Here is a 141,886-nt window from a genome sequence, read left to right as displayed (position 1 = left end):
TGAGCGTTACGTATCACCGTCCCCAATAGACACTTGGCACTAAGGCCCAAACAACATTCAATTTATTTTCAATCTTTGCTTTCTACTCTACTGCATTAGAGATCTATTTAATTAATACATTCTTTCATTCCTGCCATCTGTTCTTCTGTGGCAGAGGTTCTTTATATTCTTTTAATTCTTTTGTTCTTGGTTATTTATTAAACTATATTTTCAATTAACTCAGCAATTGTCTGAGTTTGGCTTCCAGTATCATAACCTCTGTAAGCAACCTCTGTCTTACAGGTGCGACTCTCTTGAACCGATGTATGTATTGATAACCTCTGTAAGCAACCTCTGTCTTACAGGTGCGATCATCCTCTGGAGTGGCCGATGTATCTCTGGAAAGCGAATCTCAGTAGGCTCATCACCATATCTTTACTTATCTCATTTTCTTTTCGTTCTTTCTTTCTTTTCTTTTCTTTATTATCATTCCATAGTATAAATTATTTCCTCATTATTCCCTCGTCTCACCCTAAGTGTTTTATGAAAAAGAATTATAAAGTTCTTTAATTAAGTCTGCGTTCTCTAAAACTTTTAAGATTACTCTGCTTAGCTTGCTCTTCTCATTAATATTACACATTATAATATTCTTACAAAATAATATCTTTGATAAATACTAATTATAATAATAATTTATTTTAATATAAATGAATAATTTTAAAGAAGTATTTAAAATAATATTCATAATCTTCTTTTAAAATTTAGTTTATAAAACCTTATTTTCAAATTTTTATTAATTACTTTCTAAATCACGAACTTTTTAATATTCTATTTTTAATCTCAATATTTTATAAAATAATATTTGAAATCTTCACTTATTTTTATATTTATAAAAAGAACCCTGAACTTTTATAAAATACCCACTTTTAGCCCCATACTTTATTAATTACCCAAAATACTCAAAAACTTATATAATTACAAATTGTACCTCGATTTTTATATACAAATATAAAGTTACCCTTCAAAAATAAAATGTAATTACTAATCTTTCTTTTATACCAAAACCGAAATTCTTAACCCTTTCCTTTTAAAATATTACTTGTATCTTAATCCGTTTTCGAGCCTTTCGGTTACCAATTTTTCTCAGCTTTTAATTTAATATTTCAAATACCAAATCTCATCAATTTCCTCTAAATACCATATCACAACAGTCCCAAAATCGTTAAAATAACCACAGCTAAGCTGTTCATCATAGCCAAACCAACAAATTACAAGCAACAACAATAATTCAACATAAACTCATTCAAACTCAAATAATAATCAATCAAATCAACATTCACTCATCAAATTCACTTTTAATTATTATAAAGTTACCAAACTCTACCTCTGTACAAAATCAACACAATGGAAGCTCCGGAGAAGCTTTCTGATCGGGCTGCTGAATAAGAAAACGTCAGAAATTGTCTGTACCTCCTAGAACTCCAATTGGTCGAACTCAAGGGGAATGGAAGCTACGTCACCGTCAACTTCTGCCGAACAAAAATGACACCAACACGTAGAGGAAGAAGATACAAACACTTTTACCGGATTAGATATTTTATTGGAATTATGGATCTCAAGAAATCGAGCGTCGAAGATCAAAGGTTCCATGGTTCTCCTCACGGTTCACTCTCTTCCTCATTTCCTTTCCTTATGATTCGGTGACAATTAGGGGTGACAAATGGAGAATCCCACCCCGTCAGAAGCCCGTCCTTTGGCGGGATGGCCCGCTCCACCCCACCTAATGAGGCGGTTTCAGAATCCCACCCCACCTCGAGCTAATCTCGCCAAATATCCTCTTTATTATTTTTAGTTTTAACTATTAAATAATATATATAAAGGCATAAATTTTTTTTTCTGTTTTTACTTTTAACTATTATAATTTCTAAAGGTATAAACAAATTATAATTTTTATATTCACAAACATTAAAGTCTTTGTAATTATAAATATCTAATAAACATAATTATAAACCAAGTTTTCATCTAAAACATAATTATAAATATTGTTCCCAAAGCAAAATAAACATAATCCAAAACATAATTATAAATATTGTCTCTAAAATAAAATCAACATAATCCAAAACACTCAATTTTCATCTTTATTCTCTTGTAAGTTGGGTTAGGAGAAGTTGGATTTTAGCAAAAAATTGTAAAAATACCTCTTGTCAAAAAAATACTAAATTCGGTAGGAAAGTCCGCCTCGCCCCCATCAAAACCCGTCAAAGTCCATAGTTTAAGTAATGCGAATTAGACGAACTTTTGTTATGTAACGGTTTCAATTTTTCAGTCCGAGCTATATTTTTTAACAATTATGCGAATCATCCCAACAAATTTAGGTCTATTTGCCACTATAGTGACAATAAAAAACAATGAAGCAAAAACTTGGTGATATGTGTCACATTCTCATATATATATATATATATATATATATATATATATATATATATATATATATATATATATATATATATATATAATAGCATACATGTATATATGTTGGCCTTCGACCAAAGAAGAGAATAATAATAATAATAATAATAATAATAATAATAATAATAATAATAATAATAATAATAATAATAATAATAATAATAATAATAATAATAATAATAATTCTTTTACTTTTTTAACTTAAATAATAATAATAATAGTAATAATAATTATTATTATTATAATTTTTTTGTGAAATATCTTATTATAATAAAAATTATTTAAAAATTTTAATGGATTTTAAATTTAAAGTATCATAAAATTTAATTTAATTATTTTTAAAAAAATAATCTTTTTAATAAAATAATAAATTATGAATAATTCATTATTTAATTTTTCAAAAATTTGGATTGTTATAACAATGATGATGATGAAAAAGAAGAAAAAGAAGCACCAGAAGATGAAGAGGAGAGAGAAGAAAAATTTTAAATTGTGCAGAATTTATCAACACACATATACCAAAATTTTTAAATAATACACTCAAATATCTTCGTGTTACATCCAAATACCTTCGTGTTACACCCAAATTTACTGCAAATATAGAAAAATATTTCCTCTAACGTATAACTTTTACATTATATTCAATTCAAACTATCAACGATAAACAATAATTTTCACAAATAAAAATAATAATTTAAAATAATAATCAATTTCATTCTGTTTCAATTGATAATCTGAACTTGAATTATTCATTATTTTCAAGAACGAGATAACTGATGATGGAAGAGAATGAGAAAAAGGAAGGAGGAGAAGAAATTCCAACGAAAAAAGAAAGAGAAAGAGGAGGAAGAGGAGGAGGAGGTGGTATTGGTGACGACGATAACGAAAGAAAAAAATAACATGCAGTAACGACACAAAAAAAAAAACGTGCGGACATGAATATAAATGACTTGTATAGAATAAAAAAATAACTTGTATGTAAAAAATAATACTATAAATAATAGTCTTCATTTATAATGCAATGACCTCTTAGATTTAGTTGTTATTATTATATTATAGTTCCTACATCACTTTAATATAGATAAGTTAATAATTAAATAATATTATTTTTTACAATATTTTAGTATTAATAGATTAAATTATTTTTTAATATATATATTTTTTATTTTTTGTATTTTTTCTTATTATATATTCTTTTAAATTTTATTATTCTAATTAATAAATATATTATAAGTCGTTGACATTTGAAAAATATTTAAATATTTGAAGGGATTATTTTATAATTTTAAAATTATTTCAGAGTTTGTTTTGAAATTTTTTAAACTTAAAAAAAAAATTTTCTTGATTAGCGGCGGTTTTAAACCGCCGCAAAATCAAATGCCGGCGGTTAATAAAAACGCCATGGATATGGGCGCCGGGATTGGGTTTGGCGGCGGTTTTCATAAACCGCTGGTATAGCCACCGCTAAATCAAAATTTTGCGGCACAAAATTGAAAACCGCCGCCAAATGAGTCTTTCACAGTTTCCTTTATATTTACCGGCGGTTTTCAAACCGCCGCAAGTTAGCATGATGAGTCCAAGTTTCCACAAGTTTAGCGGCGGTTTTAAACCGCCGCCAAATGGGACATCAGTTTATGTTAAAAGTTACCGCCAGATGTAACGGTTTTTGTTATATCTGAACCCAAACAGCAGCGGTTTAAAACCGCCGCTAATTTAATAAAAATAAAAAAAGAAATTTTCGTTTTTCAAATAAAACAGGCGTAATTTATTTAAAATATTATTGAATTATTCTTTTTAACTATTTTTTTATTTTCCATTATTATAAGAGTGAAAATTTTCAACAAAAATAGAATCTAAACTTGTAGCAAAAACAAAATTGAAATATAAGCAAAACAAATTAATATATCCATCAAAATACGAAGTAAATAAATCTCTTTCGTAGAGTTGCTCAGTCTAATTCAATAAAATGTTTGCTTCATGCAAAATAACTCCAATCCTAATATTCTATTTTCACTCTATCATTCCATGAAACTCATCCTTGCAGCGATGTCTGGTGGTAGCTCCACACCCTGCCTTTGAAACAAATAAATCAGAGCACTCTCCATCGCCTTCATCTTTTTCTTCTCTGCTGCTGCCTCGTCCTCCATTACTTTCATCTTTTTCTTCTCTGCTGCCTCGTCCTCCATTGCCTTTGCATTGTTGAATCTGAACACGATCTTCCTACCGTTAGGCCATGCCATAGCATCCCTCACGCTTAGTTTTGCTGGCTTGATTGTGCCATCAGAATCTATAAGCCAAATATAACATTTGCGTTGTGAACAGCATGCGAGAAAATTTATATATAACATAATAATATCAAAATACTACCTTAGTATACACCTAACAAAAGAATTACGATGGATCAATTCAGCATATAACATGCATAAATTGGTGTAGATTTGCAACACTTGAAACAAATTTAAATAAAAAAATTACCGACTTTTAATTTAAAAAACTAATAATAAGAAAAGTTGAACATTCAAATTATACATAACATTCATTCACAGCAGTCCAATTACTACCTAAATCCTACTCCTGGACTTTAGCATAGCCCTAGGAGTTGCACAGTAAAAAAAATTAATTAGCCCAATTTTATACCACACTAATTGGTGTACTAACCATGTTTACTGGTTTTTATACCACACTAATTGGTGTGATGATTATTGATTGATTCTCAGAGAACCAAACCACAGCACGAACGTATAGTTTCACACTTCATTGATCATAGAAGAACTTTCTTTTCAAATCTGAACTAGCAATACACTCAAATCGATCTCTAACCATCTAAGTAAATATCACCTATTGGGCTATAATTACTGACCTAGATTTAAATAATGAAGTGGGATTTCCTCAAAAAATGAGACATGAGTAATTAGAAAAACCAGAATCGTACCATTATTGAAACATGCACAACCTTCATATGCAGTAAGAACACCAATCAAAGAAACATTAGACCATCATAAATTGATAGAGAATTGGTAATCACCTTGATAATTGATTTGTCTAATTCATATATATAGATATTTGATGGTCCCGTATGCATCGTTAATAACTAATAAAGTAAATGTTAGAAACCATTTTAATTTGTGTATTTTAAAATTTAAAAAGCTAAAATATTTAATTTAAAAAGTTTAGCTTAACTTAAATAATTACTATAAATTTACTTTAAGTAAGAAAAAATAAATAACAAAATATTAACCAAAAGGAGATGGATATTGGACCACACGTTGGTGGGCTGGTGTAGAGACATTTTAAGGATTCGATATTGGGAGCACCTAATATTCACCAAAAAAAAAATTACTAGATGCTTGCTCGTGTACATATTGCAAGCCTAGAAAGATTATGTTGACATTCTTTACGTATCCAAATAAGATGATCATATTCATTAATTTTGCTTACTTGACGTAAAATGTTTGTAGCGAATCTTTTATATGAGAACAATGGAAGAAAAAAATAAAGCGAAAAATTATATAAAAGATAGAAAAAAATTGGAAGGACATGAGAAATAATTTGTATCATCAATTTTATGATAGCACAAAGACTTTTAAAAAGAATGCCAATAATAAACCATCAGAAATAAATGTGAATCACTGAAAATAATTTTTTAAATGTCGGTTAAAAGATGATACAAAAATAACAAATAATGAATTGGTATTTTATTATATTCAATTTCAAATTTTTTAAATTACTACTAAATATGCTGAATTGATTGTGATAGTAAAAAAATTTCTACCCAAAATATTTTTATTTTATGCTTTTTTTTCGAAACAGTACATGACTATTTCATAGACCTCTCATATTGTATTAATTTATCTCATACACATTTTTGTTTTTTTTTTGTTTATAGGAGAAGTGAAAAAAAATTACTATAAATCCTTCAAAACAATGTTACACACATATTGGAGATTTTAAAACATTGGCCTTTAAATTTGTTTCATATTTTTGTTTTGTTTTTTGTAATATAGCGTTATTTGTTATATGATTGTGTCTACATGAATGTTATAAAAGTAAAGACAGAAAAGACGTATTGGTAGAGAAAAGATATGAATTATGGCTTATAAAAAAAAGGATAATTCATATATAAATGACGATATGCGTATTGTTTGTGTAAGACGTGCTTTTTTATTTTTTACTTTTCTTTTTGAATTTACAATAGTGAATTTAAAATTAGTATAACTCCAAATTTTCTATGACTGCAGAAAACAATTGCATATACTGACGGACAAGACATGTAACACCCTACCATACAGAGTCTTATGCTTAAGTCATAATTTAGAGATGGCAAGGTATTACGACATCTAAAATAAAAATTTAGTACGTATAGTAGTATGAATGATTGATTATAACTAGGAGCCTTTGTAGAAAAAGGGGTAAACAAAAACCGCAACTCAAAAGCGCAACACTCCGATCGTTAACGTAACGAACAAGGATAAACCAACGCGAGATTATATATATATACAAAGGAGTGTCAAAAACAGGAATATCAAGACTCAGAATCCGGCTGCGAAGATAACCGGTCCGAGCATAGCAATATATACATATGATAAAATAAGGAAAACCCCAAAGGAAACCCAAAGGGACACAAATACATAAAACCTATTCTCCAAAATCTCCCATAAGAGGAGTCATCACAGTTTGTATTATTTAGTGGAGATAAAAGTATCTAAGCAAAACATATAAACCAAAAACATAGTCCCGAGAACAAAGGATCTTCGCAAATCTAGAAGTCTCCAGCATGCCTCAGCGGGAAACCTCACGTCCTGCATCTGAAAACCACAAAATCCGCATGGGTGAGAACCAGAGGTCCCCAGCATGGTAACAGCTTCCACATATATAATACATAATAATAGAGGAAATGCCAAAGGCAATCCTAGAACTTCCTCCAGATAATATCAAAGCTTATAAACAGGCTAAACCATGAAAAGGGCATCTGACTAAAGATTCTTCAGTCTAACTAACACTTCCCTTTCCAATTCCTTCAAACCTCCCAACCACCAGCAGGAGTATAATGTATCAAACACAGTTATATCAGACAAAGAATATACAAATAGGAGCAGCTAAGACATTTAGACAATTAGCAAGTAATATGCAGTCAAATAGGCAATCTCAAACAATTCACATAGTATGCATATGATGAATGCCTGTCCCTAGTGGCCGATGATATCATCTTGTCGGTTATAGAGCCAACCCGACAAGTCCTGGTCGCTAACCATTGGACTGTCCCTCTGTCGCGCATCCCCAACTCGAGTTATACTCGTTATAAACTTGATCATAAACATGATCCATATCCATCACCCTCACTGGTGAATATTTCGGGGGCGAGCTCATCCGGGTCTTTCACAGTGCCCGGCCACACTTACGACATAGGGTCAACAGAGTCTCGAGCCTCCACCTGGAGCACGTGGTGGCTAGCCACTGCTACTACCTAGGGAAACTCGTATCTCTGATAGTGGAAGTGCAAATCACAATTATCAATAATTCAGCATAAACATGCATGAATCCTCATCCATGGATCAACATCCATATCAGCCATCCGGCTTATGGTTCAGTCCAGAACCAGCCAATATTCATAGCATACACAGCTATTCCGGCTCACGGTTAAATCCATAACCAGCCATTTCATTAACAATTACAGCCTTTCGGCCCATGGCATAACAAGCACTTCCACCACCGTCCTCCGCATCTCACATAATCATCTTGATCCTCATTGATCATTCATTTTTCCCTTGCTTCACTCGCAAGTTACCTCATTTACTAGCCCCTTTCTAATAGCTAGGCATGTCATAATGATTTAAGACATAAATGGTGAGATCGGAGGCTTAGAAGTATGAGATTTGGCTTTTAAAACTCAAAAAATCAACCTTGGGATGAAAACAGGGCCACGCGTACGCGCACTCCACGCGCACGCGTGGATGGCCTCAAAAACTCATCGACGCGCAAGCGTCATGCACGCTAACGCGTGGATTAAAAATTTGCCAATCAACGCGCACGCGCCAACCACGCGTACGCGCGGGTGTTCTCGTGCCTCAGGCACAACACTGGCACAGTTCTGGCATAACTCTCTGTAAAATGGCTGGGCATTGGGTGCAGCACAATCGGCACGCCCGCGCACATCACGCGCACGCGTGGATGGCGCTTTCTGGAAGATCGGCGCGTACGCGCCAGGTGCGCCCACGCGCAAGGGGTCATTCTGCTAAAAATTTTCTAAGTTAAAAGCTGCAGAATTCACAGATTTAAACCCCAATCTTCCAACGGACATAACTTCCTCATTTTAAATCGTTTTTCACCCGTTCTTCGAACGGCATGGACATCCCGGATCCAATTTCATTTTTAAACAGATTTGGTACAAAACGGAGATCCGTAGTCCAAGTTATGTCCCGTCAAAGTATGCCCAAAAACCATATTTTCATACAAAACCACAATATGCCATTTTCAAAACAAACCATTTTCAACTCTTTTCAAAGTCAATCAAAACATGCCAATTTCATCCCTTTTCTTTGAAATCAGTCAAAATGTATCAAATTCAACATCAAGCCTCCTCAACTCACACATTGACACATAACCACAATTTACCAAAATCACTATCTCATCATTTTATCCCACTTCACCCAAGTGGCTCAAACTCAAACACATTGACATATCATATACTATTCCTCATGCCAATTCTCAACAACACCAATTCCAATAAATCATTATTGTACACAATCAACATCATACTCACCATCAACATGGTTCAACCCACAATTCAACCATAACCAATCATCAAGCATATATCACAACATGCATATTTCTCATACATCATACCACTAAGGCATCAATAATCATCATCACATATATGACCACATCATATATCTCAATCATTCAACAACATCAACAATTCAATGCCTATCTTAGGGCCTCTAGCCTAAGTATTTCCTACCACATTACATATTAGATACGGGAAATCGAAACCATACCTTAGCCGATTTTCCCAAGCTCCACCGGAGCACTTCCAAACCACTTATCCACAAGCTCTCAAGGCCTCAACACCTCCAAGAACAGATTTTTCACCACCAAACCCTTTCCAAGCTTTTCAATATCACCAATCAAGCTCCAATATCCACACATACACAACCTAAGCCACAACCATCATACCCATATACAACATCTCAAAACCCAAACATCATAGAACAACAAAATTACACTAGGGTTGAGAATCTTACCACACCCAAGGTCCAAGAAGACAAGATTAACCTTCTCCTTCAAGAGAGTTGGGTCCTATAACATCAAAGAACCCAAAATCTCAACATTTTACCCATGAAACTCGAAAATAAGGGCTGAAATTTCGAACAGAAACTTGTGGCTTACCTCAAGATTAGTTGTATGGGTTTTGTAGAGCTCTTTGCGGTGAACGCGTGGCCGCAAACGGAGCGGCAATCGGAGCTCTAGATCAAAAGTTATGGTGGTTTGAAGATCAAGTGAGAGATAGAGGTTTGAGAGAGTGTTCTTCCCCCATCCCTCTACTTTTCAGCGTGTTTTTGAGTGTTGTGAGGAGAGAGAGTGCTGAAAACTAGGGTTTTGGTTAAGTTATGTTGGGCCAAGGGCCCACTTTGGGTCCGGTTGGCCCGGTTTGGCCCGGTTGGCCCGGTTTGGCTCGTTCGGTCCAATCTTGGTCCGAATTCTATAAAATTGGTACCAAAATTCTCGTCTCAGTCTCCTCTATCACATTTAGTCATAAAAATCACATTTTAGGCTTTCTAGAATAAATTCTCATTTATGGGTTAATTAGCCGTTAATTAACCGGGTTTTACAAGACACATTCAGTAAGGAGCTTTTACAGAATGATTTTCTTGCACAAGTTCTTAAAAAGGAGCACTTAAGAGGAGTTCGTGGACTAGGTTTCAGACTATGTCCCACTCAGTATTTTCATAATATTGCACAGTAGTCGGACTCTGGCATACAAATTGAGAAGTATCAGAAGGAGATTGTAGAACTTAAAGTAGAGGCACCAGAACTAAAAGCAGAGGCAGCAGAGGAGAAGGCAAAGAGACAGATAATAGAGAGTTTGTTAAGATACCTAATCCAACAACAAAGAGATAATTTGTCACCTAACATAGCTGCAGATTTGAATTCTTTGAAAAGTGGGCCAACCTTATCCGCGCAAAATCATCTTTTTGGCATTGATGATCTGCATAATAAATTATAAGTTTGAGTCAATAGAAATAGATACACTTGAATCTGTGATTGTTCACTGTTTAATTACTTTTGAGTTACTTATTTCTACTTTATAGTTATTGATGTACTTAAGACAAATTACTATATATATATATATATATATATAAATTTTTGCATATATATTTTTGTTCTGTTTTTTGTTTTTTAGTTTGATTGGTTGTTGTATATTTTACTAAATTAAAGCAAATTACGTAGTGAAAGAATGTAAAAGGAATTAACGAATTAATCACGTATTTAAAAATTCGACTTAAAAAATAATTATAATACATTATTAGGCAATGGTTACGAACCCGCAACTATAATTGAAACAAATAATTTTGGCCTTGGATATTTTGCGACGGTTTATAACCGCCGCTATCCACAAGTAAGCTTTGTTATATCTTTTGTAGCATTTAGAACTGTCGCAAAACCAATTCGCAGCAAAATATCAACTAAAAGTGATTATTCCAATAGTTATTATTAACCGCCGTTAAAGATTTTGCCGCACCCTATCTTTGAACGAGTTGGCAATCGCTGCTATCCGTTCTGCGACGATTAAAAATTACCGCTATTCCATTTCATAACTGCTGTTAACTGTCGGATCTGGTGTAGTGCATAGAAGTGAATTTCTTTTTGTAATTAATCTTATAATATTTATTATTTGGTATCTAAATTTTTAATTTATCTTTTATAATAAATATTTAACAATTATTTATTTTTTATATTTTTAAATTAAATATAATCTTTTATTTTTTTTAATAAATTAAACATTACTTTTTAATACTATATCAATCAATATTTTTTTTCCCAATAAATATTCTTTATATCCTATGCACTCTTTTGATATATATATATGAGTATTTTCCTACCAACCAGTAACACATATACAACTGATACGTTGCTGTCACATGTTACAGCACATTTTTACGGTGTTCAGAGAGCTAAACTTGAAAGTTGCAATGCTACATGTTTTTTTTGGTTATATTTTCTGTTTCATTTTTATTATTGATTAGTTACGCTGGCAACTGCTTAGGAGAAAACTGAATGCAAAATGTTCACCCCAAAGATAGATAAATTTCTAAATTTGGTAGAATCCAAAACAAAAGTTAGCAGAACACAATCTCCATTAATAGAGATGCATACAACTGCTTTAGCATAATACAGAATCCTGATATTCACTATTTAATAGAGAAGAGTTGGAGGTTAGGGAACGAAAATCACAAAGAAGAAGAACAATAGAAACAATGATTATCACGAAGAGAGCTACGATATATACACTTGTTCTTATTATTACTCTCTTTGCATCATCATGTTATGAAGCAAATGCGGGACCGATCAAGACAAGAAGCAAGCCAATAGGTGGTCCTGATATTCATGCGGGACAAGACGTAGAACGTGATCATCACGTGCTTCTTCCGGGGGAGAAAATACACAATGTTATGGATTTCGGAGCCGTACCCGACGGCGAAACGGACTCCACTCAGGCTTTCATGGATGCATGGGCGGCAACTCGGGAGTCCACGGTGAAGAGCAGGTTTCTTGTTCCTCCAGGGAGATTCCTGATTGGGGAAATGTTTCTGAATGGGCCATGCAAGTTTAATGGGCCGATAGTAATGCAGATTGATGGCACTGTCTTGGCTTCCACGGATATTTCTGAGTATATGAACGAACATTGGCTCAGGATCGAGGATCACTTTGACCTCAAGATTACCGGTGTAGGTACATTTGATGGTCAGGGCCATAGCTCTTGGAAAATAGTGGAGGACTGCGACAAAAAAACTCAAGGCTCATGCGTCAAGAATCCTGCTGTAAGTTATTATTAATTAGAGATATAATTATTTATAACAAAATAAATTATTCTATGGCTACAAAGGTATAACTTTCCCTTACTTGTATGGGATTGCAGAACTTATACTTCAGCAATGTTACGAACGGGATTGTGCATGGCGTTAAGTCGGTAAATCCCAAAGGCTCTCACATTTTTGTAACTAGCAGCGCAAACTTCAGGATCACCAATGTTCAAATCACTGCACCAGAAAATAGCCCAAACACAGATGGCATTCATATTAGCCACTCCGACAATGTCATCGTTTCTAAAACTTTCATTGGAACAGGTGATGATTGTATCGGTATGATACAAGGATCCTCAAACATTGTCGTTGAGGACGTAACATGTGGCCCTGGACATGGAATTAGGTAACTAATTAATCAAACAAAAAAGTTTAAGATGTTGGTTGAGAGAGTAATAAATATCTTTACTTATTTATATGCATGCGTGACAGCATTGGTAGCCTTGGAAAGGAAGAGGGAGAAGCTGAGGTGAAAGGCGTCCATGTTAGGAACAGCAGACTTGTTAGGACAACGAATGGCCTTAGAATCAAAGCATGGCCAGGTCACAAATTTCCGGGTGCAGCTTCAGATGTATTTTTCAGTAACATCACCATGGAAGATGTTAGGAATGCTATCATCATTGACCAAGAGTATTTGTGCCCTAAAGACTGCACAAAACAGGTGGGTTAATTTGCTTAATAACATTCTAATCCTTTTAATCTTTTGGAAGAGCTAGTTATGCTAAATATATATACTCATTCTATGTGTGCAGCCATCACTTGTGAAGATAAAGAATGTACATTTTATAGATATAAGGGGAACTACAACTTCAGCAACTCCAGTGAACATGAAGTGCAGCAAGCTGAACCCATGTGAAGGAATTATATTTCGTGACATTAATTTTCAGTTTGGAAACACGCTTAAAAAGCTGACGATTCCGCAATTAAACTCATCATGTATCAATGTTAAACCTATTTTCGAAGGAATACAAATTCCACCACCTTGCCTAGATTTACCATTAATGCCTAAATTACCAACAGCGCCGGTGACATTGCCACTGCCAGTGCCAACAAAGCCAAACTTGCCACCAGTGCCAGTGAAATTGCCAGCACTAAAAAAGTCCACGTTGCCAAAAGCAGGAACAACGCTAAAGATGGTAAAAACATCAGTAACAACAAAATTGCGAGCACCCAAAAAGCCAACACCACAAGTACCCACAAAGTCAAAATTGCCACCGGTGCATGTGGCATTGAAAAAAGCACCAAAGAAGCTAAAACTGCAAAATTCAAGAGTAAAGAAGGGGGCACCGAAGGCCAAAAATATGCGTAATATCAGAAAAAAACGTCAACACTAATAGGCCTATATCATTAGATAGGCATTCATATATGTGTTCCAAGAACAACGTGTCATATATTTTTATTGATCTCCCTGACATTTTCTTTCTTTAAATATGTGTCCTTCTTTAATTCTCGCTATGTAACAACTAAACTATATACAATCAATTATATCATTTCTATTTTCACCTATTTAATGTTATGAATATTTATTTATATTTTTTTAATATTTTATGTTCTTTCATGTATATATCTTTCTTGCTTGATCGAGTCATATATATTAAGCTTATATTTCCAAAATTATGCTTTTTAAAATAAAAAATAAAAACAGCTTTCCTAATCTTAATTATATTCTTTAAATTAGAATCTTTACTTAATATAGTTTTGGTAAGAGGAATAGCATATCATTATACAAATATTTAAGAGTAAAAAAATTGTGTTATTTATTTATAATGTTTTTTTTAGTACGATGATAAATTTATATGTATCGATACGTTTAAAATATGGACAAATAACAAGTCATGTGAAATTTATATTTTACATTAGTACCTAATTTTTTTTTTTAAATTTTATATTATATCACTACTTTTATTAAAATACCTTTATAATTTAATGAAAATAAAAAATATTTTTATTTAATTTTTTAAAAGACTTAAATACCTTTTTTATATGTTAGACAAAAATTATCCTTTTAAATTAATCAAATTGTTTGATTTTACATTTTTAAAATTTAAATAATTTAAAAAACAAAAACAAAAGCACATTTAATTATTTATCTCTACTTAAAAATTTTTTTCAACCTTATTGACATCCTCTATAAATCTTAATAATCATTCATACAAAAAAATAAAAAAACAAATCTAAAAAAATTAAGAAAATACCACTTGTTCTTTATTTTTCTAGATTTCTTACACAATCTTCATATCTCTTCTTTGTGTTAGTGTTTTCCTCTCTTCTCTTCAAGCTCATCTCTTCTCTCCAATAAAAAAGACAAAGAAGCTTCTTCCACAAGTGGCCTATCAAAGTCACCGCAACATTTATCGCACGCCTCACCCAGCTGAGAAAAACGTCGTCGCGTTAGAGAACGTCACTGTTTTTCTCGTTCTAGAAAATACCACCGTCTTCCTCGTTCTAGAGAGTGTCATCATCTTCTTCATTCTATATCATTGTCGTCAACCTCTCCTTTTCAATAATTCCCTCCTTATAATTTTTGTGATTAATGTAATTTGGTTTGATTTATGTGATTTTATATTAGTTATTAATTTTAACAAAACGAAAACTTTAAGAAAATTATAAAAAAAATTGTTATAAAATTCTGTAATTGAGAGCTTCATTGTTTTTCATATGACTCGGACTTATAACTTAATAGGTGGGCGCGGTAATCGACAAACTATGACACTATGGTAGAGATTACACTAACAATGCAGCTACTTTAGCGTCTTAGTGGGGTTTCTTGTTAAAAATTAAAATTTTTCATTTCACACACACATATTTCACTTTTTTATTTTTCATATTGGAAAGAAGATGGAGTATCACATGAGTATGAGAGTACATGGTGCTTTACGTAAGTGTGATGGTTTGGAAATCGCTGGGTCCGATTTCATGACTTGTAAAATTTTTTCTCATCCAGCAAAGAAATCGCTGGGTCCGATTTCTTTGGACCCAAAAAAATTTGAATGTAAAGCATGAAATCGGTGGGTCTGATTTCCATGCACTGCCTTCCCTAAACCACAAATCGGACGGTCCGATTTGTGTCCCCTTTCAACTGCAATAAATCGGACCGTCCGATTTCTTCCCTTCACCTGAACGCCGTCACAACGATGTAAAATTTTCCCAAATTCCATAACCCAGCATTACACCAAACTTGGTCTCATATAAAAAAAAATTAGCCCACATATTTAGTAAAAAAACTCATCAATCAAAATCAAATCAATAATCAGTAATAATCATAAAATTCTAATCACTACAAATTTCTTTAGATCCTTTTTTCTCTTTTGTAGAGCTTTATCAATTATCAGTGAAGGTAAATTCTAGAACTATTCGTTTATTTTGTTGAATTTTAATCAAAATTTGTATTTTTTTCTTCTTCTTTTTAAATTTATGTTTCAAAGATTAATCATTTATTATACAGTTCATTCTAATTGCATCCTTACATGATTCCTTTACATGTTCTTTTACTCTGAGGATAGAAGAACTTCTGTACTATATCCGGGGGTGTATCCGGGATCTATTAAATTTTAGTTGTTACTTTATCCTAGGTGCATAATACTCGGGATCTCACTTTAATTAGCTTTGGATATTAGTACTTGAGATGTGATACACCACACAAAATGATAAAATATTCTATGTGTTACACATTTTAGAAAAATAAAATATTTAAATAATTTAAATAAAAAAATTTTGTTTTTTGTCATAATATTTATATTAGTTCGATATTTAAAAACAAATAATTACTCAAATCAGTCATCAAATATTTTAAAAGTGAATATTTTAGTCTCTAAAAAAATGAATACACAAATCAATCTCCAACATTTTCTTGTTAGACATAATAGTTCTCCATCCGTTTTTCGGCATGACTCACTAACAAATAATGCTGAATTAGCACGCAAACTCGCACATATAGCAATTAAGTTTCCACATGTGTAAAGAGAACAAATCAGTCCTTGACCTTCTAATAAAAAACCTTAAACCCTCCATCACCTTCCTCCATCTCCCTTAAGTCGCACTTCCCACTGATATCCACCTCCACATCCTTTGCATTAAACTCTCTCGCTGCAACAACCACAACCTCCACCAACCCTTCCACTCCATTTCCAAAACCTTAAACATGAAAGCCATTATTTTGGACATCATAAACTCCACCGTCACCACGGAAGTCACCAACAAATTCTAATTCCTAGGATACTTAGAATTTCCACCGATGATTACCCCGATGTAATTAAGGATCGTGAGAGTAGTATTTATCGAGTTTTTCTTGACATGTCCAAGACCATGAGAGACAGCACTAGGATCATCGTCAACACCTGTAGCAACAACAATACTTTCAACCATGGACAGTGTCTCCAATGTAGAACCTATGCACAATTACTCAAGAGGGGGGGTGAATTGAGTATTGCAACAACAATGAATCTTTTTGCGAAAGTTAAAGACAATATACAAAAGTGTTATTGTACTAGTATTTTTCCAAGAGCTTAACTCAATTGCTAAGCATTTATAAGGAGCTTTTACTTTCCAATAGACACCAACTCAAATAAATTGATCAAGCTTTTCACCAATCGGACTTAAGCTATTCCTTAAGTACTTACGAAGCTACTTTTCGATCACAATTTATTTGCTCAAAGGTAAAAGACAATAATATTGAAGAGATGAGTTTGGAAAGATGCAAACGCTATTTAGAGTGGTTCGGCACAATCCTTGTCCTACGTCCACTTTCTTTCTCAATCGCTATTGAGAAGTTCCACTATTGCCAAGCTTCAAGGTGCTCGCGCAAAACCTTTTACAATCCGAGTCCTTAGTTTCTAACACCTCACGGCATATGATCACCACTCGTATACTAACCCACTCCACTTAGAGATACCTTCTCTAAGATTTGCCTTGAGTACTTAGTATACCTCTTTGGTATCCTCACCAACTATAGTGTTTATAACTCTTGACTCAACCTTGGAGATCACACTCCAATTTACAAAGTGTACAAGAAAACAATTCTCAAAGAATTGTTGAGACGAAATGAGTACTCTCTAGAAGAGTGTATGATTACAAGTTTAGCACTATTGAACCAATTGATATTGCTCTCTCAAATTGTGTATTATAACACCTTAAAAAATGTGTAGAATGAAAGAATATGAACAAGATAGTTTTCAAATACTCAAGTATGTGAAATAAGGCTTCAATCCATCTATTTATAGACTCCCCAAACCTTAGAAACGTTGGAGAGTTAATGGGATGGAGCCTTTTTGTCAAAACTAGCCGTTTTTTATGTTTTTGAATCATTTGCATCGATGCATAACACTTTGCATCGATGCAAATGTGTCTTTGAAGCTGAAATTTGAATTTTCAGCTAGGTTGCATCGATGCAAACATCTTTGCATCGATGCAACAAGTCGTCGCATGCTTTGCATCGATGCAAGATGAGTGTGCATCGATGCAAACCTTAAAGAATGGCTTAAAATCACTTCAAAATACTTAGGATTGATCTCAAACTTGTTGGAGTCAATTCCTATGCTTTTGTACCTTTGAAAACAAGTTTTAAACCATTTGGCTAGCATCGAATTGCAAGATGTGCATCAAAACATTTTGTGAGTGTGTGTTGAGAGATTTAGCAATTGGTTCTTAACAAGAAGTTACCTAAGTCCTAAGACACTATACTTGTCTTCAAATGTTGTGGACTTGAGTTTCTTGTTGTTGTTGTGTTGCTTTCAACTCTTCATTCCTCAACGTTGAATGTTGGTTGATCTTTCAACATGCTTGTTCATTCAAGTTGTTTGTTGGTTTATCTTTCATGTCGTTTGTTGGTTTGTCATTCATCAAAACCTACAAATACAAACTTCGCATACAAGCAACATGATTTACAATTTCCCCCTTTTTGATAATGACAAACCAATTTTGAGGATATGCATTTATAAATGATTTTGAAAGCAACAATAATGCACTTTGTTTTATAGAAAGCTTTGGAGAAGACTTCACAAAAAAATTTTGCAGGAGTTCCCCCTAAATATGTGCATTTGTTCCCTTAAAGGGCGTAGATATCAAAGAAAACGATTTAGATATCAAAGTTTTTGCTTAGCGGAAGTCTTTTTGAAATCATTGTTTCGCAAACTTATTTCTTCTTTTCAAATCCTCAAACTTCTTCTTTTTAAAAAGTTCAAAACTTCAAATATCCTCAAACTTTTCTTCCCCCTTTTGACATTATCAAAAAGAAAGGAGTTTGAAATGTGATATAGAAGCATGCATAAAACAATGAATTTTTTTAAGTTCAATTTCTCTATTAATCTCAAGGATGAGATATTCCCCCTTTCAAAAAGAATTTGATTTCCTCTTTTTATATATAACAAGCATGCATAATTCCCCCTAAAGAAGTGAAATATATCAAGGCATGCACATTAACTTAAAATAAGGGTACCAAGCCTATTTTGAGTTATTCACCAAATAAGCATACAAGCATTAATCATTAAACAAAATTATGAAGGAAATATCAAAGTATTTAAACCATAATAGAAATCCTTAGCTTACTAGGAGTTAGTTTAACAATTCATATAATCAAATAAACATAAAGCAATAAAAAGTGACTTGATGAAGAGGAGACAATCAATCTTGGTCTTCATCATCATCATTATCCTTTTCATACGGTAGGTGGATGCCGAAATGCTCATATAAGTCATCAATACGACGATCCAAGCGACCCGTGCGATGATCGACACGAGACACACGACGATTAAGTGCTTCAAGTTGCCTACCATGCTCTACTTCAATCCTTTGGATGTTTTGGTTGATGGATTGTAATTCTCTCATTACATCAACCAAGGAGGGTGGTTCTTGAGCTTGAGGTGCTTGTGGAGGAGCTTGCTCTTGAGGACCTTGTTCATCAACATTTCTTCTTCCCATTTTGTTGAGAATATGAGTGTTGATACAAGATTGAGGTGGTACTTCCTTGGCAATCTCATTTGATACATCAATACCAACATAATCAAAGACTTTAGACCATAGGCAAAGGAATCCTAATCCACCATTCCTATCCTTCATCTTGAGCCTAATCATATGTTGTACTATAAAGTATGGCCAATTAATCTTAATCCCATTCATCATAGCCCACATGACAATCAAATCTTCATCATTTACATTCGCATGCCCGGATATTCTAGGTTGCAATACATAGGTGACTAGATATAACAAAGTTCTATGTTCCGCACTCATTGAATTGCAACTAATTTTGGAGTGAGCTCCTTGTACAAGGTTGAACAAATGCATGGCATTGTCCTTTGAATAACCCCATTCATCAATTGGGGTTTTACCACCTTGAAACAAGTCACCTTGATTTGGCAACTCCCAAATGGTGGCTAACTCATCACCATCTAGCCTATAATCCTTTCTTCCTATCTTGAAGAATAATGTGAAATTTGATTCATCTTCCTCATCAATCTCAATCATGAGTGTACTATAGGTTATGGCAACTAAATCCGGATAATATTTACTCTTAATTTGAACAAAATTCATGAGGCCTTGATGAACTAGAATAGCCTTAAGAGTATCAAACTTATGAATGACAAGAAGGGTCGGATCCAAATACCTCGGAGGAATTTCCTTTCTTCCGGCGAGCCTTGCCTCATAGAATTGAAGATCTTCATTAGAAGCAAAGTACCTTGCCAAAGGATGATCATTTGGAGGTGGAACCACACTTGAAGAGCCTTTTGACTTCTTGATGGTTCTCTTGATTCTAGGCATTGTGGATGATTGTGTTTTATGGGTTTTGTAGAGGAGAATGTGGGGACTTCAAATATGTAATTTGTTTGTAGTGGGTATCTAAGTTTTGTGAGTTGTATGAAGCTATATGTGAGCTTGTTTTGGAGGTTATGGAGGTTTGAATGTGGGGATATGAGTTGTGAGGTTGAAGATGATGAAAAAGTGGGGTTTTGTTGCTCAAAAATGCCAAATTCACGTGTTTTGTGCAATTTGGTCGTGTTTGCATCGATGCAATAGGCTTTGCATCGATGCACATAGCACGTTGTGTGCTTTGCATCGATGCAAAGCTTGGTTGCATCGATGCAACATGCATCATTTTGCCCAAAATCACCAAATTTTCATCCTTTGGTGGTTCTTTCTTCAATCCTTTGAGTTCCATCATGTATATACTCACTTAAACCATTATAAACTTCAATTTGTTGATCCTCCATTGTTTATAATCTTCAAATTCTTCAATCTACCTCAAGATTAATCACTCATTCATCAACTCATAAACCTACAAAACAATGGCTAATTGGATATCTCCAATGCTTAAGTTAGTAAGAGATACAAAAATAGCAATATAAATACAATGAATTCAAACAAATCATATTAGATTAGAATCCAAGATACCAAGTTCATTTCGGATGTTAAAAAAGCTTTCTTTACATAAAGGTTTAGTGAAGATGTCCGCTAGTTGTTTACTAGTTTCGACAAATTCAATAACCACATCACCCTTTTCAACATGGTCTCTTATGAAGTGATGTCTAATCTCAATATGCTTGGTTCTTGAATGTTGAACCGGATTCTTGGTTAAATTTATTGCACTAGTATTATCACATTTGATAGGAATGTGATCAAGCATGAGTCCATAGTCCACAAGTTGTTGTTTCATCCATAAAATTTGGGCGCAACAACTACCGGCGGCTACATACTCGGCTTCGGCGGTAGACAAGGCTACACTTACTTGTTTCTTACTATGCCATGAAACAAGAGAGTTTCCTAGCAAGTGACAAGTGCCGCTAGTGCTTTTCCTATCCAATTTGCAACCGGCAAAATCGGAATCGGAATAACCAATCAAATCACAAGTGGATCCTTTCGGATACCACAATCCAACATTTAATGTTCCTATGAGATACTTCATAATCCTTTTCACCGCACTTAAGTGAGATTCCTTAGGATTAGCTTGGTATCTCGCACACATGCATACACTAAACATGATATCTGGCCTACTTGCCGTTAGATAAAGTAATGATCCTATCATGCCTTTATACTTCTTTACATCTATGCTTTTACCTTGTTCATCTTTGTCAAGGTAGCAAGTAGTGCTCATTGGTGTGTCCATTGCCTTAGCATTGTCCATTTCAAATCTTTTGAGCAGTTCCTTGCAATATTTGGTTTGGCTAACGAAAGTTCCTTCTTTTACTTGTTTGATTTGAAGACCAAGGAAGAAGTTGAGTTCGCCCATCATGGACATTTCAAATTCACTTTGCATGAGGTTTGAGAAAAACTTGCAAAGTGATTCGTTAGTTGAACCAAATATTATGTCATCGACGTAAACTTGTACCAAAAGGATATTTTTGTTTTCAATCAAGATAAATAAAGTTGTATCAACCTTCCCTCTTCTAAAACCCTTTTCTATTAAAAACTTGCTCAAACGTTCATACCAAGCTCTTGGAGCTTGTTTAAGACCATAAAGAGCTTTCTTGAGTTTAAAAACATGATTAGGATTTTCATAATCCTCAAAACCGGGAGGTTGTTCAACATATACTTCTTCTTGAATGAAACCATTAAGAAAGGCACTCTTAACATCCATTTGATAAAGTTTGAAGTTATAAGAGGATGCAAAAGCAAGTAACATCCTAATTGCTTCTAATCTAGCTACGGGAGCATAAGTTTCGTCATAATCAATGCCTTCCTCTTGATTATAACCTTTAGCTACTAATCTAGCTTTGTTTCTAACAATTGTACCATTTTCATCGAGTTTATTTCTAAAAACCCATTTTGTTCCTACAATTGTTTGATTACTTGGTTTAGGCACCAATTCCCAAACGTCATTTCGTTTGAATTGGTTAAGCTCCTCTTGCATTGCCATAGCCCAATGTTCATCATCAATTGCGGACTCAATGGTAGATGGTTCAATTTGAGAAACAAAAGCACTATATGCAAATAAATTTCTAAAAGTGGATCGAGATGTTACCCCTTTCGAAACATCACCAATGACGTTGTCTAGAGGATGATCCTTTGAAGTACGCCAATCCTTTGGAAGTGCATTTATTTGTGCTTGTGATGGTTCAATTTCTTCAACTTGAACACTATCCTTTGTTGAGCTTGTAGAGGCTTCATTTAAATCTTTTTCTTTGTCTTCACCATTCAAATTTAGTGAATCAAAGTTTTCTACATTTTCATCAAAATCTTTTCTAGCACAACAACGGTTAGTTTCATCAAAAGCGACATGAATACTTTCTTCCATAGTCATGATGCGTTTATTATATACTCTAAAAGCTTTGCTAGTTAAAGAGTAGCCTAAGAAGATTCCTTCATCAGCCTTAGCATCAAATTTGCCTAAGTTATCTTTTCCATTATTTAGAATAAAGCATTTACAACCAAAGACGTGAAGGTGGGAAATATTTGGCTTTCTTCCTTTGTACAATTCGTACGGTGTTTTCTTAAGAATAGGTCGAATGATAATCCTATTCATAACATAACACGCGGTACTAACCGCATCCGCCCAAAAGTACTTAGGAATATTAGCCTCATTGAGCATAGTTCTCGCCATTTCTTCTAAATGACGATTTTTCCTTTCAACCACACCATTTTGTTGTGGTGTTTTAGGAGAGGAAAAATTATGCTCAATGCCATTTTCTTCACAAAAAGTTTCAAAAAGATTGTTTTCAAATTCTCCACCATGATCACTTCTAATAGATGATATATGCAAATTCTTTTCATTTTGAATAACTTTGGCTAATCTTTTGAATGCTCGAAATGCATCACTCTTGTTTGCTAGGAACAAGGTCCATGTAAATCGAGAGTAATCATCAACAATAACTAAAGCATAGTAATTGCCACCAAAGCTCATAGTCCTAGAAGGACCAAATAAATCCATGTGCAAAAGTTATAATGGCCTTGTTGTTGAAACAATGTTTTTGGATTTAAAAGAGGCCTTTACTTGTTTTCCCTTTTGACATGCATCGCAAAGGACGTCTTTTTCAAAACGTAGCTTTGGTAAGCCAATTACTAACTCTTTAGAGACCAACTTGCTAAGATGGTCCATGTTAGCATGAGCTACTCTACGATGCCATAACCAAGTTTCATCATTTTTACTAACAAGGCATTTCACATCATTTGAGGAAACTTCATTTAGATTAATCATGTATACATTGTCAACACGGTGCCCAATTAGCACAATTTCATTAGTGTCTTGCCTTTTTATCAAACAACATTTTGAATCAAAGGTGACTAAGTTTCCTTTGTCACAAAGTTGGCTAACACTAATGAGATTATGTTTGAGACCTTTGACAAGTATAACATTATCTATGGAGGTAGAAGAATTTTTACCAACTTTTCCAACGCCGATTACTTTGCCGGTGTTGTTGTCTCCATAGATCACGTTTCCTCCGTTTGTAGGCTCTATTGCGGTGAACTTTGATTCATCGCCGGTCATGTGTTTGGAGCATCCACTATCAACATACCAATTTGTATCCTTAGCTCCAACACGTACCTACAAAACAATTAAAATTGGGATTTAGGTACCCAAGTGAATTTGGGTCCTTGATGGTTAGTATGAGCATAATGCCCATAAGGTGCCCATCTCGTATCTTGACTACGAAAGTTTATATGTTTAATTCTAGTAAAGCATACGGGTGCTATATGACCTACTTTATTACAATAATGACATATGACATTTGGATTATGCATCCTATGCATGTTTCTAAATGGTTGCCTAGGTTGTTTCCTAAATGCAACATCTTTTGATCTATATGCATTGTGATTATAATTTCTAAATGAAGCATGTTGAGGAGGATGTTTAAAGGCTTCATTCCTTTTAGGCATGCTTGCCTTTTGGGCTTGCGGTTGCCTAATAGGAGTTTTAGTATTTTTAAATTTTCCTTTTTCAAAACCTAAACCTTCCTTATTATGAACATGCTTTTGGTTTTTTTAACATTTTATCTAAGTTCTTTGAAGATTCATTGAACTTAGCTAAAGTGTTCTTAAGATTTGTAATTTCATTTTCATGCATTTTACAAGATTTGTATGGATCACTACTTGTGCTACACTTATCTTTTCCAAGATTGATATTCTCGTTTTTCAACATCTCATTTTGTTTTAAAAGATCCATATTCTTTTTCTTTAGGAGAGAATAATCTTGGGTAAGTTTTGTGTACACCTCAAGTAAGGCATCATATTCATCTTGTAAATTAAAAGAAGTGGAGTTGTCATCACTAACCTTTTCTTCGCTTGCCATTAAGCAAAGATTTGCAACCTCGTCGTCATCGGAGTCGGATTCATCCTCGTTCTCCCATGATATGTATGCTTTCTCCTTCTTCTTAAATTTCTTGATTTTGTCCTCCTTTTGAAGTTTTGGACAATTGGGTTTGATGTGTCCAACTTCTCCACACTCATAGCATTTTGGTACCTTTGTTTTGCTCTTGAAGTTTTTCTTCATTGCAAACTTATTGAATCTTTTTAATAAGAGTGCAAATTCTTCATCTCCTTCTTCTTCATTATCATCACTCTCTTCTTGTAGTGATGTTGTTTTAAGGGCGAGACTTTTCTTCTTGCTTTCTTCACCTTTTTGTCTATTTAGCATAGTCATTTCATAGGTGAGAAGATTACCTCGTAGTTGATCAAATGTAAGTTGATCATAGAGCCTTCCTTCCACAATGGCGTTCACTTTGGAGTTCCATTTTGGTGTAAGGCTTGTAAGCACCTTGGTCACAATTTGTTTATCATTGTATTTTGTGCCAAGCATGCTTAGATTGTTGAAGATCTTGGAGAGTCTTTCAAGAGCTTCTTCAATGCTCTCTTCATCTTTCATTTTAAAATTTTCCCATTCATGAACCAACATAAATACCTTTGATTCTTTAACGTGGTCGGTTCCTTCGTAAGTGATTTGGAGTTTATCCCAAATCTCTTTAGCGGTTTCACATGTAGAGATCTTCATATAATCATGCTCGTTAAGTGCACAATGAATGAAGTTGATGGCTTTATCATTCATTGCCACTTTCTTCCAATCATCGTCACTATATTCATCTTCTCCTTTCGGTACTTGCTTTGAGACGGAGACTTCTCCTTCTTTAGCGCTTGTTGTCTTTGTTGGAATGTGATTTCCATTCTCAATCACTTTCCAAATTCTCACATCTTGAGAACGGATCCAAATTCTCATCTTATTTTTCCAATAAGAGTAATTTGTTCCGCTAAAAAGAGGAGGTCTAGCGGTTGAGTTACCTTCACTAGTGTTGTTGTTGTTAAAGCTTGTGCTTGCCATGATCTTTTCCCTTAAACGGTTAAGTCTTTCAAAGGGTTAAGCTCTGATGCCACTTGTAGAACCTATGCACAATTACTCAAGAGGGGGGGGGTGAATTGAGTATTGCAACAACAATGAATCTTTTTGCGAAAGTTAAAGACAATATACAAAAGTGTTATTGTACTAGTATTTTTCCAAGAGCTTAACTCAATTGCTAAGCATTTATAAGGAGCTTTTACTTTCCAATAGACACCAACTCAAATAAATTGATCAAGCTTTTCACCAATCGGACTTAAGCTATTCCTTAAGTACTTACGAAGCTACTTTTCGATCACAATTTATTTGCTCAAAGGTAAAAGACAATAATATTGAAGAGATGAGTTTGGAAAGATGCAAACGCTATTTAGAGTGGTTCGGCACAATCATTGTCCTACGTCCACTTTCTTTCTCAATCGCTATTGAGAAGTTCCACTATTGCCAAGCTTCAAGGTGCTCGCGCAAAACCTTTTACAATCCGAGTCCTTAGTTTCTAACACCTCACGGTATATGATCACCACTCGTATACTAACCCACTCCACTTAGAGATACCTTCTCTAAGATTTGCCTTGAGTACTTAGTATACCTCTTTGGTATCCTCACCGACTATAGTGTTTATAACTCTTGACTTAACCTTAGAGATCACACTCCAATTTACAAAGTGTACAAGAAAACAATTCTCAAATAATTGTTGAGACGAAATGAGTACTCTCTAGAAGAGTGTATGATTACAAGTTTAGCACTATTGAATCAATTGATATTGCTCTCTCAAATTGTGTATTATAACACCTTAAAAAATGTGTAGAATGAAAGAATATGAACAAGATAGTTTTCAAATACTCAAGTATGTGAAATAAGGCTTCAATCCATCTATTTATAGACTCCCCAAACCTTAGAAACGTTGGGGAGTTAATGGGATGGAGCCTTTTTGTCAAAACTAGCTGTTTTTTATGTTTTTGAATCATTTGCATCGATGCAAATGTGTCTTTGAAGCTGAAATTTGAATTTTCAGCTAAGTTGCATCGATGCAAACATCTTTGCATCGATGCAAACATCTTTGCATCGATGCAACAAGTCGTCGCATGCTTTGCATCGATGCAAGATGAGTGTGCATCGATGCAAACCTTAAAGAATGGCTTAAAATCACTTCAAAATACTTAGGATTGATCTCAAACTTGTTGGAGTCAATTCCTATGCTTTTGTACCTTTGAAAACAAGTTTTAAACCATTTGGCTAGCATCGAATTGCAAGATGTGCATCAAAACATTTTGTGAGTGTGTGTTGAGAGATTTAGCAATTGGTTCTTAACAAGAAGTTACCTAAGTCCTAAGACACTATACTTGTCTTCAAATGTTGTGGACTTGAGTTTCTTGTTGTTGTTGTGTTGCTTTCAACTCTTCATTCCTCAACGTTGAATGTTGGTTGATCTTTCAACATGCTTGTTCATTCAAGTTGTTTGTTGGTTTGTCTTTCATGTCGTTTGTTGGTTTGTCATTCATCAAAACCTACGAATACAAACTTCGCATACAAGCAACATGATTTACATCCAATAGCAACAGTTGGATCAGAGTAGGGGAAAGGCACAACAACATGAACCGGCAACTCCAGAGGCAATGCCAATTGTGCCAAAGATTAACCCTAGATTGTCAGAGATTATGAAGACGGAAAATTTGATGAGCTTTCATGTCAATCTAGGAAGAGATGGAAGAGGGAATAGGGGCGAGGGTTGCAATGAGACTGAGTGATTAGCAGTGAGGGCAAGGAGTAGAGAGGGAGGCAACAACAAGCAATGAAGGCGAGGAACGAGATTGCGTGGTGCCGCAAAGGGGTGACAATAGGCATCATGACACAGAGAGGTCGACTAGCAGCGCGATAATGAGATGGAGGTCGGCGAGAGGCGGCAATAGAGAAGGCTGAGGCTTTGAACTCTGCCTTTGTTGTGTTTGAGTGCTGTGAGTGTGAGAGACTAAGTTGGAAGAGAGGGGGCGAGAAGCGCGGCACCGAGACAGAGGTCGGTAAAAGGCGTCGGCAGATAGGATTGAGACTTTGAGTGTTTGAGAACTGAAACTTTGACAGTAAGCCTGTGAGTGTGAGAGAGAAAGTTGGGGAAGAGACTTCTATAGCCGTAGGATATTTTTTATATATAAATAAAAAACGACGTCATATTGCTGATAAGGACAGAAACTTATTTATCCATTTATGTTTTTCCAATACATTATGTCATATGTGCCACTTCATAATTTTCTACTGAGTATATAAATGGAAAAATTATGTCATAGATTGATTTATCTACGAAAAAAATTCTAGAGATGTTTTTATTTTTTGGAAACTAAAGCATCCGTTTTTAAAATCTTAAAGAATTGATTTGAATAATTACTCAAAAAAATCCTCGTAGAAAAAAGTAAGTTTTGATTTCTTCATCATCACCATAATTATCAAACTCAGCCAGTTCGACTGGAAATTCGGTCACCTGGCTAGACCGAGTCATCCTGCAGACTGCTCAAATATCGGACCCAGAGAAATCCGGTTTGACCCGTACGGACATAATAAAAATCGGTGACCCGGCTGCCGGTGTAAAAAACTCGGTCCGGGTCACTTTGATTTTTTTTTTCCCATTAGATTGAAACAATGTTGTTTGGTCCCCCTCCACCCAAATGCCCTAATGACGTAATTTGATGGTGATGAACGTCCCTCTTCTCTCTTCAGTCTTTCTCCTTCTCGTCACCTTCACCCTTTTCTCTCCACCTCTCTCCACCGTCGCACTCACTGACGTCTCCGAAACTACGCCGGTCCAACTCTCTGGTCTCGCTCGCTCGCTCAGTGTGTCGCACTCAAGGTCGCCGTCACCCTCCCTGCCATCGTCTTTGCCGGCGTCAGAAGCAAAGGGAACCAGTCAACCAGCGTCTGAGGTCGTTGTCATCTTCTACTCTTGTTGCTGTCGTCAGTTGGTTAGCTTCTTCCCTGTTCTTTCTTTTTTTTCAATTTCATTGAATCATTGTTGTAAATCATCAATTCACTGATTTGTAGTTACTGGTGGTCGAATTTGTTGCTCTGTTGCTGAAATAATAACTTCCTCAAATTTTTTGTTACTGTATACCTGTATTGACTGAATTTTTTTTTTGGTGACTACCTGTATTGACTGATTTGATTCTTATATAGGTGCTATTGATTTGGTATAATTAGTTGAATTTAGTTTTTAATTAGGCTTCAATTGCCTTGTTGACAATAGATACAGTATGTTTTTGCCAATGTTTTAAAAACCGGACCGGATTGGCCGATCGGACCAATTTAACCGCGAATCGGCAATATTAACGATTCGGTCAGACATGTAAAAAGGCAATAAAAAACCGGTAATAAACCGTTGAACCAGACAAGAACCGGTCGGTCGGACCGAACCGGAACCCGGCCGGTTTACACAAAAAACGGAAGCTCCTTCGTTTCTTACTCCCTTTCTCGTTTCTCCCTTCCTTTCTTTCATTTAGAAAGATTAGAAAGAAATCACACAAACCCTAGCACTGTAAGCCTACACCACCGCCGCAAGGAGTGGAATACTGCCGCCGTCCGTCGCACTCAAAGTTCGCCATCCGTCATCTATCTTCCCTCGTGCTCCAAGTCTTCAACCCCTGTTCGCTGTCACCGATCGCGGCTGCTTCCTCGAGCTCGGCGTCCGTCGTCTTTGTCTGCTCAGCCGTCCTTCCGTCGTCGTTTGTTTGCCGTTCACGTTCACGTCTTCGTTCAGCTGTCGTCTTCGTTCGCGTTCTTCGCCGTTCACGTTCGCTCGGCGTTCACCGTTCGCGTTCACTCGCTGTTCACCGTTCGAGTTCGCGTTCGTCTGGAAGCCACGTTGCTCCGCTTCAAACTCTGCGACCAACCCGCGCGCTCCACCCAGCCGTCGACGAACTGCTCTCTTTTGTCGCCGTGAGTTCCCTAAACCCGCCACCAGACAATACACTCACACAACACCAATACTCTTCTTCAAACTCTGCATCTTCTGATTTCTATTACAATAAGTAATTATATGATTTGGAAGTGGTTTGGATTTTTTCATAGACTGAATAAAGTTACAATAGTTATGTTCTCTTCTCTGTCACATTGAAATTAAGCTTTGAATTCTCTTATTTCGTTTTAATTCTCAACATGTTTGATGAAATGCTTTAACCATATTTCTGGTTGGTTTTATAATTTCTAGCTTTTAGAAACTTAGTAAGTTGATTGCATGTGAAATTAGAATAATTGGATCATAGTAATTAAGAAATTTTAGCTGCACAAATAACATCTTTGTAGAAAACATATAGCATGATGATTCCACTTGCATAAGTGTTCTTCTGGTAGATTTTAATTGTTATTGTGAACTTGTTAATTTGCTAATTGTTCTTGTGTTCTTTTGTTACTTTTAATTTTTTTTTTTTTTTTGTTGTGATTTTCTGTTCTTGAACTTGTTAAGTTGATAATTTGCTAAATTGTTGGGCTGCTGTTGTTTTAATTTGCCAAATTGTTAGATTGCTGCGACTTAATTTGTTGGATTTTCAATTTAGGTCATGTTCTTGTTTATTTGCTAAATTGTTGTTGTGTATTTATTGTTTATTTGCTGGATATTGGTAATCATTGTCTTTGAGATTATTTACTATGCAGGTTTAGTGTCATCACTGTTTTGGAATGTTTTATAATATACTAATGTTTGTTGCTGTTTTGTAATTGCTGGTTGCAGGTTTAGTGTGATTATTGGTTAATGTTTTGTAATGTTTGGTGCTGAATGCTGATTGGTTGTTTATTTTGACTTGGGTAAAGAGACTTATGGTCATTTTTTCCTACCTTATACCAATTCAAATTATTATTTTCAGAGGATGAGCACTTATTTATGTATCTTGAGAAACTGTCTTTGTGTGTTATGAGCATTTGGTGAAGCTTTTATTGTACCTATTCAAAGTTTAGTTTCACCAAATGGTCTTCAAAGCAACTCATCCAAAATGCTGCTGCACAAACCCAAGTCTATTGTCTCTTAAAGCCTGTATGCACCTTCATTTGGTGAAAGCCTTTCTAGCACTAGTCCATTACCAACTTTGTTATTAATAATGTTATCAAATTTATTTATCCAAGTACTATGTTTATTTTTTAGTTGGATTTATGATAACTCATTTGATATTCTTCCTATTCTTGTCAGATATTTCTTTTAACATTGTGTACTGATGAGGAATTGTATTTCATTAGAAAAATTTCATACTACCCTATACCCTCAACTTAATACTTGCATATTTATAATTTATTATTCTATTCTAAACCGGTTTTTCCGGTTGAATCACTGGTTGGACCAGTGACTAGAACGGTTTGATGACCGGTCCGGTTCTCAGAACCTTGGTTTTCGCACTTTCTTTGCTTTGTGTTTGTGTTGCTATGCGTCACACAGAGATTATTATTTCAGATTCTTGTTATTGATTTTGGATTTGATGATGATTATAAGATATGAGATGTGTGATCTTGTTGCTTTCGATTGTTGTCACTCTGAATGAAATGAATATTTTGTTGTTAGATTAACGATAGGGTTTAAAGAGATTCTTCCTTTAATTATTTGGGTTGACAAAGTGGCCCAACGGCCCAAGGGTCCAAGAGAACAAAAAGAGGAATACAAAAAAAATCACCCCTTCCTTAGGCCGGAGCAAGGAACAGCAACATCCGCCGTGTCACGGATCAGGTTACTGGAGGCAAATGGCGTACTGGAACGCCCGGCGCATCCTAGCATCTACGCTCTCACGGGCTCTCTCTTCGTCTTCCTTTGCACCTGCAACCATTTCTCGATCTCGTTCTCGCTTGCCATTTGCTCTGTGTGCCGCCAAACAAACCCTACTGGTTCCTGATTGTGCGAGGCTCCACGGGGTTCGGACCAAATCGTCGGGTTCGGGTTACTCGCCGCTGAACGATCCCTCTCCCAATTGGAGCAACCGTCCTCCCAAGGAGACTATTCTTCTCGATGGCTGCGACTACGAGCATTGGCTCATCGTCATGGAGTTCCCCGAGAATCCCAAACCCTCCGAACAACAAATGGTTGATGCCTATGTCAAAACACTAGCTCAAGTTCTTGGAAGGTCCTTCTTTCTCAATCTCAATGCCTAATTTGCTTCTTTTTTCTTTCCTCCTGTTTTGATTTTTGAGTTTTCTGCTAACTATGTAGTGAGGAAGAGGCTAAGAAGAAGATATACTCTGTTTCCACTACTACATATACTGGTTTTGGCGCCCTCATTTCCGAAGAGCTTTCTTACAAAGTTAAAGGTAGGTTTTTACCGCTACTTTCTTTCTGATTCCTCTTCCCATCAGCCCTTGTCTTTCATTAATGCCGAAGCTTATTAGATTTGTTTTCATTACTTGCATGTGTTAAATTCTGATTTGCAAAGCATTTTTGATATCATAATTGCTTTGTATTCAAAAGACTTCTCAAATTATTTCTGTGATGTTTAAATACCTTTTGGAGTTAGGGCACAAGTATCATACTATATATATAATCAGAATTGGTGTTTCACATTTATTTGCCTGTCATTCACTCTGTATAATTGTGTGTTGTAAAATATGCTTAACTATTGCTATTTTTCCTGCCTTAATAGAGTTACCTGGAGTTCTTTGGGTGCTGCCGGATTCATATCTTGATGTTCCCAACAAGGACTATGGAGGTGAGTTTTGGACCCTGACATAATCAACATGTAATTTGATTGTTTGATCATTTTTTCTTTTTCTTTTTTTTTTAATTGATATTGGTTGTTTTGATCATGTAACATGAATTTTCAGGTGACTTATTTGTTGATGGGAAAGTGATTCCAAGGCCGCAGTATAGATATTCTGAGAGGCAACCAACTAGGAGCAGACCTCGGCCACGGCATGACAGGCGTCGTGAAACAATGCAGGTTGAAAGGAGAGACCCTGTTCAAAGACAAGACTGGAACCAAAGTCAGGGAGGACCTATGCAGCAATCGACTCCAATGAACAGTCAAAACTCTCCTTCTGGTGGACCAAAATGTTAAACATGATCTCTGCTTGACAAATTTCCCCCATAGTTATAGTGGAGAATTCTGATTTAAGTTCTGAATCTGCGGCATGTTGTATGTCCATGGTTTTTTGTTTGGAAATGACTCTGCCTGAACTTGGACATCATATGATTAGAATCTTTAGTATCATTATGATGATGTGATATCCAATTCAGATCGTTTACTATTAAATTGATAAACTTTTGGTTGATTGTACTTAGTATTCAAAGTCTCGCAGCATGGATCCTTAGTAATCTGGTTACTTTTTGCCAGAGACAAAGCAGTTCGCCTTTTGGGATACTGATTGTTTTACATATTTGTGTCTGTAGCCTTTTTATCTGGTCAAGTGTGAAATCCAAGTGTATATGTGTCTTGGTGAGTTTTGATTATGACCAAGAGGAGTTCTTTGTTTATTTTGTTGGAGAATACTAGGTAAACAATGACTATCTTGAACAACATGAACAACCACCAATCACACTACATCATAATTTAATGTTACTAATTAAATTTAAGATTAATTTACTCTTTTAACTCTATTAATTCACATTGTTTAAACATTATTCAAAAATGTTGTTAGTTACTTATACTTTTTCTATTTTGTTTAAAGTTTTGTTACTAGCAGCTGGCTAAGTCTATAACCAACAATTAAGCACCATTAGATAATAACGGAGCCAAGGGATTGCTCAGATATTTGCTTCAATAATTTCCTCCGACCTTGGGCTTGGAGTGACGTAATTGAAGATTGTTTATTTCGAATCTATGGTAAAATGACTAGCAAAACAAGTTGAAGTGGAGAGACGCATGCGGCATTGTGAATTTTGTAAATCTCTGCTCTAGACTGAAAAACGGAAATATATTGTGAATCACTGAATCCCATTGACATCCAATATTTGGAAAATAAAATAAAATATCAAAATCAATTGAATAACTGAATAGGCAATGTTATTTATCCAATCTGTTGTCATGTTATTTGAGACCAAGCATAGATACGGTGTGTGTATCATATGATCATATCACATTACCGGATGTCTGAAATTAATATAAAGATAAAAAATAATACAAAAAAGGGTGTGTTAATCTGATCTTACAAACAATAAAACGGATCTATCTCCTTAGAGTAATATTAAAACTCAAAAGAGGAAGCGAGTTCAGACAAGCGTTTCATCATCATAACGATCATTCAACAAACAACCGCAACCTGCTCTATCTTGAAATCAAAAACAACAAAAAGAAGGGTTTCCTTCTCTCACTCAATCATCATATCAGATCCCAACAACGCAGATATGAATTCCAACCAAAACAAGTCATCCCCTCTTTCACTCAACAACTACAATTTCGATTTCGATCTCGGCATCGGATCCAATCGCCCCAAATCCCTCAACGACCAGAAAACCCCCAATTCCTCCGCCCCTTCTTACTCCTCCTATTCTTATTCCTCCACCGCCACTTCCTCTTCCCAACCGAGGCCCTCCTGGCAACCCAACAAACCCTCATGGTCCCACAAGCCCGTCTCCGCTCCTGCCACTCAGACTGGGTTGCCCGGTGGTCCCCCTTCCATGGTCGGTGACATCTTCGGCAAGTCATGGGGTTCCACCCAACCTTCCGCTTCTGCCTCCGCCTCCGCCTCCACCGTCGGCATCGCTAACAAAAACCCTAACCTTTTCGGAGACCTGGTCACCTCTGCGCTTGGCCAAGGTCCCAGGAGCTCTTCCAATGTTCCTCTCAAAAACGCAACCCCTGCTTCCAAGCCTTCAGCTCCCGCCACTTCCACCTTTTCCATGGGAAAAATGGAAGATTCTTTGCCCAAAACTGCTAACACCGCACAGAGTAGTACAAATTGGGGATCTTCTGCCAATTTAGGGGGTTCTAGTACCGGGAATGGTGGTACCAGTATGAATTCCAACAGAAGCCCGAATCTTGGGGGTCCTTCATTAAGCACTATGGGTGTTGGTGGTTCAGCTGGTAGTGGATTCAGTTCCAGTAACAATGATCCGTTTAGTTCTCTGTCTGGTATTGGATCAAAGCAATCTGGTGCTGCTAGTCTTAATTCAGCTGCTAAATCCCAAAAGAATGATTTGGGGGATGATGGTTTTGGAGATTTTCAGAATGCTTACAAGCCAACCTCTGCAGCTTCTGTTAATGTTGGAATTGACATTGATTTTGGTGGATCTGCCACCTCGAATCAGACCCCAGTCCAGGGATCTGCTGCTGGTGCTGATCCAATGGACATGTTTTTCTCATCTTCCTCAGCATCTGCTGGAGGCACTGCTGCGGCTACGTCTCAAGGATTTGGAGGACAGGCATCTGCAGAAGTGGAAGATTGGGGTCTGGATTCTGAGTTTGGTGGAGGAGGGCATGATGTGGGTGGCACAACCACTGAGCTTGAAGGGCTTCCCCCACCTCCTGCCGGGGTGTCTGGTGCCGCTGCCAAAAACAAGGGGATGGACAATTACAAGCAGGGCCAGTTTGCTGATGCTATCAAGTGGCTTTCCTGGGCCGTCATCCTTCTGGAGAAAGCCGGGGATAACGCAGGCTCTGTGGAGGTTTTGTCATGCAGGGCTTCCTGTTACAAAGAAGTTGGGGAGTATAAGAAGGCAGTGGCAGATTGTACAAAGGTATACTTAGGCCTGTAGTATTACTTTGTGTTTAGAGTTTGAATTATATAGTAGTTGTTAGATCTATAAATGTAGCTTTTTGAATCACTAATAGTGTGTTTAGTTTCCCTTCCCATATGGAATTCCAAACCATTAGTTTAGCTGAACTGCAAAAGACAAGCTTTAGTCCATTAATTCTCCAAATCGCAAACTAAACGCATGCTAAGTATCTGCTGACTTATGTAATTGAATGTTGTTTCTTGTTGTAGAAATGAATTAGCCGCCACAATATGGTATGGTATGGTATGCTATTGGCAAACTTATTTGCTAATGAAAAGAATGTCTCATTAGATCTATTTGGCTTACAATATGAGATCTTTTCCTGGCTTATAATGTCATATCTTTGTTGAGACCATAGGTAGCATGTGTATTGAGTTCAGCTATTGACTGTTGTAGTTGGGAGAGGTTAGGATTTCCCTGTACATTTAGGTTGGCTCCACGCTGAATTGCTGCTATGAGCCTATGACTTCTAGGATGAATCAAACCACACCAATTTCTTGATCACCATTTATTTTCAAGCAAGTGTTTTCATCTTTATGTTGTTTTGTTTGCAGGTTCTAGAAAATGATGAGAAAAATGTGTCAGTCCTTGTACAGCGTGCTCTCTTGTATGAGAGTATGGAGAAGTACAGACTTGGTGCTGAAGACCTGAGGACAGTGCTAAAGATTGATCCTGGGAACAGAGTTGCCAGAAGTACCGTTCACCGATTGGCTAAGATGGCCGATTAGTGATGATTTTTTCTCCTTTCATCCAATTTTTACAATATATAGGTCTATCTATACCTACACCTTTACCCCCGGTAGCCATGATTGTCAGGGGGTTCATACGTATGAACTGCTTTTTTTATTTCTGGTTAGCCTTCATATGCATTTCTCTGTGTCCTTTATTTCGTTCTGGCTATCTCACGAGATTAATTTTCTCGTTTTCTTCAGAGACATAAACAGCTAAACGTAATGTGAGTTTCCATATTCTTTTCCTATTTATGTTGTCCCAAGTGTTTAGATTGTTTGCATGTTATGAAAGTGTTTATTGGTTGCACTTTCGTTATTGAGTACCCTTGACGAATTCTTTTGGATATAAAGAATCAACCTTACGCCATGCTCCCTCACCCCTTGAAGTCATCTATGGAACTGAGATTTGTTCTGGGTTGTTATAATATATGTAAAGGATTTTTTGGCTCTAGAAGTTCATGAGAATTTTATATAGGCTTCGTTATTGTTCTGCAGCATTCTTTCTTTTCTATACGTGATGTGTGCGCACTAATCAGTAATCACATCAATTCTCTATTCCCTTCTCCAAAGAATATTTATACAAATAAATATCCAATTCAATCTCTATCTATATTCTCGACGGATACTACTATCTCTGAATAAAAGAATGACAATGCATTTCATAATCGTTCATACTAGAAAATATATGGGTCTTTCATCCTGTAAATGGTTTGAGACCACTTTTGTCATTTTTTATTTGGTAAAATACCACTATGTTTTTGAAGATAATATGCTCTTTAGTTACTTACTTGCGGAATATTATCATATGCAATTGACTTTTCTTCAATAAGGTTACCGGTTTTTCGATTCACCATACCGAACGCTAAAACTGGAAGGTAAGAAAAATCCCTAATAGGCTAATACACAACGGAAAAGTCCCTACCAAAAACAATTCATTAGTTACCATTGTTGCTGTTTATATCAATCTTTGCATACAAAGGGTGTGTAATCCTCCCAATTGGGAGTAAATTCCCATTTTTGTCTCTCAGATTCGAACGATTACTTATTTTGGTTCTCGAAATTTAAAATTTCTTATAGTGGTCTCTCAGATTCAGGTGCAGGCACCAATTTGGTCTCTCGATCTTTTCTGGTGATGAATCAGTAAAACAGAGTGCTAAAGTGGCAAAATCTTATCATGTTGGACTCTCTAACAATTAGATGACATGACTATATATTTGATTTTGGATCTCATTTAGTCCCTAGAATCTTACATTTTTCTTCTTCTTCTTCCTCCTACTCTACACCGTCGTTCTCCAATTCTCCCCTCGCTTCCCGTTCTCTACTTCCTTGTCTCCCACCCGATCTTTTTCCCATAGTAATATGATTCTTGCTTGCTGCAGCACCTTCTTTCCTTGCTTAGTGCATTTCATTTGTTTTATTTTTAGGTGGAACTAGCTTACTTTGATAATGGAGGCATTCTTCCGTACGTGATAAAGAATCTCATCAAGTAGTGAAGTCATTGTTAATGGAAAATTCTAAAGCCGGTTGCTGTTGCACGCTTTTCAGTTTTCATGTTGTAAAACGTGTGATAATAAATTTCCAATAAATTGGAAAACATCCCTTAAGAAGGGATGTAATTTTTTACTTCCTTCTCAAGTGTTTATTAGTTACTCGGCTTGTAAACGGTTACTGTATTGAGTTTATTGTCTTAATTTTTGTGTCATAATTCTGCCCATTGAAAAAGAATGGGGGATAATCATATTCATTAAAGCAAAATAGAGATTTAATTTTTTGCTAATAATTCTTAAAGATATTTATTTTTGATTGGATTATCCGAAGTATAGGCACTCTTATTTCTTTTTTTTTTTTTCTTGAAGGAAGGAGCTCATCACAAAAAGTGGAGCAAGGAGAGTATCAAGAAAATAAACAAGAAAAAATGTAATCAAACTAACCAACCTAACCATAAATATTTTTCTGTCATCTCCGGCATTGCCATCAACAACTAAAGGGATCAGCACCTAACCACTCAGTGAAGCTTTGGAAGGACAAAATTATAATCTTCTTAGCTCCTTTTTCTTTATTCTGAAAAATCCTTCGGTTTCGTTCCAACCAAATGTTCCACATAATCGCACAAAAGCACACCATCCACCTCTTGCGCTCCTCCTTTCTATTTGATACCTCAGTCCAACTCTGAAAGTGCTCCTTCACTGTACCCGGGCAAGTCCATTGTAACCCAACATAAGATATCCAAACACACCACACCTGTTAAGTAAAACTACAACCAAGAAACAAGTGGTAATCATTTTCATCGCCTCTGTTACATAATACACAAAGAGTATCTTGTTGGCTAATAATCTCTAGTCGACGCAGTCTCGCCTTTGTATTGACCCTGCCAATCAATCCAAACCAAACAAATAACTCCATTCTAGGAGGGACAAGTCCTTTCCAAATCGACCTAGTAAAGCTGCAACTTGATATATCCTCCGGAACCATTTCCACCTGCAACACCTGCACAAATGAGTTGGTTATCATATTTTCACACAACTCTATCCTCTCTCCCAAATGCAAGTTTGACTAATCTCAAAGTATTATGAAGCTGATTCACTAAATCCAACTCCCATTGGAATAGTTCTCTCCTCCATTGGAAGTTCCATATTCAAACTAACCCATCACAAAACTCACAATCCCCTATCACTGATCCTCTTTGGTTTGAAACAAAGAAGAACCTTGGAAATCGATCTTTCAAAGAACCTCCACTAATCCAGACATCCTCCCAAAACCGAGTATGTCTCCCATTTCCCACCTCTATAGCCAAACTAGTAATCATCTTCTGCCTAACTTCTTGATCCTTGAACTGAAATTGACATATATCCTTCCACAGACCCCCCCGGAACAGGTAATTTCTGAGAGGATAGGAACTCATTTGGATTCAAGTTATTACAGGAGCATACCACATTCTTCCACAACGGACACTCTTCCTTAGAGAATAGCCACCACTACTTAAACAAAAGGGTTGTATTACGTATCATAACATCTCCAACTTCCAACCCGCCTAACTTTTTAGGAGTCTGCATCACTTTCCACTTCACCAAGGCCATACCAGGCCTTCCATCCTCCTTACTTCATAGAAAACTTCTTTGCAAAGAAATCAGTACAGCCTTTGGCATCTTATAAAGGCTCAAATAATAAATCGGAAGGCTAATCAACACAGATTTGATAAGCACCAACATACCGACTTTATTGAGCGCCTTGGCTTTCCAGAGGCTAAGCTTCTCCTCTACTTTGTCTATTATCGGCTTTCACGTCTTAACCAGCCTTGGATTCGCTCCTAAAGATATGCCCAGATATTTAACTGGAAGGGAGTCTTGCTTGCAACCTAAGACACTGCATATACACTGCACCCACTGCTCATCACAGTTAATAGGAATTAAACTCGACTTCTCAAAACTAATACTTAAACCTGACATCAATTCAAAGCACCGAAGCAACCTCTTGTAATTCTTGATGGTCTCATCATTAGGAGGGCAGAACAAAATAGTATTGTCAGCAAACTGGAGATGCGACAACTCAATCTAATCTCTTCCAACCAACAATGGAGATAAGCGCCCATTTCTAACTGCTTCTTCAAGCATTCTATGTAAGGCATCAACAACGAGTACGAATAAGAACGGAGATCAAGGATCACCTTGTCACAGGCCCATTTCCATCTTGAACGGCTTAGAAGGCGAGCCATTTATCAATATTGACATAGAGCACGAACTCACACACTCCATAACCATGCTCTCAATCTCTGTCCAAATCCCATCTTCTGCAGCACAAGGTCTACGAACTTCCACTTTACTCTGTCATATGCTTTCTGGAAGTCTAACTTTATTATCGCAGCTTCCATCTTCCTCATTTTGAAAATTGATCAAGAACCCCACCGAAAAAATGAAATAATCAACAAAGATATATTACTATGGGAAAAGGAGAACTCGTGTCAGAAAAAGGGAAGAAGCGCAGCAGAAAAGGCGAAGAAAAAGAGTAAGTCAAGGAAAAAGGAATGAATCGGGTGAGAGATAAAGTAGAAACGGAGAAGCGAGAGGAGAAGGATGGCGCAGAGTAAGAGGAAGAAGAAAAGGAAGAAAAAGTTAGGGTTTTAGGGACTAAATAGGATCCAAAATCAAATGTTGTCATGTTACCTAATTGTTGGAGAGTCCAACGTGTCAAGATTTTGCTACCTCAGCACTCTATTTGCTGACTCATTGTCAGAAAAGATCGAGAAACCAAATTAGCACCCGAACCTGAATCTGAGAGACCACTATAAAAATTTTGAATTTCGAAGACTAAAATGAGTTATCACGCAAATTTCAGAAACTAAAATAAATGGAAATTTACTCTTTGGTGTTCTAGATATAATAAGCCACTATTACTCCAATCCAAAACCCGTTCCTATCTCTTGCTACGCTGTGATTCCACTACTTTTACTATGATTCCATTAATTACCGATGCGTCATGGGCTCATGGTATGATTCAAAAATCAAAATGTGCAAATATGAAAAAAGAAAAAATATCAAGATCAAGATCAATCTTTTTCAATAAACTATTGGTAATAATTAGGGGTGTTTGTGGTGCAGTTTAGATCGATTTTGAGTTAAAAACTCATCCGATCTGAATATTAATTTTACTTGTTGTGCGGTTTGGATTGGATCTTTTTAAAAAAAAAATCGATCCGATCCGATCCAATTTCAAGCGATTTGGATTTGATTATATTTACGATTTTGTAAATTAAAAAAATTAAATACATATAACAAGTCTCAACATCAAATTTTAAATAATCTACAATGATATAACAAGTCTTAACAATATCTTAAAAAGTTCAGCTATAACATAATAATAGAATTAAAATTATAGGTTAGTTAAAATAAATAAATAAATAATATTTTGAACATAAAATATTTATTAAATAATAATAATATATGAATAATATAAAAATGTATAACAAATTGAACATGTTATAAGTATAATTGTAAATATAGTAATAAAATAATAATATTATAGCACATTGCGGTTTGGATTGGATTGAATCGGTTATGAAAAGTATATCCAAAATCTGATCTGATCCAGCGGTTTGTAAAAAATAGAATCTAATCAAATCTGAATTAATGCGGTTTTAATCGATTTTCGATTTAGATTGGATTGGATGAACAGTTTAATTTAGATCGGATAGGATGAACGGTTTAATTTAGATTGGTTTGAATTTGAACACCCCTATTTAAAATTAATAATTTATTACTAATTGAATTATCATATTCTAATTTGTTCTGTTAATAATATTCTAATTGTTCTTATTTTTATGTTAATTTCTATTCAATTATCACTTCTTAGTTTTATTTGGCTTTATGTCATCAACTCGTTCCATGACAAAGTATATTGTTTTTCTTAGTGTTCTCCTAATTTTCTGCAAGTGCTTAAAAATTATCTAAGAATTTATTAGAATCTAGAATTGTTATTTAGCCAAACAAAATTATTAATTGTTAGAATTAATTTTCATCCCCTGCAATAATCTATATAACTTATCACTGATTATGGTCAAATTTATTATTTTAAATTGAGTTTTATTATTAACAAAGATAAAGATAATTTAAATATTTTATTCTTATATATTTAGCATTTGCTTAAGTATTTTAAAAATATATAAATTTTTTTTAAGTTATAGAAAAATAAATTATAGGTAATTTGAACCTAAGAATAATTATATTATAATGATATAATGTCAAAAGTTGGTTATGAGTAAGTTGACGTTAAAATTAAGAGAAAAAGATGTATAAATAAGTTTCTAATTTTTTTAATTTGAAGATAAATAAAATTAGTGACTTATTGAAAATATAAAATTATTTCTTATTTTTTAAAATGTAAGACATTTAAGTTCTTCGAGTCCAAAATATATGAAGACAAATAAATCTTCTATAGAAACTAAAATGTTTCACATATTAAAAAGTGAAGGACGTTTTTATATTTTCAATTAGTCATAACATTTTTTTTATCTTCGAATCAAAAGGTTTCTAAAAATAATAAGAATTACTTTTCGACACATCAAAACTAGAAAAGCTCATTAACATAGACCTTAGAAGCAAGGTTCTAAAAATCAATTCAAATCGGCCGATTAAACCAGTCAAATTGTAAACCGATAAAAAAAACAAATCGATAAAATGCTAAAATTGAGAATTTGAAAAACCACCGTTAGATCATTGAACCGGTCAAAAATTGATCGATCGAACCGAACTGAAACCTGGCGATTTTTGCCATTAGAAAAAAACGTCGTTTCGCTCCTTAAAAAAAAACAAGAAACCAGCTTCGTAACTCTAATCCCCTTTTGGCTCTTTCACTCAACCACTCACTACCAAGTACCAACTAGCCAGCAGCAGTCCAGCAGAAGTGTAAAACCAGGCATCGCCGTCACTGTCGCACCACCGCCGTGCAGCCACCGAGCGGGTGTTGCAAGGATAGGGACGTAGTGACGTACGGTTTTGCAATCGCATAGCGCGACAATGGCGGTTTCGGGATGGCACTGCACCCTAATGGCGGTGCTGGACGGTGGCGCGACAGAGAATGTTGTACAAAATATAAGAGGGAAAGACAACATATAACACCCTAGTATACTGAGCTTTACGTCTAGAATGTAAATCAAAGATGATGAGGTGCTACGACCTCTAAAAATAAAATACGTAAATAGATATGTATGAAGAATAGTATAACTAGGAGCTTGGGAGAAAGGTTGAACAAAACAAGACCGAAAACGCGTCATACTCTAAAGGCTATTGGATAAAAGGTTTATACAGAAAATCAAGGAGACAAGTATATAAACAGAATTTCAAAAAATAAATATATAAGCAAGCTCTAATCTCCACCTGCAGTACCCCAACAGCCAAGCATGGCAAATCGCAGCCACCATCGATGCAGTACCTGCACCACAACCACACATCATCACCAATAACCAACAAACAAAAAGGAAGAAATCAAAACAAAAACATGTAACAGTCTTTGTTGTGTATATGGTATGAGAAGATGACAAAATCTTATATTTGTGTAGTGGTTTCAAGGCACGATTAGATCGCTTTCTTTAGAGAGATATTTGTCCCCACACTTAGTTGCTATAGGGTTGATGACAATACTCTCCCAGGATACAATGAAACCTAAGAATTTCTTAATTAGCAATAGTAAGAAATTCTCAACTCTCTTGAACAAAAAAATCTCTTAATAGTAGTGTAAATTATACACTTAGTACTTCATATCTGAAATAGTGGATAAGGACTTATTTATACATATTGCACGTAGCAATTATGATTAGTTACGTATACAAATAGTTGTGTCATTTTTATTGCCAATAGATACAATGTTTTGAACATATACAACTCTTAAAGAGTTGTGTCCCTTTAGCCAATAGACACTATATTTTGAACATACACAATCCTTAAAAAGTTGTGTCCCTTCAACCAAATGGTACAAAACGGTTAGTAACCATTTATTAATATTAATAATAATATTAATAATATTAATAATATTAATTAATCAAATTTGTAAATACCCTTCAATCCCCCACTATTTATAAAATTTAAATGTCATACAAGTATATGCATAAAGAATGTGTCACTAAGATTAAATATTCTTTTAGTGTAAATTTTAAAGTTCTAACGAAGTAATAGGTGTCTAATCGATTAAACCTATACTCCATATGCTAGTACCAAAAATCACACACATTACTTATACCCTCCAAGTTCAAGGGTTTACAATTTTAAGCACTTATATGGCCTTGTGCTCATCCTGGTTTCATGAATATTTATGAGAATAAAACCTCTAAAATTCTCGATTAGAGCGGCACCACTCTTATATTCATATAGGTGGAATCTTTTGATAGATAATATTATCATTCCATTAAGAGTTTAAACTCACCCTCCTAATTTATTGTAAATATCACTAAATCCTATACCTTAGTGCTCCAATTGCTAAATAACTTGTTATTACCCATTAAACCTTGAAACTAGTGGTCTACTAGAATAAGGTTGGGTTCCCATCATTTAGCAATAATAGGTTTTAATCCCATTTTAGCAGTAGTTTCTTTGATTTTATCCCTTGACAAACCTTTAGTCAAAGGGTCTGCTAAATTTTCTTGAGATCTTACATAAGTGATAGTAATTACACCATCATCTATTAGTTGCCTCACAAATTCATGTCTCAAACTTATATGTCTAGACTTTCCATTATAAACCTTATTATATGCTCGAGACATGGTTGATTCACTATCACAGAAGATTGAAATGGCTGTCGTCTGCTGTGGCCACAGCTTTATATCATATAACAAATTTCTTAACCATTCCGCTTCTTTACCTGCGGCTGATAAAGCTACAAACTCAACCTCCATAGTAGAATGTGTAATACATGTTTGTTTCTTTGAGGCCCAACTTATTGCTCCACCACCTATGGTGAAAATCCATCTTGAAGTGGATTTGTTATCACTAAGATTTGTAATCCAACTTGCGTCGGAATAACCTTCTAAAACTGCGGGATAATCACTATAATGTAATCCCAAATTTATGGTTTTCTTGAGATAACCAAGAACTCTTGTTATAGCTTTCCAATGTTGATTGCTAGGCTTTCCTGTAAACCTTGATAGTTTGCACACAGCAAATGCTATATCAGGTCTAGTACAATGCATTGCATACATTAAACTTCCTATAGCACTAGCATATTCTAATTGTGCTATAGGTCTTCCCATGTTTCCTTCTAATTTAAGATTAGGATCATACGGCGTATTGTATTCTTTAATTGTGAGATGATCAAACTTTTCCAATACCTTTTTAATATAATGAGATTGACTTAAAGTAAAGCCAACTTCATTCTTATGCACCTTTATGCCTAATATTGTATCAACTTCATTCAAATCCTTCATCTTGAATTTAGAAGTTAGATACTCCTTCGTTATACGAATTCCTTCTAAATTTGTTCCGATGATTAACATATCATCAACATATAAACAAATGATTACTCCATAATCTTTAGTAAATTTTGAGTAAATACATTTATCCACACTATTATATGAGAAGCCATTTGATAACACCACTGAATCAAACTTCTCATGCCATTGTTTAGGCGCTTGTTTTAGCCCATACAAAGACTTAATTAATTTGCAAACTTTCTTTTCATTTCCGGGTAGCACATAGCCTTCCGGTTGCTCCATATAAATTTCTTCATTAAGGTCTCCATTTAGAAAAGCCGTTTTAACATCCATTTGATGTATATGAAGCTTATGTATGAATGCTAATGCTATAAGAGCCCTAATAGAAGTCATTCTTGCCACAGGTGCGTAGGTATCAAAATAGTCTAGACCTTCTTGTTGCCTAAACCCCTTGGCCACTAACCTTGCTTTAAAGGTTTGTAATGAACCATCAGTATTATACTTTTTTTTTTAAATACCCACTTACATCCTATAGGCTTTGATCCTGGAGGCAAATCAACCAAGACCTAAGTATTGTTAGATAATATTGAGTTCATTTCATCATTTATTGCTTCTTTCTAAAAAGCAGAATCCCTTGAAGCCATAGCCTCTTTGAATGTTTGAGGATCACCCTCTATGTTCATAACGATGGGAATCTTGTTTGTTACAAAATTCCTAGTTCCTTCTACCAAAAAGGTGATAGCCTGAGAAGAAATAAAATCTGGACCCAAGTCCTTTTCTTTTCTTACTCTCAAGCTTTTCCTTGGTTCAATAAACTCTTTGTCGCTTAGACGTTTATTATTTTGATTATTTATTTCTTGTGAAATATTAGTATCATTTTGGGGATACTCTGAATTAGAAGTTGAATCATTGATAAATTTATTTTCAATAAATTCTACTTCTCTTGATTCAACAACTACATTAGACACTAAGTCTAATATTCTATATGCTTTAGAATTTTGAGCATATCCTATAAAAGTGCCTTTTATGGCTCTTGGCCCCAATTTGGTTCTCTTTTGATTAGGAACTCGATAAAAGGCTAAACACCCCCACACTTTAAGATAATTTAAATTAGGTTTCCTTCCTTTCCAAATTTCATAAGGAGAAACCTTTCTATGTCTTGATGGTATCCTATTATGGATATGACATGATGTCAATAATGCTTCACCCCACAAATTGTAAGGCAATTTCGCATTTAGTAACATTGAATTAACCATATCCACTAAGGTACGGTTCTTTCTTTCCGCCAAACCATTTTGTTGCGGAGTATATGGAGCGGAAGATTCATGCACAATACCATGTAATTCACAAAAGTGATCAAATTCATTAGAAAAATATTCTCCACCTCGATCACTACGAAGAACTTTTATTTTCTTATCATGCATATTTTCTACTTCCATTTTATATTTCTTAAACATTTCAAAAGCTTCATCTTTATTTCTAAGCAAATACACATAAGTAAATCTAGAACAATCATCAATGAAGGTTATAAAGTATCTTTTTCCTCCTCTAGTAATATTGCCATTTAGCTCACAAATATCACTATGAATCAATTCTAATAAATGTGTATTTCTTTCAACCTTAGGAAAAGGTTTCTTAGTAATTTTGGATTGTATGCAAATATCACATTTCTTATTAAAATCCTTGTTACTAAGATCAATATAGTTATTCTTTTGCATATATTCAATTGATTTGTAATTTAAGTGTGCTAATCTACTATGCCATAAATCACAAGAATCAACAACATACAAGGAAACATTCACTTTATTAATACTAAGTTTAAACATGCCTTCAGTACAATATCATTTTCCTATGAATACATCATTCTTAAGCAAGATCACTTTATCGGATTCCATTACAACTTTGAATCCTTTCTTACACAAGAGACTAACAGAAACTAAATTTTTTCTCAAATCTGGAACATGAAGTACATTTATTAAACTTAATTTCTTTCCAGATGTAAAATTTAATTCCACACTTCCTTGACCACAAACTTTGGCTGAGTTGTCATTGCCCATCAAGACTTCTCTATTGTTCACTTCTTCATATGTTTTGAATTGGTTGCGATCATTGCAAACGTGAACAGTAGCCCCAGAATCTAACCACCACTCAAGTGATTTTCCTTGTGTTGCTATGTTGACTTCGGTAATCATGCCAATATGCATGTTTTGTACTTTTTCTACAACCATAGCAATTAGATCCTTCTCTTCCACTAAGTTGGTCTTTGGTGCTTCCCTTTTCAGAAGTCTACATTCTTTGATATAGTGTCCTTTCTTGTGACAATGATAACACTCTCTTTGTCTCTTCTTATCTTGCTTTGAATCTTTAGAGAACTTTCTTTTCTTCTTATTGGTGTTGTTTTCACCAATATGATTCACTTTAGAACTTTGAGAAAGATACACAGCATCACGTTTTCGAGTTTCCTCCTCTATACGTATATGCCTTAGTAATTTCTCAATTGTGAAGTCTTCACCAAGATGTAAAAGTTTCTTCCTATAACCATTCCAAGATGAAGGCAATTTTGAAATAATTGCTCCAACTTGTAATGATTCAGGGATCACCACTTGTAGATCACGAAGTCTACTTACAAGGATTTGTAATTCATGAATTTGATCCATGACAGGCATAGTATCATTCATAATAAATTCAAAATATTTCATCATAATAAACTTATCTGTTCCTTATCGTTCGGTATTGTACTTTTCTTCCAGAGATTTCCAAATCTCTAATGGTGATTGAATTGACATGTAGAGATCATAGAGTCGGTCGGATAAAGTATTGAGAATATGACCTCGACATGCAAAAGTATCTTCATCACGTTTCTTTTTCAATTGAACAATCTTTTCTTTCTCTTCCGGTGTGGAATTTTCAGCGGCATCGGCAATTGGTGTAGTCTTTGGGTCAATCACATATGCAAGATTGAAAACTGAAAGAAGAAACATCATCTTATCTTTCCAACGGTTGAAGTTCGTTCCATCAAAGCGATCTAATTTGACAAACTCTTGATTCATGACCTTGAACATAGTGTTTTGATCTTGTGCCATCTTCAAGAAGTATCTCTCTAAAATTGTTGTGTATATGGTATGAGAAGATGACAAAATCTTATATTTGTGTAGTGGTTTCAAGGCACGATTAGATCGCTTTCTTTAGAGAGATATTTGTCCCCATACTTAGTTACTATAGGGTTGATGACAATACTCTCCCAGGATACAATGAAACCTAAGAATTTCTTAATTAGCAATAGTAAGAAATTCTCAACTCCCTTGAACAAAAAAATCTCTTAATAGTAGTGTATTGTACGCTTAGTACTTCATATCTGAAATAGTGGATAAGGACTTATTTATACATATTGCACGTAGCAATTATGATTAGTTACGTATACAAATGGTTGTGTCATTTTTATTACCAATAGATACAATGTTTTGAACATATACAACTCTTAAAGAGTTGTGTCCCTTTAGCCAATAGACACTATGTTTTGAACATACACAATCCTTAAAAAGTTGTGTCCCTTCAACCAAATGGTACAAAACGGTTAGTAACCATTTATTAATATTAATAATATTAATAATAATATTAATAATATTAATTAATGTAAATCCCCTTTTCGGTCTTAACTGTTCGAAGGCCAAGAAAGAATGACTTTGGCATTTGCATGGATCTCTCCGCTAGAGATTTTCTTGAACAGATCCCTCTGCTCTTTGAGGAAACTGTTGAGGCTATAATTATCATCTTCCTGCTGGCTCACTTCATCTCCTTTTGCGACATACCTGGACGCGATCTTCTCCAGCGAGCAAGTTGAAGACGATATGGTTCTCCGGTGAGCAGACTCAACGAGATTCCTTGGCGGAGACAGAGGCAGAGACTCCGCAGGAGTAGACTTGAAGGTTGGGCGGGAAGGGGATTGGATCCCCTGCGGCTGAGGTGCAGGGGAGGTTGGTTCCGTTTGGAAGCGGGACCTCCGCTGAAGATGCTGGCGTGGGTGTGGGCTTGAGGATGTTGGAGAACCATCTGCGGACTTCCGCAGCAGGGGATCCGTCCTCCTCCCAAGAATGATTAGTAAAGGTGTCTGATTTGTTGCGACTGTGTTTAGCTGATTTTGTTAGTATCTCGTTGCTCACCCCTTCCCCTCCTCTAAACCTGTTTCACATTCTCGTAATTATCCAATAATCAACAATGCTTTTTATCATGATGCTAAATGGTCAATAAAAATATTGTTATATTAAATTCTAAACATAAATTTTAATAAAAAATCGAACCAATTAATTTCAAAACCTAATTAAGCAGAACCAAAATCAAATTAATTTCAAAACCTCTAGTCTTCGCCGCTGGAGTTCTCCTCTGTACGCCACCGTCAACAGTTCTTCTCCTCTGCCTCTCGCCGGAGCTCACCGGTGGTTCGTCGGACCTCTGCCTCTTCGAGTCTTCACTTTGATTCGCGACTCTGTCTCTCTGCCTCGACCTCCCATTCTTCCCGCCGGAGTATCTCTCATTTTCGATTCTCTTCTTCTTTCGTCGGTGGCTCGCCGGAGCTCATCGATTGAGGTAAGCCTCCTCCTTGCCCTTGGTTCTGCCATTAGTATATTCTGAGTTCTAAGTTTTCTCCTGAGTTTTGTTATCTGGGTTTTTTCTATTTTGTTGATTTGTTCTGTTTTGTTCTGTCAAAGAACTTCTGACTTCTGAGTTTTCTTCTATTTTTTTCAAACTGAACCTTTAGTTTTGGATGTGCTTTTTGAACCATTGCATAACCCAGTTTCAGGAAAGATGAAAATGTGCAGATTTTAAAATCTCTCAGGATTGAACTCTTCATTTCAATGGATCCTGCTGTAAGTTCACTGTGGCTCACTTTTTGATTGGTTAGGACTTAATTAATTTGTATGAATTGAATGGAGAATTGTTGTTCTGATTATCTATCTCATTGAATGGAGAATTGTTGTTCTGGCTGCTGCATTATGATGTGTTTCTGAGTTCTGTGTTTCTGAATTCTCCATCCTAATGCTTTGAATTTGATAGGATCATAAAGAGAACACAGTGATGATAGGATCACAGCTTTTTCCTTTGCTGTGTAAATAGATTGTGTTTGTTGTTTGTATATTGAATTAGTAAAGAAACAGATATGAGAAAAACTGTACTTGGTTAATTATATAGGCACTTCGTGAATGGGTCAAATAGCTATATTTCAATTTGACTTGCTCAATTTGATAAGTGAGGAATGTTGGGTTGCAAATTTGGAAAGGAAACAATTTGGATACCTGACTTGAAGAGAGGGAGGGACTAAGAACTAACCAACTCGCAAAGTAGATAATGGAGGAAGAGGAGCAGCTTAAAATAAGTTTCAAATCAGTATCAGTTATGAAGAATTATTAATATTCCATGTGTAATAGGTTAAAATTAAGGCGATAAAGTTCAGCATATCATAGGAGAAATGTTGCTTGTGAAAGAACTGAGATTGAGAAGCTTTATTTGTTTCACTTGCTTTTGTTCCTAAAAGTCTAAAATGTGTATTGATATTCGGTGTGTCCAATTCTTACCTTGTTGTGCTGTCATGAAAATATATTTTGCTTTAGTTTCCTCTTTAGTAGTAGATGTGGACTTAATTATTAGATTTGTGTCTAATTTGCAATGCTGTTTTGTAAAATTTGTGTAGTGGGTGATTAGCTTTTGAATGAGGCTTTCGTTCTTGGTCTCAGATTATTAGCCAATGAGAACAATGACTAGAACTTGTGATGATTTGTGTCTAATTTGCAATGCTGTTTTGTAAAATTTGTGTAGTGGGCAATTTACAAGGTGATTATATAAGATACAAAGGTGTGTTGTCACATTATATATTCAAAATAATAGAGCATCTGAATTATGTATATAAATGGGCAAGAAGATTTGGTCGTTAAGAAAAGTTTACATAGGATCCATGTGTCTTTAAAAGCTTTATCTGTATCTCCTTTGATGTTTTTTCCATCATAATATCTACATATTTATTTTTATGAAACAAGATCATCAGAATTCTAGAAAATTTCACAAATGTGTAGTATACTCAATAATATCAATAAAAAGTATTGATCTATTGGCATTTTTGGTGTAGCTATGTTTTTGCTAGTATCTTTATACCAAAACTATTATAACCATTGACGTTAATATTAGCATTATATTACCTTCTTGCAGACCTAGTTCTTGAGAGATTATTATCTCTGGTGGGATCCAAGGAAGGAATAAGAGATGCGCCCGGTTGTGAATTATTGTTGGAAGGCGATGCAAACCTCGGAGAGCCAGAAAGGCAGCGATGTGGCGAATCAGACCTTGTGGGAGAAGAAGACACGATCCTTCACGCCTCTTGTAACCACTCTTGAGTCAACCTCGCACTGTTGCTTCTTGTGCTATCATCAAACCCAACATCGTCCTCATCATCCAAAACAACACTGCTACCACCAGTGAAGTCATAGTTCTTCTTGTAAATGTCAGCAGCCCCAAAAAACATGTCGTTCATGAAATCCGTGAGGTCCGGTGCTGGTTCTGCCTTTTGCCGCGTCTCTATCATCCTCTTTTGTAGGCTCACACCACCTTTGCTTTCTCTATTAAATCTTCGCTCCATATCACTCATTCTCTCTGATGTAATCAAGGATAGTTATAGTCTTATATATAGATATATGTAGCGAACTCGATTAATATTGAGAAGTTGGGGAGATGGTGTTAAAGGAATATATAGCTATATTAAGGATATTGTGATGATGGGTATAAACATTCTCAACATTGTAGCTGGATGCATAGAAAACATCAGTTGGACTTTGCATGTAATAAGAATTTTGGCCGGCGTACGTTGTGGCCATGGTTCCTGACTTCCTGTCTTGTTCTTGGAGTGTTTGTCCGTGTTTCATACAATGCATTCGGATGTTATTTAGTTGGGTAAAAATAATGTTTTTATCCTCAATTTCTGTCCAAATTGAATTTAGAGTTAAAGTACGGTTTTGGTGCCTAATGTATAAGTTAATTTTTTTTTTTGTTATTAACCTTTTGCATATAAAATCGTTCCCAAGATTTTAACCTGATTTTAAAATCGTCCTTACCTTAGGGACCAAAATCTTACGGAAGTGGCGGAAACGGAGGCAGAGGTGGATCGTGAACAACTTCTTCTTCCCTTCTACTTTCTCCTTCTTTTCTTGCCCTTTGCAAGAGCATAAACACTTTCTTTGTCTTATTTTTTTATTTTATAATTTTTTTGTTATGGGTAATTTAATTTAAAATTTTAATATTTAATTTAAAAGGACGATTTTAAAACTTGATTTTAAACTGTAGGAACGATTTTGTATGAAAAAAGGTTGGGAATGAAAAATTTTTTTAACCTATACTTTAGAGACTAAAATTGTACTGATTTATTTTTGACATTTTTATATCGATTTGACCAATTTTTTAATCAATATTTTTTAGAACAGTTTTATACCTTAACCGAATCAGCTAAATGACCAGCTCCTAATTAATCCAATTGAATCGATCGATATGGTTTAATTTTTAGAACTATGGGTTTTATAGCCACTGGACTACCAATCTACCATCGTCAAAGAACACTTTTTTTTTTTTTCATTAGTTAAATACAAATGAACTCAGTTTTAGAATTTCATGGGCTTTCAAAATCAAACTTATTTCATGTTTTGTTTTATTTTTAATTAGATAATTGATTCACAAATCAAATCAATTACATATTTGTATAGATAATCTTTTCGTATAACTTAAATTTTTTATTTTATTTATTATTTTAAAATTTTAAAATACAGAGATAAAATACTTATTTTGGTGTCATTATCTTAATAAAAATTTTTTTTTAGTGTGTTTAAAAAATTTTTAATAATAAAAATAATAGCACTAAAAAATAAAAAAAAACATATTTTTTAAAAAATTATAATTTATAACTTTTTAAAAAAATCTTTTTTCTTAAAAGAAAGATAATTTTTACATAATAAATAAATAAAAAAATATTTTTATATTATTATACCTAAATATAATTAATAAATAAAAAAAATTTTTACATAATATATCCAAACATAAAATTATTACATTTTTATAACTCTTCAAAATAAGATAACTCAAAAAAATAGAAGTTAACTCAAACAAAGCATATTAAACAAGAACTATCAAAGTCCAAAAGAATATACATAATGTCTCCTATGTTATTTTGCCTTGTTTTGTAAGTAAACCAGTAACGGTAAAGCAAACCCTTTTAATTAGTCCTATATTATATCACATTGTAGTAGTGATTGTACCCCCACGAACTTGTTTGTTTCTTCTTTCCGTAATTAATCCTATCAAAGATCGAATCTTGAAACCCTTGTTCACTCGAAACATCAACAACCAAGCTTTTCAATGGCAGAGGCAGAGATTGTTCCAAGAAAGAGACTCATAATTAAGCTTCGTTTGCCGCGTTCAAGAATCGTGTCATCTGAAGAGTGCAAACTAAAGCATGATGCTGATACTGAAAAGCGTGGACCAGAATTTATGGCTTCTGATTCATGCGGCGAGAAGACGAAGAAAGATCAGCATTGCAGCACTACTGAATACTCGTGTAATGTAGTGGGAAAGAGCAATGCTGAAGTTTCTAGAACCTTGTCAACTGATGCACAGTGCAAACAGAAGAAGGACGATGATGGTGCTGATTCTCGCGGAGGCAGAAAGAGAAGAAAATTGGCAACTTCTGAATTTTCTGTTTCCACAAAATCTTCTGTGCAAGAACACCAAGAACACCACAATGCATGTTCAAGAATCCCAAGAATCGGTTCTAAGGTGCTTCACTCGAAGAACAAGAAGATGGATGAGGAAGAACACCACAATGCATGTTCAAGAATCCCAAGAACCGGTTCTAACGTGAAGCACAAGAAGGATGAAGAGGAAGAACACCACAATGCATGTTCAAGAATTCCAAGAACCGGTTCTAAGGTGCTTCACTCGAAGAACAAGAAGATGGATGAGGAAGAACACCACAATGCATGTTCAAGAATCCCAAGAACCGGTTCTAAGGTGCTTGACTCCAAGAACAAGAAGATGGATGAGGAAGAACACCCAAGAACCTGTTCTAAGGTGCTTGACTCCAAGAACACGAAGAAGGAAGAGGAGATGAAGGTTGTTCTGAACGAGCAGAGAATGGATCGTTATCAAAAGATGCAGTGCTGGGTGATCTTGAAGCGCTTCATGGTTGGAAGAGATGGCTGGGCTTTCAATAAGACTCTGGATCCCAAGAAGTTAGGGATTCTTGGTAACAACTGTGAGAGTGTGATGTTGAAGCCAATAGGGTTTGAGGAAATAGAGTCAAAGCTGCACAAATTTGTGTATTCAGGGCCTGATGAATTTGCAAACGATATGAGGCTTTTGTTCTCTTATGGATTCATGTACCCTCAAAGGGATGAGATTCATCGAGTTGCAAGGAGATTCAGTGAGAGCTTTGAAATTACTTGGAAGGCTTTGACGGAAAAATGGTCAACTGAAGAGAGAAAAAGGAACAAGATCTTCAAAAGGGGAAGAACGAATAATAAAGCGGAGCACCAAAAATTTTAGTACAAAGCTCTGAAACTGTTATCAAAGGAAGAAGCAGAACGTGGAAGAAGGCCACGTAGGCATCAACGTGTTGGATTCAACTCTTTTGCCAAGTACTATATTATTCTTTGACAATTTTCTTTGCCAGTGTTTCTCAAACAAACTCGAGCCAACTACTTTCTTTTTTAATTCATCTTACTATCTTAGTGTGATGAAACTGTAAAATCCGTACGCTTGGTTTCTAGCTTTAGTCTAATTTTAGCTTATTCATATTTGTCATACTGATGTATATTTTAATTTGTTCTGTTAATAATATTTTAATTGTTTTTATTTTTACGTTAATTTCTATTCAATTATCACTTTTTAGATTTATTTGGCTTTATGTCATCAACTTGTCCCATAACAAAATATATCGTTCTTTTTAGTGTTCTCTTAATTTTCTGCAAATGCTTAAAAATTGTCTCAGAATTTATTAGAATTTAGAATTGTTATTTGGCCAAACAAAATTATTAATTGTTAAAATTAATTTTCATCCCTTACAGTAATCTATATAATTTATAACCGATTATGGTCAAATTTGTTATTTTAAATTGAGTTTCACTATTAGCAAAGATGAATATAATTTAAATATTTTATTCTTATATGTTTAGCGATTGCTTAAGTATTTTAAAAAAAGAACAAAATTATGCAATGCACTAAATTATGTGAGACTTGGGCCATCCAACAATTTCTTTTCAACCACTTTCAAGACTTGAGTTCAAAGCCTCAAGTCCCAGCTAAAATCAGTGAAAAAAGTGGGGTCTATGAAAATTAGAAAGTTTATGGATTCACTACAAGTAATTGTATATCAGATGCATGATAATGACCATATACAAGCTATAACTGATGGTCTAACAAAAGAGTATAATGACTATATCACTTCAGTGATTTCAAAATTAGGTTCTTGTTCATACCCTGGTCCAATAATAAAGGCCCAAGATCAAGCAAAAGACCTAATCCAAAGGGTTGGGCCTCACCAGTACCAATCTTCATCCTATGAAGTCGGTACTCACTACGACTTGTTCTAAAGAAGTCGGGCACGAGGGTTAGCTGGCGGATAAGCACTCATTTAAATGAGTAACTGCCCCTAGAATCTTTCTAACCACTTCTACGAGCCATATCCTAACCTCCCTAAGATAATGGGACGGTTATCACCCTAAAAATATGGCACTACTCCAACGGTGGTTATTGGTTCACCACTATAAATACACTGACACCCCTCAGGTATCTCTAAGTCCAATACTCTCTAGACCTGCTCTCACTCTTGCTAACTTAGGCATCGGAGTGTCTTTACAGGTACCACCCCCATCTCCTCACAGAAACAAGTCGGACGGAGGCCCCCGAGTTGCAGACCCATTCGGAATCCTCCTCCTTCACACATTTGGGCCAACCAACGCCATTTAGCCCATCAATCTCCGGTTACCCACCGTAACATTGGCGCCATTGCCGGGGACCCGAGAGATCGACCACTAATGGCGGACAGATTCCCCGAAGAGGGTCATGTGGAGACAGATTCTGAACAAGAGAATCTGGACACAGGCAATAATGATGCAAACTTCACCCTCCACCAGGGAACTAATGATCAACACAGGGAAGGTACCTCCGAAGTAAAAAACCCGAAGGTAAACTCTTCAGAAGGGCGCGAGTAAGAGAAAGAGGGACCATCCCATGTAACTGAACTCATGGGATTAGTCCACAGTCGCCTGGAACAGTTAGAACAAGAACAGGAGTGACAAAAGGAAACTGAAAAGAACCTAGAAGAGGAGATGGAACGACGAAAAGAGTTAGAAAGAAAACTCTTAAAGTTAGAATCCTCCCTCAAAGGTCGCAACTCCCGTGACGAACGAGAAGAGTCGCCCTTAGGAGGGGAGGATCCTTTCAACGAGGACATAATGAGGGCAAAAGTTTCGAGGAACTTCAAAAGCCCCGATATGGACCTCTATGACGGAACCACGGATCCAAAGCATCACCTGAGCAATTTCAAAAGTCGGATGTACCTAGCTGATGCTTCCGACGCTACGCGATGCAAAGCTTTCCCGACCACTCTATCGAAAGCAGCGATGAAGTGGTTCGACAGCCTCCCCCCGAGGTCGGTTACCAGTTTTGAAGACCTCTCAAGGAAGTTTTTGATGAGGTTCTCTATCCAGAAAGACAAAGTGAAACATGCACCGAGCCTCCTGGGAATGAAACAGGAGGTCGGAGAATCCTTACGAGCCTATATGGAAAGGTTCAACAAAGCATGTTTAGAGATTCAAGACCTGCCCACAGAGGCAGTCATAATGGGGTTAGTCAATGGACTCAGAGAAGGTCCCTTCTCACAGTCCATATCTAAAAGACACCCCGTTTCTCTAAGTGATGTACAGGAAAGAGCTGAAAAGTACATCAATATGGAGGAAAACGCTAAGCTGAGAGACCTGAGTTGGCGACCTGGGCTCCCTCCCTCAACAAAAGAGAGGGAAAGGAAAACCAAGAAAAAGGAGGAACTCGGTCTCGAGAGACCAAGAAAATACCACTCTTATACTCCTCTGAAAGTTTCTATAGTGGACGTATACAGAGAGATTTGTAACACTGAAAGACTGCCACCCCCTAGACCCATTAAAAATAAAAAAGGGGGGAGCCGCAGCGACTACTGTGAGTACCATAAAATATATGGTCACTCCACAAACGACTGTTACGACCTTAAAAATGTGATAGAAAAGCTGGCTAGAGAAGGTTGGCTTGATAGATATCTCATAGAAAGGTCGGACGGTCATGGAAAGAGAAAGCGAGACGATATGGATAGAAGAGACCCACCGCCGTAGACTCCAGAGAGACATATTCATATGATCTTAGGAGGGTTCGCGGGAGGGGGACTCACCAAATTCTCTCGCAAAAGACATCTCAAAAGAGTCTACCAGGTCGGAGAAGAGTCATCCGACCTCCCTACCATTTCATTCACAAAAGAAGATGGGCAAGGAATAATCCCTGGACACGATGATCCAGTAGTAATAACTATGATCCTGGCGAATGCCCATCTCCACAGAACCCTAGTAGACCAAGGAAGCTCAGCGGACATCCTTTTTAAGCCCGCTTTTGACAAACTAGGGTTGGATGAGAAAGAATTAAGAGCCTACCCCGACACCTTGTATGGATTAGGTGACTCGCCAATAAAACCACTGGGATTTTTGCCCCTCCACACCACCTTTGGAAAAGGGAAAAAATCAAAGACTCTGAGTATAGACTTCATAGTCATTGATGTGAGGTCAGCATATAACGCTTTAATCGGCAGAGCTACCCTTAATCGACTCGGAGCAGTGGTATCCACTCCCCACCTTTGCATGAAATTCCCGACTTCAGCGGGGATAGCAACGGTAAGGGGAGACCAAAAGTTGGCAAGGAAATACTACAATGAAAGCCTAAATCTGAGAGGAAAGGGCAGAGAAGTTCACACAATAGAGCTCGGCGGTGCAAGGGCCAGAGAAGAGCTGCAACCACAACCGGGAGAAAAAATCGAGGAGATACAAGTCGGTAAAGAGGAAGGAAAAAATACTCATATAGGAGCCAACCTAGGGGAAACCCTAAAACAAGAATTGACTAAGCTCCTAAGAGATAACTCCGACCTCTTCGCCTGGAAAGCCTCTGACATGCCTGGGATAGACCCCGAGCTCATGTCCCACAAGCTCTCGGTTTATCCGGGATCCCGACCTGTACAACAAAGAAGACGCAAGCTCGGCCCAGAACGAGCCCTAATAGTAGAAGAACAAGTGCAGGCGCTCCTGGAAGCTGGCTTCATCAGAGAAGTCAAGTACCCAACATGGCTAGCCAATGTAGTGCTAGTAAAAAAACAGAATGGCAAATGGAGAATGTGTGTCGACTATACCGACTTAAATAAGGCATGTCCCAAGGACCCTTATCCACTGCCAAGTATTGATACCCTAGTGGACTCCAGCTCGGGGTATCAATACTTATCATTCATGGACGCCTACTCGGGATATAATCAAATCCCAATGTATGAGCCAGACCAGGAGAAGACATCATTCATCACACCCAGAGCCAATTTCTGCTACGTGGTCATGCCATTCGGATTGAAAAATGCAGGAGCCACATACCAAAGGTTGATGAATAAGGTGTTTGCCTCTCACCTTGGGAGCCTAATGAAAGTATACGTCGACGACATGCTGGTAAAGACCAAGAAAGAAGTTGACCTCTTGGCAGATCTCTCACAAGTCTTTGACACTATAAGGCTGCACGGGATGAGACTAAATCCCGCAAAGTGCGCCTTCGCGGTGGAGGCAGGAAAATTTCTAGGATTTATGCTAACACAAAGAGGGATCGAAGCCAATCGCGATAAGTGTAGAGCCATCCTAGAGATGAAAAGCCCAACTTGTTTGAGAGAGGTCCAGCAGCTGAATGGCCGACTTGCAGCCCTCTCCAGATTTTTGGCAGGATCAGCACTAAAATCCCTTCCACTGTTCTCCTTATTGAGAAAGGGATGTCAGTTTGAATGGACCCCTGAATGCGAGGAGGCGTTCCAGGAGTTCAAAAAGTTCTTAAGCCAACCTCCTATTCTGACCCGACCCGTATCTGGAAAAGACCTCGTCCTATACTTATCTGTAGCAGACAAGGCTGTCTCATCAGCCCTGATAAGAGAAGATGAGGTCGGACAACATCCAGTATATTTCATCATCAAAGTTCTACAAGGCCCTGAGCTAAGGTACCACAAACTAGAGAAGTTTGCCTACTCCTTAGTAATAGTCTCACGAAGGCTACGGCCTTACTTTCAAGCTCACACAATAAGAGTCCGTACGAACCAACCCATGAAGCAAATCCTCCAAAAGACGGATGTTGCAGGGAGAATGGTTCAATGGGCAATAGAGCTTTCCGAGTTCGACTTAAGATACGAAACTCAGACGGCGATTAAAGCCCAATGCCTCACCGATTTCATTGCAGAATACGCAGGGGATCAGGAGGAAAAACCAACTACATGGGAACTCTATGTAGATGGATCCTCCAACAAAACAGGAAACGGTGCAGGCATAATATTGGTAGATGAAAGAGGAACCCAGATAGAGGTTTCCCTAAAATTTGAATTCCCAGCTTCAAATAATCAGGCAGAGTATGAAGCCTTGATTGATGGATTAAAGCTGGCAGAAGAAGTCGGTGCTACAAAGGTGATGATATACAGCGACTCACAAGTGGTGACCTCCCAGATAAGCGGAGAGTATCAGGCAAAGGACCCAAATATGAAGAGGTACTTGGAGAAAACTCTGGAGCACCTTGGGCGCTTTGCAGAAACCGAGGTTAAACACATAACTCGGGATCTAAACAGCAGAGCGGACGCCCTATCCAAGTTAGCAAGTACCAAACCGGGAGGGAACAACAGAAGCCTGATCCAAGAAACCCTCCAGGAACCCTCAGTGGTAAAAATAAAAGACAAACAAGAAGTCCTTGAGGTAGTCGGTTTAAACCTCGGATGGATAAACCCCTTGGTCGAATACATAAAATTTGACATCCTTCCAAAAGAGGAAAAAGAGGCCAGGAAAATCCGGAGGGAAGCACAACATTACACTTTGGTGAGAAATATTCTCTACAGAAAGGGGATATCAACACCACTGTTAAAGTGCGTACCGACCTCAAAAACCACCGAGGTGTTAGAGGAAATCCACAGTGGAATCTGCAGAAATCATCTCGGAGCAAGGTCACTAGCCAGGAAAGTAATTAGAGCTGGATTCTACTGGCCGACCTTGCAGAAAGATGCCACAGAATTTGTGAAAAAGTGCCAACCATGTCAGATGCATGCAAATTTCCACGTGGCTCCCCCAGAGGAGCTCATCAGTATCACTTCTCCATGGCCCTTTGCAAAATGGGGAATGGATTTGTTAGGTCCTTTTCCCCAAACGTCAGGACAAGTCAAATACCTGATCGTGGGAATAGATTACTTCACAAAATGGATAGAAGCAGAACCATTAGCCACCATCACCGCTCAAAGAAGTCAGAGGTTCCTCTACAAAAATATCATCACAAGATATGGGATACCTTATTCCATTACTACAGACAATGGAACCCAATTCACCGATTCTACCTTCAGAAGCCTAGTAGCCAGTATGAAAATAAAACACCAATTCACCTCGGTGGAACACTCACAAGCTAATGGGCAGGCCGAGGCAGCCAACAAAGTCATACTGGCAGGGCTAAAAAGAAGATTACAAGAGGCAAAAGGAGCCTGGGCCGAAGAGCTCCCCCAAGTGCTATGGGCTTACAGGACAACGCCCCAATCCGCCACTGGAGAAACGCCCTTCCGACTAGTCTATGGCGTAGAAGCAATGATACCAATAGAAATCAATGAACAAAGCCCAAGGGTAATTCTCCATGACGAGATCGGAAACATACAGGGGCACAAAGAGGAGCTCGACTTGCTCCCCGAAGTCCGAGAAGATGCCCAGATAAGAGAAGCAGCATTGAAGCAAAGGATGACTACAAGGTACAACAAAAAAGTCATTCGAAGAACATTTGCCCCAAATGACTTGGTCTTAATCAGAAACGACATTGGAGTCAACAAATCAGGGGAAGGAAAACTCGCTGCTAATTGGAAGGGACCATACAAAGTCAATGAAGTCTTAGGAAAAGGTTATTATAAAGTGACCGACCTGAACGACACTGAGTTCCCAAGGTCGTGGCATGCTTGTAATATGAAAAGGTACTACAGTTAAAAAGCGAACTCTACTCCCTGATGTACTCTTTTCCCAACTTCATGATTTTTTCCCAAAATCAAAGGGTTTTTTCTGGAGAAGGGTTTTTAACGAGGCATCGTAGTAGAGGCTAAGGGAAAATAGGTTATTAAAAACCCTTAGTAGCAAGAAGGTACCTCCCCAATCAATAAAGATCTTTTTTCATTTACAATATCTCTTATAAACTCATTTCTATTTTCTAAGTCTTTCTACGAAACGCGCCGACTTAAGCTCGACAAAACGTGAAAATCCCATGAACCGATCTAGATGGTCGTCAGGATAAAATGACGAGGTACAAGTCGGTGTAAAGAGGTTATATAAGTCGATAGTAAAAACTCGGAAACACTTTGACCCGTAAATCGGAGTGAAGAACCGAGTAGAAGAAAAACGCATCGCAAAAATAACCTAAGTCATAAGAACTCAATAAAGCAAAGTTGAGTATAAGGAATAACAAAAAAGAGATTGAAAAAACCTAGGAAAAAGTTTAAAGGCTGTCCTAAAGTCCTTAAATAAAAAGGCTCAGAAAAACAGACAAGCCAAAGGGAAAGGTTTTCAGAAAAAGATTAAGGGGACTTCGAAAAATCAAAATCAGAAAAGCATACACGCATAAGGTAACTTAAACCCTTTATCCAAAAAAGGGTATTTATTTTGTTAATTTAAAACCCTTATTAAAAAAGGGTATTTTTAAATATTTTGTTTACGGCCTTAAAAGGCCAAAAGAAATTGTTCAAACACCACCAACAAACAAGATATAAAGAGTTTAAAAAAGGGGGGACTCACAGGCCGAGCCCCCATATAGCCATATAAAGTTATTTCTGCAGAGGAATAGACGGATCACCACCACCAGAGTCAGGAAGAGCGCCACCAGGACCGGGAAGAGAGGCAACCACAGGAGATGAAGAGGAAGTCGGAGGAACAACGGAAGAGCTCGGAGCATCCTTAGAACGAGGAGGGGACTCAATAATCCTCTGCCCCCAAGTCTTCAATTCTGACTCAAAAACGATTACGGGGGCAGGAGGATCCACAATAGCGCCATCAATAACGACTTTGTCCGGATCTAAAGGAGAAAGATCCAAGTCAGGAGCAATGACTCCGACCTGCTCCTTGAAAATCCTCCAAGCCTCCTCGGCGCCATCAGCAATAGAGTCCTCCAACTCGGCATACGCATTTTGAGAATTCAGCAAATCCTTCCTCACAGACACAAGATCTTGAAATAAACTCTGATAACTCTCCTGTGCTGTTTTCCTCAAACCCGCCTCCATGTTGCATTAGGCTTGCAACTTACTCTCCTTCTCCCGAAGGCTATCTCTCTCCGCCCTCAGCTTGGCGACCTCCTCCTTCAACTCCCTCTCATGCTCTTGATAAGAAAGAAGCCTTCCCTCCAGCTCTTCAACCTTCGAGGTTAACCCCAAAGAGCTGAGAGGAGTCTTCTCAAAAATATCCAAAAGCTTGCCACAAACACATGCCGCCCTGAAACTCTCCTCAGCCAGAGTGGTAAGGTGGTTCCGAACAGAAACATCATCCATACTTATATGAGGATAGATGTTCTTTCGGACGAATGCAAGAGCATCCGCCTTAACCCCACCATCAAAAGAAGAGCCAGACTCTAAAGTCTTGCGCTTCTTCTTCTCTGGCTCAGAAAGAAGTTGGGCGGAGGGGAGCGGCCGAGACAAAGCTGAAGAAGAAATCACAATAGGCTGGGAAGGAGTCCCCACGATCTGAGGAGGAGGAGGAGGAGAGACGATCGCCCTGGTGCCACCAGTTCTAGCCCGAGATCTTGCCTTAGCCTCCTGAACTCTTTGGTAAGATTCTTGAGCATTCTTCCTTGCCATATATGCAAAAGTCACAATTAGCAAAAACAACAAGTCGTCAAAACCTCAAAGTCAGAAGATACAAATCGGAAGTAAGAAATATATATACATATATATATAAGCTACCTAGTTGCGACCGAACAAAAGTCGGCAATCCCTGGAAGAATTTTCTAGTATCCAAGTATGGGGCCCTCCCCCACACTTCTCGGAAAAACCCCACAATGGCCGCCTCCACCTCGTCTAGGTCGTCCAGACCGTACTTCTCACAAGGGGAGGCCTTCAATCAATAGAGGGGAAAGCGAGGGGAAGAATTCTCATCCAAGAAAAAGGGGTGGTGACCCTCTACAGCTTGCACTTTGAAAAAATAATTTTTGAAATCGTGGAAGGATTTGTCGAAGAGGGTGAAAATCCTCCGACCTTGAATGGCTCGGAAAGACACCCATTGCTGCTTGTTATTTAGCCCACTGAAGGGCTTAGTCATGTGGAAAAGATAGAAGAAAATCCTCAAAGAGGTCGGAAAGTCCAAAGCGTGACTAATAAATTGGCAAATTTTCAGAAAACCCCAAGAATTGGGGTGAAGTTGGGTAGGGGCAACTCGACAGTGGTGCAAAACGGACATCTCAAAATTCGAAAAAGGAAGAAAAACACCCAAACGGGTGATCATACATTCATACATAAAGAAAAAATGAAGGGCCGCCTCATTGGCCCTCCCAAAACAAACCCGGTCTTCTGGACCCGGGACTACCAACTCATACTTTGGCTCGTCCTCCTCAGAAGTACAAATTCTGTGGTGAGTACGAAGGTGGGTGATAAATTCAGCATCGACCAAGGGTTCCTCCCCTAGGACTGTAACATCAACCCATTGAGAAAGAACATCTACGGAATCCATTTCTTTTCTTATAAAGGGTAACAAAAACCTACAAAAGGAAAAGAAAAGGAAAATAAAAAACACGGTCTCTAAAGGGAAGAAATACGGAACTAAAGTCTACAAACCAACCTATCTATCTACAAAATAAAAGCATGCAAACATAAGGCATGTTACGAAAGAAGAAAAGCTAACCTTTATCCAAAAATGAAGGTTGGAAAGAAGCAGAAGTCTCCGAAACACAAGAGCGCAGCACGAACGAAGGAAGAGAAAATTTGAAAAATCGCAGAAACGAAAAAATGAAAGAGAGGGAAAGTATTTATAAACATGCTAAGGGGCATAATGGTAAAAGCGGGGCAGTCATTAATGAGAATGCACCGTTACCAAGACCTACGCACATCCCTAACGGACACGACGCTTGATTAGACGTAACTGTCAGAACCAAAAGGACACGGAAAGTCACGTCGGTTTCAAACCATCACGTCGGTCCGCCAACAAGTCGGCTACGACCCCGAGCAGAATACTCGAACCCAAATCTTGAAAAAATTGGGCTCGAGTAGGGGCAATGTTCATATCCTGGCCCAATAATAAAGGCCCAGGATCAAGCAAAAGACCTAATCCAAAGGGTTGGGCCTCACCAGTACCAATCTTCATCCTATGAAGTCGGTACTCACTACGACTTGTTCTAAAGAAGTCGGGCACGAGGGTTAGCTGGCGGATAAGCACTCATTCAAATGAGTAACTGCCCCTAGAATCTCTCTAACCACTTCTACGAGCCATATCCTAACCTCCCTAAGATAATGGGACGGTTACCACCCTAAAAATATGGCACTACTCCAACGGTGGTTATTGGTTCACCACTATAAATACACTGACACCCCTCAGGTATCTCTAATTCCAATACTCTCTAGACCTGCTCTCACTCTTGCTAACTTAGGCATCGGAGTGTCTTTGCAGGTACCACCCCATCTCCTCACAGAAACAAGTCGGACGGAGGCCCCCGAGTTGCAGACCCATTCGAAATCCTCCTCCTTCACACATTTAGGCCAACCAACACCATTTAGCCCATCAATCTCCAGTTACCCACCGTAACAGCTCTTTTTCGTGTGTGAAGCTAAATCTTTTCTTCTTGCATATGAAGATATGCTAGAAGAATTCAGGACTCCATCACAACACATTCCTTTGGCTAACCTCACAATCTTTCTAAAAAGTTCTAGTAGAAGTGCTCAATTTTTCCGAGGACGTGGTGGTAGATTTGATCGCAGAGGAAGAACTTCATGAAATAATCAAAGAACAGATTGTTAGATTTGTGGCAGAAATAGACATAGAGCTTAATTTCTTTCATCGCTTTGACCAAAATTTTCAACCAAATTCAACTTCTGCTTCAAGCTCAATTCATGTCCCATATTCAAACTCTCTTTCCTCATCACCTTCATCATCTTTTCACCAACCCCAAGCATATCTCACCATTCCTTTCTCTTCGTCAGTATGTAATTCAACATGGTTTTCTAGCTCAGGTGCTAGCATTTTGTGACACCTGATCATGAAAATCTGCTTACTTATGCACTAAACACTTCAGAATTTGATCAGCTCTTTGTAGGTAATGGATTAGGTATTCGAATTCACAATCACGACGCTTCAATTTTATATAACAAGAATAATAATGCTTATTTTAGATTAAAGGATCTCTTATATGTGCCTTCAATTACTCAAAATCTTTTAAGTGTTTCTAAGTTCGCAAAGGATAACTAACCATGTTTACTTTCAATTTTGGCCTAAACAGTATAACATTCGTTATTAGGATTCACAAGAGCTTCTCCTTTAGCGTTTCACTAAAGGTGGCATATATGCATTTGATGATTTGATTGTCCCTAAATCTATTCCTTATTTTACAAGATATCCTACTTGCTTGTACACAAATAATCCCTCTTCATATAGTTCAGATCCTAGTACTTTATACAATAATAACATTGTTTGTAATTTTTTCTTTACCAATAAAAGACAAGAATCTCTAGAAAAAGTAGCTTTAGCAGCAATGTCATAGATATAGTGATCTTAAATTGTGGCATAAAAGGCTTGACCACACTGCTATGCAAAATATAAGGGTGTTGCAGTAATGTAATATTAAACATACATATATCAATAAAATCTGATAATTCTTTGTTTAGTATCTGACTATCTGTAAATTTTGCTCTATGAAAAATTACATGCTTTAATTTACCATTCTATGATTCTAAAATGGTTTATCATCAACCACTTGATCAGCTTGTCTTTATTGATAGTTGGAGTTCAACTCCTGTGAATTCATAAAGTGAATATAGATACTATCTTAGTCTTGTTGATGCTTGTTCAAGGTACACTTGTATTTACTTGCTAATAAATAAATCTCAGTCACTGTCATGTCTTCAAAATTATAAGAGTTTCATAGAAATACAATCTGAACAGACACTAAAAGCTATTCAGAGTGATCATGGTAAGAAATTTCTGTTAAAAGGTGTTTTTTATTTCTTTGCACAAAATGGTAATTAATTAACATAAATTGTCTTGTCTCTACACGCTTTCATGCATAAAGTTCAATGTGGTGAAATACAATTAACTTTCATAGTATTTTAATTTGGACAATGCTAGAAAGTCAATACTTTCAGTTAAAAAGGATAAAAAATTGGTTAGTACGTATTGATTTAAATGTAACACAAAAACAAACATAAGTATTAGTTATCTAATAGTTTTTTTTTTTTTTTTGGAGAACATGGGAAATAACATGTGCCAAGTTACTTTAAATGTTTTTATTCTATTCATAAAAAATAAAGTTTTATCCGAATTAGGTTGGCATATAGATTTGAAGTCAAGTGTATGTGGAACCTACAATGAGATTTGTAATGACATCCCCACTTAATAATCAAGTCTTGTTGATTATGATGAGCATATCATACTGCAAATGGCAGCAACTATACTGTATATTTGGCCTCAGTATATTTACGAACAATGAATTTAGTAGTTAATTGTAATTGTAATATATAGACTAAGGTTTTGAAAACTAAATTCGTCGCTGAATTGTTTTAGTTACTAATTTATTGGTTTATTAGTTTAATCAGTTTAATCGTAGTTTAACCGAAATAACTGTTTTATAATAAAATAATAAATAAAAAAGTAAAATATTTTTTTTGTTTTTGAAGTTTAGTAAAAATTTTAAAAATATCCCTAAATTTTATTTTATTTTAATTTTGTCTTAAAAATTTTCGATTTGTATTGAATATATTGTTGATAGCTAAATTTTCAAAAAATTTAAGAAATCTAAACAAAAATATATGAAAATTATGCTTGATTTGCTTGTATTGAAAATTGTTCTTATAAAATTATTGTTAAATTGTTCCAATATTTTTTGAAAAAGTAGCAGCCAGGGGTATAGTTGATACAAATCGAAAATTTTTTGGATAAAATTAAAACAAAATAAAATTTAAGAGTATTTTTAAAATTTTTGCTAAATTTTAAAGACAAAAAATATATTTTATCCTAAATAAAATATAAATAAATATATTAAAACATAATTATAGTTTAATATAAATTTTAAATTATTATCTAAATTTAAAGTACTACTTGCGATTAGAGTGAAGTGGAGTTGCAGAGCTTAAGAACAATGATAGCGTGACAGACATTGGCAATGTCTCACTCCTTGAAGTGACGATGTAAATTAGGAATTTTTTTTTGTTTAAAGAAAAAGAGTTGAGGTTTTGATGAGAATGAGGTAGGAGGAGGCTGCTGTGCTGAACGTGACCTTTTTTTTTATATATAACACAGTGTAAAGCGACGCCGTTTTTAAAAAACCATTTGAATTTTAGTTCGATTCAACCGACCAATTCAACAATTTTTAAACGATTTTGTGTTTAGTGGTTTATTTTAAAATGAATTGAACTGTAATAGCATTTGATTTACGGTTGAATTAGTTGGACCGATCGATCCGATTCGATTTTTAAAACTATAGTATAGACATAATTAAATTCACTTATTTTGTAGTGGTTCAGAAAATTAAACATTTGCATAATAAATAGTATACTATTTGAAACCTAATAATAACGTAACGTAGTTTGTAATGTACAAGGCAATGGAATGTCCCTCAACCTCCTCGGGAAAGATATAAACCTTACAAAACAACAAATCAAAGAAGCAAAAAAATGACAAAGAATAGAATCGAGTTGCCACTTTCTTTGACATAATTCGAGAAGAAACATATGGGAGCAAGCAAAGAAAAACACATACCCGGCCTTCATTTTAAGAAAGACTACTACTCAGCTAACAATAAATCATATCGTAAACACCGAACCCAAGTTATACAAACAAGCATACGAGTAAGTTACCAAGAGTAACACAGAAGTTCAATGGTCATCGTGCTTTTGATCATGTAAATATTCCTTATTCTATTCACAATGAAATGAATCATACACTGAGGTTGAGGCAATTTCGAACAAACAAGCCAACCAAACTACTGAAATCAGAAGAGCTCAAAAAGATTAAACACTTTAACTCCGATAGGTTCAAACTTTAAACAACCAATCAATCCTACAGCATACACTGTACAAGTACAATGATGGCAGTAATAAGAGAGGAGGGGGGGGGGGGGGGGAATGTTCAAGAGTAATGTGATCATGATTCCTCAATTTTGGACTAAAGACAGTAATAATCAAGCATCTGCTATCTCAAAATGGCATTCCAATTCAATAAGAACTATCATCATATCTGGCAAATATTAAATTGAAAATAAAATCAGTCCAAGACCTTACCTCAATTCACAAACAAATCAAGACAATAAAGACCCATAGTTTTCTACATATAACTTATAAAAGGCCATGCTTTGCAAGCAGAACCCGTATAGATTACCCTAAACCCATGCACCAATGATCAATAACAAAATCAAACCAGAATCACGTGTCTCTTAAACTATTCGAAACTAGCACAACCATGAACAAAACACTAACAAGAACAGAACAGCAAATCTAAATGAAGCAATTACCATGAAATTTTATGATAAATAAGAAAATTATTATATACAATATTTACATTTAAATTCCCAATTAAATAGAGAGGTAATTCCGAGTTACCAACTAACAAGCGTTAATTCGACGAATTTCTTTTCCAAGCTATGAAGTATGAACTAGCAAATCAACAAATTGGGGTTAATCTAGCTGGAACTTTTTCCCTATCACCAGAATCCACAATCGCGCCATCCGCAAGGATTTGAACGATCCTCTTGAACGCGAAATGGATGCAATTCGAAAGCATGATCCAAGACAGCACCTGGTACACGAAATCGAACGCAGGGTCCGGAATCGAAGACGAATGTTCATCCCAATCATTATGCCCGTCCCCAAACCTATTGAAATTCCAACGTCCGCCGCTTCCTCCGAACCCTCCGCCGCCGCCTCCTCCGAAAACACCATCGCCTCCGTCGCCAAAGAAAAAGCCCTCGTTTTCGTTGTCCCCGGCGCCGTCGCCCGACAACTTGCGCTTCGTTCGTCGTTTATTCCGAAGAAGCGTCCGACGCGGCATCCTGTACGATCTAGGCTTCACTGGCGGCGGCGCCACCGCGTCGTAAGGCTGAAGGATGGCCGAGATCTGGTCGGCGAGGGAATCGGTGACGGAAACGTTGCAGGTGGAATTGCAGCTACGGAGGACGCATAGGCCTTTGGCAGCGGTGACTGCGACGGTGTCAGCCGCAACGAGAATGTCCGCAATCATCGCCATGATCTCTCGCCGAACGGGGAATGAATGAATCCTGTAAAAAGTGGAATTGAATTTTGACTTTGAGAGAAGAGAAAGAAAAAGAGGGGAAGCAAAATAAGAATCGGAATAGGTTTGCTTTGAGGAATGTGAAGACTGCAAGTTTGGCCAAAACGCTAACGTGTCAGTTGGACTGTGACAGCTTCCTCTGTCGTTTTTAGGAAATCTCGTTATGTGGTCACAGGTCAACTGAGGTCCAATGGATCAGAATTGATTTTTTCAGTCATGGGTTAGGATTTTGGGCCAGCCCAATTACACTAAACAATGTGGTCATTACCATCTGATCTGATTATTACTTACTATTTTTTAGCAACTTTTTTTTAGCGCAGTTAAATTAATAAAAAAATTTACTATTAAAAATTTATTAAATACATTAAAAAATAAAAAATATATTTTTTTTTAAGTTATCGTTTATATTTTTTTAAAAAATATATTTTTTACATAATAAATGAATAAAAAAATATTTTTATCTTATTTTATTTAAATATAATTGATAAATAAAAAGATCTTTTTACATAAGATATCTAAATATAAAATTATTTTTATTTTTATAAGAGATCTTTTAAAAAATATCTTTTAAAAGAGGATCTTTTACGAGAATGATGTCTAAACAAATTCTATATCTTTTATAATTTTACAATACCAAAAAATATATAATCTTTTATTTAAATTAAATAAATATATAAATTATGAAAATATATGAAATATGAAGTAATTACGTAAATCCGTAACTATACACATCTCGAACATTGAGGAGTAAGACAAGAAATGAGCATATCTCGGTGTTTAAGACCTCGTTATGTGGTTGGGTGATGCCGTGACATATCTTGGGTGCATCTAGAATATGTTTTACATGGGAGATCGGATACTGAGCAGCCGAGATACGTTTCAATTTAAAAGGGGGTTTCAGTATCGGAAATACATGCAAGATGTCTAATTGAGGCCTCAGCATCCGAAATATAGTTGAGGAATAGACTCTACAAATAGAGTTATTCTTCAAGATATCTTGGGTGTAGAGATGCCTAAAGCATAATACACATATTCGGGTGCTGAGAGTAAAATGATACGTTTCACTATATTTCGGATGCTAAGTTCCAAATTAGGAATGTTGCACGTATCTCAAGTGCTGAGACTCCATTTTAAAATTAAACATATCTCGAGTGCTCAGTACCCGATCTCCTATGTAAAATATATTCTGAGTGCACCTAGGATATGTCACGGTGTCGCTCGATCATATAATGAGATCTCAAACGTCGAAATATGCTCATTTGTAATCTTACTCTTCAGCGTCCGAAGTGTGCATGATTACGTATTTATGTAATTACTTTATATTTTATATATTTATTTAACTTAAATAAAAAATTCAAAAATATATGTTTTATATTTTTAATATAAAAGTAATCATATATATAATTGTTTCAAGAGTTACCTGAAATGTTGATATCTGAATATGAAATCCAGGTCCTTTGGTGTGATAGCGTCCGTCTTCTTTGGTGCTGAGGTGATACCTATAAGAGACTCCAATATTTAAGTGAGTAAGGACTTTAGGCAGATTTTTAGTAGAGTAGAACATGAGGGTGTCAGTGTATTTATAGTAGAATTTGATGACCTCCATGGTGATAGTAATTCTATCTTATCTTATATCATAGGAGTTTGTTTAAAAAAAAATTTGAAAAGACAGTTACTTATTTAAATAAGTATACGGTCGGTCTCTTTTGTGGTGTTTGACCTTTCAAAAAAATAAGTCCTTTGAAATAGACCTTATATTTTTATTGGGCATAATTTTATAATTTGGATTGGGTATGAACAGTAATATTTGTGTTGAGTCTTTTAATTAGCAAACCAAACACGCTGGGAAATACTAATTGCACACGAGCTATATTTTTTCTTCCATATCTAACAGAAGGGAATTACTTGTTTAATTTCTTGAAAAAATTACAGTTTTGTGGAAAATATACTACTATGGTAGTAAAGATATAATATATGAATGTATCAACTGTATACAAATATACAGATACAAAAAATTAGACATCATTAAGTTAATATTCTATTTTAATTATAAATATAAATTTAGTAATGAAAATCCTAAATGAGTTTTACATTCTTAATTCATCAAAAATTAAAATTTATAATTAGATTCTATCAAAGTTAATCCCATTGTTAATGTAAATAAATATGCAAAATAATAAAATTGCTATTGGCTTTTTCTGTGTAAAAGATTTGTCCATTTCAGTGGAAAAGAAGGTGGAAAGGGCAAAGCGAAGAAAGAAAAGAAAGAAGCGAAGCGAAGCGAAGCCATGCACATGTCGAACCTCGACGTTCAAGCTGCCGTACCCGTCTACTTCTAATCAATCAAAATTAAACATAAATAAATAAATAAATCTGTACGTGGATCGGATTCGAATCCACCCAAACACAGTTCATGGAATCGCGAATTGCCGGTGGCAGCAGCAGCAGCCACCAGTACCACCAAATTCAGCCGGAGGCTTCGACGTCGTCGTTCTGGCCACCGCCGGAGCCTAGTCGGATCTTCGATGAGTTGCCGGAAGCCACCATTATATCCGTGTCTCGGCCAGAGGCCGCCGACATTACCCCCGCTCTCCTATCTTACACCATTCTATTTCGCTACAGACAGGTACGACTTTCTCCCGTCTCCATTTCTTCTCAATTCCGCGATCCCGAGATCACGTGACATAACTGCCGCACATGCCAGCTTCATGTTGAACAATGTTCACTATTATTTATTTATTTATTTATTTATTTACTTATTAATGTTCATTCCATCATCATCAGTTCAAGTGGCAGCTGGTGAAGAAAGCTTCCCAAGTGTTTTATTTACATTTCATGTTAAAGAAGCGCGCCTTTATTGAGGAAATTCATGAGAAGCAAGAGCATGTATGTCTTTAATCAGTTCTAATTTTCTATTGGAAGCTAAGTGCTTTTGTAGATTATTTATAATGTGATTCTGATTGATTACACCTTGCAAAATTTTGGATTTTAATGTAATCTTTGCTCAAATATTATATTAAAGGTTAAAGACTGGCTTCAAAATCTAGGAATAGGAGACCTTGCAGCTATGGTGCACATTGATGATGAAGCTGATGATGAAGTCATGCCTTTAAATAATCATCATGATGAAAGTGTTAAAGAAAGGTGATCACCCTCAACACCAGGATCTTAGAACTGCATCTATGATATCCTGTGTGGCTGGAATCGCTCATCTGTTGCTTTTTGTTCCAGAGATGTTCCATCTAGTGCTGCTCTACCAATTCTGCGGCCAGCTTTAGGAACACAAGAGACTACAGCAGACAGGGCAAAGATTGCGATGCAGGGGTATCTCAATCACTTTTTGGGAAATATAACTATTGTTAACTCAAGAGAGGTGTGTGCTGTGAATTCACTTTGGAATTTCAAGGACTGTGCTTTAGTTTGTTAGTGTAACATGTGAAATGAAGGCAATTTGCTTCCATCTGAGGATGACCGAGGCACCCAGCTAGTATTAACTCATTTGCATGGACGTCATAGCTAAGATATAAGTATAATAACTAGATATATCGCAAATACAAACTGATGAAAATTTAACACTGAGGCTTCATTCAGTTCTTGCATGCTTATTCTTTTATTCTTCAATTTAACTTCATATCATATTTGACAGCCTTAATAAAGGAAAGCTTAAAAAAAGGCCAAACAGGGGGAGAAAAAAAAAAGAAAAGGAAGGGGGGGCCCGGGGGGGGGGGGGATAGAAAATTAAAAGTTTATCAGTTTTATTGAAATATTGATTGACCAAAAAGTAATTAAATTTCCAAGATACACATCCTTGTTTGTGAAGTTCAAGTAAAACCAAGTGTGCACCCTACAAAAATACCACTCAAGTTGTTGGAAACCTCCTTCAAACCTTCTTATTTTGACTGTTGCTTCTGTTAGGCTCAAAGTTACTTTGATGTTTAGCTACCATATTTGGTATGTCATACATCTCATATGATATGGACTTTGTTACCTCTAAATCTGTAATAAATTTTGTTTTCATTCAATGTTCATGCCTATTTACCATTTGTTATTGAAGAATCAATTGTTTGACTGGTCTGTAATTTCTTGTTGCATTCTTGCTGTAGGTTTGCAAGTTTCTGGGGGTATCAAAGTTATCCTTTTTACCTGAATATGGTTCCAAGCTACATGAAGATTATGTGATGGTGATGCATCTGCCAAAATTTTCAAAGGATGATAATTCCAGAAAGTGTTGTTTGTCTGATTGTTTTCGTTGTTGTAATGATAACTGGCAGAAGGTAACAAAATCCTGCTTTTGAGACTAGGCAATATGCTTCATTCATCTTGATCTGTTTTGAAGAATGTTAGACAAAGTAGGTTGCATCTTGCATAGTAACAATAATACATTGGAACTACTGAAGTAGTCAGAAATCTTGCTAGGACTGTTAAGTTACTGGTACTTTTGTCCTCATATATTTATTTCCATAATTAAAACGATAAAATATTTGTTAATTGTTATGAATCATCTCTCTAAAAGTTTAAGTTTTTTAGGTGAAAACATGTGCATGACTTTATACTTAAACCAGGCTTTCAGGAATACCAGAATGCAGAAATTTGAGACTAATATGATAAGGGACAATGTTCTGTCTATATATAATACTACAGTAATACAAATATCAAATGTTGAGATAAACTTAAATTGTAAGAACGTTCTGTTTTTATGGTAGATCAATTGATTTTTGATATTTATGTCATGAAGCAATGATGTTATTATTTTCACTATTGTTTCATGAAGTTTTTTGAGTAACACTATTATATTTGGCTTGACTTTACCATGTATCAGCTTCCTGTCTTGTTCTGTGCAGGTTTGGGCAGTACTGAAACCTGGATTCTTGGCACTGCTAGCAGATCCTTTTGATGTACAACCTTTGGACATTATTGCTTTTGATGTACTACCTTCCTCGGATGGGAATGTGGATCATCGTCAATCACTGGCACAAGAAATGAAGGATCGAAATCCCTTGCGCCATTCGTTTAAGGTAAGAAAGGTGCTCTTGTATTTTTGTTGTTGCCTCATTGTCTTACTCTTGTCACTTATGACTTAAGAGGATATAATGCTAAATTGGCAGCGCATATTCTTTTGCTGTGCTTATAACTCTTATCGGTTATTAGCTGATTAGTATGTGTGATATCCATGTTAAACCTTTATTGAGGACGATGGTATTCTAATACAGAACTTAGCAAACTGTAGGTAACTTGTGGAAACCGGTGTATTAGAGTTAGAGTAAAAAGTAGTGCTAAAGTTAAAGATTGGGTCACTGCAATTAATGATGCTGGACTCAAGCCCCCTGAAGGATGGTGTCATCCCCACCGCTATGGTTCTTATGCTCCTCCAAGAGGCTTAATCAAAGATGGAAGTCAGGCTCAATGGTTTGTAGATGGTCGTGCCGCATTTGAGGCAATTGCTTCTTCAATCAAGGATGCAAAATCAGAGGTTTGTATAGTCTAGTACCAGAACATTTGAGGCCACTTATTGCATAATTTTTTTATCACAAGAAGGAAAATAATAATCAATTTTGAGTTCTGTTCAATGATCGAGAGATTCATGCAGATATTTATTTGTGGCTGGTGGTTGTGCCCAGAACTGTATCTAAAGCGCCCTTTTCATGCTCATGCTTCATCAAGGCTTGATAATTTGCTGGAAGCAAGAGCTAAGCAAGGGGTCCAGGTAACTGTTAATGTGAATCCTATCAGCCATCTGCTTTGCAACTTACTGATTAGTTTTGAAGGTTTCTGAGAATGTTGGCTTTCATTTATTTTATTTGCATTTGTTTCACCTGTGATAATATTTCCTTAGTTGGAGTTGCTACTCATCAGCTATTTATTCATGATTTTTCTCCTCAAAGACATGTTGAGATCTTCATGATTCTTTTTATTTTTCCAAACATGCAGATTTTCGTTCTTATCTACAAAGAGGTAGCCCTTGCTTTGAAAATCAATAGTTCTTATAGCAGGAGAAAGCTTCTTAGCATTCACGAGAATGTGAGGGTATTACGCTATCCTGACCACTTTTCTACTGGTGTTTACCTGTGGTATGCAAACTTAATTTCCTAAGCTTAATTGTATATCTTGTTATACTATTATTATTATTATTATGTGAAGAATATCAAAAATATTATTATCCTGACCACTTTTCTACTGGTGTTTACCTGTAAGTTTTTATTTACAAGTATAGAATATCAAAAATGTTATTCGTACACCAAAATCAGCTACTAAAATCAGCCACAAATGTATTTGTGTATAAATACATATATAGTTTAATTTATTTTCAATGTGTATTTGTGTTCCAATATGTGTTTTATACTAGTGACTGATTTTGGTGTACACATAGCATAGTCAATAAAATATGTTACAGATTTATGGTTTCTTATATGGGTTCATGATTATATATAGGTCGCATCATGAGAAACTTGTGATTGTTGACCACCAGATTTGCTTTATTGGAGGACTGGATTTGTGCTTTGGTCGTTATGACACCCCTGAACATAAAGTTGGGGATCTCCCTCCTATTATCTGGCCAGGAAAGGACTATTATAATCCAAGGTAACTTTTGTGCGTAATTGGAAAATAAGATCACAAGAAACTTTTTATAGGTTTCTTTTTATTGGTAATTCATCACACTGCAGTTCTATACTAGCCATTAATGTTGTTTAATGAGTTTTCAGAGTAGTTTAGTTGCCTATTCAAATTCACTTGGATACTAGTATAAAACTTCTGGCTTTTGCACTAGGCGTGTATTAAGATTTACCCATCATTACTTGATCAAATGTTAACTTTATGTTGTTAATGCATGGATTTGTTTTCAATTTTGGCAGGGAATCTGAACCAAATTCATGGGAAGATATGATGAAAGATGAATTGGACCGTGGAAAATACCCGCGTATGCCTTGGCATGATGTTCATTGTGCACTTTGGGGGCCACCTTGTCGTGACATAGCGAGGCACTTTGTTCAGAGATGGAATTTTGCCAAGGTAGACTTTGTCTGCTATTGTGTTGAAGTATCCATGCATTCTAGTGCTAAATACTCAATAGGAAAGAAATAATGTCCTTTTTTCTCCCCTCAGAGGAACAAAGCTCCAAATGAGCAAGCGATACCATTACTTATGCCTCGGCATCATATGGTTATTCCACATTACTTGGGAAAGGACACAGAGGTGAAGATTGAATACAGGAATAATGACAACAACAGAACCATGATGAGGGAAGACTCCTTTAGCTCAGCAACTGATGATATTCCTTTACTATTGCCTCGGGAGTCTGGTGCGCTCAATACTTCTGAAGAAGACCCCAAAAGTGGGTCAAGCTCATTTTCATATCTGCGTGACCAGACTGCTAGTAGGCTCAGCAGCGGTCTTTCTTTCTCTTTATGGAAGACCAGAGTTGAACCACTTAGTTCTGATACACCAATGAAGGGATTTGTAGACAATCTTGATGGTGTGCAAGTGCGTCATCAAAGGAAAATGTCTCTGGATAGAGTATCTCTTGGTGATGTCCAGAATTCAGATCAAGAGTGGTGGAAAACACCAGGACCTGGTGAGCATGGAGGTTTTGCAGAAGACTCTGGACAAGTTGGCCCTCGTGTTTCGTGTCGTTGTCAGGTGTGGTGTTCTCTTTTGTGCACTGACCACACCTTAAACAAATTGTGCCAATGAATTATGGCATTGTGCAATTTCTTTCCTGTGTGTATGGAGATGCGACATCATCTCATTAAAGTTTCAATGAAATATAATTATTCTATTTTCAGCATCAAATATAAGAGAAGTCAGGTATTTGTTGGTAGCATCTAAACTATCTCTCTTTTTATGCAACATAAAAACTAAATCCATTGGACATCAATGATATTTCTGATTCTCTGACAATTTTATTTTATTAAGGATGTAACATATCTTATTCCTATACTATTTGGTATATATAATTCAATTTGTCATTGTATTTTCTACTATTAAAACATCATCTAATTGATAGGTTATTAGAAGTGTCACTCAATGGTCAGCTGGAACAAGCCAAACCGAAGAAAGCATCCACAAGGCATATTGCTCTCTAATTGAGAAGGCAGAATATTTCATCTACATTGAGGTATCAAATTTTACACTTCTTTTATCATATCAATACTGCATGGTAAATAATTTGAAATATGATGGCTTTGCGTATGATCATGCTAAAACTAATTTTGCTTATTAATGATAAAATCTGTCTAGAAGCTCATGATTGTACTGAAATAACATCTAGTGGATATGGGTAGCAATTACATTAAATGCCATACTAATATTTCCTACAGAATATCTGTCCTCTCAGAATTTCTTTAGACGGTTGTTTATCAGGATTAGAGCAGTATGTGTTGACTTGCATGTTGTTTATGCTATGTTGACATTTTTAGAGTAATGTCTGTTCTAAAGCAGTAATCAGTTCTTGTTTCATTGATATATCTTGCATTTATCATCTCTTTTATGTAAGCTGATTGTAGACATTCCATAGTGTCTGCTGCTATGACTTTATTTCCCAGTTTCCAAATGCTTCTCTCCTGGTTTTCTCAAAGAGATAATTAGTTCCTTTTGACACCTTAATGGCTTCCAATTTTTCAACTTTCACTTTCTAATTTTGATTGTGATGCCTTCTTTTTCTCTTCCGAAGTCTGTTCAAGGACATAGTTCTGATTGTTCTGTTTTGTCCTGGGCAACTTCTCCAGAATCAATTTTTTATCTCAGGTCTTTCACGGGATGATGTAATACGAAATCGTGTATCAGAAGCTTTATATCAACGGATTAGGCGAGCTTACGATGATAAGAAAACTTTTAGGGTCATAATTGTCATACCTCTCCTTCCTGGCTTCCAGGTTGGTTCCTTTATTTCCTCTTCAACACTGAAAGAATGTGTGAGCGTGTGTGTTGTGTGTGAATGGTTTTCTCACTTCTTTATTGTGTAGGGGGGCCTGGACGACAGCGGTGCGGCCTCTGTGAGAGCCATAATGCATTGGCAGTATAGAACTATCTGCCGAGGACAGAATTCTATATTACATAATTTGTATGAACTTCTTGGTTCAAAAATGCATGACTATATCTCTTTCTTCGGCCTCAGGGCACATGGTAGACTTTGTGATAGTGTTCCCTTGGTAACCAGCCAGGTACTCTTTCGCGATTATGGTCTTATACCAAAGTTGTTACAGTCAGCTTAGTCATATATGCATACTTCAAAGATTTAATCATATGTGAATATTTCAGATCTATGTTCACAGCAAAATCATGATTATTGATGATTGTACATGTTTGATTGGATCTGCTAATATTAATGATAGGAGTTTACTTGGCTCCAGAGATTCTGAGGTACATTCCAAACGTTTGTTTCACCCATCTTAGGCATTCCAAATTTGTTCGGTTATTTGAATTTTTTTCTTTGCTGATTCATCTCACTCCCCTCTAGAACTATATCAAGTGTAGCTGATGTTTAATTCCAGCCAAAGTAATTTTTATACTTTCGGACTGATGTAGTCAACATCTTGCAACAATTTTTTCTTACTCTGTATTGTTTTTTACTTGTAACAAGCTATTCCACATTTAAGAGTTATAGTTTGAAGTTTAAACATAACTGAATTTCCTAGTCCAAATTGTCAATTTGATGCATATTTCAAAAATTGTTAGGTAACAGATTTAGCCTACAAAATGCAACTAAAATGAAGACAGAATAATTTTCATCAGACTTGCGAATCAATATAAGTTCTTTGTTTTATCATAGGACTCTCGATTAATTATTATCTCACCCTTAAAATCTTCAGGAATTGATCTGTTGATTGTCATTTGAAAAACTTTACTTGGGCTTTCAAGTTGTTTATCAGAGCATAATTTTTGCATCACCTTCTGTCCTCTTAATTCTCCCACATATGCATTTCAGATTGGTGTAGTTATAGAAGACAGAGAACTGATTGATTCCTATATGGATGGAAAGCCTTGGAAGGCAGGAAAATTCTCCTTGACTCTCCGATTGTCACTATGGTCTGAGCATTTAGGTCTTGGAGCAGGAGAGGTTAGTAAATTTCAATTCTCTGGAGAGCGTTCATTTCATGCGGCCTATTTGTAACCAATGACGGATCTAGAAAATTTTAATAAAGTTATAACATAAAATAAAATAAGAGAGACAGAGTAGTGGAGTAAAATTTAATAACATAACGAGGACAATTATACATAATTCTTTTGTACTACTTAGAACATTTTTAAATTTTAGTGAGGGCACTTACCCCCACAATTATATAAGTGTATCTGTCCCTGTTTGTAATGCAAATTTCCATCTCTTTCCTCAGGCCAATCAAATAATGGATCCAGTTGTTGACTCTACCTACAATGACATTTGGTTGGCAAGAGCAAAGGTAATTAGAAACATGTTTATGCATACAAAAAAAATAACAGAGATGGTTTAGACAAAAGTTATGCATGGTTGGTTATTATGTGAACAACAGTGAACATGTATACCAATGTAATAATAACTTACTAACATTGCTGATCATTGTTCATGGTTGCATTTTGCAGGAAAATACTAAAATTTACCAGGATGTCTTTTCTTGTGTTCCTAATGATGTGATACACAACAGGTAGGAGAGTGGGTGAATGAGTCATGCTCCGTCCTCTTTTGTCTCTTGTTCTTACATGCTTTGTATTATATATGCAGATATGCTTTCCGACAAAGCGTTGCTTTTTGGAAAGACAAGATAGGTCACAGTACTATTGATCTAGGGATAGCTCCAAAAAAGTTAGAACATCATCATGACGGAGTTACTGAGAGCATTGATCCCATGGAGAGGTTAGCATCAGTGAAAGGTCACCTTGTTAGTTTCCCCCTGGAGTTCATGAGCTTAGAAAATCTAAGACCTGCTTTCAATGAAGGCGAGTTCTATGCTGCCCAAGTTTTCCATTGACTATCATGTCTCAGCAAGAGATATGTTTCACCATTACACACACCTTTTTTTTTTTTTTTACGTGAGGTTTTGTAAGTTATTGCTTGCAGAGATTTTTCTATTGCAACTCTGCAAGAGAGAGAGAGAGAGAAAGAACCCCTGGCGAGGGGGACTTGAGTTACAATATCAAGGAAAAAATATGTATTAGAATGTTTATGAAATTCATCATTTTTTTTCATAAATAAAAAATAACATCAATTTTCATATATACTGTTATTTGCTTTTTGTTATTTTATTTGCCGTTAATTTCAACAAATATATCAACTTTCATTTTTTACTACTTTTTATATTAACTGCATAAATAATCATCTAAAATAACGAATATTATAAAACGTTTCACATTATCAGTGCATCAAAATTAAACTCTTATTATATTATGCCAAGCTATAAATCATAATCAAAATTATTGTTGCTATTTTTACTACTAATTATAAAGAAAAAGGCCTAGTTTTCGTAATGTTTGCTAATGTAAATGTTAAAATGACAACGTGAGTTTAAATTCCTCTTGGGAAAAATCTGGGAAACATATGCTTTATGAATTTTCTAAATGCTTTCACCTAAGTCAACCGCAGCCATAAATGACGATTTTTTTGCCTCTGTCCATTGTCGTGATAAAATAAAATACTCCCCCGAAAATGCACTTATTTTGAGCCTCGACCTCCTGGGTCCCCCTAATACAACTGGCAAGTTGATAGCCTTGTATTTGGTCAATTAGTGGGGTTGTGTTATTGGAAAATATATATCTAAACAGATTGTCTCATTATTGACGTGTTCACTTTGTTGAATTTGTTTTTAATCAAATTATATATAAAAAAAAAAGGTGAAGAACTGAAGATGATTTTATTTAAAGCCGACCAGTGACCACAATCTAAATTTCATCCACAGAAATAAGTTATTTATTTTTAAGGTACTTGTCAAGTCGTCATAGGCACAGTTGTTAAGTACCGACCCTGCATCACAAACAATCGCAATAGTGGTCCTTCAATTGTATTCTTTTGTTTTTAATTTGTATGTTTTTATTTGGTGTTGAGTCCTCAAACACTCTAATTTGTATCCAAATTCTGATAGCTATACTAAATTTGCCGTCTGATAAGTAATTTTAGAACAAAAGAAGTTGGGGTCGTTATTGGTAACTATGACATTTATTCGTTTTTATTGTCCAAATTGCCCCTGTGTTCCGTATCTAATGGCTGCCAAAGCAAGGATAGAATGGTAAATTAAACCAGCACAGCAGCAGCTACTACAAACTACAAAGTACAAAATTACAATCAAAATTGTGAACAAGTAAGTCACGTTGGTATATGACGGTTGCGCTTGTAACTTGGTTGGTCAATGGAAAGTGAATAACTTCAGAGGAATCATATTAAGTTGCTCAGGTTCTTGCAGGTAGTTGGAAATCTCAGGCACACTCTTGTAACTGTCCCTTTTTCTCTATCAAATTCAGTTTCTTTTGATCTCATATTGTTTTTAGTACTTTCATTGTGAAATGGGAATCTATAAAACTATGAATCATGATATCATGAAAGAATTAGCTAGGATAATATGTAGTCACATGTGTGTAAATGTAAATAATCTGAGACTATGATTTGAATGCAGGGGTCGTCATGGTTCTTTTCCAATCGTTTGTGAATGAATTGGCACGAAGTGTGTCCATCAAGAAAGAGAAGAAGTGTCAGAAAGATGATGATGGAAGAAGAGCTGTGAAAGAAATGGCAAAGGCAGCAAGGAAGAATGGTTTGTTATTGAAATCATGTGGAGTTGTAAAGTCCACAAAGGCCAACAGCTTTGCTTCTGTGTTCACAAATAAGGGCCAGAAAGGAGTCAATCAAGATCGTGTCCTTGTTTGGGAGGTATGCCTCCACTTGCTCTAAGAATTGATTGCTTTTTAGAATGTTTAAGACTGAGAGTATCAAATTAGAATGTAATGATTTGTTTTCTGATGGTAGGAATTTGGTTGCCAAGGGGACATGATGTTATGTGGAATTTTTGATGGACATGGCCTTTGGGGACACTTAGTAGCCAAGAGGGTGAGGAAACTAGTACCAGTTTTATTGCTATGCAATTGGCAAAAAAGTGTGGCTGCAACATCATCACTTCACTTGGATTTTAAGATGGAATCAGATGAATATATTCATGGATTTGATTTATGGAAGCAATCCTACTTAAAGTCTTATGCTGCCATTGATCAAGATCTAAAGCAGCACACTGGGATTGATTCCTTTCAAAGTGGTACCACAGCTTTGACAATTATCAAACAGGTTATTGATCTGTTATCTTGTTACATTTTCCATGCCCAAAATCTTAATTTGTTAGGAGGATGAAAACAAATCCTCACACCCCACTGCATATCAGAAATACTGACAAAAACATGCTTTAAGAGATTGTGCAATGAAAGATTTAGAATTAGAATTTCTAGTTTTGGTAAATCATAGATGGAAAAAAACTTTTGGATATTATGGTTGATGAAACTCCAAATATGATGAAAGTTGACCTTCTCATAGCTGAGAAGATAGGTATCAAAAATAGTACATGATATTGTTAGAATAAAAAATGTTTGTCTTAATAATGGAGTGGGTCCTGAATTAAATATGGTTATATAGAAGTAGAGTAGGTGTGGTGCTTCGGTTAGCATACCTGTCATTACTTATAATAGATAGCTGCTATATAAATTCTTTATGTTATCACCACTACTACTACAAAAATTCATTAGTGACAAGCTAAGATAGAAGTATTCAATATTAATTAATCAGAATAAAGTAGCCTAAAGTTTCTTTTCATTTTCAGGGAAATTATCTGATTACAGCAAATCTAGGTGATTCTAGAGCTGTGTTGGCAACAACTTCAGAGGATGGAAAATTGATTCCAATTCAGCTAACAACAGACTTGAAACCAAATTTACCAGGTGAGGATCTCTCTTGAGTAAGCCAAGTCATGCATGGCTTTCCTTTTTACTTGTTAGAATATATTAAGATATTTATAGGCACTAACAGAATCGTAATAATAAATACATAATATTTTATAATAAATAATTTTAATGAATTCTAATATGAAAAATATAAAAAGTACTGTGATTTCACCAGAAGAAAATCAACTTATCCTCTTCAAAACGGATATCATGACTCTGATATTATGTTAGAAAGGGAAGAGGGAGCCGAAAAGGTTTGTAAGTATTCAAGTTGTGTAGAATGATACAATATAAAATGGTATTTATAGGTACTAAGAAAATTGAAATAATAAAGACCTAATATCCTATAATAAATATTCAGATATTTTAAATAATGCTAGTTAATCCTAATATATTTTAACATTACTGAAGGTTGTAGAGTCATATATTATTTTCGTTGAATTTATAGAGGAGGCGAATCGCATAATGGAATCAGGAGGGGAAGTGTATTGTATGGAAGATGAAAAAGGAGTGTACAGAGCATGGATGCCTAATGGTAGATCACCAGGGTTTGCAATTTCAAGAGCTTTTGGTGACCATTGCATGAAGGACTTCGGATTAATATCTGTCCCAGAAGTCACACACACAAAACTCACCAAAAGGGATCAATTTGTAATATTGGCTTCAGATGGGGTATGTATGCAAATCATGCAAATACATGTTATGGTTATGCATGTGATAATATAACTATGGTAGAAACTCAGGTACAATTAATTTAATGTGAAATTGATAGCCGAGACTTAGAATTATTAAATGATTTGATATTTTTGACTAAATTATTATCTAACAATTTGTAGCTATCAATCATACGTAAAGTGAGTTTTCACTTATAACTAATATGAATTCATTATTGTCAGGTATGGGATGTTATGTCAAATGAGGAAGCAGTGAAGATTGTGTATTCTTCAGGGGGAGAAAGATCAGCAGAAAGGGTAGTGAAACGTGCAATCCATGAATGGAAACGCAAGAGAAGTAGCATTGCTATGGATGATATGTCTGTCATTTGCCTCTTCTTTCATTCTCACTCTCTCTCATCAGCTTCCTCCCACCAACACTATAATGTATAAACTTGTTCAATTACAATCACTCAAATCACACACAACACAAACAAACAGGAATACATGTATGTATGATAATAATAAATGTATTGATGGACAATTTACTTAAATAAATAGAATAGCAGAATCGTTTACCTAATTGTGCAAAACTGGTTGTTGTTACGTGCATGTGCAAAAAGCCATTTCTATGTAATCTGTGGCAACCCACCACGGTTTCAAAACGTGCATAAACTGTGGCAGGTCCTAGCGATTTATGGGCAAAAATTATAGAGTGTAAACCGTGGTAAGTCACCACGGTTTACGAAGGAAAGATGGCATGCATAAACCGTGGAGAGTCACCACGGTTTATGAGTAAAGTTGATTGCACATAAACCCTTGTGGGTTACCACGGTTTATGTAGGGTAAATAATGGCCAGAAAACCTTGTAGGTTCCCACGGTTTACTATGACGGGAAGTCTATATATATGTGGGTGATTCAAGCTCCATAAGAGATCATTCTCACAATGGCTAGTGAGGAAGAGAGTTTTCTTGCCCTAGTGCATTGCTCTGGGAAAATAAAAAAAAAAAAAAGCAAAAGCCAAGGTGTGAAGTTTACCGACAGAGAACCACTAAGTATTTTTATCAGTTCGTCGATGAGTTTGTCAGATTTGAAGAACAGCATCTTGGAGAAGCTTGGCGTGTTGGGTAGCAAGTGGGTGAAGAAACTATTCTACAAGATTCCCATGGCAGTTGTCTCGACCGGTGTTCAGTATGAAACCTTTGCGGTTAAGGCTGATGAAGATATTAGGGTTCTGTTCTACTGTGTAAGGAGTTTTCCGGAGATCAGAATCCATGAGTTGTTCGCGAAGTTGGAGGTTGGTGTCGATAGTTCTGGGGCATCCGCTCCAGTTCCTTGCCCAGCTGCCGCGGGTGGTGCATCTAGTTCGATGCCTGCGGTCAGACCGTATCTTTCGCCGGTTCAATCACCTTCGTTTGCGGCTGATTTAGACCGAACGGAGGTTGTTGGTTCTGTACCTTTGGAGAATGCAGCAGTCATTGAGCCTCCCCACGTTGTGGGCACCGGTGGTGGCCTCGTACCTTATATCGAAGACTTTGGTGGACCTGATCAAGTAGAGAATGCAATGCGTGACGATGAGTCTGACCAGGAGCCTGTTGATATCGATGGTGACAGCGACGATAACACAGGTGGCGATCCACATGCGCAGTATCGGCCTTCAAGTTCTGGTTCTCATCAGTACCCCCCACACTTCTCCACACTAAACTTGGAAGCTCTTGGTCAACAGGAAGACAGTGGTAACAGAGTGGGGGGATCTTCTACAGAATTTCAGATTGGGCAATCATTCCAGAGTAAAGATAAAGCTGTGCTGAGTGTAAAGGACTATAGCATCCGGCGAGGTGTTGAGTACAGAGTCATCGAATCGGATCATTTGAAGTATCATGGAAAATGCAAGGAATTCGGCAAGGGTTGTAGTTGGTTGATTCGTGTTGCGCTTCGTGCACGAAAAGAGAGTTGGGAGGTTAGGAGGTACAACGGGCCACACACATGCCTCGTAACTTCTATTTCAAGTGATCACCGTCAGCTGGATTACCACGTTATATGTGCGAGGATTCTTCCTATGGTTAGGGCCGATGCTGCGGTTACGGTAAAGGTACTTCAACAAGCGACAGAAGCTGATTACGGTTTCAGGCCTAGTTACAGGAAGGTTTGGATGGCTAAGCAGAAGGCAGTGGCATAAATATACAGAGATTGGGAAGAGTCTTACGCGGAGTTGCCACGTTGGATGCTAGGGATCCAGGCGACAATGCCGGGAACAATCACGTTGCTGAAAACGTCTCCTGTTCGGATTGGTGGTGGGGTTGATGAGTCCACGGTGTACTTTCACCGGCTTTTCTGGACATTTCCACCCTGTATCGAGGCATTCCGGCATTGCAAGCCCCTCGTCAGTATTGATGGTACCCTCTTGTATGGGAAGTATGGAGGGACGCTGCTGTTGGCGATAGCTCAGGACGGGAACTCGAACATCCTCTCGATAGCATTTGCCCTTGTGGAGGGCGAAAATGCAGAGTCGTGGTCATTCTTCTTGTCCAATCTCCGAGAGCATGTGACTCCTCAGGAGGGTATCCTTGTTATCTCTGACAGGCATAATGGGATCAAGGCAGCGCTTGAGGCACCTGAGACTGGATGGCTGCCTCCTCGGGCTTTCCGGGCCTATTGTATAAGGCATGTGGCTGTGAATTTCGCCATAACGTTCAAAGGTAAGGACTCAAGGAGGATGCTGGTGAATGCTGCCTACGCAAAGACTGAGGCAGAGTTTTACTACTGGTTCGACATCATGCGGACTGAGAATCCAGGAATGTGTGACTGGGCCAACCGTATGGAGTATGACAAATGGACCCAACATGAGGATGCTGGTCGACGGTTCGGGCACATGACCACAAACATCAGTGAATGTGTGAACTCCGTGCTAAAGGGAACTCGCAACCTGCCAGTCACATCGTTGGTTAAGTCAACCTACGGGAGGCTTGCTCAGCTATTTGTGGTACGGGGACAGACAGCAGAGGCACAACTCGGATCTGGCCATGAATTCTGTCAGGCATTGGTCAAGGCTATTGATCGGAACCTAAGAGACTCTAGGTGCTTCACTTTGACATTATACGACAGGCATCAGTCCGAGTACACTGTCGCTGAGACAACACCAACGGGGACCTTCTCGCTGGGTAGCTATAGAGTTTCCCTTAAAGATCACCGATGCGACTGTGGCCACTTCCAGGCGCTGCATTATCCTTGTTGCCACGCCATTGCGTGTTGCGCCTACTCCCGGCTTAACTGGGTGTCATATGTTCACGAGGTGTATCGTATGAGTGAGGTGTTCAACGTTTACAACCAGGGGTTTTTCCCACCTATCCCTGAAGGACTATGGCCTCCATATGCTGGGCCAACCATCATTCCTGACCCTAATATGCGGCGTGCAAAGGAAGGTCGTCCAAAGACAACCAGGATCCGTGGAAGTATGGATCAGTCTCAGGAGAATCAGCCGAAGCATTGTGGGCTATGCCGTCAGCCTGGGCATACGCGGAGGAACTGTCACCAGCGAAGACAAAGTGGTGGAGGGGATGCGTAGATCTCATGTCGTGTAACATGCCGTCTATGCTGTTTCAGTTGTTTCATGGTCTAGATAATCTTAGTAATGTATGGTTGGTTAAGTATGTGACTGTCAACATGTTTCTTTAACACAAAAATTTTAGATGAATAAACTCCTGTTATTTTACCTGTTTGATTAAACCACTTTGGACATCTTTCATATTGTGCATTATAATATAAACCGTAGAGGAACATATCAAATAATCTGAAACCGGTTAAACTACTTGGTCAAAAGATAAATAATATTTAACATAAGTCTGAAAGCCATAAATACTAAGTAGCATGCTCAATACATAAACTAACAAAGTCCCTACCGGACAGGAACATATAACATAACTAATCAGAATTCTCAATGGTGTCACTGTCATGATCGTCAAACTGGCCAAGCAGGTGACCTCCGGTGCCACACAAAGGAGGATGCCTCACCCGCCTAGGTCTGTGATCTGCCGCTGGTGCTGAGGGCTGTGCGGGAACTGCGCTAAAAGCAGAGGCAGGTGTCCCTCCTAACGCAAACCATGGGTCAGACGGAGATACTGCAGGCTCGTTGAGGTCAACTGCCAACTGAGCCTGAACATCGTCACTCCGTGGCTGCTGATCAGCAAACTAGGCATGCTCCTCAGGCATCTGTGGCCTATAATGGGTATCATCATCATCCCTAAGCATGTCTGCTATGTCCCTGTAGAACTCGGACTCAGTAACAGGATCAGCAATGTCCATCCCGACAGCCGCGGTAGTAAACTCAGCAAAAGCATGTGGGCTCACGTTCGCAAACAGCTGAGAGCTAGTACCCACGTCGAACGTCGGCTGATCCATAGCTGATGCTGATCCAACTACCTCCTCACCGGGCACGTGATCAGTGCCGTCCCCCTGCTCGGATGGTCCTCTGTCAGGCGCACCTCGACGGTTAGGCCGCGTAGGTGGCCGTCTGCCTCTACGTCGAGGAACACGGTAGTCCACTGCATCCCCAGGGTCAGCTCCAGGAACGTCCTGCTCCAAACGGTCGGCAAACTCCCTCCACTCGCGATCGGTGGTCCGGGTCCCTATACGGCGACGCCGATCGACTCGTCTGTTATCTGGTATGTCATAAACGTGCACTCTAGGAGGTGCCTGGGACGACCCTCTGTGACGCGCCTCCTCAGTCAACACAATCGACCTCGGATCCTGAAATGCTACATCTGGGGATAGGAACCTGTGCGCCACACGGCACCACCACTCCAGGTAATCTGCTGATGGACTGGGGTCGAGGACTCGATCGACCCATAGGACTGACTGAAGCATGTCCTCCCAAAGCTGGTGCCACTCCTGATAATATGTAGGAAACCACCGGTCCCCACCCCTACCATCCTTCGCATGTAGCCAATCTATGTTCAGAGCTCCCTCTGGGAGATGCTGAACACCGCCGAACTGGGGTAGAACCCTATCGACCTGGTGCCACTCGATCGCAGCAAAATATATCAGGCTAGTGAGGCTGTCCATAGCCGTCGGTGCTCGTCAGCTAGTATATCCGGATGAATAACAGCAGCAACATCAACAGAAGAATAAGGCTCCCACACAAACTGCATAGAAACAGTAAGAGTTTAATGAGACATTGACATTTAAGAAAAACTAGTACAAGTATCAGTAATAAATAAATGACTCACATCGTGGACACGCAGTCGATCCAGTGCAAGGCGTGCAGAAACTAATCTCTGTGCCCTGCATCGTTCCTCGGCACAAACTCAGCCCACCTACAATTTTAATTGAAATGATGTCAAAACAAACCATAACACATGCTGTTTTTACAATTTATGAACGGAAAATACTAAACCATACCTGGAAGCAAGAGGAAACCCGAACCGGTCAAAACCAGTGGGCCTCAGAGTGGGAAACCTCCAGAAAATCCAAGACTGATAAAATATTAACATTTATAATAAAATATTTTACAAAAATACTATTAACCAGACTAACAAGATAAATAAGCATGATAAAATATGCATTACTAACAATACCGATAATAATATTAACATTTACGTAGACAATATTAATAAACGCCTCACATTTTGATTGACAGTAACCATAATAATATCAATATTTATGTAAATAACATTAATCAGAATAACAATACAAATAAACATAATAAAATATTTTTACTAACAATATTCCTAATAATATCAATTGTTATATTAGTATGAATTTTAATAACAATAATAATAACAATAATAGTAGTTAACCTCTTCGTCGATATATCCTGCCACGTGAGCGACGCCATTTAGTCGGTACAAGCGATCCTCATCCTCCATTGGCTCCACCACCCACTCCTCCTTCACACCTCCAAAGTTTTCCCAAATCCTCTCAACACAACAACAACTTCCTTTTTTTTGTGCTGTCTCAAATGATCCATCCCTGCCTTCAGCGGATTACTTATATAACTACACACACATAAACCGCGGTGGGTTATCGGGTTTTATGTGCAATCAACTTTCCTCATAAATCGTGGTGACTCTCCACGGTTTATGCATGCCATCTCTCCTTTGTAAACCGTGGTGACTTACCACGGTTTACACTCTATAATTTTTGCCCATAAACCGCTGGGACCTGCCACGGTTTATGCACGTTCTGAAACCGTGGTGGGTTGCCACGAATTACATATAAATGGCTTTTTGCACATGCACGTAATAACAAACAGTTTTGCACATTTAGGTAAAGGAATCTCCCATTCTGTTTAAATAAGTAAATTGCCCTGTATTGATTAAGTTTATAAAGTTATTAAAGGGTATGCATTTGTATCTGTATTATGTATTCAGGATCAATTTTTTTCCGATGAATTAACTTGACTCGCTTTTTTATTAGGGGATGCTTCTATAAAGACGCAGAAAACGTTTTTTTTAAGATATTTTTTAATAATTAAAATTTAACATATATAATCATTTAAATTATATTATTTTTATCAAAATTAGGTTAGAAAAATTAATTTGATCGAAAAATAGTGAATCAAATTTTGAATATGTCTAAATTAATATTATTTTGTTATAAAAAATTACTACAATATCCCTATTATATAAAATGATTAAAATACTCTTATTATATATATTAATTTTGAAAATCTTAAATTCTTGCCCTTTTTTTTCTATTGTTATAAGGTTAGAATTTAAAATTTTTAAAAAAATATATATATATATAATAGAAAAATTTTAGTTGTGTTTTATAATAGGAATATTATAGTAATTTTTTATAAAAAATATTAATTTACACCGGTTTAAAATTTAATTTATTAATTTTTTTTGCTAAACTGATTTGTCCAGTCTAATTTTAATAAAAATAATATAATTTAATTGATTATATGTGTTAAATTTTAATTTTTAAAAAACATCTTTAAAAAAAGACGTTTTTGATATCTTTATTTAAGTGGCTCCCTTTTTATTATTGTACGGAGTTGTCAAATTAAAAAACGAAAGATATTTGTCAATCATTCCGGCGGTAAAGGGTTTTTTTTCTTTTTAAATGTAATAACTATTTTTGGTAAATTAAAATAAAAATAATTTGTAATAAATACAAACTAAAAAATAAATTTCATAAAATTATTTTTGATATTTAAATAATTTTAATAAACATGAATATAATAAAAAGTATATATAAATATAAATATAAATATAAATATTTACTAATATATAAGACTACATTAGACATTTTAATTTAAAAAATAAAATGTTTTATATTTTTTCAGAAACACAAATATCTCTCCAATACATTTTAATATATCAGACTTCAATTTGATGTAGAAATAATTAAAAAAAAAAAAAGAAGAAGAAAGCTTTGAGTATGTTCAATAATTTCATCTATTATAAGCCACCTATCACGATATTGAACATACTTCAATGCTACCACCTTCTATAAATATAACATCTTAAAATTTATCATGACATACCGATGAAAAAAAAAAAGCCGAGGTTCATGAATTGGTTAATTTTTTTGGATATTAGATAAAAGTTGATGTAATCCTTTAATATTGGAAGTTATGGTGTTTTACAAAATTCTGAGGGCTATAAAATTCGCAGAGTGCGAATTGTCAGATTAATTTTTTTAATTTATAAAGACAATACACAAACTACGTATTGTATTATTTTAATATTAAATTATAATATTAAACTGCGTATTATATTATTTTAATATTAAATTACAATACACAATCTACGTATTGTAAAAACACAGTTTGCATATTATCAATACAATGCTTGCATATAGCAGCACCCCCATAACACTGTAAATTTCTATTTTTTTATAACATTAACGTAAAACTCTCTCCACTCTTCCATATTAAAATAAAAAATCCTCATGAATCATGCATAATTGGCAATAATTAAGTGGAAATTTATAATGGGCCTTCAGATCAGATGAGATGAAATGACGAAGATGATGGATGCATCGGGAAACGGATCAATGGCCCGCCACCAGATCACCTTTCCAACTGTCTACTGTCCACGTCACATCCTCAACCATACACTCGCTCAGTCTACGCGCGTTTCATGCACGCTCGCTTTTCTATTTATACACGAGTCACAAGCAGCGCCTTTTCAGGTGCGAATTCCTTCACTCGATGGCTCCGTCGTTGAATCTCCCACGCCACTGCGTTAAGGAACTCAATGACGAGTCCGATTTCGAAGCGTTAGCTTCACCGGACGGTTACATCTCCATATGCGGCTTCGGTTCTCTCCTCTCCGGTACTTTGCAATTCTCACCCACACTCCTCTTTGCGTTGTCGTTTAATGCGTTTATGGATCTAACTTGATGTCGTTTTATGGCAGAGAAAAGTGCCAGAAGCACGTTCCCTGACCTTATTAACTTCAGGATAGCCAAGTTAACTGGCTTCCGCCGTGTCTTCACGATTGTCGGAGGTTTCTTCTTCACTCACGGCATTGCCAATATCAAAACTCAGGTCGTTGTTAGTTATTACTTTCAGTTATTCTGGTTATACTATACTACTTAAATTGAAATTCAGCTTAAAAAAAACTAGAAAAAAGTATTTTAAGTCAGTTTAGCTAGAAATGTATGCATAGTAGTATGATTAACGAATAGCATCAATGTTATCAGAGTGATCTGGTTCTGATGTTTACTCAATTTAATTTAATTTATTGTTCGATTTGATTAAAATGAGCTCTGTTGTTTGATGTGATGGTTGGGTTTTTGATGTATGGCAGGAAGTTGCAGCACTCTCCGTGGAGCCTTGTGAAGGCGAAACAATTATTGTCACTGTTTTTGAGATTAAAAAAACAGAGGTTCTGGCCCTGAACTGCTCGGCTCTGAATTATTAGTTAGGAATATTTTTCTAAGGTCAACTTGTATTGCCTTGTGGCAGAAATTTATGAGATTAAAAATCTGGATTCTTCAATGTTTAAAATGAACATCAACATGAGCATGAGCTTGTCATGGTGTTGTTTATAGTTGTTATGAGTTGTTTATAGTTGTAGCTTTTTATTCCTTTGAAGTCATTAATAATAATTTTGAATAGTATTAGGAGGATCCAAATTCCTAAATTTTTATCACGAAAATGAATTTCACTAATGAATTTTCCTTTTTGCATGGATTCAGATACCAGCTTATATAGAAAGAGAAAGGGAATATCGATTTTTGGCTGTGAGTAGCTCCTTTTTTTCTTCTTCTTGATCCGGTGACAAAATCTAACTTGTCAACTGTTTAATTATGATTTGATCTATTTTTCCCCCCTCTCAGGTTTTTCCTGAATCACTGGATGGGGAGCCTTTTGCCAATCCAGCAGTATGTGACTCAAACTTTACATCTTTAGTAATCTTTTATTATCTTAAGTAACTATGGTTGTTTTTTACCATGCTAATATTCGATGGTTTTGTGGTGTCATCAATATAGGTCCTTTGTGCCTCTTACACCGATGAGGAATTCTTTAAATTTAGATGCAAAGGTAATATGCTCAAGACTACTTTCAACTTGACATGTAAAGTGGGATTTTTCTTGGTCCGCATCAAGCATAAAAGCACCAATTTGCAAGCATATACATTTTTTTAATGTGCACGTGGTCTCAAGCTGCTCTTCTTCTAGTTGTCAAAACAGTTTATAATTTATGGACTATTCTAAATGTACACCAAAATCAACTACAAAAGTCAGCCACCAGAATAGTTGATTTTGATGTACGCATAGCATTTTTTATTATTTATATATCATCATCATCAATATGAGTGGGAAAGCTACCTTATAACATTTCAATTTCTTCTGCAGAGAGCAAGGAAATTTACTTTCAACAATATGGAGAATATGAAGTCCACAAAATTTGGCGGGATGATGTTTTCCCATGCCGTGTTTATCTTCGTCACTGGTACTTTTTTAATGTTACTAATTATTAAATAGTAAAGCTATTGACTTATGAGGGTTAACTTGGCTTATAAACTATACCATTTGGCAACATTACATTTGTGGATCATATTGTAATTCAAGCTAAGATACACGTTTGTGTCTGGAAAACTAACAGATGGTAATGAATGATGATTGCAGCGTGCTGGCCGCAAAAAGCCTTGGTGATGAAGCATACAATAATTTTCTGGACCACACATACCTGGCAGACCGTGAAACAAGCATACGCAAGTACTTTGAAAGAGTAGGTTCAAGCATCATGGATGAAGAGCCTCCTCAGTCTTTGAAAACTCGTTACGGTGGTTGATAAGAAGACATGGGGCCGGGGAAGCAGGTTCAAGCCAACCAATGAATCGGAGACATTTGAAGTTTAAATATCAATTGATAAATTGATGGGAACAGCCACGTAGAGGCAGGCTCCACCTATATTATTGAAAGTTGTTTAGATCTAGAACGTATATGTACATTTATTCCTTATGAAATAAAGACTGTAATTTCAATTTGGATCCTTCTGATATATTCATAGCGAGAGTCAAATAATTATAATAAAATAAGTATATAATAATAATTGAATATGACCTTGAATATTTAAAAGTGTATTTATACATAACAAAAGAAAATAGTGGAATTGTATTTATATCAGCAATGGTTTGGAAACCTGGCCGTTCGCGTTGTAGCATGTTGCATTTTGTTTTAGAGGTAAATAAGAAAGAGAAACTGATTTCACTATTTGGGCAAAAAACCATTATAAGCCAATGCCCTCTAGAATTTACATTAATAAGCCAAACTAAATATGGTTTCAGTAATACGCCAAATCATATATTAATATAATTCGAACCAAGATGGTTCGAACTGCATTTGGTAATAATTCGAACTAGGGCAGTTCGAATTACTTGTTGACTCTTCTTAATAAATCGAACCAAGTTGGTTCGAACTAGGAATGCAAGTAATTCGAACCAGGGTGGTTCGAATTATAGAGAGAGAAGCCGGCCAAAGTAATTCGAACCAGGCTGGTTCGAATTAAACAAACCATAATTCGAAGGAGGCCGGTTCGAATTAGTGGGAGAAAGAGCTCTATATATATGGTTGTAAACGTGAGTTGGTCTCATTAGAGGGAGTAAGATGGCTAGTGAGGAGAGTTTTGTTGTTTTGGTTCACCACAGAGGATCCATTAAGAGGAAAACTCGTTCCGGAGTGAAGTTCACAGATAAAGATCCTCTCTGTATTGTCGTTAATCCTACGACGAGCTTTGATGACCTTGTTAGATCTGTACTGATGAAGCTCGGTCTCGAAGGTGCGAAGCGGGTTAAGAAGTTTTTCTATCGCATTCCAATCACGGTGCTCCAGGATACCGTGAAGTATGATTGTTTCACGATTAGTAGCGATGAGGACTTGCAAGTAATTTTTCTTTGTCAGCGGCAGTTTCTGGAGGTGAGGACACCAGAGTTGTTGGCAAAGCTAGTTGATGTGGTATCCAGTTCAGGGGGTTCGAACCGAAATACCACTACTTTAGCCACGCCAGCAGGTTCTAGTTCTCGGCCTGCTGTTGGTTCTTCCTCCGTCCCTGTGTACTAGCCAGTGGTCCAACCTGTCGCCTCCCCGTCTTTTGCTGTTGATCTCAACGGCAGCGGAGGCGGCGAGGTAGGTTCAAGGGAAAATCTTCCGAACGCTTTACTGGGCGTTGCACCGCTTGGCATTGGAGACGGATTGTTGGGTGATGCAGAGGAGGATGACGTCGAGCCGATATGATTGACGATGACAGCGGCGATGATATTGGAGCGAGTGAGCCTGCATTGGCGGTAGGTGGTTCTAGCTCTGGCACACAGCAGTATCCACCACATTTTTCCTATTTGGACTTGGATGCCATGAGGTAGGAGGGGGTTTCTGGGCACTCTGTTGGATTTGGAGCTAGAGATGCGGAAGGGACTGCTGGTCTGACAGAGTTCCAGGTTGGTCAGCAATTTCAGGATAAATATGAGGCCCTGTTAAGTGTGAAGACTTACAGCATCCGGCGAGGGGTACAGTACAAGGTAGTCGAGTCTGATTATCGCCGGTATGTGGGCAAGTGTTCTGAGTTTGGGAATGGGTGCACATGGTTGATTCGACTGAGTCTCCGGCAGCGCAAGGGCATTTGGGAGGTCAAACGATACAATGGACCTCACACTTGTCTTGCCACCTCCATCTCGAGTGACCACAGGAGTTTGGATTATCATGTGATATCGGCGTTCATTATACCAATGGTTAGGGCTGATGCATCCGTCAGCATCAAGGTGCTCCTGAATGCCACTGAAGCACACTTTGGGTTTAGGCCGACTTACAGGAGGGTCTGGATGGCGAAGCAGAAGGCTGTATCCTGACCACCTGCATCATAAATGTGTCTTATGGCTACTTAAATGTGTGTTTAGGAATCGTAATACTTTTTTAATCAACATGGAATTATTTATATTAAATTGAAATAGAGAAGGCTGGGTAGAGTACCTCGACGCCAAAGGCCAGCTGAACGTCTCATACCCTTCAGGCCTAAACTGAGAAAATCGCCAGAAGATCCAAGACTGAAGTAGCTGAAGTGGGCCCGCTAACTTGACCACATGTCTGTTCGCCACTCGGCACATGCACCGGTACAACCATGCCAGTGCTGCAGAACCCAGCTGTATGTACCCATCTCCTCCAGCCTAGCTACGTAGGGAAGCCATCTGATGTGAATGCGATTGCCGGACTTGTCCGCAAGCAGCTGCGTACCCAACAACATCATGATGTATGCACGGGCATATCTCCGCACAATCTCGTCATCAGCTCCCTCGGGGCACTCACCAAAAATCTCCTGAAACCAGCTGCAGTTCACTGCGTACTTCTGAACCTGGCTGGGAGGAGGAACCACTCCAAGCAACTCCTGAAATCACACCCAGGCTGGACGGCCACCCTGGATGTAAATATGGAATTCTGATAGGCAGCCGCTGACGTAACGCCCGTCCACTGGCAAACCCAACTGGTATGCCACGTCCTGAAGTGTGATCGTGCACTCTCCGAATGGCATGTGAAACGTGTGCGTCTCCGGACGCCATCGCTCAACGAATGCACTGACAAGGGCCTCGTCTAACCGGAACCATCTGTCGTTCAGCCTTGCAAGATGGTATAGTCCGGCCATCTGCAAGTACGGAACGTATCTGTCATCGAGTCGCATGCCCTGCTGCCGCCGCATGCTCCGGATGCATCGCTGGGGTTGCACATGACATGCACCGCATTGTTAGAACCAGCTTCATAACCAATAAAAAACATAACCAAAACGATAAATCATCAACAAAACGTCATACTAAATAAAACCGCATAAAAATCCATGAACGAGAACCACATGCAAAACAACTACCATAGATCACACAGCTAAACCACTAACATAAAACAGCTTAACTAAAACCATGAACATAAAACAGCTAACGCAAAACAAGTATCACAAACCACTAACATAAAACAACTAACATAAATCACCAACATAAAAAAATCAACATAAACCACTAACATAAAACAGCTAATATAAAACAACTAAACCATACCACTCACATAAAACAACTAACACAAACCACTTACATAAAACAACTAACATAAACCACCAACATAAAAAAACCAACATAAAACCATACCACTTATATAAAACAACTAACATAAACCACCAACTAAACCACCAACATAAAACAACCAACACAAAACAACCAACACCTACCACTAACGTAAAACAGGTAGCATTAAACCACTAAAATAAACTACTAACATAAACCACCAGCAGAAACCACCTAGATAAACCACCAATTAAACCACCATCTAAACCGCATGCACAACCTCTCAACTAAACCACCAGCAATGCCACAACGATTTACTGCTAACCTAAACCGCCACTAAAACCAAATGCAAAACCACTAAGTCACATATACCGCTAGCACGAAGTTATTTCTGTACTAACCTCGTCGTTGATGACCCCGGCTATATGAGCAACTCCGTCCAAGCGATATAACCGTGCCGGATCGTCCCCCATTAGCAGAGTATTCTGCTCAGGTCTTCGTCGGATAGAATCTGGGTCGTTTTCTCTGGGATTTGGTGGGGTAGGGGAAAGGAAGAATGGTTCAAATGAGGCTGATTTGAACTAGCCTTATATAGCCGAATCACTAGTAATTCGAACCAGGTAGGTTCGAATTATTAAGGACCCACGACAAGGGTAATTCGAACCAGGTTGGTTCGATTTACATGCAATGCTTTCCTATGTATAATTCGAACTAGCCTTGTTCGAATTATGTGCATATTGAGTTCGAACCACATTGGTTCGAATTATATTCAAACTTTTCTCACCCTAACTCGAGCTGGCTTGGTTCGATTTATTAACGATTGTAATTCGAACCAAGCTGGTTCGAATTACATTAAAATATCCCTTGGCTTATTGCTGAAACGATTTTTGTTTTGACTTATTTACGTACCTTGAAACTGGCATTGACTTATTAGGGTATTTTGCCCTCACTATTTTGAGTGAGGAAGAGAAAATCGAGATTTTATATCAAATCGAAAAAGTAAATTAAATATATAAAATATTAAATTTTAAAAGTTAAATTTAAATTTTAGCTATTATAATTTTGAGAATTTTTTTAATTTTATAAAATAAAAATTCACATATTAAATTATTATTTAATAATTTTTAAATATCAATTTCATACGAAAAAAATTATTAATAAATTTTTACCATTATATAAACTTTGTAGCATACATCCTCTTGCTCGTTACAGATCGTTTTCCCTCTTTCTAATTGGTTGTATTAGATTTTTATTCTTGGGAAATACCCGTTTTGTATACTTACATAATGGATATCTTTTTCATAATTGGATTATGATGAGACTTTTACATTTTAGATAGTGGTAAATGATAATGGATCAATACAATATTCATGTAAAACAAATGCAACAAATATTTTCAAAATAAAGATTAATATCTCTGGTCAGTTATAGATCTTAAGATCTACTTATTGCAAAATTATTGGCACGTAACCCACGGTGGAAATTCATTTCTAATTCACGGGTCGAGGAAAATAATCTGAGAATGGGAAGATTGATATCTTTCAAAATTCCTTTTTGGAACTATACAAACCCCACATCGGAGATTCTATAGAGGGAAGAGTAGAGAGCTGTATATAAAAGAAGGGAAGAAGCATGATAGACTCAACCTGTCCTGTCAGGGGGTGAAAGGCGACTCGTTAATGAACGTATAGTGACGACGGGTCGCGCCAACACCGATTAGTGCGAACACACTACTCTCCGACGAGTAAGACCTGCCCTACTTTGGCGGGGCTTGCCCGTCAATTTTTGGAAGCTTCTCCACTTAGGAGAGGCTACCCAAGCTTAATTCAATTCTTAATTGTTGCGTTTGTTCCTTCTATCTGTGTGATGCTATTCCTCTTCTATGCCAGTTAATTGAGAACGGGGTCCAATTAGACATTGAAGTTAGATCAAAAAATTATTATATAATTAGGCATTCCCCAACCATTAACATCCTTTGTGGCCATATTTGTTCTGTAGTATTGTATTTGCAGTTGTATTTCACATGATCACGTCAAAGCTACTATCTTTCTCTAGTTCTCGAATTAGTAGTTCCATCATCCTCTTATACATGGGCATGTAATGATCATTTATCATCGTTTTTGAAAGCCTGAGCTTGCTATATAGCTCTCTGGGTGTTTCATATAAGCAGACCCGCTCCTCAACGGGTACATTGGAATTTGAATTAGAATCACCAGATGAAGGTACAGGGACAATATGCATGATTCTTCCTGGGGGATAAAATCGTTGGTTATCCAAGTTGTCGGATGTGATCGAATTACTGCTTTCTGCTGCATCAACAAACTGATTCTCTTCTTCGATTATTTCTTTTGCTGCGGCTGCCTCTTCTTCCCGAGCCTGAATGTCGGTGATATTGTCCTTCTGCTGGAGCTCCTGCTCCAGTTGGGACCATAATTCGCCTTCAGTGATGCCATCCACAGTGGAAGTGGTCACGTACTGATTAGCAGGGAGGAGTTTTTCCTCTTCATCTGTGTCATCGTGGACAGATCCTCCACTTGATGAACTAGGTTCATCATTACTAAGCATATGATCTCTAACTACCTCTTCAGTAAAAAGAGATTCCGCATTTCTCTTGGGTACTACAGAAGTTTCTGCTGAGTTCTCCAGTTTGGAGTTTGGTAGTGGGCCAACATTCCGACGACGTGCACTCATGCAGGACCATGATGACAATGATGAGCGAGTTCTGACTACAGCTTCAGCAACACTTTGTGCACGCTTCATCACAACCTGCGAGTATAAATCCTTCTTTTGAGATGCTGTAATTAATATCGTTGAAACTGCTTGAACACCAGCATTTATCAAGATCCATGGACTTGGATGATTGCAAGGGAAAGAACTTGCCAACATCCAAAAAATATGTATTTGGAAGAAATTGCATCTTTGAAGACTTTCAACATCAAATAGAGAAGGAAGGCTGATACAACCTGGGTGCTACTGGTTACTGGCCTCAAAAGAGCTCCCGCACCAGCTACTCTTGCTTTGGCGCTAGATATAGATGGCAACCGGGATCCAAGTGCAGTTGCAGAGCGGTAGACAACATTCAGGACCTTTGTATGCTCAACTTGATCTCGTAAATCATTCAACCATGATGATGCTGTGACCTAAATAAAACTAAAGTGAGTAGAGAAAGAATAACTTCCTTACACATAACGTCAGAAATTCATTGACACCAATATTCCACAAAACCATATAAAGTAGGGAGAGAACTTAATAGAGCACCTCAGAACGAAGATCATCGACAGAAGAAGTTGAGAATGTGGGCACTAGATCAGAACCATTTATAACAGTGGTGATAAAGTGCTTCCCTGATTCAGCTAATTCCCATGTCATACAGGCAGCTGAAAAATGACAATTAAGAAGGAACTTAGAAATAATGATTATGAAAAGAAGGGCAATGTTTCCTTATTAGAGAAATCCAACCTCATAAAACATATGCAATAAGCAAAATATTCGGTTAGAATCATGAGCAAAGATCACATATACACCGAGACCAAAATAGGCATTCCCACTGGGAAAACAAACTGAATCCTTTGGTCCCAAGTTATGACCAATATCAGACTACGTAGCTGAACACATCTCATGATTGGACGTCACAAATTTGAAATCGCACATCACCACCAAACTCATTACAATAGCACCATCTTATGGCCACTAAGCAACTTATTATTGATCCATTATAAAAAGAGGAATTTCAAGTAACTTGCACAAATTAGTAAAAGATTATTTATTGAGTTTCACAATGCAAAATATACTGAATTAGCACAATACTCAATTCAAAATTAACTTCGGATATTAAGAATTCAGTAGAGCTACATACCTGGGGCAAATGTGACGCATGTGCTTGAAGAGAACTCTTTTTGTTCTCTAAGAATATAAGTTAACAGTGCAGCAGTACCACCACCAAGTGAGTGCCCAACAATCTATGACAACATAAACGGGGATGTGTTGCACAATGAAATAATTTGTATGTTTTCAATTGGAAGAAAAAGAAGATCCTGAAAGAATATAGAGTCTAAAGTGACAAAGTTTAAAATAAGAAATAAATAATAAAAGGAAAAAGAAGTACTCCAATATTTTTTTATTATTGAGTGAGTTCTTAGTTCAGCATACAGAGCTGTAGCATTAATAATGTTCTTCCAAGCACAATGAAGAATAATACCTTGACTTTAAAGTCAGCACATTCACCAAGAGCCTTATGCAATGTCGGAGTGCAGAGCTTTGCAATCCAACGAGCTGCAGCCACCATACCACAGTGTGCATATCCTAAAACCAAGTTGCTCACCCCACCGTCATTTAAAACAGAGTGGTGGAAAGGAACGACAGCACCCATTGCAGCTGTTAGAGTATCTTTTATGCTATGGGTTCCCCGGATCAATAGAAGAAAACATTTTGATTGTGTATCCCGTATAATTGTGAAAGCAGGCTTCAGAAGCTGTTATAAGAAAATAGTTTTTTGTAAGATGCATCGAGTAACACATGGAAATAGATTAATTATGGAAAATAGAGTCGCAATAATAATTCAGAAGTAGAAGTGTAGAACACATGTTAACAACACTCGGCACCCAGCAGCCATGTCTAAGGAACGCAAAACTGACGATTTAAAATTATAAAAAGCAACAATAATGACATCTGGCAATCTTCATGGCCCATTTTGCCATTACCCTACTGTGAGAATTTTTATCAAATCGTACAGTATGCACACAATGATTAAGAAAGATTTAAACAAAAAAATACTACGAAAAATATGTCCGATACAATAAAGCTCTCCACCTACGGTTTATTTTCTGACACAAACACACACACACACACACATATATATATATATATATATATATATATATATATATATATATATATAAGGCAGCATGAAATTCTGTTTTGGAAAATAAGTTTACATGTATGTAAATAATTGTAGTCCTAAAAAAAATTGTATTTTATATTCCCTTAAAAAATATATTTTTTAATTTTTTGTAGGATCGTTTATGGTTATTTTAGTTAGAAAGCAAGACGGAACCAAGCCCAAAAAATGTCACAAAATCTCAGCATGTGATTCAATTCATTAATGAACAGAGTATATAAATAACTGAGAAGGAGAGTGAAGAAGGAAGAAGAACGCACCGCAGCTTTGGGCTTCTGAAGGAGAACATGCTCCGGGGAGAATCCGGCGGAATCTAAGAACACCGGAAACTGCTTCTTTGAGAAGAGCATGCACATTATCAGCAACCTCAACAGCTCACGCAGCTCCCCAATTATCTCACGCCCTTTCAATTCCACACAACCACTCCCTCCGTATACACTCGAGACTTCTACATTACCCTGCAAAGTTCAAAACCCTTATAATTGAAGAGGAATTGAGAATTCCGAATTTGGAATTTGGAAATTGGAGATGAACCTGCTTGCGCATGAAGTAGTTGATGCCGAACGCCAAGTCTCCGATAGGCCACTTTCCGAGAGTCTCCGAGTACGTGAACCTCAAAGTCTCCGAGAGCGTCACGATCGACTCCAAGAGATTCGCCGGCGCCTGAACTGGCCTCCGAGCAAACCTCCTCCTCACCGTTCTGCTCAGTCTCGTCGAATCCATGCCTCCTCCTCCTCCTTCTTCTTCTTCTTCTTCCTTTCTAGAAAGGAGCTTCCTGCTGAGCACGAGGTACATGAGCACCGCAGCTCCGGCGGCGGTGGCCATTGTCCCGGCGGCCATGGATTCAGCTGGGAATGGCGATTGGAGAAGCCAGTACGTAATGCGAATGGAATATCTAGCCTTCAAGAAATTAGGGATTTAGGATTGGGAATTGGAGAGGATTGAGTGTGAATTGGAAAAATTGAAACGTAGGTGAAAGGGTGAAGAACTGAGACCGTGCCTTTCTGGGAGGGAGATACTTGGTTCATTATGACCATAATGTCCTCGCTTGATTTTAAAGTGTTCTAGAAATCATGGTGGGTAAAACGGTCATTAGGTTTTGTGAAGTGTGGGAGAGTGGGCACGGCAATGTTATGGAATGATATGAAATAAATTGGGTCCCATGCACACGCGGGGTTTTCTAGCTAACAATATGCTCAACATCCAACATGACATTACAAATTGACACAACAATCTCATTTGGTTTGACTCCAACAATAATGAGATCAACAGAGATTCAGATTTGTATAAGCTATGGTGCACTGGATCTGGTAGGTTTAATTATATATTAATTATTGACCATTTAACAACTGTATTCCAATCCAATAATTGAGTTTATCCGTGTTGCCCTCTTGCATGGGTATTAAAAATCTCATTCGTATGATTAAGTGGGTTGGTATTTGTGAATATTTGACAATGATATGCATCCAATTCCATATAAGATGGTGTTACGGCCTAGCCCAAAGAAAATTTGGGTCGATCCGACTCACTAACCACCCGACCTGAACGGTCGGATGATGTGTCCATATTCGACCCGAACATGCGTCCGGAATAATTGGCCGCCACAGCTGTACAAAGAAATTTTGAAGAAGGTGGATTCTGTCCTTGTGGGACCCACATCTAAATAGTATATAAGGGGAGGGTCCTACTCCTCCCCCAAGGTACGTCACACACTTCCATCCAACCTATCTCTCGCCTGCACATAAACTGACTAGAGCGTCGGAGTGTCTTTGCAGGTGAACGGTGTTTCCACCTCCTCGAATCTCCACCCGAACCGTCCGGTACCCGCTCAACCGTACATTGGCGCCGTTTGTGGGGACGCCTAAATGGATGTCGTGCCGGGCATTGGAGACCATGGCCGAGTAGCCGGCGCAGAGGGGGCAGCTTCTGTCGCCTCACCAAGAGGACGACGAAGGTCCCCCCGACAACGCACTGAACCACGCACAGGGACGCGACCCTTCAGAGGAACTGGCGGTGACAGCGCCAGAATAATGCAGGAGCTACGCCATAGGGTCCAGAACCTGGAACGACAACTAGCCGATCAAGAGCATGATCGACGAACCACCGATCCTAGATACTCCCCGTCTCCTGAAAGCCGAGAGAGAGATTCCCACTGAAGTCGCCCCCGACATGCCTCCGCTTCCAGAACGGAAGCGGAAAGCACCCGAGAAGATTCGCCGATCCCGAGAAGGCGAAACGACACAATCATCTACTCCCGAGGCAAGGAAACGCGCCTCACGGGACGAGATCGCGAAGACGGAGAAGGGAGGCCTGTAAGGACACGGCGACCTGTGATAATGGGCGCCACCCCGTTCCATCGATCCATCCTCGAGGTCCAGTTGCCGAAGCACTTCGACAAACCAACGGACATGAGGTACGATGGAACCCAAGACCCTCTGGAACACCTCACAGCCTTCGAAACTAGAATGAATCTGGAGGGAGTAGGGGACGAGGTGAGGTGCCGAGCCTTTCTGGTGACCCTGGCAGGACCCGCGATCAGATGGTTTAACGGCCTCCCGCAGGGATCCATCTATGGGTTTTCGGACATTAGCCGCGCCTTCTTAGCTCAATTCACAACACGAATAGCAAAGGCAAAGCACCCGATCAACCTGCTTGGGATAACCCAAAGACCCGGGGAGCCGACCAGGAAATACCTGGACCGGTTCAACGACGAATGCTTGGAAATTGACGGCTTAACCGACTCGGTGGCCAGCCTTTGTCTGACGAACGGCCTCCTCAGCGAGGACTTCCGAAAATACCTCACCACGAAATCGGTTTGGACGATGCACGAGATCCAAACGGTAGTTAAAGAATACATAAATGACGAGGAAGTCATCCAAGTCGTGGCTGCCAATAAACGACACTCCGGCTACAACCAACCTAGGCAACAAGGTAACGGAGAAAGACAGAAAGAGCAAGCCAGGGAGGGGGCGCCGAGCAAGGCACCCAGACCATTCTCCCGGATCGGAAAATTCACCAACTACACTTCGCTAACTCTTCCCATCATGGAAGTTTATCAGCAAATTGCCGAAAAAGGAATCCTATCGAAGCCCCGACCACTCAAGGACCGTACGGGGGGAAACAAGAACTTTTACTGTGACTACCACAAGGGCTATGGACACCAAACACAGGACTGCTTTGACCTGAAGGATGCACTAGAACAAGCGATAAGGGACGGCAAACTAACAGAGTTCTCCCATCTTATAAGGGAGCCGAGGAGGCGTCATCGCGACCAAGACGAAGAAGGCAAAACCCGGTCGGCAAAGTGGCAACAGGAGCCGGAAGACAGAGACCACGGTCTCACCGTGATAAACGTAGTAACTGCCAAAAACACCGTGCCAAGGTCGCGATCAACGCACAAGAAAGATGCCAAGGTCCTGGCGGTCTCTTCCTCGCTGATGCGAAGCTCTAAGAAGCCCCCATCCATCTCTTTCAGCCCGGAAGACCAATGGTTCGACGAGGCCCCTGAAAACCCACCCATGGTCATCACGGCCAGAGTGGGAACCGGCCTCGTTAAACGAATCCTTATCGACACGGGGGCAGACTCGAACATTATGTTCCGCAACGTGTTCGACGCACTGGGGCTAAGGGACGCTGACCTATCGACTCACCAGCACGGGGTCATCGGGTTAGGCGACCACTTCATCAAGCTCGATGGAGTGATATCCCTGCCGGTTTCCATGGGACAGGCTCAAGGCCGAAGATCGGCGATGGCCGAGTTCGTGGTCCTCCGAGATTCCACGGCCTACAACATCATCTTGGGAAAGAAGACGATTAACGATGTTGAAGTGATAATCAATACAAAGTTGCTAGTCATGAAGTTTATTACCGACGACGGATCTATAGGGTCCATAAGGGGAGACCTAGAGACGGCGGTTGCTTGCGACAACGCCAGCCTCTCCCTAAGAAAGAAATCCAAAGAGGCGTCGGGGGTGTTCCTGGCTGACTTGGACGCCAGGGTTGACGACAAGCCCAGACCGGAACCGGAGGGGGACCTGGAGAAGTTCAGGGTCGGTGACACGGAGGAAAAGTTCACGTTTGTTAATAGAAACCTTCCGCATAAGTTGAAGGAGACCTTGGTAGAAATGATCAGGGCCAATGGGGATTTGTTCGCCTGGACGCCGGCCGACATGCCGGGCATAGACCCCAAAGTCATGTCACATCACCTAGCCGTCAAAACGGAAGCCCGCCCGGTGGCTCAGAGGAGGAGAAGGATGTCGCGGGAAAGGGCGGAGGAGGTGGCCAGGCAGATGGCCAGCCTCCTCGAAGCAGGCTTCATACGGGAACTAGACTACTCGACCTGGCTTTCGAATGTAGTTCTAGTAAAAAAGCACAGCAGCAAATGGAGAATGTGCGTAGACTACTCCGACCTCAACAAGGCATGCCCTAAAGATTATTTTCCCCTCCCCAACATAGATGCGCTCGTCGACACGGTGGCGGGCTACCGGTATCTGAGCTTCATGGATGCCTACTTCGGCTACAACCAGATACCGATGCACCGACCTGTCGAGGACAAAACAGCATTTATAACGCCAGAAGGAACCTTCTGTTACAGGGTGATGCCGTTCGGCCTAAAAAAAGCAGGAGCAACATACCAAAGGCTGATGAACAAAATATTTAGCGACCTCATAGGCAAGACAGTGGAAGTCTATGTAGATGACATCCTCGCGAAGACTGCGCGACCCGATGACCTCCTGAATGACCTGAGAAGTGTATTCGCGCCTCTCCGACAACACGGTATGAGGCTCAATCCTCTCAAATGTGCCTTCGCCATGGAAGCCGGGAAGTTCCTAGGATTCATGATAACCCAAAGGGGGGTAGAGGCCAACCCGGAAAAATGCCAAGCGATACTCCAGATGAAGAGTCCGGGTTGCATCAAGGACGTCCAAAGATTGGCAGGTCGACTAACCTCGTTATCCCGTTTTCTCGGAGCTTCGGCAACAAAAGCCCTACCCTTCTTTAACCTCATGAGGAAAGGGATAGCGTTCGAATAGATGCCCGCGTGCGAGAAAGCTTTCAAACACTTCAAGGAAATCCTAGCAACACCCCCTGTGCTCGGAAAGCCAAAGGCCGGAGAGCCGTTATATCTGTACCTCGCTATAGCAGGAGAAGCCCTGCCCACGGTCTTGATACGAGAAGAAGGAAGGGCTCAGCAGCCAGTCTATTTCGTGAGCAGAGCCCTACAAGGGGCGGAACTAAGGTACAGCAAACTGGAAAAGCTAGCTCTGGCACTCTTAACCACTTCGAGGAGGTTAAAACAATACTTCCAAGGTCACCAGATTGTCGTAAGGACGGACCAAGGAATCCGACAAGTACTCCAAAAACCCAATTTGGCGGGAAGAATGATGACTTGGTCCATCGAACTCTCCCAATATGACATACGGTACGAGCCCCGACAAGCGATCAAGGCGCAAGCGATGGCAGATTTCCTGGTAGAAGTAACGGGAGAGCCAACCGAAGAAACGGGCACACGGTGGAGGCTCCACGTGGACGGGGCCTCCAATCAGATGTCCGGGGGCACCAGGATCATCCTAGAAAGCCCAGCCGGGGTCGTATACGAGCAGTCGATCAAGTTTGAATTTCCCGTCTCGAACAACCAAGCGGAATACGAAGCCCTCATAGGGGGCCTAGCCCTAGCAACGGAAGTCGTAGCGACAAGGTTGGAAATATGCAGCGACTCACAAGTCGTCACCTCCCAAGTAAACGAGAGCTACCAAGCCAGAGACTCGCTACTACAAAAGTACTTGGAGAAAGTCAAGGATTTGAGCCGGAAGTTTGAGGAGGTCACGATCCACCACGTTCCAAGAGAAAGGAACACACGGGCAGACCTCCTATCAAAATTGGCTAGCACAAAACCGGGAGAAGGCAACCGATCTCTCATCCAAGGAATGATGAAGGAGCCGGCAGTCACTCTGCACCTCTCAAAACTAAGCCCCTCATGGTTAGACCCAATCACCAGCTTCTTAGAAAACGGCAAACTTCCCGACGACGAAAAATGTGCTAAGAAATTGAGAAGGGAAGCAGCCAGGTATGCGATTATCCAGGGTCAGTTGTTCAGAAAAGGATTCAACCAGCCCCTACTGAAATGCCTACACCCCGACCAAACGGACTACGTCCTCAGGGAAGTCCATGAAGGGTGCTGCGGCCATCACATAGGAGGCAAAGCCCTGGCAAGAAAATTAATCCGAGCCGGGTACTATTGGCCGTCAATGATGGCAGACTCTAAATAATTCGTTAGAAAGTGCGTCAAGTGTCAAGAAAATGCCAATTTCCACAAAGCACCGGCTTCCGAGCTAAGCTTAATAACGTCCTCCCGGCCATTCTCACAATGGGGAGTCGACCTCTTGGAGCCTTTCCCGGTTGGTCAAGGACAAGTCAAGTACCTTATAATCGCCATTGACTACTACACCAAATGGATAGAGGCCGAGCCGCTGGCCAGCATATCCTCATCCAATTGCAGGAAGTTCATGTGGAGGCAAGTGATAACGCGGTTCGGTATCCCGGAAGTCGTTATCTCGGACAATGGAACACAGTTCACCGGCAAGAAGTTCACGGAGTTCCTCACGGGCCTGGGTATAAGACAGAGGTTCTCCTCGGTGGAACACCCCCAAACGAACGGACAAGTTGAGTCCGCAAACAAGATCATCCTGTTAGGGCTTAAGAAGCGGCTGGATAATAAAAAAGGTACTTGGGTCGACGAGCTCGCCTCGATCCTCTAGTCCTACTGTACAACCGAGCAGTCGTCCACCGGGGAGACCCCCTTCCGACTAACATACGGGTTAGATGCGGTAATACCTGTGAAAATCGGGGAACCAAGCCCACGACTACATTTGAAGGGAGTAGGGGAAGCCGTGGAGAAGGACCTGATAGATGAAGCCAGAGAAATGGCCCACTTGACGGAAACGGCGCTGAAGCAAAGAATGGCCTTGCGCTACAACACCAAAGTGCTCAAAAGAGAGTTTGAACCAAACGACCTCGTCCTAAGGCGTAACGACATCGGCTTACCGACCCCGGGAGAGGGCAAGCTGGCGGCAAACTGGGAAGGTCCCTACAAAGTTAAAGAAGTGATGGGCAAAGGCGCTTTCAAGTTGGAAAGGCTCGATGGCAAAGAAGTCCCAAGAACGTGGAATGCGAGCAACTTGAGAAGATTTTACTCCTAGCACACGTGGCGATATACCGACCAAACGAGCTAAGTATTCAATTCATGGAATTGTACTTTTCGCTATGGCTTATAGACCTTTTGTGCAATCACCGACTAAAATATACTTGTCAAAAGTTTTGTTTCTTTTGTCTTGTTTACTTTTCATGGACAACCCATTGCGCAAATGAATTCCACGCAACGCGACTATGATACGCGGCCCCGAGACTGATCACCCCGAGAGCCCATCAACTACCACAATAGCAAACGGCTATACTAAAAAGCCACGACCTGGCTCAGCCAGAACATCATCAATACGGTAGAGCGAATGGGAACAGCAAACCAATAACGGTGAATATAAACAACAACACAACCACACGAATAGGAAAGTATTAACTACGATAAAATGGGCAAACGACCCAAGAAACCATCTGTTCACAAGAGCTAAAACAAAATGGCTCGCAAAAAAGTTTCATACAGAACATAAGAAATCATTTCTTAGGCACGTCAACAATCTTCCCGTCTTTGATCACCTTGAAGACGCCAACTGCCGACGTGTCGAAATCAGGAGCAACAATTTTGACCTGAGCCTTAAGGGCCTCCTCGGTTGCCAAGATCGTGCCCTTCCCCTGCTTAACGAATTCTTTATACTTTGTTTTCAACCCTGCAAGCTCAGTTTCGACAGCTTCCTTCTCTTTCTCTAACGCGGCCACCCGCCCTTGAGCCACACCAACCTGACTCTCTAAAGTCATTTCCCGCTCGACAAGTCGGGAAACCGTGGCGTCCGACTCTTCCAATTTTTTCTCGGCAGTAGAGGCTTTCTTCTCGGCAGCGTCGAGCTTCTCATTAGATTGGGTCAGTTGCTCCCGAAGAGTTTCAACTTCGCGTTTAAACTCATTATTGGCCTTCCCAGCAGACTCCAACCTCCTGCGGAGAGATTCCATCCCGGACAACTCAAACTCGGCCTTCCGAGCTATCACTGCGCCACGCAGGAGGGTACGATACATCCACCTCACTTGCCCGGCAAGGGATGACTCGTGGAAGTGCTCTTCAGTGCCGAGAATCAACTGAGAATCTATAAAATTCCCAGCGTCAAAATTTTTCTCCATCACAGTAAGAACCCCCTCGGGACTACTGGACGTCCTCCTCCTTTTGAGGCTGGGCACCTCCTCCACGTCATCGTCGGCCGCTGGGTTGGACGTCGAACCCCCAGTACCAACCACTTCGCGGAAGTGGGAAACGCGCACCTCCTTGTCGCTGCGAGCCAAGGCACCCTGAACCGAGGTACTGATCTCATCGGCCACAGCCCCTTGCTCGGAAGTGGCCTTGCTCTTGTCCTCCGGGGGAGCAGTCGACTTCTCATTGGCCGCCTCATCGTCGCTTGCGCATAAAAAGGTCTGGAACAAGTTAGGGAGACCCGTTACCTCGGCAGACATTCCCACTGTAACAGGAAAAGAAAATTGCTTAGTCACTATGGAATATCGAAAAAAGCAAGGAACAAAAGTAAAGCTCAAAGATAAAACTGCTCACAAATATAGTTCCGACCGACTTCCCGATCACCCATGAGGAGGTGGGGATTCACACGATTCCTCCCGAAAATTGCCAGTAACACGTCGGCAATCTTTTTGTCCACGGCGGACATACCCTTATAGGACACTTTAATAAAGGCATTGGACCCCGCCCCGAAGCTCCAGTACGTCGGGATGAGGCGTTCCCCCTCTAACGACAACCAAAAAGGATGACGACCTTTGACGGGACGCACCTTGAAATACTTATCTTTGAACCCGTGGTAGGAGTCCTCAAACAAGCCAAAAATCCTCCGACTTTGGGCAGATCGGAAGGACATGAACTCCTTCTTATGTTTCCCTTCCTTCGAAGGGTTTGTAAGGTTGAAAAAGAAAAGAAAAACGTCCACAGACACCGGCAGCTCGAGATATTCACAAACCATATCAAAACAGCGGATTGAAGCCCAACTGTTCGGATGCAGCTGCGACGGTGCCACGGAAATCCGGCCCAAAAGCGCTATTTGGAAGGTGGAGAAAGGAATACGAACCCCCACTTGAGTAAACATGGATTTATAGAACTAAATCCAGTCGGCAACTCGGGGAGCATTGAAGTTGATTTCATATAAACGCTCGTGGGGAGCCGGGACGTAGACATCGTAGTTAGACTCCTCGTCGGTACAGCCGCATAAATACTCATTTTGGCGGAACTCGGTGAGCTCATCCTCGCCCATTTGATTGGGGGAGTCCCTCAGGTCGGAAACCACCCAGGCGTAAGGGTCGTACGCCGAGGGAGAAGGGAAAACCCGGGAGGCGATGCGAGCCATACCTACACGGGGGACCATCCAGTCAGTCTAAGAGGTCGGGGACTCGGAGTGAATGCAGAAGCTACACTCAATCTATTTTGCAACTAAGACTAAACACGGCTAAAAAAGATAAGACCCAAACAAAAACTACCCTAGAATGGCAACCCCTCCCCCTAACGCACCTACTTAGGGCCTAAGATCAACCATCATGCAAAGCTAAACAAATGGCATGTACAAAAAGGAAGCAATGGCAGAAGCAAAAGAACAACGAAAGAGGACAAGAAAGATGCACAATTACCTGCACTGATAGCAAAGATCCGAAAGGAAGACAACAACGACGCCCTGGAACTGCTGAGGGAGAAGAAGATGGGGATAGCAGAATCAGAAACGGAAGGATAAACGTCAAATGAATACCAAAGGCATCACAGAACTGTTTTAAAACCACCACCAAAAGGAGCGCGAAAGCCGAGGGGCATATTAGTCTTTGCACGAAGGGTTTTAAACCCATTATGAGCATTTAATGCTCCACACGAAGAACGAGGCGATAAATGATCGCCCAAGCAACAAACAGGCACGCGCGCAAGAGGTACGTCCCCTCCACGGACGGCCGACCTGGCGACAACGCATGAGGTCAGAAATAACACGTCACCAACAGCCCACGCGACTATTGCTGACGCGTTGGGGGCACTGTTACGGCCTGGCCCAAAGGGAACTTGGGCCAACCCGACCCACTAACCATCCGACCTGAACGGTCGGATGATGCGCCCATATCCGACCCGAACACGCGTCCGGGACAGCTGGCCGCCACAGCTGTACAAGGAAACTTCGAAGAAGGTGGGTTCTGCCCTCGTGGGACCCACATCTGACATAATATATAAGGGGAGGGTCCTACCCCTCCCCCAAGGTACGTCACACACTTCCACCCAACCTATCTCTCGCCTGCACATAAACTGACTAGAGCGTCGAAGTGTCTTTGCAGGTGATACCCCCTCCTTCCACAACGAGAGCTCGGCTACCCGGCAGATCCAATCCCAGCACAGCCGCGAACGGTGTTCCCACCTCCTCGAATCTCCACCCGAACCGTCCGGTACCCGCTCAACCGTACAGATGGTAATACTTTTAACGATAACAATCTTAGCCTGATGAAGTTATAATTTAAATGACATAATTTTTTTTATACTTATTTATTAGAGATTGTGGATTTGAGTCTCATTCGTAACTTAAAAAAAATAATATTGATCTAGTAGTTATTCATGTAAAAATGATATGTGAAATACTGATTGTATTTATATTTACAGATTTTTATTAAGTTATTATTGGTGAAAGTTATAAAATCCTTTTATAAATGTATAATGAACGTATTAAAAATTTAATTTTTGTATATTAGTTAAATCCGTAATTGTATTACTACAAGAAAGGTTCTAACAGCTACCATATGTACTAAATTATACTATGGTTTCCAAATATAGATTGAAAGACCAAAAAGATGAGTCTAATTTTGACTCACTTTTAACTAAATTCATTATTGGTAATCAGTAATGACAATTCAACTAATAGATGTAAAATATGACCTATTTGATTGATATGACAAAATATGAATAAAAATTATTTATGTCAACTTTCCTTGCATAAATCCAAAATAAAAACCAATTATTTTCTTTTTCTCTTTGGACAGGGCCAATCAATCAACCTTCTTTCGTTTCCATTTTTATTTTCTTGGCTAGCTTCCAGACTCATAACTGTTGCTATGTTTGAAAGACATGTGGCCCAATAGTCCATAAAAAAAGCTTTCATTTTTTGGTGAACAGGCTGAGATTAGTGCTGAACTCACACTTGAGCCCAACAACTCTCCTATGTTAGAGAGTGCCTTGGTCATATGTATGTAGAAACCAATCGTTTTGAACCCAAAAAATAAAGAGGGAAAAAAAAAAAAAAACCGACTATCTGAATGTTGACCAAGAAGTAGCCTATAGAATCAGGTGTTCTATTGATTTTCGTCATTAATCTTAATTATACAATTAATTTTAGTTATTCATCTCAATCATAATTAAGATTAATGAAATACTTAATTCTGTGGTACTCTTGAAATGCTTCTAACAAATTATATCCATTTATGAATTTATCAACTTAAACAGTAGCTATACCTTTTTATATCTTCAATTGAAAGTTACCATTGGCGAGTCTCAATTCCCAAATACGTTCAAAATATGAAGGCTCAAAGTGCAAAACTTTTCCTTCCTTTATTATCTTATTATTAGTCCCCTTTCTCTTTTTATTTTCTCTTTTCCAAAGGCGTCGAAAGCATATGTTATAATTGACCCTAATGTTGCAAAATTAATCAATCAACTGGTAATACATAATTACATATTGGGACATTCATAAATCATAATTAACCAAATACTACAGAATGGCATACACTTCGATTTTCCACCCCAAATTCCGCAAAATTTTCCTCTTGAGTTTTGAAATCCAGCAGAGCATGCTGACCTATATATTGGATTATGGAGCAGCATAAAATAATTTATATAATAATAAAATTTGTACAATCTTACCTTACGGGAATTTGTCCCTTTGCACAAAACAAAAGCTTATGTTTTGGATACAGTTGCTTCACTTACCAATGCATTAACGGAATAATAGAATTGATTCTATTTCTTGGATTCAAACTAGTGCAATATTCAATGAATTAGTAGTTTGTAACACTCGAAAAGAGTAGAGTTTTTTAGAATAATATAAATTCAATAATTTCCACTTACTCAAAAGATGATATACATTAAGCTAAAACCTATCAATCTCAACTATGTGCATACTTGAAATGGTTCCAAGCTGTGTAAGAATTTAAGGCCAAAACCAACTTCAACGAGGACAAACTAACTTTCCTCTCAAAAGCAAGTTTGTTAAATTTTCCTTCACCTAAGACCCAACCAACACGTGATAATGAATTCCAAGAACAATGAGGAAAAACAAATTATACGATCTTTTGAACATAGGGATACAAGGTGGGGACCTATTAGTATTTTTTTAAGCCTATAGCTTCAACAGGGCATTATATTGAGTGGGACAACACAACCCTACTTGAACGCTCTCATCCCTTCTTCACGGGTAATTTCTCATTGAATTTAAAGATATGGTACAAAAATAATATTTCCATCTACCTACTACATTGCCACAACCTCCAAAAACTCTTCTAAACTTTCATATCACATATTTCATCTGCTTCAGTTAGTGTTATTAAACGGGTTTTCCCTACCACAAAATGCAAGGTAGTGTTTCCTTTTCATAAATGCTACTAATCTAGAACCCGGTGGGCGGGGGATGAAGTAAATAAAGAAATATATCCGAAAATAGAATTTTTGAAAAAATAAATAAATAATATTTTTTTAAATATTTTTTAATCCATCGCATATCTAAATTCATCCACAAAACATAATTCAAACCTTCCATACTTGTTTAAATGAATGAGTAAGCTAATCAATTAGTCTATGTAATTTGCGAGTTTAACTTAGGAGGTTCCGTTTTTAGCCATAGAGGCAGAGGGTATGTTACTACCAATTTGTTGCAACAAGAAACAATAAGGGGGAAAATGCACCACCCCAGATCCTAGTAGCTCTCAAGAATTGTCACGTGGAGACAGCAACATTAACCTCGCTGTGTTCGTAGCAAGTGAGGCAGGCACAGTAAAAAATGCAAAATCTCCTCCGTAAAGGTTGCATCTTTTATCTTAATTAACCGCACCACCTTTTTATTTATTACTGTCCTCAAAACGCCAACAAGAAGAAAGACACAACCTTCATATTCATTCACTATTTGTGAGCCCCCCCTCTTCTCCTCTCTCTCTTTTTAACGTTTTGTCCTTCACTTTCGCATTCCAAAAACATATCATATCACCTCTTCAATGGGGATAATGGGACAAGATTCAGATTCCAAGACCCAGTTGGTCTTACAGATTTGCTCCATTGCCACCCGTTCTGTGGTGTGTGCTCATAGGTTTCTCTCAAACTCACCCAACCCATCATCTTTCATTGACTGGTATTGCATTCTTGGAGTAAGGTTTCTCACCCTTTTATCCTTCTAGCACTTTTCATGTCTTGGGTTCTTTCGCAATATTCAAATGTTTCTTCCCATATTGGGTTCTCATAGGTGGAAGAAAATGCAGGGATAAATACCATTCGCAAGAGATACCATAAACTGGGTAAGTTCAATTGCTTTTATGGTTATTGTGTAATCTGCATTTTCTTTCTCTCCAAACTCTGAAAAGAATGAGCAATGTTCTTTTGTGTGTCCTCAGCTCTGCAACTTCATCCAGATAAGAATCAACACCCCAAGGCTGAAATTGCCTTCAAGCTTGTTTCTGAGGTTAGTTTGTGCTATTTTCTATTTCTTCCATTGGTTAAATGGAATTCATTCTCATCACCATCCCCCATTTTTGTGTAGGCCTATACATGTTTATCCAATGCTGCAAAGAGAAGAGCATTTGACTTGGAGAGACTCAAGAGCTTATGCTTTGAATGCAAAAGAATCCCCAACACATCCAGCAATGCCGGTGGTTCGGGTTTCAAGGCATGGAATATTATCAACATCTCAAGGTCTTTCAAGCTCTGGAGAAACATAAGGGACATGAGAGAGAGATTCAAGGAGGAGGCAAAGGTGATTGAGAACTGTCTGCGAGCGAATTCCATGTCAAGGAAAGAATCTCCTCCCTATAATCCGGTTGGATACCTACAAAGAAGCAAGTCCCTGCACAGATTTGATAGAGAAACCCCTGTTTTCAATCCCTCAGATTACTTGTACCAAGGCTACCCTCATCTGAGGAGCAATGTTTACAAGAATTCTTCCACATATTGGTACCTGCAGACAGAGAGTATGCTGCATAATGCAAGGGAAGGAGCACAGCATGGCTCCCCTATTTTTGAGGTCAAATCTAGGAGTATGTTCACAAGCAAATTTGCTCAAGTCCCATCGCAATGTTAGCTCCATTTTTTGTATTCTAACATTCAATCAATGCAATGTGATAGCCACATTCTTCGCTACTTTAAAAGGGTTTATTGCATTTCATTACAAATTTGTCTTGTGTTCTTTTGAGCCTCCTAGAGTCAAACAGCACAATGATTGATTTAAAAAATTAAGGGCAACATAACTTTGAAAAATTGAATGAACGGACACACAAAAATTTAAAAATATAAATAAAAAATACACGGTACAATAGCCAATACTTAATGGTGCCCTATTGCTGTAACTCAGGATATGAAAAACCACAATCATTACTTCAAAGTAATCTCAATGAATATATTCTATTGGTTGCCAAAATTTCAACAGAAGCTTTCTCGATACAAAATTTAGTTTAGGCCTTTTAACTCATTTCCTACAATTCAGAGAGGAGAGAGGGGGGGGGGGGGGGGGGGAGAATTACAGGAACCACAGCAAGACACGGATAAACGTATATTAGCCATTGATACGCTGTGTCATGCTTCAATCCCTTCCCCATGCATCGTACATTACAATTATTTGGTTGATAGTTTTCTGGGCCTCTGGTTCTTGAGAACTCCGCTATCAATCAAAGGCTGCAGCTCTTTCTTTACAAGTCTCTGTACCTTTGAATCTGTTGACTCCAAAAATGCAGAGATAACTTTACAGCTGCATCAACAATGTCAAGCAAAAAATTAAAGATAAGAACTCGCAGTCCTTAGTATCCTGATCTGATTTAAGATAACAGAAGAGAAAATGAAGCCTACCTGTGACCTTGTGCCCACAACTCACTTTTCCCTTTTATAGCTTTCTCCCATAAGGTGGAAGCAAACTTGGGGCAATCCAAAACCAGTCTTCTAATGGTCCGACTGGAATGGAAATTTTCAAGGACATGATCCTCTTCTGAATCATCTGATTTAGGCATTGCTGAAAGAGATGCAACTGCTTCGTGAAGGGAAGTTATCTTATCATCCAAGGTTGGATGCAGTACGCCACCAGAACCACCTGTTGCAACCTGCATTTACCATTCAATTTGACAATAAGGTAATGCTTGGTAATAGATTTACAAAACTTGTAAAATTATAATACACAACTTATCTACTACCTCATATAAAACCTCTCTGCCAAAATTTGATCGTATCAGTTCTCCCACATTCTCAATACATATATCAAGAAGACTCTGCATGGTAAGTTACAAGCAAACACATTTTCAGCAAGCCTTAACAATTCACAAAATCACAAGCAATTGAACTAATAAAAAAAATACATATTAGTATGTTACCAAAACCAGTATAATTATGTGAGTATAATATGAAGAAACATTTAAATGATCATTTTTTTAGATTCAAACAATTTTAATCAGAAGGATAAGATTTATGAGCAGAAAGAGGCAATAAAACTTAAGGAAAGCATGAAAAGAAATCAAATTAGTAGAAGGAAAGCTAAAGCAACCCACCTCAGCAAGTCCACTTTTGATCAATAGTTCTTGCCTTCTGACAAATGGGTCTTTTTTCCCACTCTCAGCTACATAAGAATCATCCTTAGGAGTGTCATCTTTACTAGGTTCATCCACTGCCATTTCTGTGTCTTCCTTGGACTTCTCATCATTAAGTGATACCTTCAAAGCCTCTGTCTGAGTGCTTGTTTCTGACTGATCCTGACAACAATAAAAAACAAATACCTGAGTTATAGAGCTGCTTTAAAGTACATATAATTAAAAGGTTGGTAAAAAAAATAAAAAATAAAAAACCTTCTGAGACAGAGAAGGAATAGATGAACTCAGGGAAGCAAGTTCATCAGGACTGAAATAGCGTGAACAACTAGGATGTAACAATTGAAGAATTGGACGTCTTCCATTCTGTAAAAATTCACAATAGAAAACAGAAGTTAGGAACAAAATTAAAACCAGAAAGCACATTTGGCAATTTTGTCAGAAACACAGAATAACATTTCTACATTTCCTGCACAGAAGGGTTGGAAAAGCTAGGCAGGGATAGAACAGAATGCTAACTGTTAACATTCTACATTTAGCTATTTAAATGTTTGATACATCATATGTGAGGTATAATAGAAGAGACCTTATCCAAAATAAGCTCCCTTAGAGTTGGTTGAAGCTCACGAATGATAACCTGCAACAATAATGCTTTAGTGCTTGATATTAAAAGAAGTCCTAATTTTGTACACAATGACTACCCAAGAGAAAAATCAGAGGAAGAACCAACCTACCTTTGTTACAAGATTTGTGTCATCAACAACTGAAAATATGCAAACAAGCACCTGAATGTTCAATGAAAGAAACATTCATATCAAAATCTAAATGAAAGAACTACATATGATAAGCAACCACTCAGTCAATACACAAGCACATAACCTAGGTCCAAATTCTACCAATAGTTATTTCTATATTTATTCAGTCCTCAAATCATTTTTCTTTGCAACTTCCTGTGGGATGGAGGGGCCAGCACAAATCATTCTGGAGCCCACTGACATGTCTAAAGCATAACAGAACTTTAAATAGGCTGGGCAACAAAAAAATAGTGAGAAAACAAGTTACTTACCAAACAACCATACTGATGATAAGCTGTTTTAGCTATGTGCCCTTTCAATCCTTTGATAATCTTCTTTCTTTCCTGAAAGTGGAACGTAAAGAAGAACGAACCATGTTAGACACAAACATCAAGAATACTCTAGTCAAACTTCAATTGATTACAGAGATATTGCAAAGAAACCTTGGCATTCCCATATTTTGCACACAGAATTCCAATTTTAGCTCCATCCTTTGTACCAATCATTCTAACAAGGAGTGGACTGGATAACTGCTGTATTATATCTGTGACAGAAGACTTTTGAAAAACTCAATTTAGATAACAAGATATATTTATGTAATTAAATTGTTGGCTGTAACATTATTGTGGGGAAAGGAGAGAAGTACCTACCTGATCAGCAACGCTGAAATATTCCAATAAGACTCGGTGTATGATAGAATGATCAACAATTCCTTTCTCTAGAATTGGCTGAATCACTGACGTCATATGTCGGATAACTGAACCCTTTTGTAGACCCAACTTGGAAATTACATCTAACAACCTGAAATACAATTAAAAAATAAGAAAACATTTACAGACACAGAAGTACATAGAGAGAGCAAGCGAACCATAGTGAACAAGATAAGTAATATCAGGAGGATTGCAAGTGGTTTTTGAATTGCAGGCTCCATAAAACATATGGATCATATTAAAATGAGAAATATTCACTAGCAAATATATAACCAAGTTGAGTTTACAAAATTCAACAAACTCTACTTTCCGAGTTGTTTTTTAGTTTTATTTTATTAGCATTGTAAGTACTACTATATAATCAGTCAGGAAATAACTAATTAACTTGAAGTTGCATAAGATGCAAATGTTGCACCCCCTTTTTCTAAACCCCCACCCAAAAATTTCAGACAGTAAACATATAATATAAGATCTCAAAAAGAGGAAGGAAAAAAAACGTGGAACTGAAGTTTCATCTTTCATTTCTATCAACCACCATAGATCGGATTATGTTCTTTTGTACTATTGATACCCTCAAAAAGAACAGCTGCAGTAATGGCCAATAATTTTTCAAATGTTTCATCCAATTAGTATCAACATAAGATTTACCTGCTCTCCTTCAGTGAAACTAGATCCTTAAACAATTGAAGTTCCGTGGAGTACAATTCTGACAGCAGCTCTTGCTTTTGTGCAGCATTTGATAACTCATAAGCATGCTCAACAACTGCATATCATGAAGTGGCAAATAAATATATAAGGAGAATTAATTTTGGCTAAATGTCAAAACATTCATAAGATCATATCATATCATTGCATTTGAATTGCACAGGGTACAAAATGTTAACAAGTGACAATCCTTATCATGCTTTAAAATTAATACAAAGCCATTAAAACAATATTTTTGGATCTTTTTTATTTTTTATTTTTTTCCATCTGATTTATTCACACCCAAAGCAAGCTAGATTCAAACTAAGCTTCGTGTGAATATACTGCTAGACATACAACACAAGTGAAAAAGGCAAAAACCATTCCACTTGTTAAAACTTTGAATCTGAAACACGAGGTAAACCATGAACAAGTGCAAAACACTGATACATACCAACTGACCCAACCATGTGGCGAAGAAGAGGAGCAACATGACCACGAAGAGTGGAGATAAAGCCTGCTAGTTGTTTCTTGGAGGCTGAAAATGTGGAAGGATCACGGATAAGAAAAAAGGTAACATATCACTAGAAACATATTTCAGGTTGACTATTACCATTGTCCAGCATCTTCTTTACTAAGTGAACAGAATACGCATTGTACGATAGGGATAGAAAATGTGGCCTAAGTTCTTCGAACACTGCATCTCTTTCAGCTTGTGAGCAATGCTTGACACAAGTCTACAATTAAATTGAGAAATAATTGAAAATATTAAAACTGCCAGCTACTCTGAAAGAATGTGAAACCAATTTTTCCTTTACCCTTAAATAGAGATAGAAATTCAGCAAGTTAGCAACATTATATACCTGAAGAACCCGAGAAGAAATGTGAGACCCTGCAATTTCAGGAATTTTCCCCTTCATCCTTTGCAGAGCTTCTGTCACCAGCCTTGAGTTATACAAAATTCCAAAGTAAAACATGAGCAAGAGAAAGAAAACAAAGATAAGGAATTTCATTACTGAATATCTTTCCTAAATATACATACTTGGCTCTATCCTCTTTGGCAATCTCATGACGCCTCATCTTTTCCCATAGGTGTGCAAGCTCCTGTTTACAATTATTTATTTAATTAACCATAATATCCCAAAGCTGTAAAGATTTTAACTAAACATATAAACAGAATCCAAAGCTTAAAGTTAAATCCCGAATTTGAATAAATAAATACATGATGAATGAGCATAAGAACTCACTTGCTCAAGAGTGAAATGGCGCTTCCTCTTCTTTTTCCTAGCCTCCGCAAGTTCCTGAAACCAAGCAACAAAATGTTCCACCGATTCATACCAATAACAAAACACAGATTCAAATGCATTTGAAAGCAAATTGGTAACGTTTTAAGACCTTAGCATGAAGACGACGTTCTCGACCTGTAAGGGGAGCCTTCTTGGTCTTGTCTTTAGGAACGGCGTCTGGTTTGCGTGTTTTGAGGGATTTGAAGGGTTTCTTAGAGGCAGAGAGTTTAGGAGCCTTAGAAGGGGATTCATGTGATGCTTCGGTGTTAGAGCGCGAAGCTGGAATCCGCTTCCTCTTCTTGGTGCTTCCATCGTCCTGCTTCTTCGGCGCCATTGAAGCTCAAGCTCTGAACCCTGAAGTTGAGTTTAGTTGGAAGAAGAGAGGGGCTCTGTTACGCAGAGCATGAAGCTGAGGTTTTCGATTCCTACCACTAGGGTTTATCTAAGTACCAACAATTACTCATAACAAATAAAAAATCACAACAAAAATATTAAAATTAAATACTGATAAAAGGTATTTCTATTTTATTCGTTCTGCAAATGCAATGAATCAAATGAAAATGATTATGTAATTTGATCCCTTTTTCTAAATAAAATATAAACTGAGAATTTTTTTTTTCCCTTGATACATTTCAGACTTGTATAAAAAAAATTTAAAATTCTGGATCTTGTTTTATCTATAAATTTTAACAAAAATTAATCTAACTTAGAATTTATTTATTTTTGTTTTTTTCAAAATTTTGTGAATAAAAGAAAAAAAAAAGTAAAAACAAAAAATATAATTTTGTTTTTTTCTATTTTTGGGTTTTATTTTTATTCCTTCCAAAACGAAATCTCTATTTTTTGGGAGTCCAATTACATAAAAGGCCCAAAACAGACTGGGCCCAAAATAACCTTAGCCCAACAATACATGACGAAACTGTACTTGGACTTCTTTTCCATATAATTGAAAAATGCACAAGATTATCTATGGTCCACATTGCCTAATCTTCTTGGGCATGCATGTCTCTGACAAAAAATTTTAAAATAAAAATAGAATTGATTCATGCCAATATGCCATGGTGGTACGATTCTTACAAAGTTGGGTTGCACTTTCCACTAGCATCGACTAGTCCAACAACATTTGGTGCACGCATGATAAGTACCGGGAATCGAAAATTTAAATTTGGATGTGAAGTCCACGTTGCTGTGTCTCTCAATTCTGAGGAGTAATTAGCGGCTGTGAAAACTGAAAAGAAAGTTCATTGTAGGATGAATCAAACAAAAAACATTCCATTACAATTATTTGTTGTTGTTACTTTTAGACATGGTAGATTTTGGCGTGATCCGCGGCATATCTTGTATTATTTTTGTGGCCATGCATAGTAGGGGCTATAAATTTCGGATTGATACTGAAATGTTGTGGGGTTAGAATTAGACACCTCCATATATCTATTTATGAAAATATTATTTACACACTAAAATTAGTTATCATATATTGGTGTATAAATATACGTATAATACTATAGTTTAACTCATTTTTAATGTATATTCTACTTTAATGATTAAATTTAGTAGCTGATTTTAGTGTACACCTAACGTGGTTGTTTATTTAATATATGTATTATATCGCATGCATGCAGAGTGCAGAATCGTGTGAATTTAGCAGCAAGTGTTTTTTAGTTATTTTTGGTACGTACATTGAACCACAAAATCTTTACTTTGTGTTTATGTTTGTGGTCCTGTGACGGTGTGACCACTAAGGTGTACATTTAATTTAATGCTTAATGTTTTGCTTGCTTAGGAGCGCTAGTCAAATAAGTATATATATAACTGGCGAGGCTCAAACTCAAGATAACTTAGTCCTCCCCATCCACCATTATTGGTGAAGCAGATATTGGTCCACCTCACTATCTAATATCTATCCATTGACCGTAACATGTGTCATGTTTTATCATCAACTGAGCATAGTAATTAGTTCTATTACCCACCTTGTGCACCAAAAAGAATTTCTTAAATATTTCAAGAATAAATAAGAGTTTTTATTCTGTTGCATTCACAGTTTGATAAAAAAAAAAAAAGTAATTTTTTAAAATTTGAAAATTTAAGTTTGAAGATATTATTATTCTCTTTGCCTAAGAACAACAAGAGTTTCCCTTTTGGGTTTTCACAGTTTGCTCCCTATGTCGTTTCTAGAAACACACGAAGTAGGAACATGTGGGTTGCTGGCAATGTGAAAGCACGTAATATATAGACTTAGCATGTGGTTTGAACAGGATGGGAGTACCACCCCACCTTTTTGGCTTCTTGTATGCTCGTCTTTATTATGGTATTGGGCTATTGCCTCAATATGGTTTAACAATCATAGCATGCCATGTGGATAATAAAAAACTAACATTATATTTAGGGATGCCAGAAAAAACTCGAATCCGCAGGACCTGCAGACAAAATTCGTAACGGAGAGCAAACTGGAAATTCACGAAATTTTCACAGGACCCGTCCCCATGAATAAACGAGAATAGAAGCGGAGATTGAGTTATCCACCCTATGAAAACCCGCTAAATCCGAACTACTATGAAATTATTAAAATATTTTTTTATATATACACACACTAATTATTTAAATTTGTATTATTATAGGAATGGAGTACTACATTGAACTATGATATATCAAGATTTGTTATATTACTATGTTAAAAATTTTTCTATTTTATTTTATTTTAATTTGTATGTAAAAGATTTTGAATTTATGTTATTATGTTAAATGCGTTTAAATTATCTTTAATTTGATACATTTTAGTTAAATTATATGAAATTTTATTGTAGTTTTTTTTCATTTTTAAAATCTAATATCCACGGATAACCGCGGATATTTGTCTATCCCACGAGAAAAATAAATGGGGCCCTTGACAGAAATAGAGCGGGGACGAAAGACAATTTTCTAAATGGGGACGGGGAATAGGGAGAGAGTTCCAGGCCACCCCATAGATACCCATTGTCATCCCTAATTATATTCAACTTATTTTTTTTTTTTGGTAAAAATTATATTCAACTTAATTCCGCTAGGTAGACAATGAGGGTGCGAACAATATAAATAACGGGCTGCACCCCGAGGCCTGATAACCATGCAAAAAACATCCCAACCTGATTACTCATTTTTATTCCCAATTTCACTTTTACCTTTCACCTTTTCCATTACTTATTTTCACCTTCACCTACCCTAAATCCTATTTTTACCGCAGTCATTCCACTGTCGTCTTCCCTGTCACTTCACTCACCATCGTTAGCAACAAAGCTTCTCAGCGCCACCCTCACCTGCTGCAACGAATCCCCCTTCTCCTTTTCTGTTCTGCCGCTGTCCCAACCCTCTGCCCCTGTGCTCCCTGCAACCGACGCTGTCGCTACACTTTCTTCTTTCCTACGTCGCGCCGTCCCTACTCTCGACGCTGCTGCACCTTCTTCTCGTATACGTCGCGTCACCCTTGTTCTCCTTACAAGTGACGCTGCCGCTACGCGCCTTCTTCTCCCCTTTGTCGCGCCGCAAACGTTCTCTCCGTAAGCAACACTGTCGTACGTCTTCTTCTCCCCTGCATCGTGTCGCACGTTTTGAACGAAGAATGTGGTCCTCTTCTCTCCTGCATTCGGTCCTCGTCTGCCTATAGTGATAATAAATGTTTCTTGTTATCGGATGTTTTTTTAATAATGGATTGAATGTTTCTTTTATTTTAGATGGATATTTCTTTTATTTTAAGTGAATGTTTCTTTTTTTTAAATAAATATTTCTTGGATTTGATGTGCGTATTTATTTTTAGATGGATTTTTTTAGGAGAGCGATGCAAGGGCGGGGTGCAGCGTGATGGAAGACGGCAACGCGAGAGAAGAAGACGACGACGGCGCAACGGATGGCTATGCTGTTTTTTATTATGATTATTAAAAATCTAATTTTTTTAAAATTAATTTAACATTTTTTTAACTTGTTGTTTATATTGTTTAATATAAGCGTTATCTCCTTATACTTTCTCTATTCAATCCCATCATCGTCATCATGTTTCTGTAATTCTAATTAATCTAGTTTTCATTCCAAATTCCAATTGACTCCTCTTATATATACGGTTGTTAAATTTTCGAGTTAACTTGTAAAATCTTTTGAATTTATAATTTCAGAAATTTACTGTCAAATTTGCAATTTTGGTTTTTATCGCATCTCCTTTGAGCCAAAACAATTTTATTTGGGTTTGAAAAAATTACTCTTTGTTTGTCATGTAACTCTACTGCTCCAAGTCTCCATCTCTTTCGTGCTTTTCGACCTTGTTTTGTCCTTTTCATCTCTACTCTTCTTCATCGTTTATTCTTTTTGGTTCTACTTATTCATCATTCTGGTCATTGCCGTATCTATTTCTATGTTATGTCCCAATTCAAGTTTCTAAGTTCTAACTCCTGCTCTTGCTTTTGTTTCTACTTAGTACTTGTGGTTCTGCATTTGATTTGAGCCTTCACTTATGTTTTGTGCTTGTGTTCTGTTTCGTATTTATTTAATGACAACTATATTATGTGTATATTAAAATTAATTATTAATATAAAATACACATTAAATATAAATTAAATTATATATGTATTTATATATAAATAATTAAATATAAGATAATTGATTGGTGTGCACATAACATTTTTTATTCATAATTTTAAAGAATTTAAATATGTTTTTATAACTTATAATTCTATTTTAGTTTATTGTGTATTTTGTAATAAAATTGTTAATTTTAAATATTTAAATTCAAATAAATATATATTTTATTTATGATATATTTTACACAACAGATAAATTCATAACACGAATCTATAAATAAAATGTAGGTGAAGTCTATAAATTTACTTAGAGTCAAGAGTGTATAACATAGAAAGTGACATGATATGAGGAGTCTATATTAGATGGTTCCATCCCTACCCTATATAATTTGAGGATCTTATGCGTTGTTTGGACTTGTTAAATTGTCCCCCTCACCCTGGGGGGCCTCTTCTCTGCCATAATGGGAGCTCCTCATATATTACCCATCACCTTCGCCTTTTTCTGTTATTCTTTCTTTTCAATATGCTTAGGTAACTCTTTCTTTTAAGTTTTAATTTTAACCTAAATCACACTCACACTCATACTATGAATATTTACGATTTGAATTCTACTTTTTTTAAATTAATTGATATCCAAATTAATCATAATTGGATATTATCAGATTGGTCTAATTATACTCAATTATCTCTTAAATGATTCGGTTCGATTCTACTTGATTCGATTCGGATGGATAATTGAGTTATTCGAGTTTGACTACTATATTATTTCTGTTCATCAAGATGGACTTAAATTGTTTTACAATTTATGAGGGAGGAAAGACTTTTATTAGTACTAATAATTATTCGTTTACTTTCAATAATTGAATTTTTTTTGTTTCTGTCGAAATCTTTGCTAAGGAGAACAAATATCAAATTAAAACCACCACTTAATAAACTTATAAATATTTATATTCGTAAGAGAAATTTGTTCAACAAGAATAAAATATCCCATCTCTTATATACAATGTTTATATATTTATTTAACGCGTTCAAATTTAAAAAGTTCTCTTATTATTATTTTTATTAAAGACAAAAAGACTTAAACTCGCAACTTTTTAGATAAGTATAGAGAGACTATATCATTTGAATTATAACTCATTGATAAAAAGCTCTCTTATTGATACAATCTACTATCCAATAGTTAAACTTTTCGGCCTAATTGTTAATATATAACATACTTATTGTATTCTTTAAAAGCAAAGATCATATACATACATTTCTAATTTATTTTTCATGTTGGGATGTGTTCACGAGTTTGCTTTTAGAAAATTTTGGAGAAAAGAAAAAGCTCTGAAAATTTTATTATTCGAAACACGAAGATTTTCACAAAAAAAAAAATAGTAATCCTTCTTCATATCTGTTACGGTGGGTAACCGGAGATGGATTGGACGGATGGCGTTGACTAGCCCAGATGTGTGGAGGAGAAAGTTTCCGTCTGAGTATGCAGCTCGGGAGATTCCGTCCGACTTGTGCTCACAAGTGAATGGGGGGTGGTACCTGCAAAGACACTCCGATGCCTAAGTTAGCAAGGGTGTGAGCAGGTCTAGAGAGTATTGGGCCTTTTCCATACCTGAGGAGTGTCAGTCTACTTATAGTGGTGAGCCAATAACCACCGTTGGAGTAGTGCCGTATCTTTAGGATGTTAACCGTCCCATTATCTTAGGGAGGTTAAGGTATGGCTTTGTGAAGCGGTTAGAGAGATTTTAGGGGCGGTTACCCATTTAAATGAGTGCTTATCTGCCAGCTAATCTCATGTCCGACTTCTTTAGAGCAAGTCGTAGTGAACACCGACTTCTTGTGTGAAGGTCGGTGCTTAGAAAGGCTTAATCTATTGGATTAGGCCTTTTAGTTGGACCTGGGCCCTTAACATTGGGCCAGGGTATGAACAGTGCCCCTACTTGAGCCCAAGATCTTTTTAAGGCTTGGGTTCAAGTATTTAACTCGGGTTCGTAACCGACTTTCACGGGTTTTGAAACCGACGTGATTTTCGCGACCTTTTGTTTCTGACAGTTACGTCAATTCAAGTGTCGTGTCCGTTGGGGAAGCATTTAGGGATTGAGGGCTTTGGTAACGGTGCAACCTCATTAATGACTGCTCCGCTTTTACCATTATGCCCCTTAGCATGTTTATAAATACTTTCCCTCTCTTTCCATTTTCCGTTTCTGCAATCTTTCAAACTTCTTATTTCTTTGTACGTGTCGTGTTTACTCGTACTACATTCTTGTGCTCCGGAGACTTTTGCTTCTTCCTACCTTCATTCAAAAAGAGGTTAGTTTCTTTCTCCTTTTTCGCACTTTTCATATGACTTCGCTTTGTAGAGAAATAGGCTTGTAGACTTGCGACTGGTTCTTTTTTCTCCTCTTTTAGAGACCTTTGTTTTTTGATTTTTTCCTTCCTTTTTCTTTTTTCCTTTTGTAGGTTTCTTCATTTTTCTTAGAGAAAGAAAATGGCCTCCGTAGATTGGGTTGACGTTACTGTTCTGGGGGAGGAGCCGTTGGTTGATGCGGAGTTTATTACTCACCTTCGCACCCATCATCGGCTCTGTACTTCGGATGAGGATGAGCCTAAATATGAGTTGCTTATTCCCAGTTCAGAGGATCGAGTCTGTCATGGGAGAGCCAACAAAACGGTTCCCCATTTCTTTTTTATGTATGAGTGCATGATCACCCGTCTGGGCGTCTTTCTGCCCTTTTCAGATTTTGAGATGTCGGTTTTGCAGCACTGTCGGGTTGCACCTACCCAACTTCACCCCAACTCCTGGGGTTTCTTGAAAATTTACCAATTTATTAGCCATGCTCTGGATTTCCCGACTTCTCTGAAAATCTTTTTCCATCTTTTTCATATGACCAAGCCTTTTAGTGGGTTGAATAATAAACAACAATGGGTTTCCTTCCGAGCCATACAAGGTCGGAGGATTTTTACCCTTTTTGATGAATCATTTCATGACTTTAAAAATTTCTTTTTCAAAGTGCAAGCTGTAGAGGGTCATCACCCCTTTTTTCTGGATGATAATTCTTTTCCTCGCTTTCCTTTATACTGGCTGGAGGCCTCCCCTTGTGAGAAATATGGTCTGGATGACTTGGATGAGGTAGAGGCTGCTGTCGTGGGGTTCCTCCGAGAAGTGTGGGGGAGGGCCCCATATTTGGATACTAAAAAATTTCTCCAAGGGTCTCCGACCTTTGTTCAATCACAGCTAGGTAGTTTTTTCTGATCTGCTAAGTTTCCGACTTATTAACTGATCATCCCGACTTGTTTGATTCTTTAACTATTGTTTTTTTTTTCAGAAATGGCAAAGACAAATGCTCAAGAATCCTTTCAGAGGGTCCAGGAGGCTAAAGCTAAGTCTCGCGCTCGGTCTGGTGGCGCCAGGGTTATCTCTCCTCCTCCTCCCCCTCGCAACATTGGGACTTCTTCCAAGCCTATTGTAATTTCTTCTTCAGCTCCCTCTCAGTCGCTCCCCGTCGTCCGACCTTCCCCCGATCCAAAGAAGCGCAAGACTTTAGAGTCTGGTGCTTCTGAGGCTAGGGCGGATGCCCTTGATTTTGTCCGAAAGAATATCTATCCCCATGTTCGTATAGGCATGGATGATATGTCTGTTCGAGGTCACCTTACCACTATGGTCGAGGAAAGTCTCAAGGCGGCGGGGGTATGTGGTAAGCTCTTGGATATTTTTGAGAAGGCTCCCCTCAGCTCTTTAGGGACGACCTCGAAGGTCGAAGAGCTAGAGGGGAGGCTTCGCTCATATAAGGAGCATGAGGGAGAATTGAAGAAAGAAATTGCCAAGATGAGGGAGGAGAGAGATACCTTTCGGGAGAAGGGGAAGGCTTTGCAGGCCCAGTACAACATGGAGGTGGAGCTGAGAAAAACGGCGCAGGCCAGTTATCAAAGCTTATTCAAGGACCTTGTGTCTATGAAGAACGATCTGCTGAACTCTCGGAAGGCATATAATGAGTTGGAGGACTCAATTGCTGATGGCGCCGAGGAGTCTTTGAGGATTTTCCTGGAGCAAGTCAGGGTTATTGCTCCCGACTTGGATCTTTCTCCTTTACATCCTGATAAAATTGTTATTGATGGTGCCATCGTGGATCCTCCTGCCCCCGTAGTGGTTTCCGAGTCAGAATTGAAGACTCGTGGGCAGAGGATCATTGAGTCCCCTCCACGATCTAAGGACGCTCCGAGTTCTTCAGATGTTCCTCCGATCCCTTCATCTCCCATGGGTGCTTCTGGTGCTCCTCCCGATTCTGGTAGTGGTGAACCGTCTGTTTTGAAAAAATGATCTTTGGCTATTTTGGGGGTCTGGCCTGTGGGCCCCCCATTTTTAAACTCTTTATTTATGTTGTGTAGTTTGAACAATTTCTTTTGGCCTTTTAAGGTCGTTAACAAAATATTTTGGCGAGTGCCCTTTTTGAATAAGGGCTTTAGATTAACAAAATAAATACCCTTTTTTGGGTAAGGGTTTAAGTTACCTTGTGCGTGTATGCTTTTCTAATTTTCTGAATTCCCTTTGACTTTTTCTTGAAAACCTTTTGGCTTGTTTGTTTTTCGGAGTTTTTCGTTTAAGGACTTTTTGGGACATCCTTTAAACTTCTTCCTAGGTTTTCATATCTCTTTTTGTTATTCCTCATACTCAACTTTTGTTTTAGCGAGTTCCTATGACTTAGGTTATTTTTGCGATGCGTTTTTCTTCTACTCGGTTCTACGCTCCGATTTAGGGATCGGTGTGTTTCCGAGCTTTCCTACTCGGAATATTGTTCCGACTTATGAGTCGGACTTGTTTCCGAGTTTTTACGATCGACTCATATAACCATCTAGGTCGGTTCATGGGATTTTCACGTTTTGTCGAGCTTAAGTCGGCGCGTTTCGTAGAAAGACTTAGAAAAATAAAGGAGGATATTATAAGAGATATTATGAATGAAAAAGATCTTTATTAATTGGGGAGGTACCTTCTTTTGCTACTAAGGGTCTTGATAGCCTGTTTTTCCCTTAGTCTCTACTATGATGCCTCGTTAAAAACCCTTCTCCAGAAAAAATCATTTTTGGGAAAAAATCATGAAGTTGGGAAAAGAGTACATCAGGGAGTAGAGTTCACTTTTTAACTGTAGTACCTTTTCATATTACAAGCATGCCACGATCTTGGTAGCTCAGTGCCGTTCAGGTCGGTTACTTTATAATAACCTTTTCCTAAGACTTCATTGACTTTGTATGGTCCCTTCCAATTTGCGGCGAGCTTTCCTTCTCCCGATTTGTTGACTCCAATGTCGTTTCTGATTAGGACCAAATCATCTGTAGCAAATGTTCTTCGAATGACTTTCTTGTTGTACCTTGTAGTCATTCTTTCCTTCAGCGCAGCTTCTCTTATCTGGGCACCTTCTCGGACTTCGGAGAGCAAGTCGAGCTCTTCTTTGTGTCCCTGTATATTTCTGACCTCATCATGGAGAATTACCCTTGGGCTTTGCTCATTGATTTCTATTGGAATCATGGCTTCCACGCCATAGACTAGTCGGAAAGGTGTTTCTCCCGTGGCGGATTGGGGTGTTGTCCTGTAGGCACATAGTACTTGAGGGAGCTCTTCAGCCCAAGCTCCTTTTGCTTCTTGCAATCTCTTCTTTAGTCCTGCCAGTATGACTTTGTTAGCTGCCTCAGCCTGCCCATTGGCTTGTGGGTGCTCTACTGAGGTAAACTGATGCTTGATTTTCATACTGGCTACTAAGCTTCTAAAGGTAGTATCGGTGAATTGGGTTCCATTATCCGTAGTGATGGAGTAAGGTATCCCATATCTTGTGATGATATTTTTGTAGAGGAATCTCCGACTTCTTTGAGCGGTGATGGTGGCCAGCGGTTCTGCTTCTATCCATTTTGTGAAGTAATCTATTCCCACGATTAAGTATTTGACTTGTCCTGGCGTTTGGGGAAAAGGACCTAACAAATCCATTCCCCATTTTGCAAAAGGCCATGGAGAAGTGATACTAATGAGCTCTTCTGGTGGAGCCACGTGGAAATTTGCATGCATCTGACACGGTTGACATTTTTTCACAAATTCTGTGGCATCTTTCTGCAAGGTCGGCTAGTAGAATCCAGCTCGGATAACTTTTCTGGCTAGTGACCTTGCTCCGAGATGATTTTCGCAGATCCCGCTATGTACTTCCTCCAACACCTCAGTGGTTCTTGAGGTCGGTACGCATTTTAACAATGGTGTCGATATCCCTCTTCTGTAAAGGACATTTTTCACCAAAGTGTAATGCTGTGCTTCCCTTTGGATTTTTTTGGCTTCCTTTTCCTCCTTAGGGAGGATATCGAATTTCATATATTCGACCAAGGGATTCATCCATCCGAGGTTCAAACCGACTACTTCAAGTACCTCTTGCTTATCTTTTATTACTGAGGGTTCCTGGAGGGTTTCTTGGATCAGGCTTCTATTGTTCCCTCCTGGTTTGGTGCTTGCTAACTTGGATAGGGCATCTGCTCTGCTGTTCAGATCCCGAGTTATGTGTTTTACCTCGGTTTCTACAAAGCGCCCAAGGTGCTCCAAAGTTTTTTCCAAGTACCTCTTCATGTTTGGGTCCTTTGCCTGATACTCTCCACTTATTTGGGAGGTCACCACTTGCGAGTCGCTGTATATCATCACCTTTGTAGCACCGACTTCTTCTGCTAATTTTAGCCCAGCAATCAAGGCTTCATATTCTGCCTGATTATTTGAGGCTAGGAATTCAAATTTTAGAGAAACCTCAATCTGGGTTCCTCTTTCATCTACCAATATTATGCCTGCGCCGCTTCCCGTTTTGTTGGAGGATCCGTCTACATAGAGTTCCCATGTAGTCGGCTTTTCCTCTTGGTCTCCTGCGTATTCTGCTACGAAGTCGGCGAGACATTGAGCTTTAATTGCTGTTCGAGTTTCATATTTTAGATCGAATTCGGAGAGCTCTATTGCCCATTGAACCATTCTCCCTGCAACATCCGTCTTTTGGAGGATTTGCTTCATGGGTTGGTTTGTGCGGACTCTTATTGTGTGAGCTTGAAAGTAAGGTCGTAGCCTTCGTGAGGCTATCACTAAGGAGTAGGCAAACTTTTCAAGTTTGTGGTACCTTAGTTCAGGGCCTTGTAGGACCTTACTGATGAAATAGACCGGGTGCTGTCCGACCTCGTCTTCTTTTATCAGGGCTGACGAGACAGCCCTGTTTGCTACGGATAAGTACAAAACGAGGTCTTTCCCTGGTACTGGTCGGGTTAAGATAGGAGGTTGGCTTAGAAACTTTTTGAACTCTTGGAACGCCTCCTCGCATTCCGGAGTCCATTCGAATTGGCATCCCTTTCTTAATAAGGAGAATAATGGAAGGGATTTTAGTGCCGATCCTGCCAAGAATCTGGAGAGGGCTGCAAGTCGGCCATTGAGCTGTTGGACTTCTCTCAAACAGGTCGGGCTTTTCATTTCTAGGATGGCTCTACATTTGTCGGGATTGGCCTCAATCCCTCTTTGTGTTAGCATAAATCCTAGAAATTTTCCTGCCTCCACCGCGAAGGCGCATTTTGCCTTATTTAATCTCATCCCATGCAGCCTTATGGTGTCAAAGACTTGTGAGAGGTCGGATAAGAGGTCGACCTCTTTCTTGGTTTTTACTAGCATGTCGTCGACGTATACTTCCATCAGGGTCCCCAAGTGGGAGGAAAATACTTTATTCATCAACCTTTGATATGTGGCTCCTGCATTCTTTAATCCGAATGGCATGACCACGTAGCAATAGTTGGCTCGGGGTGTGATGAATGATGTTTTCTCCTGGTCGGGCCCATACATCGGAATTTGATTATATCCCGAGTAGGCGTCCATGAATGACAAGTGTTGGTACCCCGAGCTGGAGTCCACTAGGGTATCAATACTTGGTAGGGGATAAGGGTCCTTAGGACATGCCTTATTTAGGTCGGTATAGTCGACGCACATTCTCCATTTACCATTCTGTTTTTTGACTAGCACTACATTGGCTAGCCATGTTGGGTACTTGACCTCTCTAATAAAGCCGGCTTCCAGGAGCGCCTGTACTTGCTCTTCTACTATTAGGGCTCGTTCTGGGCCGAGCTTGCGTCTTCTTTGTTATACAGGTCGGGATCCTGGATAAACCGAGAGCTTGTGGGACATGAGCTCGGGGTCAATCCCAGGCATGTCGGAGGCCTTCCAGGCGAAGAGATCGGAATTATCTCTTAGGAGCTTAGTCAACCCTTGTTTTAGAGTTTCCCCTAGGTTGGCTCCTATGTGAGTGTTTTTCCCTTCCTCTTCACCAACCTGTATCTCCTCGGTTTTTCCTCCCGGTTGTGGTCGCAGCTCTTCTTTGGCCTTTGCACCGCCGAGTTCTATTGTGTTAACTTCTCTGCCCTTTCCTCTTAGGTTTAGGCTTTCATTGTAGCACTTTCTTGCTAGCTTTTGATCTCCCCTTACCGTTGCTATTCCCGTTGGGGTTGGAAATTTCATGCAGAGGTGAGGGGTAGATACCACTGCTCCGAGTCGATTGAGGGTAGCTCTGCCGATTAGAGCGTTATAAGCTGACCCCACATCGATGACTATGAAGTCTATACTCAGAGTCTTTGATTTTTCCCCTTTTCCAAAAGTGGTGTGGAGGGGCAAAAATCCCAGTGGTTTTATTGGCGTGTCTCCTAATCCATACAGGGTGTCGGGGTAGGCCCTTAATTCTTTTTCATCTAACCCTAGCTTGTCGAAAGCAGGCTTGAAGAGAATGTCCGCCGAGCTTCCTTGGTCTACTAGGGTTCTGTGGAGATGGGCATTTGCTAGGATCATAGTTATTACCACTGGATCGTCGTGTCCAGGGATTATTCCTTGCCCATCTTCTTTTGTGAATGAAATGGTAGGAAGGTCGGGTGACTCTTCCTCGACCTGGTAGACTCTTTTGAGATGTCTTTTGCGAGAGGATTTAGTGAGTCCCCCTCCCGCAAATCCTCCTGAGATCATATGGATATGTCTCTCTGGGGTCTGCGGTGGTGGGTCTCTTCTGTCCATATCATCTCGCTTTCTTTTTCCGTGACCGTCCGACCTTTCTATGAGATATCTATCAAGCCGACCTTCTCTAGCCAGCTTTTCTATCACATTCTTAAGGTCGTAACAGTCGTTAGTGGAGTGACCATATATTTTATGGTACTCGCAGTAGTCGCTGCGGCTTCCCCCTTTTTTATTTTTAATGGGTCTAGGAGGTGGCAGTCTTTCAGTGTTGCAAATCTCTCTGTATACATCCACTATAGAAACTTTCAGGGGAGTATAAGAGTGATATTTCCTTGGCCTTTCGAGACAGAGCTCTTCTCTTTTCTTGGTTTCCCTTTCCCTCTCTTTTGTTGAGGGAGGGGGCCCAGGTCGTCCACTCAGGTCTCTTAGTTTGGCGTTTTCCTCCATGTTGATGTACTTTTCAGCTCTCTCTTGTACATCACTTAGAGAAACGAGGTGCCTTTTAGATATGGACTGTGAGAAGGGACCTTCTCTGAGCCCATTGACTAGCCCCATTATGACTGCCTCTGTGGGCAGGTCTTGGATCTCCAAACATGCTTTGTTGAATCTTTCCATATAGGCTCGTAAAGATTCTCCGACCTCCTGTTTTACTCCCAGGAGGCTCGGTGCATGTTTCACCTTGTCTTTCTGAATTGAGAACCTCATCAAAAACTTCCTTGAGAGGTCTTCAAAGCTAGTGATCGATCTCGGGGGAAGGCTATCGAACCACTTCATCGCTGCTTTCGATAAAGTGGTCGGGAAAGCTTTGCATCGTGTAGCGTCGGAAGCATCAGCTAGGTACATCCGACTTTTAAAGTTGCTTAGGTGGTGCTTTGGATCCGTAGTTCCATCGTAGAAGTCCATATCAGGGCTTTTAAAGTTTCTCGGAACTTTTGCCCTCATTATGTCCTCGCTGAAAGGATCTTCTTCACCTAAGAGTGACTCTTCTTGGTCGTCGCGGGAGTTGTGACTCTTGAGGGAGGATTTCAGCTTTGAGAGTTTCCTTTCTAACTCTTTTCGCCGTTCCATCTCCTCTTTTAGGTACTTCTCTGTTTTCTTTTGTCGCTCCCGCTCTTGTTCTAACTGCTCCAGGCGGCTGTGGACTAACCCCATTAGTTCAGTTACGTGGGATGGTCCGCCTTTTTCTGATTCTCGCTCGTCTGAGGGGTTTACCTTCGGGTTTTTTACCCCGGAGGTGCCTTCTCTCGGCTGATCGTTAACTTCTTGGTGGAGTGTTAAGTCCACATTGTTGTTACCTGCGTCCAGATTCTCTTCTTCGGAATCTGTTTCCGCATGGCCTTCTTCGTGGGATCTATCCGCCATTAATGGATGATCTCTCGGGTCCCCGGCAACGGCGCCAATGTTACGGTGGGTAACCGGAGATGGATTGGACGGATGGCGTTGACTAGCCCAGATGTGTGGAGGAGGAAGTTTCCGTCTGAGTATGCAGCTCGGGAGATTCCGTCCGACTTGTGCTCACAAGTGAATGGGGGGTGATACCTGCAAAGACACTCTGATGCCTAAGTTAGCAAGGGTGTGAGCAGGTCTAGAGAGTATTGGGCATTTTCCATACCTGAGGAGTGTCAGTGTACTTATAGTGGTGAACCAATAACCACCGTTGGAGTAGTGCCGTATCTTTAGGATGTTAACCGTCCCATTATCTTAGGGAGGTTAAGGTATGGCTTTGTGAAGCGGTTAGAGAGATTTTAGGGGCGGTTACCCATTTAAATGAGTGCTTATCTGCCAGCTAATCTCATGTCCGACTTCTTTAGAGCAAGTCGTAGTGAACACCGACTTCTTGTGTGAAGGTCGGTGCTTAGAAAGGCTTAATCTATTGGATTATGCCTTTTAGTTGGACCTGGGCCCTTAACATTGAGCCAGGGTATGAACAATATCCTTTAAAGACTCCCCATTTTAACAAGTTTCTCCCAAATTAATTTTATTTTAATTATTATATTTACTATTTTATCTATTCTAGTTACTTGTGTTAAAAAATATTAAATCTAATATGTTATTATAGCAAACGATAAAATTGTAAAAAATTATAACAAAATTTCCAACTTTTTTGTGTGTGTTTATTTCAATATAATAACTAATTTATACATACTAGTATGATATAAAACGTAGATGAATAAAAATTACTACGTGAATTATATTTATATCCTCACCAACATTTATTTTTTATATATTCTTAAAATATATTATATCACTACAAATACAAAAAATACTTTTAAAAATAATTATAAAAAGATAAATATATCTTTATGGTTATTTTTATTAAATTTTATTGTTATCACAAAAAATACTTTATAATAATTTAAAAAAAATATGAAAACCAATTCACCAAAAAGAAAATCCCTATTTTAAACTTGTATATATACAAGAGGAATATTAAACCCTATCCCTTCCCTTTCCCTTTGATTTCCCCCCTCCAAATAAAGTTATTAGCCTTTTCTTTAATGTTCCCCTTGCAAACACACCCTTAATTACTCTCTCTTAAATAGAACCATCGTTTTCACCTAATCATCTTGTTGTATATTTAAGAATCTTTTGATAAGTTTAAACTACATTCTAAACATTAATTATTTGATGATTGTATGTGAATAAACAATTTGTCACATCAGTCTGCCAGCAAGGGCAAATCATCATGTTAGTTAGTTCCAAATATATATAACTACGTACTCTTTTATTTGTATTCAACAAGCATATTATGACGACTTGAATTTGGCGCGTTGCTTATAATTATTGCTCCATTGGCAGCTGCTTAATTATTGTGTTGTGCTATTCAAACAATCATACCACTATCCTAGCACGTGGGCAGATGTTAATGCAACTAATAATATATCAATTATATTATTTCGAGTAAAAAAATTAAGTCATTAAATTAATTATTTATATATTTTTATAATATATAATAGAGTAAAGTATTGAATTGGTCTTTTATGTTTGGACATAATTCTGTTTTAGTTCTTAAGGTTTAAAGTGTTTTATTTAAATCTAAAAAAATTTCATTTAGCATCAATTTAGTCTCACAGTGAGATCAACGTTAAATAATTAACAAAATGTCCTACATAACAACAATACAAGAACAAAATCGATAATCTGGAGAATAAGTACAAGCTCTAGAAACACAAAATTAACCGTGGATGCATCAATACATTTATTTATTATTTTTCTTATAATATAAATAAAATATTTTCTATAAAACTAAAGAGAATGATAAATAAATGTATTGATGTATCAACGGTTGATTTTATGCCTCTGAAGTGTGTACTTATTTTTCAGATTATCGATTTTGTTCTTGTACTGTTGTTATGTAAGACATTTCGTTAATTATTTAACTTTAACTTCACTGTGGGACTAAATTGATGCTAAATAAAACTTTTTTAGATTCAAATAAGATACTTTAAACCTTAAAAATCAAAACAGAATTACACCCAAATATAAATGACCAATTTAATATTTATCCTATATAATAATACTCCACGTATGTCAATCCATGCCAATCGACCCTCTAAAAAGTCTCTAACAGCTAGCTGTGTGTAGAAATGATATATCATCACTTGGAAATTCTCTCTTCGTGTATATATACTTTTTTCTGTTTTGAATAAATTTTTTCGGATAAAACTAAAGAAAATGGGAAGTTGATTAGTAAAATAAAATTCATATAAAATAATAATACAAATTAAATGACTAGCTATTTTTTTTTTGTTTACATTTACTTTATAATTTAGATGTTTGCTATAATACCATGATAAATTCATACATACCGATACGTTTAAAGATATGGACAAATAGTAACAAGTCATGTGGAATTTATTTTCCACGTCAGCATTTAATTTTTTATTTTCTAAATATATATTATATCACCATTTTTACTAATATACCCCTTTAATTAAATAAAAATAAAAATATATTTTTTATTTAATTTTATAAAAAGTTTTAAACATCCTTACTTTATTTGATTAGACAAAAATACCCTTTTAAATCAATTAAATTTTAGAATTCAATTAATTCTAATTTTATAGTTTCAATTAATTTAAACAACAAAACAAAAACATATTAAAAAAAACAAAAATCAATGTTCTTCATCTTCTCCAATTCCCCTAATTATTCATCTCCCTCTGAAACAAAGGAAAACATATTAAAAAAATAAAAAAATCAATTTGTTCTTCATCTTCTTCTAATATCATTCGCGTCCCCCTCCTCTCTGAAACACACCAAAACGACAAAATTCTAACAATAATTTACTGTATTGATCTCAGTAGTTAGCCACCCACAAAATTTAAATAACCTAAAGAAATCTACTGGGCAACTGTTCGACGCATCACCGAACTTGAAATGGAGAGAAGCATTCGTCTCCTTCGTTTAACTCCTGACATGCTTCCATGTGTCGGAAATTTCAAATCCCACTAACTCTTATTCATCATTCCATTTAATTATTGTTCAAATAAATAAATTCGAGTATCAAAACCCTAACAATTCCTTTAGGTTCCATCTCTCAGCTTCGTCCCATTTGGAAGGCATTGTTCTTCCGCCGGCGCTGAAGAAGGGTGTGAGACCAGACATTGCGTGTCTTCTTATGCTGCTGCTTGAAGCTTTTGCTACTCTCTCTGAGCTCCATCCCTTTTGGGAACTTATCACTGCGCCTTTCTCTCTGTAGTTTGGTGCCCCTGGGCTTGGGAAGGACCCAATCAGGTGGTTCTTCTGATAAGAGGAACAAGACGTTTTCTTCATCTTCTATTATCACGAAGACGAAGAGGAAATTACAATTCAAATTATTATTGGAATGCGAACGTGGTTTTGCCTTACCTAACAATTTTTTTAGGTTTTTTAAATTTTGTGGGTGGTTTAGCTACGAGATCAATGCAGTCAACTATTGTTAGAATTTTGTCGTTTTGGTGTGCTTCAGAGGGGAGGGGAGCACGAATGATATTAGGAGAAGATGAAGAACAAATTGATTTTTTATTTTTTTATATGTTTTTTTTTTTGTTTCAGAGAGGGATGAATGATTAGGGGAATTGGAGAAGATGAAGAACGATTGATTTTTGTTTTTTTTAATATGTTTTTGTTTTGTTGTTTAAATTAATTGAAGTTATAAAATTAGGATTAATTGAATTCTAAAATTTGATTGATTTAAAAGGGTATTTTTGTCTAATCAAATAAAGTAAGGATATTTAAGATTTTTTATAAAATTAAATAAAAAATATATTTTTATTTTTATTTAATTAAAGAGGTATATTAGTAAAAGTGGGGATATAATATATATTTAAAAAAGAAAAAATTAAATGCTGACATGGAAAATAAATTCCACGTGGCTTGTTATTACTTGTCCATATTTTAAACGTATCGGTACGTATAAATTTATTATCATACCGTAGCAAACACCTATAATTTATATTAATTTAAATCAACTATGCTCAAAGCCAGAGGCGGTGCTTCATAGTTCATACATATTAATTAAGGGGACAATGCCCTCCCAATTAAAATCTTTTTCTGTATATGGTTGTTTAACTTTTATATTAGCACTCCTTAATTTTATATTTTTTCTCCTTCTAAAGTTATGTTTTTATATTAATCTCCTTTAAAAAATTATTCTAGATCCATCCATTACAAAAAATTTAATTATTCATTCAGCAATAATTTTTTTAAGTTATATTTAAAAAGAGAAACCTATTATTCATAAAAAATACCTCTAACTATATTAAATATAAAAAATATTAATTACTAAATTAATTATTTATATAAAATATATGTTAAAATATAAAATATATATTAAAAATATATTAAATTATAAATATATATTTACATAAAAATATATAATAATTAATTTAATAATTATATTTTTATATGCAGATAATATTTTTATATTTCAATAAATACTAATTAATAGTCACAAAAAAATAATACTAATTAACATTTATTTTTTTTATTAAAAATATTGTCGTCTTATAATATCCTCTTAAAATAATTTCTAAAGTTTTCGTTTCCATATGCCTCTTTTAGTGACAAACATGTATGGCAGAGAATGTGCATGATAAGGCTATAAGCTAATTTACGGCTTTTTTTTTTTATATAAACAAATATCACAAATAAATTATTTTCTAAAATACGTATGAAAAAAATTAAT

At 37.7% G+C, this 141,886-nt stretch overlaps 14 protein-coding genes and 1 long non-coding RNA gene across 17 annotated transcripts; 11 read left to right on the top strand and 4 right to left on the bottom strand.

The window, feature by feature from the left end:
• The first annotated feature begins 11,924 nt into the window (after positions 1 to 11,924).
• On the top strand, positions 11,925 to 13,864 carry LOC130933365 (exopolygalacturonase-like). The gene is made up of 4 exons (XM_057862960.1): positions 11,925 to 12,488; positions 12,587 to 12,876; positions 12,963 to 13,191; positions 13,283 to 13,864. Exons 1-4 carry the CDS (start codon positions 11,925 to 11,927, stop codon positions 13,862 to 13,864), a joined length of 1,665 nt encoding a protein of 554 aa, XP_057718943.1.
• A 15,399-nt stretch (positions 13,865 to 29,263) lies between these two features.
• LOC130938422 (multiple organellar RNA editing factor 3, mitochondrial) lies at positions 29,264 to 33,015 on the top strand. 2 transcript variants are annotated; one of them, XM_057867155.1, is made up of 5 exons: positions 29,264 to 29,700; positions 31,363 to 31,862; positions 31,949 to 32,046; positions 32,376 to 32,441; positions 32,557 to 33,015. In XM_057867155.1, the coding sequence occupies exons 2-5, from the start codon at positions 31,486 to 31,488 to the stop codon at positions 32,787 to 32,789; spliced, it is 774 nt and encodes a 257-aa protein (XP_057723138.1). In that variant the 5' UTR covers positions 29,264 to 29,700; positions 31,363 to 31,485; the 3' UTR covers positions 32,790 to 33,015. The 2 variants fall into 2 exon arrangements, with proteins under 2 accessions (XP_057723138.1, XP_057723137.1); XM_057867154.1 differs by having other exon boundaries at positions 31,310 to 31,862.
• Positions 33,016 to 33,892: 877 nt separating this feature from the next.
• Positions 33,893 to 36,787, top strand: LOC130969899 (uncharacterized). The gene is made up of 2 exons (XM_057895812.1): positions 33,893 to 35,407; positions 36,001 to 36,787. Exons 1-2 carry the CDS (start codon positions 34,076 to 34,078, stop codon positions 36,172 to 36,174), a joined length of 1,506 nt encoding a protein of 501 aa, XP_057751795.1. The 5' UTR covers positions 33,893 to 34,075; the 3' UTR covers positions 36,175 to 36,787.
• Positions 36,788 to 48,736: 11,949 nt separating this feature from the next.
• On the top strand, positions 48,737 to 52,020 carry LOC130945688 (uncharacterized). Its single transcript, XR_009072208.1, has 3 exons — positions 48,737 to 49,675; positions 49,884 to 49,956; positions 51,290 to 52,020. It is a non-coding gene; the product is annotated as an uncharacterized LOC130945688 (long non-coding RNA).
• Positions 52,021 to 69,057: 17,037 nt separating this feature from the next.
• LOC130960430 (uncharacterized) lies at positions 69,058 to 69,920 on the bottom strand. Its single transcript, XM_057885828.1, has one exon. The coding sequence runs from the start codon at positions 69,802 to 69,804 to the stop codon at positions 69,223 to 69,225; it is 582 nt and encodes a 193-aa protein (XP_057741811.1). The 5' UTR covers positions 69,805 to 69,920; the 3' UTR covers positions 69,058 to 69,222.
• A 2,342-nt stretch (positions 69,921 to 72,262) lies between these two features.
• LOC130933348 (phospholipase D zeta 1) lies at positions 72,263 to 80,954 on the top strand. Its single transcript, XM_057862939.1, has 20 exons — positions 72,263 to 72,475; positions 72,634 to 72,735; positions 72,872 to 72,993; positions 73,081 to 73,222; positions 73,953 to 74,123; positions 74,691 to 74,864; positions 75,077 to 75,319; positions 75,437 to 75,553; positions 75,778 to 75,917; positions 76,279 to 76,428; positions 76,701 to 76,857; positions 76,951 to 77,484; positions 77,852 to 77,962; positions 78,573 to 78,719; positions 78,810 to 79,007; positions 79,105 to 79,206; positions 79,772 to 79,903; positions 80,178 to 80,243; positions 80,404 to 80,465; positions 80,543 to 80,954. Exons 1-20 carry the CDS (start codon positions 72,263 to 72,265, stop codon positions 80,787 to 80,789), a joined length of 3,330 nt encoding a protein of 1,109 aa, XP_057718922.1. The 3' UTR covers positions 80,790 to 80,954.
• Positions 80,955 to 81,809: 855 nt separating this feature from the next.
• LOC130969876 (probable protein phosphatase 2C 41) lies at positions 81,810 to 84,969 on the top strand. 2 transcript variants are annotated; one of them, XM_057895789.1, is made up of 6 exons: positions 81,810 to 82,241; positions 82,425 to 82,678; positions 82,775 to 83,086; positions 83,613 to 83,730; positions 84,182 to 84,405; positions 84,630 to 84,969. In XM_057895789.1, exons 2-6 carry the CDS (start codon positions 82,433 to 82,435, stop codon positions 84,837 to 84,839), a joined length of 1,110 nt encoding a protein of 369 aa, XP_057751772.1. In that variant the 5' UTR covers positions 81,810 to 82,241; positions 82,425 to 82,432; the 3' UTR covers positions 84,840 to 84,969. The 2 variants fall into 2 exon arrangements, with proteins under 2 accessions (XP_057751772.1, XP_057751767.1); XM_057895784.1 differs by having other exon boundaries at positions 81,813 to 82,214.
• Positions 84,970 to 85,462: 493 nt separating this feature from the next.
• LOC130933339 (uncharacterized) lies at positions 85,463 to 86,566 on the top strand. Its single transcript, XM_057862930.1, has one exon. The coding sequence runs from the start codon at positions 85,463 to 85,465 to the stop codon at positions 86,564 to 86,566; it is 1,104 nt and encodes a 367-aa protein (XP_057718913.1).
• Positions 86,567 to 86,632: 66 nt separating this feature from the next.
• Positions 86,633 to 87,952, top strand: LOC130933330 (uncharacterized). The gene has a single exon (XM_057862924.1). It carries the CDS (start codon positions 86,633 to 86,635, stop codon positions 87,950 to 87,952), a length of 1,320 nt encoding a protein of 439 aa, XP_057718907.1.
• Positions 87,953 to 92,520: 4,568 nt separating this feature from the next.
• On the top strand, positions 92,521 to 94,846 carry LOC130941011 (uncharacterized). Its single transcript, XM_057869378.1, has 8 exons — positions 92,521 to 92,669; positions 92,754 to 92,884; positions 93,147 to 93,224; positions 93,538 to 93,582; positions 93,679 to 93,723; positions 93,832 to 93,883; positions 94,198 to 94,294; positions 94,471 to 94,846. The coding sequence occupies exons 1-8, from the start codon at positions 92,546 to 92,548 to the stop codon at positions 94,634 to 94,636; spliced, it is 738 nt and encodes a 245-aa protein (XP_057725361.1). The 5' UTR covers positions 92,521 to 92,545; the 3' UTR covers positions 94,637 to 94,846.
• A 2,058-nt stretch (positions 94,847 to 96,904) lies between these two features.
• Positions 96,905 to 97,528, bottom strand: LOC130933321 (protein MAIN-LIKE 2-like). The gene is made up of 2 exons (XM_057862911.1): positions 97,232 to 97,528; positions 96,905 to 97,150 (listed from the first exon to the last, which is right to left on the bottom strand). Exons 1-2 carry the CDS (start codon positions 97,526 to 97,528, stop codon positions 96,905 to 96,907), a joined length of 543 nt encoding a protein of 180 aa, XP_057718894.1.
• Positions 97,529 to 99,216: 1,688 nt separating this feature from the next.
• On the bottom strand, positions 99,217 to 103,973 carry LOC130969866 (uncharacterized). The gene is made up of 7 exons (XM_057895772.1): positions 103,312 to 103,973; positions 103,038 to 103,235; positions 102,079 to 102,351; positions 101,737 to 101,839; positions 101,139 to 101,257; positions 100,844 to 101,020; positions 99,217 to 100,646 (listed from the first exon to the last, which is right to left on the bottom strand). The coding sequence occupies exons 1-7, from the start codon at positions 103,615 to 103,617 to the stop codon at positions 99,900 to 99,902; spliced, it is 1,923 nt and encodes a 640-aa protein (XP_057751755.1). The 5' UTR covers positions 103,618 to 103,973; the 3' UTR covers positions 99,217 to 99,899.
• A 3,837-nt stretch (positions 103,974 to 107,810) lies between these two features.
• Positions 107,811 to 109,976, top strand: LOC130933315 (uncharacterized). Its single transcript, XM_057862900.1, has 3 exons — positions 107,811 to 108,844; positions 109,055 to 109,500; positions 109,600 to 109,976. Exons 1-3 carry the CDS (start codon positions 107,811 to 107,813, stop codon positions 109,974 to 109,976), a joined length of 1,857 nt encoding a protein of 618 aa, XP_057718883.1.
• Positions 109,977 to 116,079: 6,103 nt separating this feature from the next.
• On the top strand, positions 116,080 to 117,295 carry LOC130944911 (meiotically up-regulated gene 184 protein). Its single transcript, XM_057873503.1, has 4 exons — positions 116,080 to 116,307; positions 116,403 to 116,454; positions 116,551 to 116,618; positions 116,697 to 117,295. The coding sequence occupies exons 1-4, from the start codon at positions 116,158 to 116,160 to the stop codon at positions 117,231 to 117,233; spliced, it is 807 nt and encodes a 268-aa protein (XP_057729486.1). The 5' UTR covers positions 116,080 to 116,157; the 3' UTR covers positions 117,234 to 117,295.
• A 114-nt stretch (positions 117,296 to 117,409) lies between these two features.
• On the bottom strand, positions 117,410 to 122,679 carry LOC130944901 (pumilio homolog 24). The gene is made up of 17 exons (XM_057873491.1): positions 122,303 to 122,679; positions 122,155 to 122,208; positions 121,950 to 122,011; positions 121,771 to 121,852; positions 121,521 to 121,644; positions 121,362 to 121,445; positions 120,872 to 120,986; positions 120,164 to 120,314; positions 119,957 to 120,070; positions 119,786 to 119,857; positions 119,454 to 119,504; positions 119,306 to 119,356; positions 118,978 to 119,085; positions 118,684 to 118,884; positions 118,333 to 118,407; positions 117,995 to 118,242; positions 117,410 to 117,896 (listed from the first exon to the last, which is right to left on the bottom strand). The coding sequence occupies exons 1-17, from the start codon at positions 122,525 to 122,527 to the stop codon at positions 117,764 to 117,766; spliced, it is 1,950 nt and encodes a 649-aa protein (XP_057729474.1). The 5' UTR covers positions 122,528 to 122,679; the 3' UTR covers positions 117,410 to 117,763.
• Positions 122,680 to 141,886: the final 19,207 nt, after the last annotated feature.

The sequence above is a fragment of the Arachis stenosperma genome, chromosome 1 (genome assembly GCF_014773155.1).
Source record: "Arachis stenosperma cultivar V10309 chromosome 1, arast.V10309.gnm1.PFL2, whole genome shotgun sequence".
NCBI classification, from domain to species: domain Eukaryota; kingdom Viridiplantae; phylum Streptophyta; class Magnoliopsida; order Fabales; family Fabaceae; genus Arachis; species Arachis stenosperma.
This window is presented reverse-complemented; position numbering and strand designations above follow the sequence as displayed.

What these genes read in the sequence shown, in the direction of transcription:
- LOC130933365 (XM_057862960.1), top strand. Translation starts at nt 11,925, where the DNA reads ATGATTATCACGAAGAGAGCTACGATATATACACTTGTTCTTATTATT. An exon ending in GGCCCTGGACATGGAATTAG is followed by an intron (nt 12,877 to 12,962) that starts GTAACTAATTAA and finishes CATGCGTGACAG; the next exon opens with CATTGGTAGCCTTGGAAAGG. An exon ending in CTAAAGACTGCACAAAACAG is followed by an intron (nt 13,192 to 13,282) that starts GTGGGTTAATTT and finishes CTATGTGTGCAG; the next exon opens with CCATCACTTGTGAAGATAAA.
- LOC130938422 (XM_057867155.1), top strand. Translation starts at nt 31,486, where the DNA reads ATGGCGTACTGGAACGCCCGGCGCATCCTAGCATCTACGCTCTCACGG. An exon ending in CTAGCTCAAGTTCTTGGAAG is followed by an intron (nt 31,863 to 31,948) that starts GTCCTTCTTTCT and finishes CTAACTATGTAG; the next exon opens with TGAGGAAGAGGCTAAGAAGA. An exon ending in GCTTTCTTACAAAGTTAAAG is followed by an intron (nt 32,047 to 32,375) that starts GTAGGTTTTTAC and finishes CTGCCTTAATAG; the next exon opens with AGTTACCTGGAGTTCTTTGG.
- LOC130969899 (XM_057895812.1), top strand. Translation starts at nt 34,076, where the DNA reads ATGAATTCCAACCAAAACAAGTCATCCCCTCTTTCACTCAACAACTAC. An exon ending in CAGTGGCAGATTGTACAAAG is followed by an intron (nt 35,408 to 36,000) that starts GTATACTTAGGC and finishes TTTTGTTTGCAG; the next exon opens with GTTCTAGAAAATGATGAGAA.
- LOC130960430 (XM_057885828.1), bottom strand. Translation starts at nt 69,804, where the DNA reads ATGGCGATGATTGCGGACATTCTCGTTGCGGCTGACACCGTCGCAGTC.
- LOC130933348 (XM_057862939.1), top strand. Translation starts at nt 72,263, where the DNA reads ATGGAATCGCGAATTGCCGGTGGCAGCAGCAGCAGCCACCAGTACCAC. An exon ending in GAGCTAAGCAAGGGGTCCAG is followed by an intron (nt 75,554 to 75,777) that starts GTAACTGTTAAT and finishes CCAAACATGCAG; the next exon opens with ATTTTCGTTCTTATCTACAA. An exon ending in AATGATGTGATACACAACAG is followed by an intron (nt 80,466 to 80,542) that starts GTAGGAGAGTGG and finishes TTATATATGCAG; the next exon opens with ATATGCTTTCCGACAAAGCG.
- LOC130969876 (XM_057895789.1), top strand. Translation starts at nt 82,433, where the DNA reads ATGGTTCTTTTCCAATCGTTTGTGAATGAATTGGCACGAAGTGTGTCC. An exon ending in CTTTGACAATTATCAAACAG is followed by an intron (nt 83,087 to 83,612) that starts GTTATTGATCTG and finishes TTTCATTTTCAG; the next exon opens with GGAAATTATCTGATTACAGC. An exon ending in CTTGAAACCAAATTTACCAG is followed by an intron (nt 83,731 to 84,181) that starts GTGAGGATCTCT and finishes TTGAATTTATAG; the next exon opens with AGGAGGCGAATCGCATAATG.
- LOC130933339 (XM_057862930.1), top strand. Translation starts at nt 85,463, where the DNA reads ATGAGTTTGTCAGATTTGAAGAACAGCATCTTGGAGAAGCTTGGCGTG.
- LOC130933330 (XM_057862924.1), top strand. Translation starts at nt 86,633, where the DNA reads ATGCCGGGAACAATCACGTTGCTGAAAACGTCTCCTGTTCGGATTGGT.
- LOC130941011 (XM_057869378.1), top strand. Translation starts at nt 92,546, where the DNA reads ATGGCTCCGTCGTTGAATCTCCCACGCCACTGCGTTAAGGAACTCAAT. An exon ending in TTGCCAATATCAAAACTCAG is followed by an intron (nt 92,885 to 93,146) that starts GTCGTTGTTAGT and finishes GATGTATGGCAG; the next exon opens with GAAGTTGCAGCACTCTCCGT. An exon ending in CTTTAAATTTAGATGCAAAG is followed by an intron (nt 93,884 to 94,197) that starts GTAATATGCTCA and finishes TTTCTTCTGCAG; the next exon opens with AGAGCAAGGAAATTTACTTT.
- LOC130933321 (XM_057862911.1), bottom strand. Translation starts at nt 97,528, where the DNA reads ATGCGGCGGCAGCAGGGCATGCGACTCGATGACAGATACGTTCCGTAC. An exon ending in AGGGTGGCCGTCCAGCCTGG is followed by an intron (nt 97,151 to 97,231) that starts GTGTGATTTCAG and finishes AGCTGGTTTCAG; the next exon opens with GAGATTTTTGGTGAGTGCCC.
- LOC130969866 (XM_057895772.1), bottom strand. Translation starts at nt 103,617, where the DNA reads ATGGCCGCCGGGACAATGGCCACCGCCGCCGGAGCTGCGGTGCTCATG. An exon ending in TTCAGAAGCCCAAAGCTGCG is followed by an intron (nt 102,352 to 103,037) that starts GTGCGTTCTTCT and finishes TTCTTATAACAG; the next exon opens with CTTCTGAAGCCTGCTTTCAC. An exon ending in CAGTAACCAGTAGCACCCAG is followed by an intron (nt 100,647 to 100,843) that starts GTTGTATCAGCC and finishes TTATACTCGCAG; the next exon opens with GTTGTGATGAAGCGTGCACA.
- LOC130933315 (XM_057862900.1), top strand. Translation starts at nt 107,811, where the DNA reads ATGCCCGCGTGCGAGAAAGCTTTCAAACACTTCAAGGAAATCCTAGCA. An exon ending in TTGAGAAGGGAAGCAGCCAG is followed by an intron (nt 108,845 to 109,054) that starts GTATGCGATTAT and finishes ATAATTCGTTAG; the next exon opens with AAAGTGCGTCAAGTGTCAAG. An exon ending in GCGGCTGGATAATAAAAAAG is followed by an intron (nt 109,501 to 109,599) that starts GTACTTGGGTCG and finishes CATACGGGTTAG; the next exon opens with ATGCGGTAATACCTGTGAAA.
- LOC130944911 (XM_057873503.1), top strand. Translation starts at nt 116,158, where the DNA reads ATGGGGATAATGGGACAAGATTCAGATTCCAAGACCCAGTTGGTCTTA. An exon ending in ACTGGTATTGCATTCTTGGA is followed by an intron (nt 116,308 to 116,402) that starts GTAAGGTTTCTC and finishes GGGTTCTCATAG; the next exon opens with GTGGAAGAAAATGCAGGGAT. An exon ending in CAAGAGATACCATAAACTGG is followed by an intron (nt 116,455 to 116,550) that starts GTAAGTTCAATT and finishes GTGTGTCCTCAG; the next exon opens with CTCTGCAACTTCATCCAGAT.
- LOC130944901 (XM_057873491.1), bottom strand. Translation starts at nt 122,527, where the DNA reads ATGGCGCCGAAGAAGCAGGACGATGGAAGCACCAAGAAGAGGAAGCGG. An exon ending in GCCATTTCACTCTTGAGCAA is followed by an intron (nt 122,012 to 122,154) that starts GTGAGTTCTTAT and finishes AATTGTAAACAG; the next exon opens with GAGCTTGCACACCTATGGGA. An exon ending in CCACATGGTTGGGTCAGTTG is followed by an intron (nt 120,987 to 121,361) that starts GTATGTATCAGT and finishes CATGATATGCAG; the next exon opens with TTGTTGAGCATGCTTATGAG.